The sequence below is a fragment of the Barbus barbus genome (assembly GCF_936440315.1).
Source record: "Barbus barbus genome assembly, chromosome: 22".
In the NCBI taxonomy this organism is placed as follows: Eukaryota; Metazoa; Chordata; class Actinopteri; order Cypriniformes; family Cyprinidae; genus Barbus; species Barbus barbus.
The window spans coordinates 2048135-2192313 of NC_136750.1; the positions used below are offsets into that span (position 1 = coordinate 2048135).

General features: G+C 37.1%; 5 protein-coding genes across 8 annotated transcripts; 2 read left to right on the forward strand and 3 right to left on the reverse strand.

The window, feature by feature from the left end:
- Positions 1–20518: 20518 nt before the first annotated feature.
- Positions 20519–27892, reverse strand: LOC306888277 (bone morphogenetic protein 2-like). 2 transcript variants are annotated; one of them, XM_079446474.1, is made up of 3 exons: positions 27434–27892; positions 23086–23417; positions 20519–22710 (listed from the first exon to the last, which is right to left on the reverse strand). In XM_079446474.1, exons 2-3 carry the CDS (start codon positions 23408–23410, stop codon positions 21761–21763), a joined length of 1275 nt encoding a protein of 424 aa, XP_079302600.1. In that variant the 5' UTR covers positions 23411–23417; positions 27434–27892; the 3' UTR covers positions 20519–21760. The 2 variants fall into 2 exon arrangements, with proteins under 2 accessions (XP_079302600.1, XP_079302601.1); XM_079446475.1 differs by lacking the exon at positions 27434–27892 and adding an exon at positions 25189–25563.
- Positions 27893–42170: 14278 nt separating this feature from the next.
- On the reverse strand, positions 42171–44067 carry LOC306888095 (gem-associated protein 7-like). The gene is made up of 2 exons (XM_079446240.1): positions 44019–44067; positions 42171–43926 (listed from the first exon to the last, which is right to left on the reverse strand). Exon 2 carries the CDS (start codon positions 43907–43909, stop codon positions 43550–43552), a length of 360 nt encoding a protein of 119 aa, XP_079302366.1. The 5' UTR covers positions 43910–43926; positions 44019–44067; the 3' UTR covers positions 42171–43549.
- Positions 44068–47842: 3775 nt separating this feature from the next.
- On the forward strand, positions 47843–55310 carry LOC306888285 (toll/interleukin-1 receptor domain-containing adapter protein-like). The gene is made up of 4 exons (XM_079446483.1): positions 47843–47893; positions 48213–48270; positions 52520–53128; positions 54672–55310. The coding sequence occupies exons 2-4, from the start codon at positions 48240–48242 to the stop codon at positions 54728–54730; spliced, it is 699 nt and encodes a 232-aa protein (XP_079302609.1). The 5' UTR covers positions 47843–47893; positions 48213–48239; the 3' UTR covers positions 54731–55310.
- Positions 55311–61224: 5914 nt separating this feature from the next.
- LOC306888267 (CMP-N-acetylneuraminate-beta-galactosamide-alpha-2,3-sialyltransferase 4-like) lies at positions 61225–87601 on the forward strand. Of its 3 annotated transcripts, none has more exons than XM_079446461.1 (11): positions 61225–61587; positions 71788–71859; positions 74931–75003; positions 75147–75236; positions 76997–77094; positions 77399–77462; positions 78864–78959; positions 83748–83937; positions 84020–84157; positions 85993–86145; positions 86270–87601. In XM_079446461.1, the coding sequence occupies exons 2-11, from the start codon at positions 71838–71840 to the stop codon at positions 86357–86359; spliced, it is 1014 nt and encodes a 337-aa protein (XP_079302587.1). In that variant the 5' UTR covers positions 61225–61587; positions 71788–71837; the 3' UTR covers positions 86360–87601. The 3 variants fall into 3 exon arrangements, with proteins under 3 accessions (XP_079302587.1, XP_079302586.1, XP_079302588.1); XM_079446460.1 differs by having other exon boundaries at positions 61271–61587; positions 78861–78959; XM_079446462.1 differs by lacking the exon at positions 78864–78959 and having other exon boundaries at positions 61271–61587.
- A 23833-nt stretch (positions 87602–111434) lies between these two features.
- LOC306888195 (G protein-activated inward rectifier potassium channel 4-like) lies at positions 111435–135098 on the reverse strand. The gene is made up of 4 exons (XM_079446379.1): positions 134979–135098; positions 122115–122197; positions 119302–120178; positions 111435–112809 (listed from the first exon to the last, which is right to left on the reverse strand). The coding sequence occupies exons 2-4, from the start codon at positions 122175–122177 to the stop codon at positions 112451–112453; spliced, it is 1299 nt and encodes a 432-aa protein (XP_079302505.1). The 5' UTR covers positions 122178–122197; positions 134979–135098; the 3' UTR covers positions 111435–112450.
- Between the last annotated feature and the right edge of the window lie 9081 nt (positions 135099–144179).

The window sequence follows — 144179 nt, forward strand, 5'->3', positions numbered from 1 at the left end:
GTGGAGGTTTTAGACTCAAAGGGTCAAAGTTCACAAAATGTGTTCCAGTATCAAAGGCGTTGGGAGTATCGGGAGAAATCTGAAGTGTGTTTATCCCATCCATCTCTTTGTGAACTGAAAACAGGACATCACAGGAGACGACTCAATCTTAATGTTTGTGTTGGCTTCCCTCGAAGAGCGCGGTGGGTTTCGGGGTGTGTCTTGAAGTGATTTTGAACAGAACGGCTCTCTCCACCTGTTTCTGCGCACCATCTATCAGGTGTGTGTGCATGTGGGAGGCAGGTGCACAGGAGCGGGAGTGCTTTTACTGTTGGGCTGTCAGGGAGGCCCGGATCTCCCCCAGCCAGCTGTAAATCCACAAATGTGGCGAGTTGGAGGATTTTACTGTTACTCCATCTCAGGTCGGCCCATGCTTTGCTTTATGGAGATGTCAGGCAGAAGTTGGGGGAGAAGGCATTGGGTCCCAGGGAAAGAATTCATCTTCTAAATAAACCAAATCCAAGAGTTAATCGCTAATGTTTTTCACACACTTAGGGAGTGAGAATGAGACTTCGGCCAATGAAGTGCTAAGAAAAAACTTCTTTCTTAAAGGACAGCTGAGTTAAGACTGCCTTCTTTTAGCTGTGCTTTATGAAAAGGATTCATGTGTGTTAGCTTCAGATTTAATGTATGTGGTTGCCAAGGTATTCTGAGTAACTGTCAAAACAAGCCTTTCATTTGTGAGACACACATTGCTGTTAAAATACATAAAATAAAATATAAAATTAATTTCATGCAAGCAATCAGTTTGATTTATCAACCTGAATATACAATATAAATATAGAAAGTTTTGGAGAAATGTAGCATTGCATCAGTGTCTCAGCAATGGATGCTCTGCAGTGAATGGGTGCCGTCAGAATGAGAGTCCAAAACAGTTGATAAAAACATGTCTAGTCTGAATCAGGAGAGAGATATGCAATATTTGCTAGCAAAAACAGCCTAAAACTGTTCTAAACAAATGTGTGGCTGGATTTTAATGTGAGAGACAACAGGAGATGGACTTCCTCTTCACTGGAGGAAGCGTTATTATGGATTATGGACTCACATTTTCATCTGCAACATAGTTGCATTTTATTATGTATGTGTGGCTTTTTTTGTTTTTCATAGTTTGCACTTGTTGTGGCATTCAATGTGGACAGCTAAGAAAGAATTTCATTGTACAGGGAAACTTGTGTTTCCTCACTGTGCACATGACTATAAAAGCTTTGAATCTTGAATGTTGGTTCGAAATTAAAATGTCTTGATGGATTTGTTTCTTACAAACATGAACTTTGGTCTTCTCAAGATGTTAACTGATGGACTGGAGTGGTGTGGATCAATAATACAGTTCAGCCATGAAACTCTAGATGGCGCAGGCTGACGGGTTGTTAACATAACTGATGATAGTCAGGGACTTAAACAACTTGGCACAAGCTGATTGGTTCATGCTGCATATGCAGTCAATGAGCGTACTGCCTTGCATCTATATGGCTGGCTAGTATTCACTTGAGATTCCTGCAGCACGCTTTCAGAGTTCTCTGAAGCCCTCCACCTTCCCCAGCTCCACATGTATAGATCTGTGGGTTATTATATATGCTATTTGTGCAGCAGCAGTATGTCTTAAATACTCACGGCACCGTATCATCATATGCATTGGCAGAAGCAAGTTCCTGTACTTGCTGCCAGCAGCAGAACCAATAATCTACAACTACAGCAATAATCAACAGCAGCAGAGTAGCAGATATATTCCGCCATGACCAAATACATTAACATTGTCATATCCATCACCATGCTAAAATCTTCCGAGAGTTGGCATGATTGAACTTGCGGATTATTGTGATGTTTTATCAGTTTTTGGACTCTCATTCTGACGGCACCCATTCACTGCAGAGCATCCACTGGTGAGCAAGTGACGGAATGCTACATTTCTCCAAATCTGATGAAGAAACAAATCATTTGCATCTTGGATGGCCTGAGGGTGAGATTTTCCTTTTGTGGTGAACTATTCCTTTAATACCTTTGTTAAACAAGGATGCATTTAATTGACATAAAAAAAAAATCGATATTTTAGATTAATTCAACAGAGAATCATGGATTTAATGCAGCATTTTTTAAAGAACAGCTGATCTAAAACTGCCTTCATCCAGTCAGTCTACATGGACTAAACGTGTTTGTTTACTTCAGACTGAATGTACAGTGTGCGGTTGCTAGGGTGTTCTGTTGGTGTGTTTCTGTGCAATTGCAAGATGGTTGCTTGGCGGTTTCTTACTGGACCGTGTCAAAACAACCTATTTCCAAATCTAATCCCAAATCTCTCTTTAAATGCAAATCTCTGGGATTTTGTTCTCTTGTTTTCAGTCCATTTAGAAAATCTTGTTAACAAGTTGCAAGATTTAAGGTATCATCCATCCATTTTCCTTGACTACATTATTGATTGCTTCAAATAAGACCTCAGTTCAGACTGCGAATTTGGGAGATAACTTGAAAACCACACACAAGAGTTTAAAGCCAAAGTCTTTAGTTTCACAACTGTTTGTCAGCAGTAACATTCAGGATAATTCATTGCAGCATAACCTGACTGAATGCTCATCCTTACAGGCAATTGTCATGAAATCCCCCCGCTGATGGTATAAATGAGGTGCAATGAGTCTGAATGGCTTTTCATTCTGCTCTTTTAAGAAGATGAATGATCTATGAAACTAAGTACGGTGTATTGGACCGCACACTTGGTCCGAGAAAGAGAGCGAGAGAAATATAAAGGTTAAGTTTCATGTTTTCCAGTTCCTAAGGACGCTCTTTATAAACAGGCAAACATTTTGTGTAATGAATGCATATACACGTGTATTTACACAGATGGTACATATTTAGAGAACCTCACATGAACACGCACATGGCCTAAATGCAAAGTGTCAGTCTATAAATAAATTCTAGGCTGAATTCCTGTGATTTGTTTTAGAATATGGAGAATATTCACAAACACCTTCATTAGGGGTCAGTCGTGGGGCAATATGAAATTTGAGGGTCAATATGTTTTTTGGTAGCACTTTATTATTAGGCTCCATTTGTTAACTGTTTTAATACATTAACTGACATTAATAAGCAATGTTTGTTACAAAATGTATTAATCTTTGTTAACATTAGTTAATAAAAATATATATAAAAAAAGTCTATGTTTGTTTAGGTCCATTAAATAACATAAATGTATACAAAATCATAATAATAATAATATATGCTGGGAAAAGTATTTGTGTAGTTAATAATGTTAACAAATAGAGCCTTATTTTAAAGTGTTACTGATTTGTTTTTAAATAAATTAATACTTTTATTCAACAAAGATGCATTAAATTGATCAAAATAAGGGTGAAGACTTTTATAATGTTACAAAAAATTACTATTTCAAATAAAAGCTGTTCTTTTCAACTTTATATTCATCAAAGAATCCTGAAAAACTGTATCGCAAATATTCAGCATCACAAATGTTTTCAAAACTAATAGTGTTAAATAATGTCTAATTACTCAGTATTCATGATCAGTTCGAATATCTGAAAGATATATTGAATGCTGAGATTCTGAAGTGTGTAATAAGACACTTTGCTATCTCATAAAAGCTTGGGAATTGATATGTAGCCTAATATAAAAAGTAAAAAATAGGCAGACAGTTGTATGTCGGCTAAAAACACATCTCTTCCGTCTTTATTTGACCCAATAACTCTAGAAATCTCTATTCTAATTCTATTTTATCTATTTGTTTTATTTATTTTTTATAAAGAAAAACTCTAAAACTATAGCTTTCTATATTCTTTTTCTATTCTATCTACTTGGTTTTTTGTGTATGTGTGTGTGTGTGTGTGTGTATATATATATATATATATGTATTTATAAAAAAAAACTTGCTACATGTAATGCATTGGGCTATTTGAGGCTTGTCATAGCACTTGCATTTTATTGCTCTTTTGTTGGTTTTAATTGCTTCTATTGTCCTCATTTGTAAGTCGATTTGGATAAAAGTAGGGTAAATGTTTTTCGAGCAGCACATCAGCATTAGAAGGATTTCTGAAGGAGTAATGATGCTAAAGATTTAGCTTTGATCACAAGAATAAATTACATTCAATAGAAAATTATAATAATATTTAATAACTGTTTTTACTGCAGTTTTATATAAATAAATTCAGCCTTGGTGAGCAAAAGAGATTTATCTTAAAAACATTATAAATTCTAAATATAAAAACAGTATAGTTTACATATATATTATAATTTTTTAAATCCATAAAATTAACTTTTTTAACATAAATTAAAGTTGACATTTTCAGAACCATTGAAACTAAATGTGGGAGAAAATGCTGCACATTTTTCAATACCGCATGAAACCTGAAGATCACATTTCAAGAACTTGGCGCTTGCATCTAAACCAGGTTTTTAAAAGATTTCTCCTCCTCATCAACTCAAGACATCCTTATTTGTCACTGACCCCTATATGAACACACGAGGCTATTTGTAAAGCGATACCCACGCTGCAGTTCGGAGATGTGTTTATATGTCAGTGTAAATTCAGAGTTCAGTCAACACAGACATTAATCAAATCAATCTTTCGACACACACGCACGGAAATACAAACACCGGCCCTACATGCTTCCTGTCACTTATCCCATCAGTTGCTCATTCAGGCCCGTGGCTATTAATGAGCTAAAGGTCTCGGATGGCAGACAGGCGCTAAACCGCAATTTGCTCTCACCTTTCACCTCTCTGTCTCTCTTTCTCTTCCTCTCAGTTTCCCTCAAGCATTTATTGGGCTGCGGGACAAAACGGGGGTGAAGGAAGAAGGGATAGGCAAGTCTGTCGGCTGATAACTTCCACATGTCTGTAAGGTTTTCAAATCACAAAAGCACCTCTTCTCCTTAAACCCCGACGAAAGCAACAGAGGAGATATAAAAGCCATGGACCTATTTGATCTGCGACCGAGCACCTGCGAGTGGGGACCGTTGACCAGTCAGAGCAATTTCTCTTCTTTTTCCATGTCATTAGAGAACAGGCAGCCTGATTTCCCTCCTCTTTCTTTCATATGGCCATCTGCACTTCCATTCTTTGAACTCTACCTGTGCAGCGTGACCTTATTACCTCTCCAACATGTGATTAAATGCTTTTTCGGATGAGAGAAACAAGCTAAAATGTGAAGAATGTTCACCTTTAACTACTCCACCACGCCCCTTGCGTCCTCTCCCCGCTTCTTTTAAATATTCATTTCCGTCCTGAATGTGTTTGAGAGAGCTTCCTGCACCAGTCTCACCGGTTTCCCTGGGAAAGATCTGTAGGAAGCGGAGTGGATGGAGTTGCTGTGTGTCCTGGCGCCGGAGTGCATCCAGAGAGTCGTTTAAAAACCGACGGAGGGGTGGGTGTCTGCATCACTCCGTTAGTTTGCCCCTCTCCATCAGATCGCTCTCATTACCGCCATTACTCCTGCTCTTGACTCAAGTAGTTGTGCTTGTTCAGGACCTCGTCCATGGGATCTGTTGTTTGCTTTGACATCTGGGGGAGAAAGTGGGGTCCTGGAGGGAGGCTCAGTTTTGCTGTTTAAACCTCTTTCTCTCACTGGTAATATGTCAGATTTGTCATCTAATAGCACCTGTAATAAGTCTGAAATACTACTTGCATATGCCGCTCTAGTAAAGGACCTATAGGCCTACTTGAGAAACATTAAGGCCTATAATTTTGTCTGTCTGCACACTCTGCCTTTTTCATCATATATCTATGCTTTGGATGAAAACTTGTTCAGGTCACATTTCACCACAAAAACAACGGAGAAAATGAGCATTATTTTTACATTTCCACAGTCCATCATAAAACTCATATTTCCCTCTCAAATTTTCATTACTTTAAGGCATACTGAGAAAATCAGGTTTTTTGTTTTTCCATTCTCATTGTTGATTCAGCAATTCTGTAATGTGTTGCAGTAAAATACTTACAATACAATATTTGTATATGCATTAGCATAAAAATACAGTACAGCAAATTATGCTGCATAAATATATTTTTTTGGCATTTTTGTATTTTTTACATAAAGTAAAATGATTAAAATATGCCTAATTGTCATTAAACGATCGGCTCAATACTCATTCATGAACTTAATTGCTTTGTTTTCTATATGCAAAATAAAACTTATAATTTATTTTGTTTGATTTTAGGGTGAAATGTCATTATTCCGGTGCAATAAAATACATTTTGATCATGTTGTTTTTATATGATCATATAACATCATATAGTCAAAAATCATTTAACATCAAAAGTCAAATCTGCAATAAATACAACAAAAGAGTATAATATATCGTACAGGTCGAAACATCAGAATCTGACTAAATAGCCTACTGTATAGAAAAGACTCGGATTTGTGAATAATAATAATAAAAAAAATCGATTTATTTACATGAACTGTCAAAGCAAACCAATTCACAAGAATGAATCTGATTTTTCTGTGCTAAAATAGGAAGACTCAGGTGAACTGATTCGCTAGACTCGACTGACTAACGTTACATATGAGAGGAATCACCGTTTAGGACGAATCGGTTCACTAATGAATCAAACCTTCCAATACTGCATGGAAGAGAAATTATATTAGGAGAGCGTGGTTGATTATTATTCCCACAATTCACTCGACGGTAAGATTGCATGCTCATTATGTATCATTAAAACGGCGATTTAGTGTTTTATCGTGCTATACCGCTACTGTTTTGGAAAAAGAGGCTTGTTACTGGAAAAGCCACGAGAATTTGTAAACAGTTTAACGACGTCTTGTAAGTAACGTCACATTTTCACAGTAAACCTAATTATACTGTGTTTCTGTAGCCATAGCAGCATCAAGTACGGTGATTCAAGACGATGACAGATTTTTGACCTTGTCTGAGGCCTTGAACCCAGAGCAGCTTTTTCTCATTTTGTTCCAGGTTTACACATGTGCTGCTTAACTAAAGTCAGACTTGGACAACTTGATTGCAATTATAATGCTACAGTTTATGAATCTGAGGGCAGTCCAGTCCAAATAAAGCACAAAATGGACTTTGGCTCTACCAATGGGATAGCGGGAATATAACTCAGGCCGTGCTAGGGGACAAAAGCAGTGTTTCTGTTTATTTGCATTTTGGACACAATGTGCACGGCAGCATAATTGCTGAGGATCCTCTCAGAGGTGGTCCGGCATGATTTGAGATGAAAGTAGGGCTGATTTTAGTGCTTTGGTGATATTTGCTAAACCTCTGCTGTTTACCGTAGTAATTAAGCCGTGGGTCTCAAGCAGTGGGTCTCAAAGTACAGGCCTTGCATCCCTGCGTGTCAGTTTCACAATAACATTCAGCCTGACCCGAGTCTGCTGATAGCGTGAGAACTTCAGATATACGTAAGTGCGTGTGTGTGAGCGATACGGAGGATGTGTGTTGTTGTGAGTGTGTTTGTGTGTGGGATGGCCAGTAAGGATGTATTCCGACTCAGCACGTTTGGTTTTCTCATTCTGGCAATGAACGGCGTGTCATTTATCTTATTGTACCATAACCATGGCCAAAAACAGAAGGGAACTTACTGATTTCTGACTCTTGACCTTGTGAGACTTCAGGCTTCCACTGAAAATCTGCCAGGCTGTCTGAATCAAAAGATTATCAATCTGTGGCAGTTTGCTGATTTGAGATATCCAGGTTATGGACTAAAATAAAACCTTGTGGTTTGATAAGCCTACACTGAAAAAAAAAAAGCTTTTGCAATAAGTACATTCACACATGGAATTTAGTAACATCCACTGTGTAAATTAAGTGCAATTACCAAGTACATATGTTTGATTTTGCTCGTTTTTACTCACTTTAAAAACACTATAGTCATCATATAACCATCCTTTAGCCCAACCACAAGCTCTACTCTTCAGCACAAGGCTGACCACAAAAACATCAACAACAGAACTGTCCAACACTAAACACTAACAGGCCTTTGCCCTTACTCAAAAATGCATAAAATAGCATTCAACATTTACTCTCCCAATTCAGTCCTACATAAAGTATTACGTTTTTCAGGTAATGCAACAAAAAAGAATTGAGTTAACTTCAATTTTAGTACATATTTGAATAGATCAAATGTAATATGTGATTAAAAAGTTAAGCAATTGTGTTGCTATAGCTCTTTTTGATTAAGTAAATTTGGTTTCCAAGGTAGAATAATCAGTTGTCATATTGTTAAAGGGACAGTTCACCCCCCAAAAAAACACCTGACATTATTTTCCACAGAAGAAAAGAAAAATCCTGACCACTCTTTTCTCTATAATTAAATGAATGGGCTTTAAAATTATGACAGAGTGGTCAAGTTTGATCAAAAATGTCATCTGATGTCTTTATTTGATTCAATGGCTATAAAGGAGGGGAAGGTGACTAGTAAGCAATGGCATACTTGAAGATTTCAATCTGTTTCTCACACAAAGCAAATGTATGTCTTGGAAACACTTGGAATATAGTGTACAGGTCATGTGGACTACTGTTATGGTTCCTTTATGGGGATTTTTCATCATTTTGGAGCCCCAGCCTTTATTCACTGTCATTTGAGAGCAGCTTATGGGTTTAGAACAACATGATGGTGAATAAATTACAGTTTTGGTAAACCGTCCCTTTAATATGGCAGCATTTGCATTGGATTTGACATTAATATTTATTTAACACTTGCCATTAAACTGTTATACAGAAATTCAAGGTGATGTAATTTCCTTTCTGATAGCGCAAGGTAGGTCTATTTTATACTTTTAGGTATTTTGTTTTTATGCAGCTGTTAAACTTGATACATTGGCACCAGATCCCTCTCCTGTGACACAAAACACATCCACCTAGTAAAATTAAAACTCCATAATAACCTTTTATGACCGACACCGCTGACCTGCTCCAGTGTCAGCACAGTTAAACCATGTGATACTTATTGCTTTTTATTTTGAACCAGTGCCACATCACAACCTGGGGATGCTTTTTGTAAAGTTAATTTGATGCATGGCTGGCCCATTATTCCACCAAGTGCCTTTTTTACATCTGTGTTCAGAGAACGCTCCCTAATATCCATTTAGATCCAGACTCAAGTCCATTCTTGCAGTTATAAAAGTGACCTACTGTGGCAGTAGACTTGTAAGTGCACACCTTGATCAACCAGTGTAATACACATAATGTTATATTTAACTGTATCTGTTACTGTTATTTTTGTTCATTCTTTGGCTTACCGTTTCGGTAACACTTTATAATAACTGCACACTATGAATCATTAGTTAAGCATTAGTAAATAGTTAATTAATCCTTTATAAAGCATTATGCATTAGTAAGCAGTTTATAAATACAGCTATACATGTTTTGTTCTTGAGCATAGCTATAAAGTTTAATAATTGTATTTTCATACTTTATTGATGATCAATTTATCAATTGATCAGTTCTGTGTCCCTCTGTGTTGTGTTTGTTTATTTATTTTATTTTTTTTTTCTGTTAGGAAGAAAACTGAACCTTTAAATGTCTTTTGTAATATATATATATACTTATAAACTGTTTACTAATGACTATTAATGTTGGGACAATGCTTTATAAAGGATGAACTGACTATTTACTAATGCTTTCCTAATTATTCATAGCGTGCAGTTATTATAAAGTGTTACCACAGTTGCATTGTAAAGATGCATTGATAAGAAAATGTCAAATCTGTTTTTATTTCTGTGAAGACAGTTATTATCCCATGCTGATTTCAGTGCGAGAAGGCAGTGTTTTATTGAGCTCGACTCTCATTACTATCATTAAACAGTGATGTTTGATAAAGGTTGAAACCACGCTGGGAGGTCTGTGTTTTTGCGGCCTGTGTTTGTTTCTTTCCTCTCACAAGTTGAGTTGTTTTGAGTGGCTTGCATGCAGGTTCTGTGTCGAGCACAACTCAATCTACTGCATATTTGCAAAGAATTCAAGTGGGAGAGGAAAAGATGCATCCCACATATGTTTTCCACTGACAGTGATATTTTTGCTGACTTTGCATATGTTCACTGTCATGTTTGCTACCCAAACATTTTTCATTATTATTCTGTGCTATAATTCTTTGAATGTAGCCACATCTTTGGAAATAATTCACCTGAGCTTCTCTCATCTCTAAGTGCTGCTGTGCAAACTAGAATAGGGTGAGAAAAGAATACGTTTGAAAATATATTGATGTTGGATGCCAGTACTGGAAATAGCTGAATCTGAATATTTTTTCCATTATGTTCTATTACAGTATGTTTTAATAAGAAGAACAATGTTAAATCAAAACATTGCCCCAGATGACACCTTTTTTTTTTTAAGAGAAATAGGTCAAGTTTTAAGTAACATACCTTGTTCATTTCGTGTTTTTTAGATTATGTGGATGCAACTTGCCATGGTTAATATTTGGTTCAGTAACATCTAAGGAGGTTTATAGCACCTGGAGAAATCCATCTTGACAGCTGAAACTTTGAATCCAAAGAGTTTGTCGTAAACACCATTTGACAAATTATTCAGAAGCAACAGGTAAACATCCCAAGAGCATGAACGCTTATCACATCCAAGTCCATTTCACACTTTAGATCGAAGCTTCTGAAAAAACTCGTATTAGCAATGCAGAGAATTGCATTGTTCCATTAGGATGGTCTTCAATGGAGAAAAACATTTTTGACAGCATGATAGTGTAGTTAGGGTATCCACCAGCAGGGGATAAATCACACGCAATACGCCCACAAAGCATTTCACAGGTCTTAATGTTCCTAATCACTGAATTTGAAATAGTTGGTCTCCAAAGGCACAACAAGCAAGATATATTTGGTGGCGAAAGACGCCCTGAAATGAGATGTTAAGAGGAATTTGCTAGTGTCAGATTCTATAAACAGAGGAGCTGATTTGGTTTTGCGTGGGCTTCACAGATCAGCACCTCTCTTTGGGAAGAATAATGAAGCCTACTGGGTGTTGTGAGGATGTATATCATCCCTGTGGTGCTTGTTTTGCTTGCTTCTTAGTCAATGGTCTGTTTCACGCAGGAAATGTAGGCTTAATAGTGATTATGAGAATGGACTCATAAACCCCTGTCCCAGCTGACGTCTCCCTCTAGACTGGGTGTGTGTATGTTGTAGTGTATATGTGTGTGGGGTGTGGGATAATGTTGTCTTTCACACTGCAGGAAGAGTTTCGAGCCGTGGGAGGAAAAGGCATTTAAAGACTAACACACATTTCCATGTCCCTTTGCTGATTTTCCTGGATGAGCATCATAGGACTGCACATTATCACTTCTTTAAAATCCCTCTCGGACCTGGCAGCCACTCTTGGGATGAGGATGGGAATTTTCGACAATAACAGCTCACTAGACTAGCAAGTGAGGTTAAATGTAGTGCTTCAAAGGCTTAAATGTGTTTGTCCTTTTGATTTAATGTGTCATGATATTACACCTTTTGGGCCTTTCGACATCCAAAACTCAAGGTTCAAAAGCCACTGTGGTCCTCTTTTTGGTAACTCAGCCTAGACGTGAGTTGAGCAGTGTGAATAGAAAGGTTTTATGTGTAAATAAAGTTTATATTCTTTGTCATATTTCGGAGATGTTGCCAAACCGTCTTCTTCCTTTGAAAGCGACGCGACCGCAGACGTTAGAAGCTTCTTAATGTGTTTTACGATTCAGAGCGGCCGACGACGGATGGAGAGACTGGGGAAATAAACAGGCGCAATGAGAGGAAAACAGATCAGAGCCGGGAAAGGGGCTGAAGAATTGCGAGATGGAGGGGTAATCTGTCGGGAAGCCGGAGTTTGGGCTGGACGAATTCACAGATGTTTTAAAGTGCTAATCTAATCTCTCTGCCAGGCCTCTTCTTCTTAACTCCTTCCTCCTCCTCCTGTCTTTCTCGTGGCTTTTCTGGAAAGGATGGAATACACTTTAATGCTTCTCAGGAGCATCATGTACTGTGCAAGGTAATCGGTTGCAGTCATTCATCTGCCTGTTAGCGGCCATGTTTTCGAGGAGGGCGACATGTGCAAATGTAATGAGGGCCTTTTCTCTTGGAAAGGATGGAAAATAGGAAAAAAAGCTTGTAGAAAACCCGGAGCTGACTAAAAACAAGTGGCGAGGGGGAAAAAGGGAAGGATGAGGTTTTTTAGGTAATGTCACCCTTGGTGACCATCTATCTTATTCGATGAACTCTCATTTTTTTTCTCAGGTAGTCATTTTATTCATTGAACAGCTCTCATTTACTCACTCAATGTTTTGTTTCTTTCACGACCATAATTCCATAGTTATGGACGTGATAAAATACCAACGAGGATCACATTGCGTTTCTGCTGTAAAAAATAAAAACCCCACATATATCCGAAATTATACTCTACTTTAGTGGAAAAACTGACTCTTGCCTTGCTCTGGCCTACTGCTCTTCCTCTTCCTGTTTTCACCCCCTCTTTTTCATTGGTGGGGAATGAGGAGTCTTTGTAATACAGTAGCCACGTTGAAATATTGTGACAGCTCTCCCCATATACATAGGAAGTGCTTGTTCAGGGAGCAATTCTTATTGCACTGAACTTTTTAGTGAAATCAAATACTGCTTGTTGTTTAACCTTAACCCGAGACCACCCCGCCAGAACGGGCTAGGATATTCCTCACATCAATTGTTAATTTAGGATGAATAGTTATTAGGGAAATAATGCAATTATTGTTCCGGTTAATTCAATTAATTACATTTGAAATGCTTGAAATGGCTATAAATTATGATCTACAAAATGTCAACTGAATTTGGTATGTGCATGCTGATTTTCTGACTGTTTTAATCCACACCTGTCCACTCCCACAGAGCAGTACACATTGTCCTTGTTTTTTTTTTCAGCCCTGTCACTGCAATCCTGATTTTATTTTGTGTCGTTGAGCATAAATCAATCCTGCATTTTTTCCCATTGAGAATAAACCAAACAAATTGTCAACTGTACTCAGAGCTGTTTATTTGTTTCAATATAATGTCAAAAAGATGTAGTAATCCTTATTGTAGGTTGCTTTAAGAACCATAAATTAAATCTCAAATTGCATGGGTGGCTGCACTGCGTGTTTAAATTGAATGCTCAAAGTTGCCATTATCATCAAAGAGCAGGGAGAGGTGGTGCTTTGAATATTGTCTTGAAAAACTTGGAGCCTTGAAGTTAAAAAGTTTGAGAACCACTGGTCTGTTTAATAATTTGTCTGCCACAATGATGCAATGTCTTTGAATTATCTTCATTTGGGTTTTGACTTTAAAAAAAATAATTACAGGTGATTAATTGCACGCAATTCAATTAATTCATCAAATTATTATGTAATTAATTTGATTGACAGCCCTAGTTATTATAAAAGATTAGGCTTATATACGGATATTTGAGCTGGTTAAATTTGTGAAAGTTTTTACAACAGCATAAACTCATTAGTCACTTTTTATTTGGCATGTCATGAAAACTGGCTTAAAATAGGTATACTCTTATGCTGTTGACAGATAGTGCTATAATGAGAAGACCTGCTGTGCTGCTCGGAGGACTCTCTGTTTCTGTTTACCGGGCTGATGTACTGGGCACTGTTGCTATTGACCCTCGCTCCTGTCTAGTCCTTGTAGCACTTTGTATGTGAAAGTCATAAAACACGTTCTATGATGATTCCATCCTGGCAACCATCCTCCCACCTTTCCTGCCTGCCGCTGCTCTGTGGGCTTCATCTGAGGAGTAAACAGCCGAACAGCTGTCTTAACTTCTCTTCCTTCTGTTTTTTCATTTCCAACTATCTCTCTTTCCCCCTCTTCCCTTTCTTCATTCCTCACTTTTCTTGTCCTCTCATGTTGGCCAACAGGCTCCCAGTCATGCTGTGTTTCAGTACTCCTGCATGCTATATTAAAGGGGCCATATTATTCATGGCTATAGTATTTTATTTTTTCCCTGAAGACCTCTTGTAATGATAGTCAAGGTTTTATCTTGGTTTGTTTTGACAGAAAACCTGAATCAAATTATGATTTTGCCCCCTCTTTCTGGCCCTGAACTGACCACCAGTGCCATGGTTTCTACAGTACATTCTACTTAGGCTTACAATGCTTTTAAGATATGCTGCCCAGGCTGTGGTGTACTGTATCATTAAGATTTCTATGTTTGTGTTATGCAGTTGGTGTTTGGGATTGACAACCATGCTTACTAATGTTGTAGGTGGGACTCAAACTGGGACTTTTGAAAACCGATTGACTCCAGAAGAGTCCCAAACAGGAAAGATGGTCTGTTGTGCTCTCTCAGGGTGTATTCACACCTGTCTTGTTTGGTTCGATTGAATCAAACTCAAGTTCGTTTCCCCCTCTCGTGTGCGGACCAAACAACCGTACCCAGACCCAGCTGAAGAGGTGGTATCGGTCCGCTTCCAAACGAACTCTGGTACGGTTGAATGAATGGATGAACCAATGAATGGATGACTTTAAGCACATGTTGTTTTGTTTACAATTTCTGGTTCACTCTCAAAAAGAGCAGTGTGAAAGCGAACCGCACCAAACAAAAAAAATCAAGAATGTATTTGGTCCGGACCAAAGCATTTCCTGATGTGAATACACCCTCAGAAATAAAGGTATGAAAGATGTCACTGGGGCAGTACCTTTTCAGAAGGTATACCTTTGTACCTTTGATTGGCTAACCTAGCTGATATATTCATGTAACCTCACATAATGAAAAAACCTGCAAATTAAGAAAGCATCTTCATCAATTTGACAACACAAGCTCTGCAAATGCTCACAGCTTAAACAAATAAAGAAATGCACATTTCAAGAACAGGAATGTGCTGCAAAAACAACACAAACAAAAACAGAAAGGTGCCTCAAATATAAATATATAACATAGTTCAGTTTTGTATTTGGCTGTGTTGTGAGTATTTGCAGCACATGTGCTTTCAAACTGATGAAGATGTTTTCTTAGGGAAGTCGTGGCCTAATGGTTAGAGAGTCGGACTCGTAATCCAAAGGTTGCGGGTTCGAGTCTCGGGCTGGCAGGGATTGTAGGTGGGGGGAGTGAATGTCCAGCGCTCTCTCCACCCTCAATACCACGACTGAGGTGCCCTTCAGCAAGGCACCGAACCCCCAACTGCTCCCCGGGCGCCGCAGCATAAATGGCTGCCCACTGCTCCGGGTGTGTGTTCACGGTGTGTGTGTGTTCACTGCTGTGTGTGTGCACTATGGATGGGTTAAATGCAGAGCACGAATTCCGAGTATGGGTCACCATACTTGGCTGTATGTCACTTCACTTCACTTCACTTAATTTGCTGGTGCTTTTTCTATTTGCATGTGTTTTCTGAAGTTGCAGTGTGTTGAGCTCTCTTGCCTACCGTAGTTGTGGCATCATACCCATGTCAAATTCTAACTAAGCAGTGTAGTTTCCATAAATAATCAAGGTGAACTATAGAGGAAGCTTTTCAATGTGTTGTTCTAGTATGTCTGCATAAACCTAATTTTACAAAAGACCACATAAAATCATGTTTTCAATACTTTGACCTCACTGTGTTTTCATAAAAGAAGTTATGTTGTGAACCCAAGTCCAATAGGGAGCGCAATGAGCTATAGTAATTAATCTTGGTTACTTCTTTATTGCTTCTCCACAGAGAGTTCCTGAGAGGCTACAGGAGCCATCGAGGGCTTGTACACGAGACGTAGGCAGGCAGACGCAACAACTGAGTCAACACAGGCTGAGCCCAGGGTAACTATAAAAGATGAGCTCACATCTACCTGAGCCAACCTCCTGCTCTAATGCTTTGGTGATATATCTCCCGTAGCATCCACTCAAAGCAGGGCACTGGCCGAGCTACACGTAGTCTGGCAGACGGACCTTGGAGAGAGGGAGAGAGAAGGCAAAAGGGAGGAGGAGCAACGAATGTGAATTCCAGCCGAGCGGGGATAGCATCCGCATCGTGAGACACCTGTAAAAACATCATTTTTCATCTCGGGCTGTGGGGGAAGGAGCAGACTGAAAATGGAAGAGAGAAAGAGAGGAAGGATTTTTGGTTGGTCCATGTGTGCATGTGTGTGATTACTTTCACTACCACTAAGTCCTTGTCCAGGTTCTTGCTTTAGGTTTCCATTAGCCACAAAGCCATACTCTACCCAGCTAACTTGTTTGGTTCTGGGATTGCAGGTTTACCATCTTAACAAGTTAGTTGAAGCTTTTTCAGACACCTTGTGGGGGTTTACATGCACAAATTTTGGTTCAATCGGACTGAATTCATTCCGATTTATGAATCTGGATGTAGTGTTTACATGAACGCTAAATAACGTGATCGGGTTGATGTGTGCTTTTATATGTCACAGGCTTCAAATCGGAATACATTTTTTTTACATGCGCACATTGCACAAATATAGAGTTTCTCACTGTTTGCGCATAATAACCACTCTCCTACACTGTTTCTTTATTTGTTTTTAACAGCAGAATTAATATTTTTTTCCATTTCTGGATAAATATACACTTCAGTGCTGTGCTGCTCATATTTATCACACAGAAAAATACCCCTCCCTGCACACAAAATGGGTTGCCTGTGGCTGAGAATCCGAAACAAGGACTCGTGGGAGGTAGTCCTGCTCCACTTCACAGTTGCCGAGTGAAAGGAGAGTTTTATAATGACAGGACACGCATTTATACAACACTTTATTCAAAAGAATGAACTGCTCGTTCCGCACGTCATGCGTCATTACGCAATTTCTGCGTCATTGCACATGCACAGTCCTTTCAGTTTCAGTTTTCAATCCGATCAATCGGATTAGAAAAGGAATAAATCACCCCCTTCAATTTCATTCCGATCGAGCTCAATCGGATCGATTGAGGTGTTGACATGAAGCCTTTTTAGTCTGATTGGGCCGTCAATCCGATGACAAACTGATTATTTGGTTGCATGTAAACGTAGCCACTGTTCCATGATGGGGATCAGTGACCAGCACATGTTTGCCCAGGGGTGTCCAATTATGCTCCTGGAGGGCCATCTTCCTGCAGAGTTTAGTTCCGACCTGGAAGTTTCTAATTATCCTGAAGACCTTGATTAGGTGGTTCAGGTGTGTTTAATTAGGACTGTAGTAAACTCTGCAGTAAGGGCAGCGTTTCCCTACTCTGCTCCTGCAGGCACACCAACAGTACACATTCTCTTGCTTCTGTCAACTATACTAACAATCAAAGCCTCAAGATCTGTCTTCCTTGTGGGTTTTGAATTATTTAACCAACATTCTCGGCTAATGTGAGAGATTCTCACCTTTCCAGGTGGGAATATCCCTGGTCCATACACGTATTTGTAACGTACATTTTTGGCAATACATGCCGTAATGTCACGCCTTAGTTCAAATGCAATCATTCCTTCATCTTTAATACTAGTTTTAATACAAAATAAACATGAATGAACATCTCATGTAATTGCCCAATCAGTGTTTCAATTGCGGAAAGACATCAATAAAACAGCTTGTAAATAAAATGTCAGATAGGATTTGGTGATAAATAAGCAAATATTTAATTACTGTAATACTGATTTCTCTCTAGAAATAACATCAGAAGCGCAAAAAGTTCAGAAACATACATTTACATACAAATTGACCACCAAATGCAACTTTCAGGTGCCAACTTTATTTTATTATTGCTCAACCATCATGGAATGGAATGCACAGGATTATGGGATATCAAAGGCAGCAAAGGATACATCTATGCTGCCTTCAAAAATCAATCAGATGAAAGTCTCTCAGGAGACAGGAAGTGAAGCTAACTTTGGGTTTGAACGTGCCTTGCTGCCTTCCTACCTTGAAATGTGTCCTTTGAAGGAAGCATTTTCCAGTTTTCAGACGCAGCCTAGTGAGTCTGAAGACCTTGATTAGCTGGTTCAGATGTGTTTATTTAGGGATGGAGCTAAACCAGATATTGTCTTACTATTGGGAGATGAGACGGTCTGTATTAATTACCACTAAAAAAAGCATAACGGCTAACTTGGATCAATTAAGGCACCTCAGCCAATCATACAGTGACCTCTGGTCTCCTTCCTTGCATACCACCAATACTTATCTGTGGCCGCTGCGTTAGCATTAGCCGCTATGATTTTTTGCATAAGGGTTGCAGGCTTGCTTTCCAGGGGCTTTGGCTAAACTCTGCATGTCAGTGGCCCTCCAGGAACACCCCTGCTGTAAGTGAAAACACAGAAGAAAAAACACAATGTTCCTCCCAATTCTTCAAATGAAAAAGAAAAATATATGAAGTTATTATGAACCAGATGTAAGAGAGTAACGTTACATATAGTACTTCGAGTTATGTAGACCTTTGGTGTCATTTGAAATGTGGTAATTAACTAAATTGAATTGCTAAATGACAGAGCTATGAATCCTGTCAGCTAAAATGGTTGGCAATAAATGTAGTCTGACCTATACTTGGAAAGTAAAGAGGATGGCCTTTGATGAAATAAATGGGAACATCGCCTCTGCAAAGGGTTGAAAATGAGCAACTCACACCTATTAATTCTGTTCATAACCTTTAAATGCATACCCAGGCCAATTGTGGTTTTGACACATTGCAGACTACTTGCATACTATGAGTGGAAAGGTGGGACTAAATGGAAGAAAAGATATCAGGGTTGTTTTTCAACTTGTCGTTCATGGGGGGACCCAATGGACACCTTTCAGAGTTGATTTACCATAGATCTCAGACAGAATGTCTAGAGACCTTTTCACACCTTTTCAAACCTTTAAAATAGGAAAAATGCACACCCTCACACAGAGTGAGAAAACTCACCCACAACATGCAGCTTTCTTTTTTAGTTTGCTTGAGGAAAACAACTCACAGACCAGTGAGATATAAGCTTTGTAGACTGGTGTCTGGAATTTCTTGATGAACGTGCGTCGTTTTAGGCTAGAATATTTTTGAGGCCAAAATCTTAGTTGGTAGTTCATTTTGTGTTGTCGTGTGGCTGTTGGTGTGAATAAACTTACCATCATTGAGTAGCTTGATATTTTTAAAGGTGCATTTAATAGTACTTTTACTAGCATTAGCATCACTCTTATTTTTGTTAACCGTAAGTACCAATTCCTCAATGCGCTGCAACTTCAGAAAACACATGCAAAAAGAAAAAGCACCAGCAAATCAAGAAAACATCTTCATCAGTTTGACAGCAGGCTCTGCAAATGCTCACAACACAAACAAATAAAGAATTTTAATTTCAGCGCGTTTCTTTGTGTTGTGAGCATTTGCAGCATGTGTACTGTTAAATTGATGAAGTTGTTTTCTTAATTTGCAGGTGTTTGTTCTATTTGTAGCATGTTGAGCTCTCTCGGCCACCGTACTCTTCAGATCACAAAAACAATGTATTACTTGATATGTAATATTTTTTACGTTAGCACCAAACTACTGAATGCAGCTTTAAACATAGGCTAATCGAACGTTTTATCACTTCCAATCCTGTTCTGTTCTTTTCAAACAGATAACTGTGAAACTGTAGTGTTGCTCAACAACATTATGTCTAGACAAGTGAAGACTTCAAGCACAACGGTTTGAATACTCACAGCTTCATTCTCTTTGTCTTGGCTTATGCTGAGGTCTCGTCACTCCCTGTGGGTTCCTGAGTAATCAGCAGCTTTTGTTTACAGTAAACATGAAAAGAAAGATTGCATAATCATAGAGGGCTAATTTTTAAGGGGACTATTTAGGCAATTATAAATTGGGTGTTGACAATTGAGTTTATCAAAGATTTTTAGGGTGGCAGAGATGAAAGACAAACAGGGCGTAGAATTGCCTGTAGGTAGAAAGCATTAAGTGCACATACATTGATGAATGCCATTTAAATTAATTTTATTTTAGGAACAAAACCTATGCTTTTCCATGGGTGCTGTATGGACCTCGTTGTTGATTTATGGCTCTGGGAATGTGCTGTATACATGTAAATATGTCAAGGCCACTGCAGTTCAGTTCATAGGCCAACCCGACCCTCACACCTGGCAAGATAAGCTCTGTTTGTGATGGCAAATAGAGATATGGGGATGAGAAATGAGGGAATGAGAGTATATGGCTTTAGTGTTACTTTTAAGATGTTTCATGTAGTCTTTCACATATTCTTTTTGATCATGTGGAACTTTTGACGTGTTTAAGTTCAAAATATAAGTTTGATCTGGACATCAAGACCGCTGCAGACTGGGTCCAAGATCCTCAGCAGGATGAAAAACAGATGTTGAGAAAGAATCTATAATGAGGGCTGATGAACTTATGCAGACATTTTACAGTGTGTGAGAAGTCTCTTCCTATCACTTCAGATCCCTTCCACCAGATAAATTTCTCTCTACATTTTTACTTCCATCCTGAAATGACAGTGCCTTGCTAAACTTAACTGGTCTTAACTGGTTTAAGCTGGTCTAGCTAGTGTCCCAGTGCAGGAAACCCTCTAAAACAAGGCTGATTAAAGCTTGTATTTATTTATGTCATGTTAACTACTCTGTATTCTGTCAAATTAAAGTTTTAGGAAAGCAATTCTGGAAAAAAGAAATCAAAGACTGAGATAATTAGAACTGCCTGATTAGTTTGCTGTTTATTATTACACATTTCACATTGGCTCTAGACAATGTCAGACATTCTCAAGGCTTTTGTTTAAACTGCACGTAAAGCATCACATTAAAATATAATCAGCTATTCATGGCAGAACATCAGAATAAGATCGAACTATTTTTTTTAACCTGTTGTCTATAAATACAAACAGTTTGGTCAACACTTGTGTGATAACTACATGATGACAATAGACACAAAGTTATGTATAATACCACTTAGCAAGCTTGCACACCTATGGCACATAACATAACATTTGGCACCGTGGAATGTTTAGGCAATTTTCTTTGTTTCACAAAGCTTCAGTTGTAATGAAAGAGCCCTCATAGTTCAGTCAATGCCAATGAAAAGCCGCCATGATTCAGTGCTGTGGTTTTACAAATAATAGATGAGTAACACCAGTTTTAACTGGCTTTAAATGGATCTATAAGGCGTTCTGGTACTTATATATCTGCAGTATTTGTCAAGATTAAATATTCCATATTTTCTGCTATTTAAATACATATATATTGATGCATTCTTAAATTAGATTTACTTTACTACCACGGAAGTATTTGTATAGCAAACTTTTCTTTGGACTGCACCGTACATAAAAAAAATAACAGGTCACCATAAATAATAGCACTAACACATTCAGACAATAACATCATAATTTCTTGGTGTCGTGATTTTTAAATAGCTCATAAGGAGAAGTGCCCTGTAATCAGTTATAGTCTCTGTCACAGTGCATACTTTGAAGTTTCTTTTGCAACCAGAGATGAGGAGTTCAGTTTTCTTATTGTCTCCCCTCAGGTTTAAGTCTGTCCAGCGCCAAATGCTCAATAAGAGTCCACGGTCACTTCTTGGTCCCTTTGAGTTGTCAATGATATAATGATTACGAGGGAAAGACGGATAAAACAGGAGCAGGAAGGACACAACAACAAGAACATACTGTAGCTACTGGACACCTACAAGACAGAAAGCTGGAGTGTACTACATAAGACAGACACATCACGTTGGGACTGAGTGCTTCTAAGGGTCGTTGTTCACACAAATACGATGCTTCATTGGACACAAGAAATCAAAGCTGGGTTCCAGAGGACTACGGGAAGGTGCTCATGCTTTTAGCATGCCAGTTTTACCTTGCTTTCTTTTCTCACTTACTGCTTTTAGTCCTATTTTTTCAGTCCACCCTTCTTATCTATTTCATGAGCATTTTGCTATCGACAACCGCAGCCCTCCACCACCATGTCTTGATAGTTTTTCAACACCACACGTTCCTCCTGGTCCAGGTAGAGGAGGGCGATGGGGCTAAGGGCCGATGGCACACAGCAGGCCCGCGGCACGGCTCCGTTTACAGAGTTGACCAGCGTCTGCACCATAGCATGGCTAGATGAATTCATATGGTCAGCCAGTGGGAAGCGGCACTCTCCGAGGCAAAAGAAAGCATCGTAACCAGACGGGGCCACGATCCATTTATTCCAACCTACATCTTTGAAGTCCACGTACAGCGGGTGTCGACGGCAGCGAGCGCGGGATAGCCGTTTGAGCTTGGCAGCCCTCCCACCATGTCGTTTCACTCGCCTTTCATTCCATCCCAGCCGCCAACCTGTGTCAGAGCCCTGACCCCTATCACCCTTAAACCAGCCTCCGGTCCATCTGCCTCTGCCTCGTCTGCCAGCAGGGGTCTGCTTTTTGAGGGGCACAAAGGGCTCGCTGCGGCCATCGTGACTGTAAGTTACCAGCAACGGCCTCTGCCTCGCCCAGCTGTGCTCATCATGCCCGGTGGACCTGCGCACCCGCAGATGTCTCTCCTTGGAAAGGCTGCTGTTATTATCAGCAATAACGTCCAGAATGAAAGACAGGCTCCCTGACCTCTCAGATAGATTCTGAAACACTTCTCCATCCAGGTGAAAGGTTTCCCAGAGTTCTGTGGTCTTTCGATCTCTAGTCAGTCGGCGTGAATGGATCAGTGTGGGCTTAGATGCAGGGTCACTGTTGGAAAGATAAAGGCTGACCATGTGAGAGTCTTCACTTGATCCTTCGTGCAGAAAACGGAGCTCTGCCGACACCACGCTCTCTTCTGACGGAATGGAGGACAGATTGAAGCCAATGTGAATACTGTCCCCTGTCGTTTTCTGCTCTTCTGGAACACTCAGGACTGTAGAATCTAGGCAGGAAAAAAGAGAGACAAAGTTCTTAAGCTGTGAAATACTTTTTTTCCATCATGTTCAAACACTTGCTCTCTGGGTAATGGCATAATTGTCCAACTAAATAATAATTGCACATCATTTGCTAGGAGCACTTATGAAAATAAGCCTCGTCCTTCTTAACTTGTTCCAAGGTATCTACGCTGATGCCAAGACTCGAGTGAAAAATATCAGAACACTGAATCCAAGGGTAGCTTTTACATTGGGCATCCTGGCACCTAAGGCAGGTTAATTGACTTCCACATGTCTCTGTGCTGTGTTTACGGTAAATTTAGCCTTTTACGACTGCCAAGGGAATCTGTGTTCCTATGACCTAGTGCAATAGCTGCTCATACCTGTGTGGTGAAAGCATCGGACTGTGTTGGCTCCTAGCACATGCTGGGAGGGGTAACTAAACTCTGGATCTTCAACGAGATGGAACTGTTGAGTGTGGAATCGATACAGGTCTAGAAGATACTGGGGCACCCGTGCCTCTGTACTGGGGTTGGGGTGTGACTGTAGGCCCAGGCGGGTCAGCAAGAGGTTTTGAATGGTATGGGCCAAACTAGGTTCCAGAGGACTACCAAGGTTTCCATGAGTCTGACTGGGACCCTCCTGTTGACCTGATGAGACATGAGGTAGCAGCAGGATCATCAGAACCAGTTGGCTAGCAGGGAACATGTTGGACCTGCGGAAAGATAAAAAGAGGAGCCATTGTGAGACTACTTAAGATATTTTTAAAAAGTTTGTTTTTCATTGCTATTTTGAACCCCATTGGCTTTCACTGCATGCATAAAAGCCGTCATAAAGTTTTGGAATGGCACACTGACAGAAATTGTATTTTTGGGTGAACTATTGCATTAATTGATTGTGTTTATTCCAGTCAATGAATGAATACCTGACTCAGAAGAAATAATGGTCAAAATGTTTTTCTTGTCCCAATTAGTGTTGCAATTGACCGTATTTTTAGCTTTAGCCCTTGAGCCACGTGTCTTTGTTTTGCCTTATATGTTGGCTGATTTAGCGCTAATAGTCTGGTTTGTTGCATAGAGTGGTAAGAAACTATCTCTCTGTGTTTTTGTTGTTGATTTACTGGTATTTGTTGTTTTGGAGACCATAATCGCAGAAACAGTGTCATTAGGGAACTGGAGTAGTTTTACAGAGATTATGGTGTGTGCTGTTTGATTTAGAGGTCTACAATGGGCCTGTTAGGCCAATTCATTAAGCCTGAGAATAACCCAGGACATAGAGCATTGGTGCACTGTGTTCTTGAAAAGCATGCAAACTTACTTACTTGCAAATTTATATAGCCTTATCCGAGGCTACGTTACGCTACATTATGTGGCATGACTTATTGTAGGATGCTCATGAAGCAAATTGTCATTTTTGAATGAATATAACAGGTCATTGTATGATGAAAGTAGATTTGAAAGTTGCAGTTTGTTGACTTTGTGCTGCTGCCAGTGACCCAGAGAAAAGGACCCTTTGTCATTTGTCTCTAAAACAGCTGCTTGAAATAAATCACTAGGTTAAAGGTTTAAAGTTTGTATCAGCACACTGATGTTTATGGTAGCTCCCAATCTAAAGTAAATCACCTTTCAAAAGTAATTTGAGAGTCAAAGGTCTAAAATTGTCATGGTTTATTGCTGCTTTTCATACATTTATCCTAGTCTATACATATTTGTGAATAATTTTAGGGGCATCAAATTGACTTTTATCTGTTCATTGATATCTTGTGCAGAGTAAAGAAATCAAAGAGGAAGCAGTCAGAAATGTTATGACTTGGATTTGAAATGTTTAATATAACATGTATAGCCTGAATTTGGGTCCTGTCTACGTCACTGCTATGCAAGAGAAATTCTTCCTGAAAAAACCTAAAAGGACAGATTGGCACTCAACACTTAGACCCTCCAGCACTTAGATCTCCTTCAGTAACAGCTAATTGTTGCAAGCTGTCATCCATTAGTGACAAAATCTTCTCAAAGCTTACAGTTTTGAACTATCCTTCCCATTGGTCCCATCTCTAAGCCAACATAAGCCTTCAACGGGTCCTTTACAAATACGAACTTTGGTGGAGTTCGTGAGAGGCGTTGAAGGGGTAATTTGAAAGCTTTGATAGAAACACCGTTAAATTAATATTTTGGGTTAACTGCAACTCTATCAACAGCTTCTGCTGAAACTGAATTACAGTGGAAGCCAACGGGGCATCCATGGTATGCTTGGCCTTATTGTCTTCTTTAATAACGGTCAACACACAGTCGGTTCTTACATACTGAGGGATTAGTCTAAATGATTTATGTGGTTTCAACAGCTTCCATGGCCTATATAGAGCTTATCTCGTATTTAGCCTAGAATATGCCTCTACAAGGTGCTGGGTGGTCTCACACAGGCCAGGAACACTTACATCTGAGACAAACTAAATGGTCTTTGATGTACAATGTGCTCAAATCAGGACTTACTGAGTCTTGGATTACCCTCAACTGCAGGTGTTAACGCAGTGGAAAAGAGGATGTATACCGTCCTCCTGCTGTCCTCTACGTCCCCTTCATCTCGCTCACACTCATTCACCAAACTCCAGCTGAATCCTCAGAGGACACACAGGATAAGACAGTCCCCCACGCCCACAGTATCCGGCAGTAAAGTAGATTAAGTGGCTTTTACCCATCCACTCGATTGTTCCGCCCAGTGGGAGCTCACAGAGGTGTAGCTTCCAGATGGAGCTGTTCTCTTGAATGCTGCCTCCCCACTAAACCTTCATTAGACTCCTTCGCTTCCGTCTTCAATCCACCCCCCCTCCATCGGCGTGTGTTTGGGCCACATACTTGTCATGGTTTCTGTTGTGATTGGATACAGAACAGACGGCGAGAGGTGACCCCGGGAGAGGAAAGGTCAGCCAGACTCGTGCCATTACCAGAGCAACATGGCCTGTTGACCTCCGAGTGGAGTGCAGGGTTTCTTTGCATCCACTTATCTCTTTCAGCTTTCTTTCCACATTTTTCCCCCCTATTTTTATTCTTCTTATCAGTTCTCTTCCTGTAAAGCATGACTTCCAGAATTGATATATTGTTACACAGTTCTAGGAAAAGCAAGTTCTCTCTCTCTCATGTTTTCCCCTTTCGTATTTACCCAGAAGTCAGCAGTGTAGGGCCGTTGGGGTCATGGTGCCTCTGCTTGTTGCCGATTTATCCTCCACTGCTGTCTTCGTGTTTCACATTTCACTCTGTACCCCGATCCCTCCGCTCTACTTTCCTGTTGTTCTTCCTTTCGTTCATTCCCTAGACTGCTTCTCCCCAGCTCGCCCGCCCCCCTCCCCATTTTGTAATTTTGTTCTTGAAGGAACACTCTTAAACATGAATTGTGCTACGTTTTCAGATGCAAAAGGTACCACACTATATATTGAGTCCCCATGGCACACGAGAAGTCACAAATGGTAAAGATGTGCCTCTGTTCTGCTGCTTTAAAGACATAAAATCATTAGAATAATATTGCAGGTAACCTGCAGGGATAGTTTTATTGGAGTATATTAGCACAAAACTGTAATTTATCCCAGCTGGACCGATTTAGAGATAATGACAGATTGTGCCCCATAACATTCAGTGGAACAATCCTCTGTGACCGTACACACATACACACACACTGCACTGTTACAGACTGAAAAACACACTCCAGAACTGATACAGTTATAGGAACATACACCCACTTTCTATGCAGCTTGCCAAAGGGTCAACTAAGAACAGACTAAAGTGGTCTCCAAGGATGAGTAGAGTAGACCAGACAAGAAATTTCCTCCCAGAATCCTCCCCTAACCCCCACATAACATTCTGTTATCAATTTGACTGATTTGACGCACCCGAAACCCTCAGACAGTGTTGTATTATCATCTGGCAAATGCAGAAGTATCTAAATGTATGATCTATTTTAGTTAACACAACATTGTAACAACCCATTTTGTAAGTTCTGAAAAGACACATCACATATCACAACTTCCCTTTTCTGCCAGATTGTGTCTTTATGATTTATCCAGTTAGCAAAGGTCTTGCCTGTTTGTTTGCTGTACATTTTATCCCCCAAGCCAAACGCATAAATACAGCCCTTTGCCAGCCCTGGACAGCAAGGATCTACTCTCCACAGTCATTTCTTCTGCATGCTCCAGCAAGGCAATCTTAGCACTTAGAACATTGACTGCTTTTTGCCTTTGGTGGAAACATTGACCTGCCTGTTTCACATGTTCTGAGGATGCATCTCCACTATGAATCTGTCATTGGGTTTGGTGAGTAACACGTGTGAATTTTTAGCTTGGAGAAGACAGTTTGGTAAGGAATGAGTGATTGTTTGACGTTTCAGATTTGAGTCACACACTGCAGAATATAATTTTCTTTATTGCTATTGTACATGTCGTCTTGTTTTCCATTGTCTAAAAACTAGATCAATTGACCTGAGAAGCGAAATTCTGTGAGATAAAACTTGTTAACAGCGTTTATATGATTTGTGCATTTGTGTTATACAAAGGGGTAATAAAATAAATTTAATTCAGGAATTATTTTCAAATTTTCTTACACAACTTTGCTTCTCAAAGTCAATTTATCTAGATTAAATCAAGTTTAGATATTCTACACAAGCACTTGCCACTAGTTTTGCCCGTGGCACAGGATACAACTGATTTTGCAAGCATCAAGGTGTTCTGCAGCAGAGGTTTGTACTCACGTCCAGGTGAAGTGGGCGGTGTGCAGGGTCCATGGTTTGTCCTTGAGCTCCAGTGTTACAGACCCTCTCCTCTCATTGGCTCCTGAGGACAGAGTGGACGCCGTCTGCCTCTCCTGGGTTAGTGAATGTACCTCGTCAGCCTCTTAAGCTTGTTCTCAAGCACTCATCCTCTTCTGAGTGTCAGAGAAGTGCGCTCTTAAAAAACATTCACCGGCTTCCCTGTGGCTGACCGGACGCCGCTGTTATGCCAGGACCAGGACGCAAAATAGCAGCTGAGAAAGAGACCAGGATAATTAAATGGATGAGAGAGGAAGAATTGGAAGTTTGTGCCGGCTAAATTCCCTCCTGTCCTTCTGGCTTTGTAGCTAACTTTCTCTCTTCCTCACTTAATCTGTCTGTACTTCTCTTTTGTGCTCTCCTCCCCTTTTTCCTCCCTCGCTCTCGCTCACTCTCTCTCTCTCTCTCTTACCAGCTGGTAAACTCAGTTAAACTCTAATTGACTTTCCTGTCCATTCGGATCCTCCCTGATAGTGATGTCACCGATGCCCCCTCCCTCCACCCACCTTCTCCAAACACACACACAAACAAAGATAAGGTCAGGGCTGCTTTAAATACACAGTACAGGTCAGATTGCCATTTGTAACTTTACATTTGGGTCTAAATGTTTCTTTTGCAGGAAACAGGAAAAAACGTGACAGATAAAGTTGAGCACACAATGGGCGGTATGACCGGTTGATCTGACATTATCTGAGCGAGTGTTTATTCTGGAGGGAGTCATGAAGGTGAAAGAGAACTAATGATGATACAAGATTAATTCACTGTCATTGGTGCAAATGAACAGCCAGAGGGTGCCAGGAAAACACATCTATCACCAGCAAGAGAGAAAGGGGCACGAATATAATGAGTGCAAAAGGAACGCAAAAAGAAAGAGAGATGAGAGAGGGAGCAAGGTGTGCTCGTCCTTCCGGTGGAGTGGACTGCATTGGTATGCATCTGGCAGGGCAATGAGAAAATGTCTGTAACCGCACAAGCATCGTCTGACAGATTGGATTGCATCTGTTGAATCAGTTGAAACACCCCCTTCGTAACACACACACACACACACACACAGAGAAACCGGTTCGCCCATGCAAGGACACTACTTTCTAGAATTTTCTATGGCACAGGACTGTATGATACAGATTTTACATTGAACATCAAGTGGTAACTCAAAAAAAAAAAAAAAAAATCTGACACTGAAATTCATTAACATGAATATGAAAGAAAATGACAGATTTGGATTTGAGATGTGAGTTTTAAACATTTTTAAATTTTTCCGTTCAGTTTTCCGTTTTAGAGTTTAGAATTTGAAGTTTGAAGACTTTAATCTATATTTATATGATTTCACCTCCAAAAAAACAACTACAACTGTTTGTTAGTGTCTAAATTTAATGTCTAAAATTATAATAAACACAAACAAAAATATTTTTGTAAATGTATATAGCTCTATATATAAATTGCACAGGCAAAACAATATGCAGTCTAAAGTGGAAACCATTTCATGCTCTCTGCTTCCAGTTATTCACTGCACAAAACATTGTGGGCACCACAAATTATATTCACTGCAAGTGAAACGGCATTTATTACAGTCAGAGTTTATATTGTCTTTATTTTGTGTGGTTTCTCTCATGGTTTTCTGGATAACGGCATATCATGCAACCTGTCTAACCTGTTCTAACCTAATCTGACTAGTTCCAACTACCTGACAGATGAATTTGTTGCACAATCCCATACAGTTTGATTCGATGTACAGTCTAGATATGGGAAGAGTTGTTTCTAAATGCAACCCATTTTTGGTCAATGAGTCTGTTGCAGAAAAGAACTGTTGGCTGAATGAGGGAGTTTGTCTAGAAATAAAAAGTATCATCCGTTTTTATCATCCAAATACTGTTGGATGATAAAAGCGAGGATCTTCCTGACTTGCACAGTTGATGTTCGCAGTCACTGTTTGAAACGGTTCAGAGAGAGAGAAATGTCATCGCCCTCACATTTCCTCCTCAGAGTTGGGAGAGTCTTCTGCATTCCGACATGGGTGGGGCATCCTGAATTAATTAATTTATTTATTGGCCGTGATGTCCTTGTGCAGATCTGTGAGAATTTATTCACAAACTATTCCTCTCTGTTGTGGCGTGCTGTTTCTGGCTTGTAGCCAGCAGGAAAATTACATTTAACCGAAAGCAACCCTCAAATATCACTGGAAATATTTATTCTTAATCCCTCGAGATGCTCTGTTGTTTGACTGTCACCATCTGCTGACTCAATAAACTTTATAATTATTTTTTAACATGTATTTTCAGTCCTAGCACTTCCCATTCCTATAATTACTCATCATAGCCATATAGGGAAACCAGATGAGATTTACTGTTAAACTAATCGAATACGTGACACCCGCCCCAATGATCGCCATGATATCATTTCATATTTCCTTCTCTTACCTTCCTCTTTTTCCCCTCTATCTCGTTTTGTTTTGCAGTTCAGCTCTGTCCATATGCTCACCCACCAGAGGCAGGAGGAGTTCCCGTCCACTTTAACCTCTGATGTCTGAGGAAAGGAAATGTGGCCCCACTGGTAATGACATAAGAGGCGTTATAGCTTTGCATTCATATAAACTGGCATCATTTTAAATTCAAGTTGATTTTTTCAGGGACTAAACATGATATTACAACTAAATCTCATTAGAGTAGAATGCTAGGTTATTGTTAATAGAATAAGTTGGCATGATTAAAAAGGTACATTTTTAGGCTGGTCCACCTCAGCAGTCAACAACAATGGATTACATTTACGTTGTTTTTCAGAACATTTTGAAGCTTGAAAATTTTAGGTGAACAGATTTTCAATGGAGGGGCAGAAACCTCTCAGGATTAAAAAAAATATATATCTTTTGTGATCCGAAGATGAATGAAAGTTTATGGGTGCGTGCTATTTGCAAATAGCTCAAATGCATTACTTAACAATAAATTAAACTAAATTAATTTTACTTTTACTATTTATTTTTATTTTTATTAATTCCACTGAATTCATTTAAATCCCTTCTATTCTTTATTTAAAAAGGAATGCATTAAAACATCATGTCTTAATGTTCAAGACATGGTTATGATGACCTTAGTATATATAACAGACCATTTCAAAACAGAAAAGAAAGCAATGAAATGAGCTGGTGCATGCAGGGACTTTTACTTTGATGGTATTTAATCTGAGTTTATTTAACACAGGTGAATAACTTGCTCCAATCATTCTCTCTCTGTGTTTTTCTTCCACACAAATGGACAAACACGGCTTGCTTTGCATTCGATAGAAATTCCAAAGTGCGTTCTGAGATTAGATTCCTTTCTCTTTAGGTCATTGTTTGTTGAAAGACAGAGAGAGGGAGAGAGTGATGAGATTAGGATGGGGGCCCATGCCTCGTTCCCGTAGCCGCTCTTTGGATGAGACGGTGAGAGACCAGCAGCTTCCTGAGTGTTAATTGCTGTGCTGCCAGCATACACTTGGCAAGCCTCGCTTCTCTGCATTACATGATAAAACACGGCTGGCCATCACAGATATATAAAGACACACACACACACACAATCTCAATGTATTGTCCTGATACTCTGCCTCTCCTTCCTTCACAACACATTCCAATGATATCATTGGTGTAAATGTTTAAGACAAGGTCATCACGTGGGTAAATGTGCACCAGGGTGTGTGTCTCTATGTAAACATGTAAGGCTTTTTGTCCCATTTTATTATCAATGCAGTGACTTTGTTAGTGATCTAATGCACAGGAGCTTGGTGTAGGTGGATGAGAGTCTGTGTTGGCGGCCCCTGAAGCTTCACCTTGGCCCTTAGGGGTCCTGACACCTTCTTTTAGAGACACAATCAAGCATCAGTTCACCCAAGGGAAGGTGTCAACAAAACAAAGATTTCAAATCCGTGTTAAACTTCAGTTCCTGATAAACTAATGTTCAGTAAATAGAGTTTATGCGCATTCACTTTGACTTGGTGGTGATAGCAACTTTACAGGTACATCTCAAAAAATGAGAATATCGTGAAAAAGTTCATTTTTTCTTGTAACTTATTTCAAAAAGTGAAACTTTCATATATTTTAGATTCATTACATGTAAAGTAAAACATTTCAAAAGTTTTTTTTGTTTTAATTTTGATGATTAGAGCTTACAGCTCATGAAAATCAAAAATCTGAATATTTACATTAGAGTTTCAATTAATGACCATCTCTACAGTATATATTCTGGGTCTATCTTGTTCTTTTAAACCACAATAATGGAGAAGACTGCTGACTTGGCAATGATCCAGAAGACAATCATTGACGCCCTCCACAAAGAGGGTAATCACAGAGGATCATTACTGAAAGGAGTGGCTGTTTACAGAGTGATGTATCAAAGCATATTAAACGCAAAGTTGACTGGAAGGAAGAATTTGGGTAGGAAAATGTGCACAAGCAACAGAGATGACCGCAAGCTTGAGAATACTGTCAAGCAAAGCTGATTCAAACACTTGGGAGAGCTTCAGAAGGAGTGGACTGAAGCTGGAGTCAGTGCATCAAGAGTCTCCACGCTCAGACATCTTCAGGAAAAGAGCTACCAAGCCACTTCTGAACCAGAGACAACGTCAGAAGTGTCTTACCTGGGCTGTGGAGAAAAAGAAGTGGACTGTTGCTCAGTGGTCCAAAGTCCTCTTTTCAGATGAAAGTAAATTCTGCATTTCATTTGGAAATCAGTGTCCCAGAGTCTGGAGGAAGAGTGGAGAGGCACAGAATCCATGTTGCTTGAAGTCCAGTGTGAAGTTTCCACAGTCAGTGATGATTTGGGCTGCCATGTCATCTGCTGGTGTTGGTCCACTGTGTTTTCTGAAGTCCACAGTCAACGCAGCCATCTACCAGGAGATTTTAGAGCACTTCATGCTTCCTTCTGCTGACAAGCTTTATGGAGATGCTGATTTCATTTTCCAGCAGGACTAGGCACCTGCCCACACTGCCAAAGGTACCAAAAGCTGGTTTAATGACCATGCTGTTACTGTGCTTGATTGGCCAGCAAACTCGCCTGACCTGAACCCCATAGAGAATCTATAGGGTATTGTCAAGAGGAAGATGAGAGACACCAGACCTAACAATGCAGATGACCTGAAGGCCGCTATCAAAGCAACCTGGGCTTCCATTACACCTGAGCAGTGCCACAGGCTGATTGCCTCCATGCCACGCCACATTGATTCAGTAATTCATGCAAAAGGAGGCCCAACCAAGTATTGAGTGCATAGAAATGAACATACTTTTCAGACGCCTGACATTTCTGTTTAAAGTATCCTTTTTTATTGATCTTATGTAATATTCTAATTTTCTGAGACACTGAATTTTGGGTTTTCATTATCTGTAAGCCATAATCATCAAAATTTCAAGAAACAAAGGCTTGAAATATTTCACTCTATATGTAATGAATCTATATAATATATGGGTTTCACTTTCTGAAATGAATGACAAAAAGTATTGACCTTTTCACGATATTCTAATTTTTTGAGATATACCTGTATATCTTATTTCTTGGAATTGTGACTTTGTTTCTTATTGCTTCCATACTTACGAACAAAAACAAGTACTGGGTTAAAAATGTAAGAACTGCTGTTGATCAGTACAGTTTTCATTTAATGAAGCCCATATTTGATGCCATGTCGATTTACAAAGTCCGGAAAAAATCTCAGTGAATTAAGAACAAATGCAATTAAAATGGCTTTGGCAAGTAAATAAAACTTAAACAATAATACAATAAAATATAAAACCAATTAATCAATAAACTAACCAAAATAACTAGCCTTTAGTATTAATAACTTTAGTATTCTGCATGGATTGAATTGCTACAAGCAAATCTGAAACAAATAAGCAATTAAATCAAAGTTTGATTTTACAAGTTTAACCGCAGTGAAAAAATACAGATCAGATGTTTTTTAGGATGCCTAGAAGTACATATTGGTTGCCATTTTGGGAATATTTCCAAAACAAAAATTCCAAAATCATGACTATTTTATTTTTGTTTATCGAGACGTCTGCAAGTATTAATTTATATATTTTTTAAATGTATATTGTAAATACATTTTACAATTCAAAAGTAGATTTTTCTGGCTGGTAATAGATTATTTTGATGACTAATTTTTAATTATTTTTAAGTATTAAAGTTAATTTTGGACGCACATAACAATGTAACACTTGCTAATACTTACGTCATTTATATTCATATGTAAATTATGTTGGCTATGCCTCACTATTCCTCTATTCCTCACATGATGGCAGAGCTAAAACATACACTGTAATCCCATATTCTTATCTCAACAGCCTCAGCTAATGTGATCAGCATTCTCAGCACTCAGGTAATGTTTACTGCAGCTCATTTCATCATGCAACATTACTAAATAAATGCTTCAACTACTGTTAAACTGTTTGACTGCTTATCATCCTGATAAGAACTCCTACTGAGTGTATTTTCTTATAAGAACCTGCTGTTAAAGAGATACGAGCTGTCATTCAAACACTCAACATGGCGATATAATCTGAACCTGCTGATACGCAGACGTTTAGTCTAATCTTGTTGATTGTACGACCTCGCGTCGTTCAGTGTTTGTACGCGTGGCATACGGCTGCAGGAGTCTCAGCTGTTAGTTTGCCCTCCTAAACGATAGCATGCGACACTCTTGTCCTGCAATTAGCTCTAATCTAGCCCTCTGTTTATCATCGGTGGAGGCAGGAGGAGCGTAAAACATCGTCCAGCCCCAGGGGTGAGAGGGGGTCAGAACACGAGACGGAGGGGCTTTCAGAAGAAGAGGAAGATTAGAACTAACAGGAAGTGCGCTCTCCTCTGCTCATGTAAACGTGTCTGGGTGACTGGACGTCTGAAATAAATAAATCGGCCTTGTGGGAGACGTCCGTAGCAGCGGTGGAATTTTTTCCTCCGAAACAGAGAAAGCAGCGCAACACACACATATGCACACAAACCCCGGAGAATCCAAACAAGAACACCTGCGATTCCCTCCACCACATCCATGATCCGTCTCCATCCATACTGTGTGTAAACAGTTTACAGTAGACAACATGAGTGAAGGATTTGTCTGTCTGTCTGTCCGTCCATCCATCCATCTGTCCGATGTTCTTAATAATAATCAGTCTACACAATTATTCTGCCAAGTAACAGTTAAATAGCTTATTCACATATGTAGACGTTTTATGCTGGAAAATAGTACACTAACCTGCTGCATTAGCATTAGTGCAGATCCGAGAGTGTGTGTTTACAGTAAGAGTGTGTTACAGAGCATAGCTCATCCAATCAGAATTTCACGTTGCGCTAATTATACATAACACAACAGTGTGCAACATTATCTCACATTATCCCTTGCAGTTAGTGAGCAGTAAGTTGTGCGGTATGTTATGGATAACTCTATAGAGACTTTAGACTCTTGCTGAAAAGACCAAATCATCAGTCTCTCTTTTGTCCTCATGGGTGGCCTCTGGATTTAACGCACATGTCTAGAATCTGCCATTCGATATCAGAGAGATATACATCGCTCTCTAAACACATGGAAACTCAGCACAGTTTGGGCTTCAGACAGACTTTCCAAAAGAAGGCTGTGTGTGACCCGTCGTAAAATAAAATAAAAGATACTAAAAATCATCAAGCGATTGATCTTTTCTTTGAAACTGCGTCCACGCAGGCATGCCAGAGAGCTGATGGAATATAAAACACCGCTTCAGTCTCAGATCTCTGATCAGAAATCCCATTGAAAGGATGATGGCCTAATCCAATATCACTGGGATCAGGCGGCTTGTGAAAACCTCCTTCATAACATCTCAAGTCGGGAAGATAATGTTTCACCCACAGATGGGAGGGGGTTAAAACACGAACAAGCGAGATAAAAATGACAAAAGGCAGATCGAGAGAAATGACAGAGAGAGAAAAACAGCAGGTCGTAATTCAGAGCGGGTAAGACAGCGCAGGACGGACGGTCCCACATTGCTGGACATTATTTATGTCTGGTGCGGAGGCAAGGCTGTGATCCCAGCCAGATGTGGATGGCTTCCAGAGGAAAGAGCTTGCAGGTGCTCAGATGCACATTCACACACCTGTGCTCCGCTCCTGTCGCCGCCTCCCTCCGTTCCTCCGCAGGTCACACACAGGGCCTCCGAAGGTCGAGTTGAGACCCCGTACCATGCGGTACACAGAGTCCAGATGCCAAAAACAGCTGCTTGCATGTGTGGATGATATAGTTTAGCTGTTCTTTAAAGCATGAATTCAGAATAGCAGTAGTTTTCTTTCAGCAAAGTTTAGTGTTGCATCACATCTGGCCGTGGTAAACAACAGGACAAACTCATTATGTGTCAAACAAAGACAAAGGGTGTTGCGCAACTTTATTATTTTGTCTTCCATTCATTTTGGAAGGGCTCTTGCATCATTTAAAATTACTTTTATTATCTCACTTGTATATTAGTTTAAGCCTTCCACTAAGAAAAATAGTACATTGCAACATAAAAAGTCCAGCAACAAGACAAACATTGCTTTGGCTTTTTTTATTTTTTTTTGGGGGGGGGGGGGCAATTGCCGCAACTTTTATTTACTTATTTTTTAAAATGAGAAATCATAACTCCATTGTATGTTTTCAAAAAGTAGTTACCCATTTAAATGTGTTTATAATATTATAGAAATGTAAATGTTTATATAATGTAATGTAAATGTTAATTGAATGTCACTTTGTTTGTTGACTTGTCTAGCTGAAGGATATTGTATATCACAATAAACTTTTTAGGTAGAGATTTCAATCACTGGTAAAAGTTTACTGAGGAAAATCAGAGCAATATTTCATAGAAAAACAATGTGCACATTTGTATATATGCAGTACATTTGTTTTTGTAGTAGCAGAAAACATTCCATGTCATAGATAATTATGGAATATACATGTACTGTATGTCTGATATATTCTCAAAATGACAATAAAAAAATTACTTAAATTGAAATGAACCCCCCCCCCCCCCAAAAAAAAAAAAACAACAACATATAAATTATAAAAATAAAAACTAGATATGTAACTATAATAGACTGGAGATTCCGGAATATATATATATTATTTATTTTTATTTTTTTGCCAACAATTATCACTTCTAACTTGTTTGGTACAAATAGAGGGATATGAGAGAAATTATGTTGCCATGAACAAAGTTCAAATATATAGCACACTGTTTATTAAATAGAAATATATGATGGCTCAATACAGCAATTGACCAATCAGAATCAAGTATTCCAGAGAGCACAGAATTTAAATGTGAGTCTGCTTCTGCTGTTAGCTAATTTGTAAAACTAGGTGCTAAAATAAACACAGACAGCATGTGCAAATCACACTTCCACCGAAGTCTAGGATTCGGGATGACCTTGTTTGACTGGAAGGGGACTGAGTGTAGTTATATGTGTATCTGTATATGTCTTCTGTTCCTTATCTAGAGCCGGTGTTTATTCAGATCCAGACTCACTGATAGGATCAGTAAATACATTGGCCGAGAGCGACGTGCCCTGGGACCCTCCATCTATTCCCTTTCCTCTCTGCTGCTTTATTTTGTCTTCTTCCCATCTCATCATCCATCCCGCCCGGATCGCCTCCAGCCCCTAATCATGAATCCTGCCACTCTTCCTCTTCTCCGGTTGACAGTACAGAACAGACAATGTCAGGACGGCCCTACTTAATTTGAGCGAGAGACGGAAGCGGCGGCAGCGTCCCGCGGTGACTCTGGCCCGATGATGACTCACCCGCTTTGGCTGATGAAGGTTGGTGACCCCAATTTGTGAGAGGGAGGAGAGATGGGCGGATACGACGACGTCAGTGGCTCGACCAACGGCTGGATGTCCTTGTCCTGACTGACGTAAATCAAGCGCTGGAGAAAAAGATGTCAGGGGAAGAGGAAAGGAGAGAGAAGGGACAGTGTGTTGGGAATGAATGTGAATGTTTGAGACAAATTATTACAAAAGAAGAGATACGAGAGCCAGATCTCAGCTGTAGACTATCGAATCAAAAGACCAGTTACACAAATGCTCGTATAATGGTTTCAAACATCTCTTACAAACTATCTTAACCCTTGTGCTTGTCAAAAATGGCCATCCTTTTAAAATATTTGTGTAAATCTCTCATTTTGCTACCAACTATTGGACTCAAACTTGTCTTCTTTCAATTAGCACAGGTTTTGCATTTCTTTTTGAAACTGATTGTTCATGGACCGCATTGATCTGAGCTAATACACCTCTATTTTTAAGTGAAAAAAGCAATATTTGTGGACAATTTTGGCAATGTTCACTCAAAAAGTTGGTGCATGACATGCATGAGCTCAGATCGATGTGATCAATCAGTTCCAAAACCTGTGCATAATGAATGAAAACAACATGACAAAAAGAAGATTGAATCCTACATTTCGTGATAATATAGTATAATGAGAGATTTACAAGCAAGGTCATTTTTAACCAGGAACACCACAAGTGTAAGGTGAGAAAAAAGTCCCCAAAAAAGTACAAAAATGACCAAAAGCTGTTATACATTGAGTGAGGAAAGTAAGTAGGTTTTGGTTGTATGCGATACTCACTGGAGTAAAATAAGTGATAAAGAGCCTCTCCTAATTTCATCTGCCTGCCACTCCACCGATCAACACAGCTGTGGTCAGGAGACAGATGAGAGGATGAATGCAGGAGAGAGAGAGAGAGAGAAGGGAGGATGAGAGCAATGTATCAGCTCAGAGGACATAGGGATGGGATTATGGGAATCAGTCTGACGTACCTTTTTGTCAGAAAGGGTCCTGCCATATTTTTATTTCATATTTGGCACAGGGACACTTAAAGGAAAAGTTCAACCAAAAATTGTAATACTGTTGTTATAGATTCCGCAACACATTTAAAATCTACATTTCGTCTGAAATATATGTTTGACCTTAGAAGCAACAAGACTGGTTTTCATAAAGAAAACACACACACACACACACACACACACACTAACAGTGTTCTTTGTGTATCCTGTCCACAACATTCCTGGAGCGATTCAATGTAACTACTTGAATAAATTGAGGGCGATTCATAATGTGTTTTGACAGAAAGCCCTTAAACTGCCTCTCACCAGAGAAGAATGCCGTTCAGCGTCAAAATGAAAATAACTCTGGCATGGCAGGGCCCCAGTTTTAGGACTTGGACCGACAACAAATGTACTGGCTTCCAACAGGAAACCACTCAATAGATATTGCTTGTCTACTTCCTGTTTTTGTCTAATTAGAGAATTAGTATCGCAAATTCTTAACAGCTTTCATTGTCTTCCTGTCAGGCCTAATGCTTCCAACATCAAACTCCCTGAAACCTGTTCACTACAGACAATTACTGATGCCATTGGTTGAGCATCAGATACACAGCTAGCATTAAAATTAGCGTAAGGTTTACATAAGATCCAGACTTTACATAAGTTGATCCAGACTCATCCTCCTCCAGCCGCACCACTTCCCAGAATCCAAAACATTTTGGTGTTTGCAGACTGAAGAGATACTGGCATTCAGAAAGCGTCTCCATAGCCGGTTATCATGTTCCCATCGGATAATGCGTGGGAGAATGCTCAAGTGAACTTCCCCATAAGAGAGAGTTTAATGTCATCTAAAGCAGCGCGGTCTCTCATTAGCACAATCTTCCTGTGTTTAATCCCGGACACTTTGATTCAGATAAAAGCAGCTATCTCTCATCTCTTTATAATTAGGATCTCCCCTTGTGTCCAGTCCTTCCTGGCGAGACAGAGGCCGTGTGTCCCACGCAATCTCCACCTGTTTGCCCAGCAAGAAAACTCCTCAAGGCTTTTAGTAGAGTTTCTTAAGACAAGAGTTTACAACAGACCTCTATGATATAATAAACTTCAGTATGTAAATTGTCCGACATTATTTGTGTTACAGTGCCTTCTGATGCCTTCACTTAATTTTTGCAATTTTTCACATGCTATTTTTGAGGATATTTTATTGATTTTCAATATATAATATGAAAAGATATCCTAAAAATAGTATTATATTTAAAAACTAATATTGGAATTATCATACAAGCATGATATTTATTTATTTGTTGTGATTTATGATGTAAGAATATTTTATACACAACAAATCAAAATAGTGGCATAATTTCCCATGTATGAAATAAAAATCAAATAAAACTGTATATCTAAAAATATACTATATATATATATATATATATAATGATAAAGAAAAATGTGAAAGTGAAATATCATTTTATTGTGTACATAGAGGCTCATTGGAAAAATGTGCCTCTATATACCTAAAAACTGGAATAAACACTAGTGGCAGTAAAACACCGACAACTTTTATTCCTTTTCACACAAACTATGATTATAGGGGCAGATTATCAATTAATACAGACATATTTTTGTTCACTGCACAATACTATATTCTGAGCTCAAAACATTTTTACTATAGTGCATGATTAATAAATACATTTTGGCGCTTGTATCACATAACCAGCTCCATATATATGGCTTTTCTGTCATAGTAAACTTGCTCGTTAGCACACCCGGTACAGCGTTGCACTTATGATGTGTAGTGATTGATATGAGTCCCGTGAAACTCAAGTCACAATAAAAGAGCTCCAAAACTTGTAGAAACGAGCTAAAATGACATGGCTGCTCCAGTAAACTTGATTTCTCATGTTTGCTATTGTTAACACTATTGAACAGGTTTAGTGAGCGTTAACCTGTTAGCATCACCGAATGTTTCATGCCTAGACTGATACGATATGTACCACAACCAGCGTATGTAAATGTTCCTTGACTTACGTTCATCTATGAAACGAAATACGCTTTTAGCGCCACTCACTGGACATCACCTTTCACTTTGAAAGCCTCTCAAAAAATGCAAGAAGTGAGGTACTATTTTGCAGTTGGACAACAGAGTCTATATTTATTCCACACATTTTTAAAATGTCAATTTAAACACAATACATACTTTGAGATGTGCTGGAAATTTGTGGGAATTTTAAAAAATGCCAGAATTCTCCCTGTTAATTGATAAATTAAATAGTAAGAATGCAAGAAGTGTTTTCTTTTCTAATTGTCCACAGATCAAAAGTAACATCCAGTCGTGTTTTGAAGTGTTTTACGGGGCCATGGGTTTCTGCTAGTGTCATCCAGCAAGTCCTTGACCTTCCTCTTTGTCGTTCTTCAGGAGTGTGATCGGTTCATGGGCTGCATTAACTCCTGTGGAGTCACAATCACTGGAGCAGCTCCAAAATTCCTTGAAAGCAAGTTAAACAAAGCTCAGGCCGGCCGGGTCGAGGGTGACTCAGAGTGCCTCTGGCCTTCACAATGGGCACAGAGCAGTAAACATCCCAAAGAGATGGAGCCAACATCTCTGCCCCAAACCAAACATCACAGACAGTGTGCTGACCGAGATCCAAAGTCAAATACTGTTCGATGGCTTTGTATAGATCTGTTCCATTTATGTTTATTCATCTTTCATAGGAACTCAGGACTGCTGTCCTCTTCAGGTCCCATTATCTGTGAACCACAGTGATGTTCAGGTGAACTAATCACACGGAGGAAACACTGGATTCTGTTTTAACACACAAATAGATATATAAGAATGCAGGTGATAACAGAAGGTCACAGGATGATGGACGGACGCAACCGTTACAGATTTCACATCAGTCATGTGACTCCACTGAAAGGTACATGCAGTCATCGCTGTAGAAAACATTGAGTTATACTTATGAAAATATATGAGCTGAGAGCTTTTGGCCATTCATACAGCTGGCTGGTTTTGTAGAGATGGTTCAGAGAGGGGGCGCAGGGTCTGTGATGTATTTTTGTAAGTTATCACAGACATGCTCCTGCGCCTGGCAGGAAGAGAGAGAGGGCCGCAAACAGGACGGACTGGAATGTGCTTCCTGCTGGCCAATGGAGCTGGACAGGGCAGATTTCTTGTGCCATCGCTGACTCACACACACACACACGCACGCACGCACACACACACACACACACACACACACACACACACACACACACAACAACAAAACTTGCTTCCCATGATCTTAAAGATTTTTGATCTGAAGGCTTGAATGTTTGGAATTACATTACATCATTACACAAAACAATTATTACATTTAATAGTGGGTATGAAACAGGTTTATAATTGTTAACTAAAAATACTTAAAATAAAATAAAAAATATATATATTTATTTTATTTCAGCTAGTTCCCAAAGCAAAATGTATTTTTGTTTAATTTGTGTAATAAAATAACTAAACTGAATAAAAAATCAAATCTAATAAAAATTTAAATTTTTTTTAAAACTTATTAAATGTATTGATTTATGATGTAATTTATGATTTTAGAATGTATATTAAAAGTAAAAAAAAAAAAAAATAGTATGTCAATGCTCCTCTTTTATAGTGGATATGAAAACTACAATCATACACATTCCTGTTACTTGAAATAAAATAAAAATATAAAAAAAGTCAAACTTATTTTGACAAAACATTTATCATTTTCAGTTTAGTTTAACATACTGTACTAAAATAAACTAAAAATGAAATTAATAAATACTATGTAAACAGTTTATACACAGAAACAAATATATCTATATTTATATATATATATATTTACTCTTTTATACTTTAATTAATGTTAAAATGGCCAATCTAGAAGTAAAACTGCAGGTTAACATGCAAACATTCAAAAAATGTGTTTATTAAATCAGCTGTTTGAGAAAACATCTATAATTTTTCATTTTAGATTAACTTTGTGTACTATAAGGAATATAGACAAACACAAAAATTAAAAAAACACAATAAAATGACTCAAATTTTAATTAAAATTAAAATGCTCTTCTTCAGTTCACAAAAAAAAAAAAAAAAACTTTGGACACCTCCCATTTGAGGAAAAAAATTATAAATTAATAAATGCCTCACATGTAGATGCCATTCCGTAAGCATTAAATAAAGCACTTCTGTGAGCCAAACACAACCCAAAGAAATGCAGATCAATTCGATGCACTTTATTTGACTGCAGTAGTCCTTCACTCGTTCCTTGATGGATTCAATGAAACATTTAAAGTAAATGAAGGGGAGGAAGATGATTAAATGTGAGCGATGAACGTCTTACGTAAGCGGTCGCAGACCTGCATCTCAAAACATGATTACTGCTGGCTATAGGTGAGCAAAATGACTAGCGCAGGTACGGTTCATGACTTGAAATATGAAATATTAACATTGCATGTCCTTGTAAGCTTCCTGATTAAATTATGAGGAGCTGAGAGCACACAACAGGACGGGTCTATCTGAGTCATCAGACCCAGCCGCTCTCTGCAGGCCTACTTCACAAACAAAGGCACAGTCATTGAACAATGTCTAATGATATTCTAATAAAACCGGCTTTGGTAAACAACCTCGTACCTTTTAAGAAGATTGAATGCCATTGATTCTCCTCGCTCCATTAGAAGAATAACAAATAGATTTTATATAATAATAACACATCTTTTTGGTCACAAATAGATGACTAATATGTCGGACGGCTGCTTTTTTTGTCCAGCAGAGTTTTCAATGAAAAACTGTGACACAATCATTTGAAAACCGTGTGTTTTTGTGCAGGTGGACACTTTAAACTTTATTTATTTTTATTTCTAACACTGTCAGAAGCTAATGCATGCTTAGTAAATCAGCATTGTCATGATGTCATTTCCCTGTGGATTCAGAATAATTAGTCGCAAGGCATTTATAGTTCATTTAATTATTAGTAGACAGGCTACTCTAGAATATTACAGATGAAGGGCTTTGATGAAGAACCTTTAACATCGATGGAAACTTTGCACTGCACAAAAAATAACTATTCACTGAAATAACTTTTTTTTGGTGAAATCATTGCAAAAAAAAAACAACTATTTTTTAGAGTGTTTGAAAATGCTAAAGGACACTTTGATTGGGAGAGAAATGAACATTTCAGAACAGGTTTCTCAATATTGCGAAGGTTTATTACAAGCAGCATGAACGCAAGCAGTTCAATCTCCTGTAGCGCGCTCTCGCGGAAAAGATCAGCATGGCCCTCACAGTTCAAACGAGCAGGAAAGCACATCTTGGCTCCTCAGGAGCGCCTCTCTCTGGACCCCCAGAGGAGTCTCCAGATCAGAGACCTGGAAGCGCAGCACGTCGATGTCCGAGGCGCCGAACCTCGCGCGCACGCGCACGCGCTCGTGCATGTCGAACTGGACCAGCTTGTCCCTCATCAGCGAGAGAGTCCACAGAAACCTCTGGCGCAGCTCCGAGCGCAGCCGCTGCTCCTCTTCATCAGAGGAGGAGGAGGAAGAGGAGCACAGCGCGATGAAGCGGGGGGAGCTCGGGTCGAATCCGCGGCTGTTGGGCTCCGGTCCTCTGGGCAGCCGAAGGACGCTCACTGCAGTCTTCATACCGCTCCGTTAAACACCTGCTTAAATCATACACACATCACGAACTCTCCTGCGGTAAAACTGACCCCACGTAACACACCTGGAGCAGGAGCTGCTGTTGTTTACCTACCTCATTCAACACGAGCGCATCTCAACAACATCCGGCCGGAAGAGCCTAGATCTTCAAAATAAAAGTCATCCAGCAAGATACAAAGAAGTCTTTCAGCAAAGATGCGTTGTATTTATTAAAAGTGACAGTAAGGACATTTCATGCAAAAAAAAATATATTTCGATTTCTAAAAATGCTGTTCTTTTGAACTTTCTATTCATCAGAGTAAACTGAAAAAAATGCATCATAATTTTCACAAAAAACTGTTTTCAATAAAGACAGTAGATTAGAGAGGAAAACGCCACCTACTGTTTTCCCCAAAATAACCACAAGATAAAGTCAAGATACAGTTTTTGTAATGTAACTATGGACTACTTTGACAAGAGTGATGAAGTATTCACCATGAAGCTTACAGGTGATGTACCAGAGAGAAAACAGATTTCACACTAAATCATCTCATTTACAGTAAAAAACACCGTATGACATGAAAACAGTAATACCTGTAGATAGGGAGTACATGTTGTTTAAGACAAATATTATATTTTCAGAATGACATAATTACAATCAAATGTATTCTAACTAGTTGGTTGAATAGCAATATTTGGACTTTATATTTAAAAAATTACCTCAAGTTAGCATCAGGTGGCTAGTTAGCTAGCCAGTTAGCATCAGATAACAAACATTTTTGAAAATCAGCTATTATAATTTTGTAATTCATAATTTTTTGATTATGTTCTTTTTCATTTTAAGCTAAAACTGCCTGTACTCTGATGTTGCAGTAAATGCATTAAAGCTTTGTAAGACTGGGGGCATTTTACACCCGCCATGGGGCAGTTTATCCCACCTGTGGGGCAGAACGCCTCCTTGGTACAATGAGTTTGCTAAAAATCGAATATCATGAAAACTCTGGATATTTTTCATACTTGGTTTATGATTTATGTCATTGTAACTAAAACTGACAACTTTTCTGAACACATTTCTTGCACAGTCCTCAAGCGGGGGTTTCCCCTACTCTACTCTAATGTTGGCGCCGATAACTTTGTGCTACAGGCGTCCCGATTTCAAATCCCGCCCCTATCTCTCTCTTACTATGACAGTAACAAGAACCATTAATGATAATCAAACACCAATAATATTTGAGCAGCAAATCAGAATTTTGGAGATTGCTGAAGGATTATGTGGCATTGACTGCTGAAAATGCATGCAGGAATAAATTCAGGCTTAATTAAATAGGATAAATTAATTATTCGTTATGCATATATATCATACATACATAATTACTAATTATAATCATCAAATTTAGTCTTTTTAAAATCTGCCCTCATCAAGATCTCTGTTCTCATTTTGTTTCTCTATCCCCATATTTCAATTTCATATTTTTTTCTTGTTTCATTAATATTTAGTTAACAATTAATAATAGTTAATGACTAATTATAAACTTTAATAACCAGAAAATAATAGCATATTTTTGTCTAGTTAAAATCTGCCTTGATCAAGATCTATATGCTCTATTTTTATTTTTTACCTTTTCTGTATTTCAGTGTCTATTTTACTCATGTTTCTTGATTTAATCATTGATTATAAAAATGAATTTCTAATCCTTTTTTAAGCAAAATCACCAAACCAGGCATCCTAACATCTTAAAATTATGCCATTATAGCAAAAACAGGTTTTCTACAATGGCATAACATGAAAGATTAGAATTAATTTTGAGAGCATATTAATTTAGTAACTGCAGAATGCAAAATCTTCCCACAGTTTAATCATTTCTAGACTTGTGTGTTTTCGACCGCACCCATTTCTCGTAACTGAGGGGAATCCCAGCAAACTAGACAGACAAAATGTCAATGGAAACTGCTACTCCTTTAGTTTCATATTTTGTAATATAGGCAATTTTATTTATATAGCACATTTCATACACAGTGGTCATTCAAAGTGCTTTACATAAAATGAAGTAAAATAGTCATTAAAAAATAAATAAATTATAATAATAATCACAACAATAAAAAAGGAAAAAACAAAACAATAATCACAACAATAAAAACAAACACTCTCAAGCTTTGTTCAAACTCTTCCGCACTAAGTGAAAGAAACCTTCCAGAACACCTCACTATTCCACTACTTCACCCCCTCCTTACTGTGACCATCATAAACCAAACAAATACAACTCACAGGTCCTACTTTCAGCCGATTAACAGCACACTTGCCTTTCTTTGCCCACATTCTGTTTAAACTTTTTAAACGAATCCAGCTTCTAATGTATTAGAGAAGATAGTGCCCATGTTAGTCATTTCGTCTAGTTCATGTGTATTTATGGGTACACAGAGCAGTTAAGATAAATCAGGCAGGTTATTTGTGAATCTGTCTTTGGTGGCTGGAACAATAGTTCTGCCCGGACGATAAAACGGAGCCATATAACTAATATCAGTAATACGCAGCATGCACGATACAAGGAAATGATCAGTAACATCATCACTTTGAGGTACGATATCTATATCGGTAACATCATCACTTTGAGGTACGATATCTATATCAGTAACATCATCACTTTGAGGTACGATATCTATATCAGTAACATCATCACTTTGAGGTACGATATCTATATCGGTAAGATCAATTCCATGCGATATAATTAAATCTAGCATATGATTAAAACGATAAGTGGGCTCGGTGACGTTTTGCTTCACTCCAAAAGAGTTTATTAGGTCAGTAAACGCAAGTCCTAACTCATTATTTGTATTATCAACGTGAATGTTAAAATCTCCGACAATTAGCAGTTTATCAACATTAACCAACAGATCTGAGAGGAAATCTGCAAATTCTTTTAGGAAATCTGTATATGGCCCTGGCGGTCTGTACACAGTAGCCAGAGCAAGAGACAGGAGAGATTTCTTTTGCATATCTAACAGTGTATACAAATATTGGTTTAAGCCAGGTTTCAGTCAGGCAGAGTTATCTGTGATCATTTCATTTACAATAACTGCTTTGGGTGCGAGTGATCTAATGTTTAGGAGCCCAAGCTTTAAAAATAGTTTTTATTCATTTATTTTGTGTTTTTCTGGTTTAATCACGATCAGATATTTTCTAGATCCTGCATTAAATTTCTATTTAGACCTCGCTATTCGGGGAACAGACACAGTCTGTATAGATTGGACAACGCAAGTATCTTTTAAGTGGGTAGAACAAAAGTCATCATAGCAGTTATTTGAGAATTGGCTTACTAGTCAGATGGAGCGTAGCGTCCTGGAGATGTTGTTTGATAGTAGTTCTGCTCCGACTCTGCTGGGGTGCAGGCCATCAGCACGGAAAAGCCTAGGACGCTCCCAGAAAAGATTCCAATTATTATCAAAGAGCAGTTTCTGTTCTTTACACCATGACATCGAGAACACGAGCACCGGGGAAACAGTGAGTGTGCACTTTACCTTCAGCTATCGTAGCACGGACGATGGAGTCTCCGACGATCACAGCGTCACGTTCCGTCTCACGGAGGGGAGCGAAGCGGTTCCGTGTGGAGAACATCATCTTTGTTTCCAAATGCAATGACTTCAGTTTTCTCCTTGTTTAACTGAAGAAAGTTCTGGCACATCCAACTATTAATTTCGTCAATGCATTGGCACATCTCACATCTATAAAGCCATGCATTGACCAAACTGTCAATAGTAAATCCAAATGCAACTCAAAGCTACACCCATTTCTTTCTTTACGTCCTCTTATTCTACTCTCTTCCTATTCTTTTATTATCATTATATAGTAAGAATAGCCATTAGTTATGTTGGTTTGCATGATGACACATCGCTTCCGATCGCATGAACTTCCTCAAACCTCTCATGCTTATCTTTTGCACTGAAGCAGTGCCCTCAGACAACAGTGCACTCTCTTTTCAACTAAAAACCACTGTAAGTACTGATCGTCTCACTCTATACATCATTTACTGTCTTAATCGTGCTTTGAATATGATAGAATTATGATATTAGCTTGCAGTTTACTTTGTAATAAGTACAAATCTACTAATATCCAGACATAAAAACTGAAAGTGATCCAGGGAAAAGTGGAACAGATATTAACTTTGAGCTTATGACTGTGTGCATGTCATGCATTGTTTTTTTCTGTTGTTTGAAAGTTACTTGTGTGCATACAGTATGAGATGTAGTGTGCAATACATTATGAGATACAGTATTTATTTTTAAATATTGTCTGCATATGTGCCTGTTGTAGTTTATATCCTTGAAAGGATGGAGAAGAATGGAGGAAAACCACGTCAGCAGAATGATGGGTAAGTCTCTGTTGCAGTTTATGATGCATCGTCACTATCAACATGGGGAAGTAGTGGACAATTATGTAACACAAAATAAACGTTTTGATGTGCTAGCAGAATTTCAAGAAGATACTGATATTATGACAGCTAAACGTAGAAGAGTTTCATCTTTTTCCCCAGAGGCTCAAAACAAATGAGTGTTTATTGTCATTCAGCTGTGACAGTCATAGCGAAACACAATCGCATTTCTCTTGGTGTTAATTTTACATTAAATCTTGAGCTGTGACATTTATCACAGCACACACAGGATATTGCACAACATTACCACATATGTATATATATATATATATATATATGCAATGTGTGGTGAGATATTACACTACAGTACATATCTGAAAAGAAAAATATATAATTGAAATACTATCAAACACTATAATAATATCTACATTACACACACAGCTGTATTTATTTATAATATAATATTCTGTGTGTGTGTCTATATCTGTGTGTGGTTTAAATGTTTATTCAAAATATAAATTCAAAAATACAAATAATTTCAATGCAACAGTTGATTTATATTTAAATGGATAGTTCACCCAAACATTAAAATTATTTGCTCACATTCAAGTCATCCTAGGTGACTTTCTTCTTTCAGATGAATACAATCGTAGTTGTGTTAAAAATGCCCCGACTCTTTCAAGCTTTATAATGGCAGTGAATGTCTGTTGAGATTTTGAAGTCCAATAAAGTGCATCCATCCATCATACAAATTGCTCCACAAAAATGTATAAATGTTTAGTTAAAATGTAATGTATTTAAATGTAATAATTTAAATTTAAAACTCAGCGACACCATGTTGTTTAAATGACTGTAATAATGTAATAATCTCATCAGATGCTCTATAATAATGTTATCGGTGTATATAATAAAGAAACTATGTTGATATGCAATAATTAAACACTGTAATGTATACTGTATGACAATGCATGTTTATGTATGACAATTCATGTATATATATATATATATATATATATATACACACACACACACACACACACATATATATATATATATATATATATATATATATATATATATATATATATATATATATATATATATGTATTTATATATATATATAGTTCTATTTGTATCCCAAAAAAGGACCAGAAAACATCTAGTTCACATTCATTATTTTCGTAAGAAGCTGCAAGTCAAGTCCAGTCAATATTATTTGTATAGTGCTTTTAACAATGCAAATTGTGTCAAAGCAGCTTTACATCGGCTTGATATAAAGCTGGGTGGCTTTATATCAGCTTTCCAGTATTTAGACGGGGAAATAGTTTGTCGAAATAGTGTCATTCTCCTCTGGCCAGACAAAATCAGCAGTTTAAATTCAAGCAGAATCAGACTCATCTGGTTCCTGTGGTCTTGTCCCGATGGCTGTCTTGGAGACAGGGTCTTCACTGGGGATCAGTCTCTGGGGCTCATCTAGGTGTCCTGGCTGTAGAGGTCATCTCTAGGTGCTGATCCACCATCTGATCTGGATACATGGCTACGGTGACCTCGGAATAAGAAAGAAACAGACTAATATTAGTGTAGATGCCATTCTTCTAACAATGAAACAAGTACATCGGGTGTTATGGAAAGTGTTCCCGGTTCCGGTTCACCTAATTAATTCAGCCTAACAATCCTTTAACGGATTTGAATTATAGAAATGCGATAGTGTATTATGTGTAAACCAGGTTAAAGAGATGCGTCTTTAATCTAGATTTAAACTGACAGAGTGTGTCTGGTTCCCGAACAGTGTTAGGTAGATTGTTCCAGAGTTTGGGCGCTAAATAGGAAAACGATCTCCTGCCCGCAGTTGATTTTGATATTCTAGGTATTATCAAATGGCCAGAGTTTTGAGATCGCAGCGGACGTGAAGGACTATAATGCGATAAGAGCTCACTCAAATACTGAGGTGCCAAACCATTCAGGGCTTTATAAGTAATTAGCAAGATCTTAAAATCTATACAATGTTTAATAGGGAGCCAGTGCAGTGTTGACAGAACCGGGCTAATGTGGTCATACTTCCTGGTTCTAGTAAGAACTCTAGCTGCTGCATTTTGAACCAGCTGGAGTTTGTTTAATAAACGTGCAGAGCAACCACCCAATAAAGCATTACAATAATCTAGCTCCGAGGTCATGAATGCATGAATTAATGTTTCTGCATTTGATATTGAGAGCATAGGTCGTAATTTAGATATATTTTTAAGATGGAAAGATGCAGTTCTACAAATGCTAGAAGTTTTTCGAAGGAAAGATTGCTATCAAAAAGTGCGCCTAGCTTCCTAACTGATGACGAAGAATTTATAGAGCAGCCATCAAGTATTAGACAGTGATCTAGGTTATTACATGCAAAAGTTTTTGCTCCAATAATTAACACCTGTTTTTTCAGAATTTAGCAGTAAAAAATTGCTAGTCATCCAGTTTTTGATATCAACTATACATTCTGTTAGTTTTGCAAATTGGTAAGTTTCATCAGTTTGCGAAGAAATATAGAGCTGGGTATCATTAGCATAACAGTGAAAGCTAACCATGTTTCCTAATGATATCTCCCAAGGGTAACATGTAAAGCGTGAAAAGTAAGGGGCCAAGTACTAAGCCTTGAGGTACTCCATACAGCACTTGTGATTGGTATGATCCCTCTTCATTTACTGCCACAAATTGATGGCGTCAGATAAGTACGATTTGAAGCATAACAGTGCACTTCCTCTAATGCCAACATCATTTTCTAGTCTATTTAAAAGAATGTTGTGGTCGATAGTGTGAAACGCGGCACTAAGATCCAGTAGCACTAATAAAGAGATAAAACCACGATCAGATGATAAAAGCAGGTCGTTTGTAACTCTAATGAGAGCAGTCTCAGTACTATGATATGGTCTAAAACCTGACTGGAAATCCTCACATATATAATTTTTCTCAAAGAAGGAACATAGTTGTGATGATACTGCCTTTTATAATATCTTTGACAGAAAAGGGAGATTCGAGATCGGTCTGTAATTAATTAATTCTTTGGGGTCAAGTTGTGGATTTTTAATGAGAGACTTAATAACAGCCAGTTTGAAGTTTTTTTGGGACAAATCCTAATGACAATGATGAGTTAATAATATTCAGAAGAGGATCTATTACTTCTAGAAGCACCTCTTTTAGGAGCTTAGATGGAACAGGGTCTAAAATACAGGTTGTTGGTTTAGATGATTTAACAAGTTTATACAATTCTTCATTTCCAATAGAAGAGAATGAGTGGAATTGTTCCTCAGGGGATCTATAGTGCACTATCTGATGCAATACTGTGGCTGACAGCTGCATGGTTACAATTTTATCTCTAATAGTTCGATCTTGGAAGTAAAGTAGTTCATAAAGCTGTTCATAAAGTCATTACTACTATGCTGCTGGGTAATGTCTGCACCTGCTGATGTTATATTTTTTGTTAATTTAGCCACTGTATTAAATAAATACTTGGGGTTCTTTACATCGTCTTAAAAAGCAAACAAAGCATATAGCAACCAAACCATCAGCCTTCAACACTTATAGATTTGGGAACAAAATGTATAACCCAAAATACATCTGAAACCTTCTATAATTTTAGAGATGGAGCTTTGAGTTTCAATGATTCTATATCACTAAATATAAATATAAATATTTTATTCAACCATTTCCCTTAACAGTTTCATTATTTTCTTATTCAGTGTTTCTTGTTTTCGCATCAATTTTTGGTCCTCATCTTAAAATTTATGTTCCTCTGATGTTCCAGGTCTTTTCTTGGTCCGGTGGCGCCGCTCCACTTTCTCTTGTTTTTAAATGTTTTGGCTTTCTTCCAACTGCAATCCTTTAATGATCAAATAGTCAAAATCAATATTTACCTTACTTGGGTCAGGATTACTGTTTCCAGTAGATAATTGATCAGGAAACAGTAATCATGACCCAAGTAAGGTAAATATTGATTGCAGTTGGAAGAAAGCCAAAAATATTTAAAAACAAGAGAAATTGATGCGAAAACAAGAAACACTGAATAAGAAAATAATGCCCTTCTCTCACAATATATATATAAATGTATTTTAATAGTTTATTTAAAATACAGGAAACAAAGTTTTGTTGAAGTGCTTTAATCTTTGTCCCATTAAAATGTGTCCATTTATGCAACGAATGCTTCTTAGTATTACTTGAATATTATATTATCTCTATAACTGTGTAATATTGCATTTCTTTGCATCATCAGGCCGGTTTCGTCAGCATTTTGGAAAACAAAGGAATGATTCGGATCAAGTCAAACCATGTACATGTTCTGAGACGTGCTCCTCCAGACACTCCAACACCAGCAGCTCGGCGTGCTCCTCTTCCTCCTCCTCCCTGAAATCCTCCATATTAGCCAAGCCATCGCCCTCAGATCAGCCTCTGCCCTCCGTGCTCTCCTCCCCCTTCTGCTCCTCTCTCAGATATGACGTTTTTGTGTGTCACAACGATGAGGACAGTGATCTAGCACAGAGTCTGGCCTTTTTCCTAGAAGCCCCGTCTAACGGCCTGCGCTGTTACCTACAGGAGCGGGACTGTCCAGCAGGAGGCGCCGTGTCCACTGAGCTGTTGCAGGCCGTGCAGGACAGTCACTGCTGGCTGTTACTCATCACTCCAAACTTTGTAAAGGATGACTGGTGCTTGTATCAGATGCACCAGGTCCTGTCTGAAGGGCCCATGTCACAGAGGATCATCCCAGCTGTAGTAAACATGCCCAGATCACAGCTCCCACTCGAACTGCGCTTCCTCTTCACTGTGGATCTGAACACGAACAAAGAGTTTGGATACACTCTAGTCTACAAGGCGGTGCTTCAGTGTGAGTATTCTGTATCTACACAAGTATTGGAGACTCTTAGTGTTTGCAGGTTCGGATCCCACAATGCACTCAAATTGCATTTAAAATTTCCACCCATACTGAGGAAAAAATAAAATAAAAAATAACTCAGAAATTGCTAGTAAATTTCACAAGCAATTACAAAACTGGCAAGCACACTGAATTGAAATTTAAAATTTTCAAGTATAAAAACCAGGTTTATATATATTTATCATCAATAAATCCAATTAGCTTTGATCTCATACACTGAATGCTTGTTCCATATTTGATCCATGTTCATACTTTTAACTGAATACATTTCTCATAATTAACAGATCCATGCTGATTCTAAGCTATTGGAACGAATGCATTCCAATTTTGATTATTTCATTACAATCAAATAAATGCAAATAGTTAATGATATGCCATGCCATTTTTAAAAAAAATTTTTATTTTTGAGTGCAAAAATCTGACCCGTTTCATTTCTGTATGTCTGACAAATATGCATTGCGTTAAGTTTATTAGTTTGTTCATTTTAAAATGTTGTAATGCACATGGAATTGTTAAATGCAATTCAGATACATGAAACAATTTAGGCCTAAATGTTTTTAAGTGTGGGGGTGATCAATCAAGACATTTGAAGTGATTGTTCACAGAACAAGTACATTCCATCATCATTCACTCAATCCCATGGAGTTACAAACCTCTGTGACATTTTTTATGTCCATAGAACACAAAATAAAACTCTTAATAAATCATGTTTCCTGGCCATTCTTTTCCATACAGTGAAAATGAACTGTGACACTCAGGTTGTAGTTGCTCACAAATGCACTTTATCACAATTGCTTTGCAAAACTATAGACAAGATGAGAATAAATGGAAAAATAAATAAATAAATAACTTGAGTGAACCAGGAGTAGCACAAAACAACCTCACCAAAGAACGACGTTACATCAAATTAGACAAAACTAAAAAAATACTAAAATATTAACCAATGAAAACAGACAATATAACAAAAAAACGTTCAAATTATTAATAAAAATATCACTATGATGCAAATCTGTTCACAAAAGGAGATATTTTGCAAAATTGAAGGGTGATACTCTCGAGTTTCAAACAGGACAAAAAAAGTACCATGAAATAATCCATATTCCAACTCCTGTGCTCTTTTCAACTCTTCTGATGTCATGCAATAGCTTTGAGTGTACAATTTAAATAATCTGTCACTAACTGAAAGTTTCACTTTCCTTCTGAGGTCTCAAATATCACGCTTTTACACAATCAAACATAACCTAACACACTTTCTTTCCCCCCTCCCGTTTCTGTTCTCTCATACAGTATAGTGGAAAAAGTGCTTTACTCTTCTGGGTTTGTGCAGCCAAAAAACGTCTTTCATGAAACAGAGATAAAGCCTCATTTCTGTAAACCAGATGGGAATGTTTATATTTCAGACTTTCCCACACTGATTTTGGTCGAGCCTTGTAGATGTTTTGTCACATTTGGAAACAAAATATAGATTTTCAACAATGTTTTTGCTTTTTTACAGATTTGAAGGACATGTCTGAGAAGGAAAAGTCCAGCAGTGCATCTCAGTCTGACGCTTGAGAACAGACTCAAACTATAAACATTCATTGCATTGACCGCAATGACAAGATTCTTCACTTCCAAGAAGTGGTCCAAGCAGACAAGCTGTATCGTAACTCTGTATCTCCATCTAACGTCTCAGAGTTCTCAAAATGAAATAAAAGATGAAAATGTCAAAATTGGTTCATCTAACTACCGTTCAAACGTTTGGTGTCAGTAAGATTATTTTCATATATTTCAAAGACTTTTCTGCTCACCAAATCTGCATTTATTTGCCAAAAAAAAATACAGTAAAATTTGTAATATTGTGAAATATTATTACAATAAAAAAACGGTTTTCTATTATATTATATTTTAAAAATGTAATTTATTCTTGTGATGCAAAACTGAATTTTCATCATCGTTACCCCTGTTCTCAGTGTCACATGTGTCACATTTCTTATCAGAATTGTAATGCTTAATATTTTTTTTTGGAAAGTGTGATGCATTTTTTTCAAGTTTGCTTTAGTGAAGTGAAATTCATTAATGCGTGTCCTTGCTGATTAAAAGTATTAATTTCTTTAATAAACAAATAAATAAATATCTATTTTTGTATTACTTGAATTGGTGTGTATAAAACAATTTTTTATCCGTGTTGTTTATGAGGTTTTTGCACGGATTGCACTCCTTTTGTTTCCCATAGTGAGGGTGTCAACCCAGACATTTATGAAGATATTTATATTGTGTTAAATAAATCTTGTGAAACAAGCCCTAGCTTGCAACAGAAAGTTATAATACATGAGCTCAGACACGCTGGGGCATATGTTTCCCTTTCTGATTTTAGGTCAAAGTCAGATTAGAAGAAGAGCTTATGTAATATACCCAACAAAATATTATTTTAAAATTATTCACACCCACCCACACATGTGCACAGAAGGAAATTAAAGCAGCTACAGATATAAATGACAGTAATTGCATTTAATGTAATGCATATAATGAAGATTCACATCAGTATTAATAGCATATCTCATATGCAGATATTATGAACCACAGAGAGCTCAGGACTGGTTTTCTGCTTGTCGTGTGTGATTGAATTTTAAGATATTCCCCTGGCATTTCAATGCTTTCAGAAAGGCTTTAAGCCACAGTTGGGCATGCCATGTAAACCAATAGGACACCCCAAAGAACCGCAAAGGTATGATTAACCGTTCTTGGCAAATAACATGTCACATGTCGTAATACCCTCTGGCAAATGTGGCTTCAAGCGTTCAACATATTAAATCCCCAAACACTCTGTTTTCTCTTAGATCATTGTGAAATACTGCAGACTTCCCTTTGTCATTCAATAGCTGCAACTGTTGGAATCAGTGTACGCATGATGTGCATCTGAACATCTGAGAGAAACACCGCTGGTTTGTTGGGGGATTAAACAAGATTATGTTGCATTTAAAATTAAGATCACTCTGAAAGAGGCTAATAAAATGCTTATTTTTTCCTTGACATATGTATATATATATATATGCGTTTTGTTCGAACTCTATGAGCAATTTCTGAAAATGAAGGTACTCACCTGTACACTGTGCAAGATGATTTCCAAGATAGCCTGGTGACTTGAGTTTTGGCTTGGTTTAGGGGTGGCCCCGGGTGGGCCTTCATTATTTTAGTACATTTTGTTTTTTGGTTTACACCCATTTTGGTTCTGCATGTGCATGTGATTGATGCTTTCCTATTGTATTATTATATTTACTGAATCTATTAAGATACAATAACTTGAACTTATTAAAGTGTTTCAATAAACCATTAATTTTTCTAAATTCTTAGAAAGTGCATGCATATTGCTTTAGTAATATTTATTAGGAATTTTCTGATTCCAACAATATTTAAAAGATTTCTTGAAGTACAAGTGACATGAAAGTGAGCAAGAACATCATACTTGACACACAGCCCACGTATTGTATCTGCAGAGCAGCCTGCTTACTTTCCTTTCGTATGGCGATGGCAGATGAAGACGGACAATTAAATAAATCTTCCTGATAATGGTGACATTGATTATACGTTGAGTTGTAGTCAACAGGATCATCACCTGACCTAGCACTTAATGCTAATCCTGTGTCTTGTGTCCTGATTACTGCTTCATCGGGTAATCATTCCTGAATCTGTATTAAATGTGAGGAATGTAACTGATCTTCATTCAGTTAGCCTGTTCCCACTGACACACTCACACTCACACTCACTCACACACACACACACACACACACACACACACACACACACACACACACACACACACACACACACACAGACACACTCGCACGCGCACGCGCACACGCACACGCACTCACACACACTCACACACACACTCGCTCACGCTCACGCACACACACACTCACACACACACACACACACACACTCACACTCACACACACACACACACACACACACTCACACGCACTCGCACGCGCACGCACACGCTCACGCATACGCACTCGCACTCGCGCACGCGCACACGCACACGCACTCGCACACGCACACGCACACGCACACACACACACACACAGTTTAAGAGAAAGTGACAGACATAGCTATTGTGATATTTAAACAGAGTAAGGGCTACATAAGGTGAATTTGCAGCTTTAAATACATTTTCATAAAAAAAAATCAAATCAACCAAATTTCAGAAACTTCCTCGGCTCAAATTTTTGATTTTCTGAAGAAAGATGAAAGACAAAATATTAAATGTCATGGATGAATGTTTATTGAGTAATCCACTATTACTAGATTCAGAGCCAAATTACAGGAGGGTAAAAATGACTTCAGAAAGATGGCAGCATCATAAACATATTTTCACACAGAGATTGATAGGACTATTAGTAAAATCTGTTGACTTTAGCAATCTTGTGCAAATGGTGACCATTCAAAAATGGGGAAAGAGCACTTTTCAAGGTTTTTTTCCAAAGTTTGCATGTCTATAACTAGTATTAAATATATCTTTATGCCCTTTATTGGGTCTTAACAAACTTTCCTTTTGGCATCTTCATCTTCCTATATGGTTCGGTTCCAGAGATACTGGGATCTAAATGGCTCCGGTGGCAAATTGTTAAATTATGCACATTTTCAATGGTCAAAAACCAAATGTGGATCACTTTGCAAAAATAAAATGCTTCTTTATATACTAAACTTTGAGTACACAACTAGTTTACATCAATGTTTTTATCTTGTACTACAATTATACTAAAAGTGAACTTATAGGCATACTGATAGTTTACTAATAAATTACTTGTAGTAGCATTTTAAGAACACTTTGAAGTATAGTCTTAGTAAACTACTAGTCTAGTAGTTTTATACTGAATGTATACTCGTAATTTTTTTAAGTGAACTTTACATCATACTTTAAGTATACTACTATGTCCCTGTTTAGGTATTAATTTGTATATATTTTGTTATATGAATATACAAAACATCAAAATAAAGAACAGAGTATCTGCTTGTAAACAAAAACAATTTATTCTAGCTTCATGAATTCTTTCTTTTAAACACTTGAATGTGGGTAAGTTTCATAAATAAAACATAAAGAAATAAACAACATTTTGAACAAAAATCTGAAAAAAGACTATGAATTGGATTCAGAATGATAATCAAAACGTAGATCATTATTACCTCTTCATTGGACGACATATTATTCTATAACGTTACACAGTTTTGATGCTGTTTTATGTCAGATGATCATGTTAGATTACACGTGGAAGTTTTTAAAATCCTGTACAGAAGAAGTGTACTAGTGCCCCTACCATATAACAATACAAATTCTAGGAGCACAAGTATAGCTCAAATATATTTAGATTTTTTCTAAGTATGTCAAGGATACTTAAATGTCATTTTAAGTATATTTCTGAGACATACATAAAAAGTAGACAAAGTATACTTTCCTATTTTTAGTTTAAAATAAGTATACTAATAGCACACTTGGATAAACTTCTTTAAAAAAAAAAAATCAATAAATAGAACAAAATAAAAAAAAGGTAAGTGACATCACGGAAGCGCAAGTGTCTGAGAGTGCAAGTGCCAGTCTGCTGCCAGACCTTATTGGGGGATTTTTCCACGCTTACACTTTTGGCACGTTTTGTTTCGCCAAAATACGGTCAAAATCAGATAAGAGTAAATGGAGAGTCAGCGAGAGCCTCATTTGATTGATTTTTATTTTTTTATTTTTATTATTATTATTATGTATTTTTGTAACTGCTTTTTATTGTTTGACAATGTTCATAATAATAAAAAAAAATAGCTGAAGAATGCATATTGAGAAACAGCCAATATCTATTTATTTAATATATATATTTTATAATATTATTATAATATACATTATAATAATTTAATAAATATTATATACTATTAAATATTTGTTAAATCTATTTACACTTAAATCTATTTATCTCTTTAAATCTATTGAACTTTATTCTATTTTATTTGAAATCTATTTAATTTAATTTAATTTAATTAATTTTGTTTAATTTATAGATCTAAATAAATCACACATAGATGTAAACTGCTGTTTCTGTCAATGCCCCAGTGAAGAATACCACTCAAATAAATAAAAAATAAATAAATCCATATAAGATTTTCTATGGTCACATTAAGGTATAATTAGGCCTATGTTTTTAAACATTTAAATAGGACATTATTTACATTATTTTAACACCTGAATGTTTAATAAAAGTAGGCTACATGTGATATTTAAATCAGAAATCATAGGATTGCTTTGTCGTGTTTATTTGTATAAAAAGCAGCGCCGGCCCGGGCTCTGTTGGTGCCCTAGGCAAAAAAAAATTAGAAAAAAAATTCAGAAATTGCTGATTTTACTAAATTAACTATAATATAATATAACATAAATACTGATAAGTATTAGCATAAATAAGTAGTAAATAAATAGTGATAATAAATAAATGCACCTTGTAGGTATTTTATGAGTGAATCTGTTAAAACATTAAAGACCACACATGAGTAATAGTCTACTCCCAAACAGAGAAATGCAACCAATAACTATGCCTACAGTGACAAGTAGTCTACTTATTACAGCAAAGAAAAATATGAGCAATATCAAATGCCTAAAATAGTCTACAACAGACAACAAAGGCAACAAAATAAAGGCTACATATTGTAATGTATTTGTAGATGTTAGCCAGATAGCTAACTAGTTAATTACTAATTACTACATTAGTACTTCTGCAGCGATGTAGGACGATTTTGAAGTTGGAGGAGAAAATGAGATGGGAGTTTTTCGACATACCCTGTCATGAACTGGAAAAAACAGAGTTCATGCAGAGCTAGACAGGAGCGTTTGAGGTTAAATTGGTATATAAATTGTAATTTTTTTTAGAAAATAACCAATCGTTATGCTAGATAAGTCCGTTTAAAGCCTTTTGAAGCTGCATTTAAACTGCATTTTGGAAGATCAAACTCGGGGGCACCATAGAAGTCCATTATATGGAGAGAAATCCCTAAATGTTTTTCTCAAAAAACTATTTCTTTACGACTGAAGAAAGACATGGACATCTTGAATGACAAGCAGGTGAGTACATTATCTGTAAATTTTTGTTCTAGAAGTGAACTACTCCTTTAAGAGCACATACATGGCAAAACTATTTAAACTGTGTGCGCCGTGCATATTTAATGCTTTATGATGATGTATTATAATTACGTCATGACACAGGAAGTGTTTAAGTTATTCCAACATAACATGTTGTCAAATTTTATGATTTTTCATTGATGTCAATTTTATTTTATTCTAACATTATATTAATCAGTTCGATGATAGATCAGTACTAAATTTATGTTAACTGCCAGAAATTATTTTTGCTTAATATATGGGTGTAGGAGCGCACGACTTCCGACCCTTTCCCAGTCATTTTGCACCCTATAAGCGAGTCTGGTGTGAGAATCCTGTGCCATTCTTTCTTTTTGTTCAACATCTTCTTTTTTTATTTTTAATAGCCATTATTTCCCCGCCCCATCAGTATCTTTATCAACACCAAATATTCCCTTTTCTCATATTATATTATGTAGCATGTAAATTATAATTAAAGGCAAATGCACATTTACTTCTATCTGTCACATACTTTTTTCTATTATTATTTTAAGTAAAAATACAAATCTTTCAACATACACCTGTTTGGGAATCACTAATCTCCAAGCAGCCTATAGATTATAATATAAAGGTATATGTCCACCCAAAAATGAAATCATTTACTCACCTGTTTGAAACCAGTGTGAACAAAACAGCATTGACACATTTTTCACATTTTTTACAACACTGAAACAAAATGAGAGTTCATTTTTATTTTTGAATGAACTGTCCCTTTAAAATGGACCTACAAAACATGTCATGTTTTCTTTAATTGTATTTAGTTAACAGTCAAGAGCATTGCTTAACAGTTTAGAGAATCTGAGAAAGAACTACTAATACTATTATAATAATAAATATCATATATAATCATACATCGTGTCTGTTCTTTGACCATATGTTGCACTGAAAAACAATCTCTTTCATGACGTTTAAAAATGGAGTGTGCAAACATCCTCGATTTCATGATCCTAGTGTTGTGTCAGTGTTTAGTGGGTACACTCTGTGCAGTGATGCGACCCACTGAAAGAGCCCCATGAAAACAGGAGAGAAGGATACTGATGCTATTTAGAGCCGAAAGAAGCGACCGTTTGCGTTCTGGGCGCTTCTAAACCCAGTGAAGTAATCTAACGGAGCCTCCCATCTGAAGAGAAAAGACGCCCGTGAGCGCAGCTTTGCTCGTGGGATGTGATCTGGGGAGAGGGCTAGAGGGGGGGACTGCCTGGGCAATCACATTCACTTTACGGACTATCTTTGTGCTTTTAACTATACGTGCATCCTGGTAAGTTGATTTAAGTCTCAAGTAAGTTTGAAAACCGAGTGTGCTGCCTACTCCATGTTGATGATGCCTGAACATGTTTTCTATAGGCTGCTCTCTGCGTTTTGGGACCGTTTACATTACATTCGGAAAATTACGCATACTTGATCTCTTAGTATTTTGTTCGCTTAACTCTGTTATTTCTGTTATCTGTTTGTCCCTTTTCTTTGTCTTAAAGGGCTGTTAAACTCCTTTCGGATGAGGAAACTCACATTTAAGCTTCTTGTTGCCAGTTGAGCAACAGATACTCCGTTAGGTGGTGGTGCAATTTTGGTTAGTTTGTTTGGTTTCAGTTATGTTGTTGACATGAGGTTTAAGTTGGTATTTAGCTGGTAGTAACTGATTGACAACTGTGGCTTTCCAGCAAAAAAAGTGTCCAAATTTCTTTAGAACCACCCTGACTAAGCAGCAAACCAGTTTTTAAATCAGTGGTTATGAAGAGTGGTTTGAACCTGGCATTTTCACTTACATTTACCCAGAAGTTTAACAATTAGAATATCATGCAGGAAAAAATGGTTTACTGCTGGATCAGCTAGAACCTCCCTAAAACCAGCAAACAGACCCAAGACCTGCATACCAGCTGGTTCAATTCTGGAAAACTCTTATCATATACAGTGTATGTGTAAATATATAAATTATAGTGGCAATTTGCACAGCAAATGTAAAAGATGGTGAATTACAAATAGACACCATCAGTTGCTGCAAATGCAAATATATCAGGTAAAATGTAAGGATGAGGTTTGCAAGGCTTTAAATGTAAAGTTGATACTATTATCATCATTACAATTATTATTATTATTTAGCAGTATAATAATGTTATTTTTATGTGCAGTTGTCCACAATATGCTAGAATAATTCTTACTGTATGGCAGACAAATGCTACCTGTAAAATAAAGTAAAAATTAGAGCTACCATATTCTTATTTACTGTATTTAGTCAAGTTGATTCATATGGTACCACATTAAGCAACTTTTTAGGTTAAAATGTATAAATATATAATTTTTGGTATTTTTGCATCATCTAGTCTCTTTGTGTATATACATTTGATGAAAGATTAATTTTTTATACACTCATGTGACTGGTGGTCTTACACAAGGCTTCTCTTCTCTCGTGCCCTTATGAAAGGGAGGGTCTGATTGTATCAGTTTATGAATGACTGGCTAAAACCGACAGATCATATAAACATTAAGAAATTATTAGCAATTCACTCAAGCTTTTAAAGGGCACTTCAAAATGCATTACACAGTTTTCATCAATGTATTGAAAGGCAATTACATGGTAATGCATTTGTGGTGAGGATATGAGACAGGATGTTTGAGGTGGCGCTTCCTTTAAGCGCTCTTTTTCTTTTAATGTTGAGTTTGCAAATTGGATTCAGCTTTATCTGTGTGCAGATTTGTTAGAAACCTGTAAAGTCTGACTCATTCTGTTGCTAAAGGATGACTGTCAATATTTATTTACAAGAAGACAGAACAGACCTGCACTGAGTTTCAGATCTACGCCTTGTATCCAGGCATAATAAGCTTCAGCTTTGTGGTGCAAGCTTATACATGCATTGCAGATTTGAACATTGCTGCACTGTGGGCTGGTTCAATTAATCTTTCACTTAATGTTATGCTTACATTGATGCACAGAGGCATTTCAGGTTTTGTTTTGCTCATGATGATTCACAAGGTCTTCACATTTCAAAAGTCTAGGCCTTTTCCTAATTCAGCAAGTCATTGCAACAGTTGCCTTTGGTCCTGAAGTTAAAGGGTCAAGCTGTGCATGCTTTTGAGAGATACGATAGTGGCAGTTCAGAGATAGCTTCATCTTAGACCACAGGTCAGGCCAGAAGATGTGAACGCTAGCTGTCAATTTCCCTTTCCTGTTTTACACGAAAGCGTGCAGAGCAGAAGTGGAAGACTTGAGCCATCCAGAAAGGTAATAGGGGTTAGATGTAATTACACCATTTGGGATTGATGTTAAAGCTTTAGTTGAATTTAGTTAGATGCGTAGGAATGGTCATTCAAACATTCAGGAAACATCTGTCCGCAGCATTTGCATCTGACGTCAACACTTCATTAGTGGACTGTACACACAATAAGAATGTTGAAGAAGCATGGTCTGAAGTGAAATTTTAAATCCTAAATGAGAAGAATGTTATTAAGGAATGTTGTTAAAATGATAGAGCAACGTTACAATGTAGTTTAAATGTGACTCATCAGAAAGTTCAGTTTTAGTTTTTCAGACTTATTGTACATAATGTGTTTTTACACTGGTGCCACACTTATTTATTATAAATTAGAGGTTGCTAAGAGTAAAGGTCATTGCACACTGAGTCCAAAATTTTCGCATGCGTTTTTCCGTATTCGTTCCTTTCCTATCAAAATGCATGCTACGGATGCAAAAACAAAGATAATCGAACCCGATCCGCATTTTTTATGACGGACGAAGTTTTCGGAGGCAGTGTGTAAACGTGATTAACACAACGTGAGGTCGTATTTATTTTTTAACGCGCAAAAGTTTCAGACTCAGTGTGCAATGGCCTTAAGAATAAGAGTCTGTTTGTAACATTAAGTTTAACAACAGCTGTAGAAGGATTGTTCATTATAGATGGTTGATATCGGCATTTAATCATTCATTTTTGTATTTGTTATCATTAGCTAAAGCACTATAATTACCATGAATGATCAATGTACAGGCCTAATTAATATATAACACTGCAGTTCAGCACTTTTTACTTGCAGTGTTATATTTGTTTTCATTTAGTATCCATTTGAAAACTTGGTTAATTATTCAGTTATCGGCCAGTGTGATTATTATTGGTAAAATCCACTATTATAAGTAGTCTCATCTTTCAGTTTGCGTCAGTTCCAAATAAAATAATCAATTGATATGAAGTACCTTAATAAATTTTATAATAAAAAAAAGACATGTTACTGCTGATACCATTACAAACCCCATGTTCCTCCGATTTCAAAGTTCTTTATCAGTGAGCTGTTGTGAATTTTTTTTTTTTTTTTTTCGCCCTTTGGATTTGGCAGTTTTAGACTGTTCTCTCCATGTGGCTTATTATGCAGATAAAGCGCACGTTAGGGCTGCACGATTATGACAAAAATCAAAATTGCTGATTATTCCCTTGAGATTGTAAGAGATCTGCTGAGGTCCTTTGTTGAATGGAAAGTCAAGGCCGCAAGGCCTGGCACAAAAACTTAGATGGTCCAGAAAAAGTTCTAGCTCACATCCTCTTAGTATCTAACAAAACCGCAGACCGCCGGGCCGTCACTTATGTGAGAGCTTTATCTGTTAAAGAGGTCACACCTTTTGGAGGGAAAGTTTACGACTCTTTGACTCCATGCATGGTAATTTGCATATGAACTGGATTGGAAGTTGATATACAAACTATTAAAGATTCTTAGCACACTTATATGTTGCATAGGTATCGACATATAATATACGCTTTCAATTAGATCATCTGAAGACGAATAGATACAGACCAAACATGATATACATGACGTAATATTAACTAGAGTTCTATAATAAGCATGCATAAAACAGGATACGATACACAAAAACATATACAAGAACAGTAATAATATACACAATGACCTGAAGATATGTGTGTTCATTCAAAGAAAGGTTTTTCTATGAATTAATTAGAGAAGAGTCCATTGTCTCTTTCCTAAGGGGAAACGGAGTGAGTTGCTCTGCCCGCATTTCTCTGAGCAATAAACCTAGTGTTATCAGATGGGTTGCCATGGAAACAGAGGCCTGTAGTCATTGACAGACAGACTTGCACCCAGTATGTGTATTGGGTGGGTCTGTGACTATTTGTTAATCTAATAACTAATTGATTTGTTAAATCAAATGCAAACTTGTGTGTCTAATTGGTCCAAATGGTACAATTATTTTGGGGAATTTGTACTTTATTCAAGTACATTTTAAACTGACTACTGTTTTAATTGTGTTTATCATGATTTAAATGTATGCTAATATGGGAGACCAATGCTTAAAAAACCCCCAAAAAACACACTTGCTACAATTTTTACAGATGTTACTGATTTTGATAATGAACAAAACTTTACCTCTGCATCCTAACTCAAACTACTATCAAATGTGCATTTCTAAGAGAAAAAAAAAAATATATATTATTATTATTATCAGGCAACCCAAACCTGTTTCTTGATTTGACTCATCATCACTCATTAGAAGATGCAGAAACTAAGACATTATTTCTATTTAGATATTTATTTTGTTAAGAAAAATTAATGGTCTGGTTTCTACAACTTTCACTTTGGAGCAAAAATCTGGCTTTAAACTTAAAAAAAATAAAGATTTTACAATGAAAACAATTATTGTGATATCGCCCAACCATATCCATATCGCCCAGCCCTACAAAGTGTGTCAGAGAAGGGTCTCTTATGTCGAGCATGCTGGGACACGCAACAGCTTTGCTCTGACTGCTGAATGATGGCTGTGTCTGGACGCAGAGCCAGGGTTAAATTGGGTAAGCGGAGGAGCTGTGAGCTCAATCCTATCAAGATTATTGGATTCTATTTCCAGCAGCTCATAGCTATTTTTATGCCATCTCTCATATGGATTGAAACTGTACTGTTACTATACGAAAATATACTGTTTAACTGCAAATAAATGAATTTAAATGCATGTTAAAATTTTGTTGTATTGAGAATGTAGTCATTTAATGACTTTTTCTCTTTTCCATTCTTGCATCTTATTTCATACTAGATTATGTGCACTTTAGAGGAGTTGTGCCTTAGACTATTATTTTTTAGGGTTGTTCACATGCTCATTGCTCAGTCAGAAAATTTGCCATTCTGTCTCAGAGCAGCAGCATCAACTCGATTTTTGAAGTTGTGTTTATTGATACTATACTGATGGCGAGTTTGCAAAAACTCAGTGAAAATAATCCTTTTGTCATGGCTCATTACAACTGGTTTCTTCACATCAAGTTTCCACAGACATTTAGAATGATTCAGTTGCACAACATGAACCTCGTATTGGCATAGTGTGACATTCGAGTGAGACTGCCTGGGAAAATTATATATATATATATTACACCGTAACAGATTTAAGTCAATATGAAACAACATACTAATTCTGACCTGCACTTATTAGAATATATAAAAGAGTGGGTGATTGGACTAAATTTTATTATATTTCAGATGATTAAAAACTGATAAATGAGTAAAATATGGTTTGAAGGATAATATAAAGATTTAAAATTGTTTAATTCATGTTTTAGGACTGCGTTGTAATTAAGTGTTTTTAATGTCATCTAATGATTCATACTTCCAAAATTTCTGCAGTTTCCAGCAATTAAGATGGATCACTGCGGTTTGGGTTTCTTCTGTAAATGATGGTAAAAACATACAGTAGTATTTTTTTCCTTTTGTTTAGAAAAAGTACAATTAAACAGCACACTTTCTAATGTATGAAACAAAACAAAGAAAACTACATTTATAGCTGTATTCCAAATTTTTTTTATGCTTGGAAAGCCTTTTTCGTCTAAATAGGATTGATTGATTTAAATATTTATGAAATATTTGTATATAAGTTAATTTTTTTTTCTCATATACTTCAGGCACAGACCATGTAGAATATAGCGGATGAGTTTGTGTTGTGAGTATAATTTGAACCAGCAGGCCTGAAAAGAAAGACCTAATTGGTTTCGAATGGGCCTGTAGAAATAACTTTTTCTTTCATCTTTTAATTCTGTCATCATTTTATCATCCTCAAGTTGTTCCAAACATGTCTGACTTTCTGTGGAACACAAAATGAGATTTTGAAGAATAATTAATACATTAGTAAGTGTGTGTGTCTATATATATATATATATATATATATATATATAGACACACACACACCTTTCTTTATGTTTCTCGATTTGAATGTTTTGATTCCCAGATTTTCAATATGGTCCCAGAACTTTGGCCAGCACAGAATGTGATTAAATAGCAGTTAACAGTTAAATCTGCTTATAAACTGGGAAGATGGAAAATGAATCTTGCTTGATCCCAAAAAATGACCTTAGACAAAAACTTTCAACGCAGCACCTGCCCGCCTCTGGACATGAGTGTGACCAAGAGAGAGCAAATGGTAGAAAACCATATGAAGCTGTACATGTGACGCTAATGTTATAAAGTATCAGTTTTCAAATCCCACTGCATGTTAAAATTGTTTTGGAGTCACAACATAATAATGAGCAAGGAATTATAAATCAAAACTCTGTCCCTGTAAATCATACTTTGTGTGAAAAAGAAAAGAAGTTGTCTGCTTCTAGTGTTCATTTTAACTGGAAACTGCAGCGATTCATACATATAGGTACGTTTAATGATATATGCAGAAATGTAGGTAAAGGCATGCATTTCCAATGAGTCTGGGCAGCCTATTGTCCAGTTTTGGTGAGCCGTGTGAATTGTAACCCGAGTTTCCTGACAGGAGTGTCATCCGTTGTGATCTTCTGCGGCTATAGCCCATCTTCTACAGGTTTCAGTGTGTTTCTACAGACTTTGGTTGTAACGAGTGGTTATTTGAGTTACTGTTGCCTTTCTATCTGCTCAAACCAGTCTGACCATTCTCCTCTGACCTCTGGCATCAATAAGGCATTTTTGCCCACAGAACTGCCATTCACTGGATGTTTTCTCTTATTTGGACCACTCTCTGAGATGGTTGTGCATTAAAAATCCCTGCAGATCAGCAGTTTCTGAAAAACTCAGATCGGCCCGTCTGGCACCAACATTTATAACACAATCAATGTCACTTAAATCACCTTTCTTACCCATTCTGATGATCGGTTTGACTTCAGCAGATTGTTTTGACCACGTCTGCATGTCTAAATGCAATGAGTGGCTTTCATGCGATTGGCTATTGTGCTTTCGTTTGCTTTTATTTCATTCAGAACTGGATTTTGCCAGACGATAGTTCTTTAATCTTTATTAGATTGCAGCATTGCTTCAAGTAAAAATAAATTGACCACTTTTTGAATTATTCAGATAACAAAGGTCTAAATGTTTTTGAGGTTATAAGTGTGACAACTTGATTTTGGCCCACGCGGTTTATGCTGACATTATACGGTCACATTGCATGAAATTGCATATTTTTATTTAGTGCTGTGTTTGATTGCAAATTGCAAATATAAGATCAGGTTTCTATGTGCTTTAAGTGACGCTTTGAGTTTTATTGACCATGTAAGAGTTGACTTAGATGAGTGCTTTGAAGACAGTTTTACAGGTGGTTGCTGAAGGATCCTGACCGCACCCTTGTAATCATTTAATCGGAATCATAAAATGTTTGTTGAGCTGCAGAGCTTGTGCACAATCTACAGGCCTGTGAAATAGTTGATGTCCCTTCAATGTATTGTTGTCATGCATCACATGAGATAAACTTGAATTAAGGTAGCAGATGCGAATCAGAGAACACTGGGAAGAAAAACAAGTACAGTTTTTGCACACACATTTTCAAAATTTAAATATAAAATTAGGTCAAATCTACTTAACTAAGTTATGGACAAATTAACAAAGGAAATAAGTAAATTTAACGTGACCAGTTAGATGAGTTTGAGTAATTTCTACTTAAAGCAGTCCGTAACTTTTTTTTGGGTTAAAAATGAACCGAAATCAATATTTGAGAAATTACATAACCAGCCAGTGTTCAAAACTATCACCTTACTTTAGCCCGATTCACAACGGTTAGTTTATAATAATGTTTTCTAATTTGAGTACAGGTAGGCTTCTGCGGGAAATTCGAGCTTGGCACTGCGTCATTACGTCACGTCTGTAAACATAAAGAAGTTTTCCCAGCTACTAGGCTATCTCATGTGAGGATCCTGCAGGTGGCGGATCATTTATAGCCTTATCTTACAGCATCTTGAATAATTAAATTTATCACTTTGATGGTGGATTGTAATCCAGAAAGGTGGGGTGGGGAGGACTATAAATATTTTCAGAAAAAATATTGCAGGAATCTCATGTTTTATGGTATCGTCTTCGAATTTGATGAGACACGTGGCTTTCAACCCATTACTTTTCTGGATTGCTCCAGGACTTATTTCATGTATTTGTTTATGAAAAACATTCAGTCTGGAAAAACATTTTTCAAGGCACGTCAGTGTCTATAACTTTTTATCTGTTTGAGCGTTATCAACTCTGGATGATAGATAGTAAAGCCTAGAGTGCCTTCTTTCCAAAGATACCTAATTTGTGTAGCACTCTTTGTCAGGAACTGTTACCGTTTTAATTTAGGTAGGTTATTTTCACCTGTGAGGCCCCAAATGGGGGGTGATGGGTAACAGGATAAAGGCAGTCCAAATCTTGAAAAGATGTGGTTCATTAACAGACAGGCTATCGTTTCTGCTGTATCATTGGGAGCTGGGTGGCACTCTATCCACTTTGTGAATTCGCAAACCACGTGAGGAATTATTTGCTACCCCGTGTTGATCGTAGCAGGGGTACTACACAGTCTATTTGGAGGTCCGACCATGGGAAGACCATTCCTTTGCGGGGCTCGGTGATTTGGATTTGCCGGTTGGAACTGGCAACACACCAGACATCCCTTAACGTATTCCGCTACGTCTTGCTGAATGCCAGGCCAGTATGCTACTTGCTTGAGTGTTTCATAGGTGGCCTTGGCACCGTGGTGTCCTGCGCATGGTGCATCATGGGCGTGTGTCAGCATAATCCCCCTTTGGCCTTGAGGGACTACAAGCTTTGGCGCAGTGAGGGGCTCAGGGACATACGTGATATGTCCAACACCATCTCTCAGATGCAGCATGTGCTTGATGGAGTGGAGCGTGCGGAGCTCGGAGGAAGTGGCTAGGTCGGAGGTAGTAATGGGATAATTTAATGGGTCGGAAATGTGAGCTGCCATAGTTTGCAGTGTCGAATCCTCAGTTTGGAGGGTGAGGAGATCGTCAGCAGCGAACTGTGAGGTGATAGGGCAATGTGGGAGGAGGCGGGGGTATGCATGCCAATGGCGTGCTGGTAGCGAGTTATGGCTGCCACTGATGGGTTATGGCTGCCACAGACTCGTTTAAAGTAATGTTGTCATCTGGTTTTAACCAGGTTTCTGTCAAACAAAGCACATCTAGTTTATGGTCAGTAATCATATACATTTATAAAAAGTGCTTTTGTAGAAAGGGATCTAATATTCAATAAGCCAAGCTTTATCATTTGTTTATCTGTATTATATCTGTTGAACATCAATTAAATTGTTACTCTTACTTTGGTTTGGATGTTTTCTGTATTTTCCAGTTTGGGGAACAGACAGAGTCTCTATAGTGTGATATCTAGGTGAAAGAGTCTCTATGTGCTGAGAATTAACTGACGTCTGTGATGTGAGGCGGCTAGCAGACGGTCGGTTTAGCCAGTCTGTCTGCTTCCTGACCTGGGCCCCAGTTAGTCAAGGACAAACTCTAAGACTATGTGCCATATATCTAGAAAGAAAGGAAACGGGAAACCAGCCTAGGGTGGGTGGGTGATCATGCATGCGCAGCGCACATGTGCATGACATATATTGTATCACTCGGTTTGTGAGTGACATCGATTTAATTTCGAATCAGGACCAGACCTCTTCGACACTGACACACAAACATGACCTTTAGGGTGGAAGTATCATATAAAAAGTGAGGAAGTGAGACATACACAACGGACAAGAAAAAAACGCTTGCAAGGACTGTTTTCACTTTACATTCCTGTGTGTCTTCTATGATAAAGCTTGGCTTATTGAATATTAGATATTCAATAAGCCAAGCTTTATCATTTGTTTATCTGTATTATATCTGTTGAACATCAATTAAATTGTTACTCTTACTTTGGTTTGGATGTTTTCTGTATTTTCCCGTTTGGGGAACAGACAGAGTCTCTATAGTGTGATATCTAGGTGAAAGAGTCTCTATGTGCTGAGAATTAACTGACTTCTGTGATGTGAGGCGGCTAGCAGACGGTCGGTTTAGCCAGTCTGTCTGCTTCCTGATACACTGGCTGAAGTGAGACATACACAACGGACAAGAAAAAAAAAACGCTTGCAAGGACTGTTTTCACTTTACATTCCTGTGTGTCTTCTTTAGTTTTTCACCTTTTTGTTGTGGTCTTACATATTGTCTTGTACAAACATGGGATGGAAGGAGAGAGATGGTGAACATGATGTGATGCTGTGTTTCCTCAGGAGAGCAGTATGGACAGTTCAGAAATCAGAGGGCAAAGGCATGAGTGAAGATGACCTTAAAAGCAGCCAAAAGTGAGTATGCAAACACACACATAAATAGTACAGGGGTATTTGGGCAGTGCTGTTGAGATGCATCACTTCATCTAAAACAATTTAAAGTAATAATACCATTGTGCTGTAAAATAAAAATAATTTTATTTTAGAACAGTAAATTACAAAATTACAATATTTTTATCTAATAATACTTATATTTATCTCATAATCAGGATGGTGTCACTCACTAAAATGTCATTGTGTAACAATAGTTCATACATTAAAAAATCTTGTCATGCATATTTAGAACAAGAAACATTAGATGGCATTAAAAGACTCTATTTAAGGTTAAAAAAAATGTAATTTTAAATCTTTACTAGTCTTTACCACTATCCTTCACGCTTCATTTTACATATTTGTAAAACCTTTTTAATCATTTAAAATATAATAAAATTTGTTTTGTATGTATAATGCATTATATTATTAAATTTTAAAGTTTTCATTAGTACAGGTCAGAATAAGTATGTTGTTTCGTTTTTGCATAAATATATCTGTTACACTGAATGATGATGATTATGTGTATTACGTTGTAAAATATATATATTTTTTGCTTTCAAATGTAGCATGTTAATGCATGCAGTGTTTTTTTTAGGTTTTTTTTCAGTTTAACATGTTAAAGATATTTAACACAGTTAACACAGAGGCTGCTTCTTGAAAATAATTGCATTTATTTAGACGCGGAACATTTTTACGACCATATCGAACGGGAGACTTTTCAGACGCACACTCTTACTTCACCTCAGCACCGGACAGTATTCAAACAAATGCAGAAAAGGTACAGGTGATGAGGGAGCTTCAGTAGAACAGCAGTGAACTGCGGTCAGATGAGATGTTGTCAGGCCACATGTCAGTAACAACAAATGTTCCTGTCCTGCCAGCTGTTATACTGTGCTCCTAGCACATGCTCTTCAAATGAGCGCGCAATATTAAAAAAACTAATTAAACTACAAGCGTGCAATGTCGTAGTTATGTAATCTGTTAAGTCATGAAGTTACCCAAAAGGTGATTAAAGCTGCCTTAAAACTGTGCATGCATGGAAGTATTAGTTATAAACGAGTCACATTAAAGAACATGTCTCTGAAATGCAGTGATTTTCAAAACTGTCCTGGAGCAGCCCAGCACAGTCTTCCTCATCTAACACACCCAATTCAATTCGTCTGCTCCTTAGTAGAGACATTAAGACCTTAAACATGCCAGTAAATGTAAAGAGCTGTGAGAAAATACAATGCATGTCAGATTCATGTCACGTTCAGCAGCGGCAGCTCTTAAAGTAATAGCAGCCAAATAACCTAATCACCAGCTGCTGTGACGTCTGTTAATCAAAGAGGAAATCAATAACTTGTGTAGCTTTCAGGATTCATCTATATTTAATTTAAAATCTAGTGTTTGATTAATTTATTCTATTTCTGTATATTTCCTACCTGCTGAAGGTACAGGTAAAATATGACATTTATTATAGTGGGTTTATTTGAAGATTGATTTAAGTTCACTTAAATTAGAAGTTATTTTTTAAAGTCTAATAAATGTTAAAATTGATCGCTCAGAATTATACTGTAATGTCAAATGGCTAAATAGTCAATGGTTAAATATTAGGAAAAATAAAACAATTTCATAGAGACATCAGTAGTGTTGGTATTAGTGATACTGGCCTTCAGTCATAAAAAAAGATGCCATTTAACAAATTCTTAAAATATACTGTATGTTGTTTCTACATTAATTTGAAGATTGAATGTGAAATTATAAAAGTATATATAAAATTGTATTTATAATATAAGTATAATATACATATAAAATTATATTTAAAAACGTTAATGTTAGGTGATATTAATCGTGATTATTATGATTTTTTTTTTAATGTGTGATTTAATTAGTTAAATTTTGGAATCTGACTACATAATTAGGATTACATGTAATTAGTTACAACACAGCACTGCTCATATATAACATCTGCATTTTACTGGAGCATCCTCACTAATTTCAGAAGCACCGTTGCTTAGGACAGGGTTACACTGTGTTACTGATAACCCTGCGTTGTGGAACAAAACTTCTACAGTGTGAAACGATGTGATGTTAGAACATTACATCTAGATGCTAGGCAACAGTCACCCAATCACGTGCATCATATTCTCATGCGTTGGACTGTTACGAAAACATAGAGCATTGTATAAACTTCCGTTTCATTGTTTGAGTGGAAGAAATGTCAAATGGTGACAGATTCATCCTTATTGTCTGAAAGTCCATTCTGGAAAACTTGATAGTGCAGTCGGAAATATATAACATCAGGATGCACAACTCTAGAGCTCTTATGTACAGTATATATTCCAATCAGCGACGCTGCAAATATGCAAATAACAACATTAACCTGAGATGAGTTTGAAACGTCAGATTACGAATACCCAGGATTAATTGTTAACCCGGGGTAAATTATGAGCAATGTGAAACGTGAAGATAACCCAGGATTCCCTTTTCCTGGTTGGCAGCCCAGTGCCAGTTTGATCAATCTTACAATATGTGACCCTGGAGCACAAAAGCAGTCATCAGTAGCACAGGTATATTTGTAGCAATAGCCAACAATACATTGTATGGGTCAAAATGATACATTTCTCTTTTATTAAATTAACAACTTTATTAATCCCACAAGGGGCAATTCAAATTGGTTTTTTATGCCAAAAATCATTAGGATATTAAGTAAAGACCATGTTCCATGAAGATAATTATTACATTTCCTACCGTAAATATATCAAAACTTAATTTCTGATTAGTAATATGCATTGCTAAGAACTTCATTTGAACAACTTTAAAGGAGATTTTCTCAATATTTAGATTTTTTTGCACCCTCAGATTCCAGATTTTCAAATAGTTGTATCTCAGCCAAATATGGCCATATTCTAACAAACCATACATCAATGGAAAGATAGTTTATTAAGCTTTCAGATGATGCATACATCTCAATTTCAGAAAATTGACCCTTATGCATGGTTTTGAGGTCCAGGGTCACATATGTATTTTAATTAATAAAAGCTGTTTCTCCATTTCTTGTTCTCTTTTAGCATGGTTTTTAAGACTCCTCCTAGTTGTGCTCTTCTTCATCTGTTATTATTGCTCCCAGTTCTACTTTGAGAGGTTAGTGCCGTCACCTGCTCTACTTGATATCAAATACATTACGGTTTCATTAGTTATTATTGTTTTTGTTCTTCTCAGGCTGAGACATGCAAAAGCTGTGAAGGTGTACTTATGCTAACTACTGATTTGTTCTTTTCTTTAAGCTACGGAGGCAGTGGAAAGTCCCCTCAGCCCACTGTTTCTCTATATCACAACTATTGCTTGCAAAGGAAGTGGGACAATCTCAAATTCAAGTATGTGACCTCATATTTTACTCACTCTCATGTCGTTCCAAACCTGTATGACTTTCTTTTTTTGTTTCTGTGGAACATAGAATAAGATGAAATACTTTCTTTTTTTTTTTCATCACACAGTGGAAGTCGGTAGTAACCAAACCTTTTTGGTTACCAATACTTTTCAGAACGACATGAAAATGGGCAAATGATGAAAGAGTTTTTATTTTTGCAAGGGCAGCAGTATTTATCTGATGCAAAAACATTGAGTTTAATAGAATTAACACGCGTAAGCGTGTTTTTTATAAAAATGATTTCCTCAATCTGAGTGGCTCAAAACTTAATGACTTATTTTTTAGAAATGCAATCTAAACAAACAAACAAAAAGATTGACTTCATTCAGTAAATCTAAATGGTTATAAAAAAAAAGCCAAACCTTGACTGTTCGCAGTCAAAATTCCTATGGATCGACCATAATAAACGAACTGGAAAATGCATTTATTTAAAATATGTTTTGAATAAAATCTATATACCAGATGCAAAATTGAACGAACACACACAGAAATGAAAGGGACAATGCTATAAACATCCTGAGTGCAAATCATGAAAAAGTTTCACACACACACAAACGTTTGTTTTTGTGAAAAGTGGGGACTCTCCATAGGCGTAATGGTTTTTATACTGAACAAACTGTGTGTGCTATTGCCCTACACCAACCCTACACCTAAACTTAGCCCTCACAGGAGACTGTGCATTTCTACTTTCCCCCAAAAAACTCACTCTGTATGATTTATAAGCGTTTTGAAAAATGGGGACATGGGGCAATGTCCTCATAAATCACCTTCACCTTGTAATACCTGTCATACCTCTGTCATTATACAAATTTATGTCCTCATTTGTCACAAAAACGAGCACACACACACTATTTTTATTTTCCACCTGAAGGCAGCAGTCTGCCACAAACACATGATAAATTTCCATCCAAGTGTACAGTTTTACAGTAGAGAGGTTTGCGTATTTGCTTTTACAAATGAATGAATTAGAGGAATTTACACATAAATAAGAGTTGCATGATAGGTTGAATGACCAAAAACAAACAAACAAAAGAAGTACATAATTTGATTGTATGGGTCACCATACTTGGCCACACACTACTCCCCTTTCCATTCGTCGCGTCCAGTGTACACTGTTGCGGCGCAACGTAAAAACTGTAACGTCCGGTGTAGACATGGTGAGTGAAGCCAAGAGCAAGATATGCCTTGTCATATTTTCTGCATTTAGCTTTTGAATGACCAGCACCTGCTTGGGTCTGTGCAACTTCATCTATGGCTTTTCTTTTCCCTTTCACAAACCGATCCGTATCCCATTGTAAGTTACGTCCTATGGCTGTTTACTGTTTTATTTATTTTCTTTTTCTGCTGATGGTCCGTGCCCCCCAAACTTTGAGAACCCATGGGTTAGGAGATAAAAAATATTGTTTGGTCACACGTGGTCACACACACACACACACACACACACACACACACACACACACACACATTAAATATTTGTTCCAAAATATCTGTTTGGAGACTGTGTTACTAGGACAGTGCTGAAAATAAATATAATTTTCATACAATCTATATATGTTTTCGATTTTTATAATCAATTTAAATTTAAGCTTAAAAGTCTGTCATTAAGTCAATCAAATCTATACACAAAAAGAGTAAATGTCTAAAATGAATTTGAGTAGTTTGAGGAGTAGTTTGTATTTGAGTCTGTCTTTTGTTTCACTGACACAGCATGAGCCGAAAGACTGAGCTCTTTCTAAAACTGAAGGATTTCTTCTGGAGGAAACATCTGTCAGCTGAAGCTCTGCCCTATGATATTAAAGGCAGCGGTATGTACAGCTTCTGTTGCTTCGCTCTCTTATAATCTTTCCTTTAATACAATGGTTAAATCTACTGCAAAGTCATTAAGCTAATGCTTATGTTAAATCTGGCTTGAGTGCACGATCGCATAAATCCCGTTGCTGAAACCTCACTTGCCCCCAAAACCTTTCAGTCAACATATATAAAGATGCTAGTCTGTTCTGTAGTCAACATGCTTTTGCTGCATGCTGCTCATCATTCTGCATGAAGTCCATTCATGTTGATACAGTCATGGTGCACTTTGTTTAAATACTTTCTTCTTTGTCTCTGCAGAGCTCTTGCTTCTGAAGGTCTTGGCAGTGACTTCCAGCTACAAAATGCCAGCAAACATTGAGAGGTGAAGTAGGGCTGAACTGCTTTCACAAGTATCTAAACTCTGAACTCAAGCTCCCATACGCTTGAAGAAACCCATACCTCAGATTCAGTCTTTTGCTTCAGTTGCAGTGTGGTGTGAATTACTGCATGCATTACAAATTAATTACAGTAATGCTCTTGCTCATGATCAAAAGGATTTTATTTAAAGGGTTACTCCACCCCAAAATTAAAATTTTGTCATAAGTGACTTACCCCCATGTCGTTCCAAATCTGTAAAAGCTTTGTTCGTCTTTGGAACACAATTTAAGATATTTTATATGAAAACCGGGAGGCTTGTGACTGTCCCATTGACTGCCAAGTAAATACCACTGTCAAGGCCCAGAAAAGTATGAAAGACATCGTCAAAATAGTCCATCTGCCATCAGTGGTTCAGTCTGAATTTTATGAAGCAACGAGAACACTTTTTCTGCGCAAAGAAACTAAAAATAAAGACTTTATTCAACAATTTGTTTCTTCCGCGTCTCTTTAGTGCCATTTTGGAGAATATCCGCTAGACGCAAACTGCGTACGCTGTTCTGTGTCAGCCGGAGCACACGGATACGCTGTTACTCACAGTCCTGTTACAATTCATTTTAATTTTTACTTGTTCATTTGATCAGTTTTCTCTATTAATTTTGATGTTTGTTTGATGTTCATTGCTAAAGAAAAAAAATTGCAAAAAATTAACTCATCCTGAGGCCATCCAAGTTGTAGATGAGTTTGATTCTTCATCAGATTTGGAGAAACTTAGCATTTTGTCACTTGCTCAGCAATGGATGCTCTGCAGTGAATGGGTGCCGTCAGAATCCAAACATCTGATAAAAACATCACAATAATCCACACCACTCCAGTCCATCAGTTAATGTTTTATGAAGAGAATAGCTGTGTGTTTGTAAGAAACAAGTCCATCATTAAAACATTTAAATTTTAAGTCCATAATAATGCTTCCTCCAGTCAAAAGTACATCTCCTGTCATCTCTCACATCAGAATCCACCCACATATTTGTTTAGAGCTGTTTTTGGTGCTTAATCTGTGCAGATTTCTCTCCTGATTCATACAAGGCAAATATTTCACTGGAGGAAACGTTATTATGGACTCATATTTTAGCAGGAAGTAATGGTTTGAAGTTTAAACCATCTTAACAATGGATTTGTCTCTTACAAACACACAGCTTTTGTCTTCTCAATATGTTATCTGATGGACTGGAGGGGTGTGGATTACTTGTGGATTATTGTGAAATTGTTTTATCCGCTGTTTGGACTCTCATTCTGACGGCACCCATTCACTGCATTTTCTGAACTGAAGCATTTCTTTTCACTACAAAATAAACTTTTTGTCTTTGTTGTGTACTGCACTCATGGAAAGTGTTCTGTGTGTCAGCAGCTTAGATTGCAGGACGTGTGCAGTCATTGGAAACAGCTTTTCCATAAAAAACAGTTCACTGGGGGAGATCATTAACAAATACGACGTGGTGATCAGGTAAATAAAACCTCCACCTCCGTTTGACCTTTCAGTGTTTCTTTTACACTGTCTTTATTTAGCATCAAAGACTCCTCATTATTTAAAAAAAATACTCTTTTCAAATGTAGGTCCTCAGAAAGTTTTAGTTAGAGCTTTATGAGCCTTTTAGTTAATTTCTCCTCTCCATCTCTTGTTTTCCATTGTCCACTGAATATTTTTTCAGGAGCACTTTATTTTACAGTGCGTGTACTTCCCTGGTCTATACATTAGTAAGTACAGTAAAGTATCTAATTAGTTACCATGTACGGGCACTACCTGTAAGTGACCGTTCTTACCCACACTTGTCTGTATGTACAAAATAATTGCCATGCATGTACGACTGTGAAGTACAGTCGTGTTTCTTATTTGTTATGTACATATACTTCAGGTAAGAACCTTGTGTTACCACTCATTTGCCCGTAGGTACAAGATATTTACCATGTATGTACCAGGGAAGTACACACACTGTAAAATAAAGTGCTACCATTTTTTCTTTCTATGTACAGCGTGAAAGCCTTTCCATTAGTCTGGCTTGTATTTTGCATTCTTGTTGTATTGTAAGTCTGTTGAGTGGCATATAATAGCCTCACTTAACAAGCCCTCCTGCAATTAGAGCTCTGCTTGGCTACTGTTTCTCGACCTTTGTTTCTCAAGCCGCCTTATAGCCTTGGAATGAACAAATGCCTTTTTATTTTTTCTAAGCCTCTAACAAATGGCAGAATTTGGCTGAGTGTATCTATCCATGGTCTCCCGTCCTCGCCGTGTTCTCAGAAGCTAATCACGGCGGGGAAGGAGAGCCGAGCCACTTGACAAGTTCAAATTTTGCCCATTAAACATGTATGAAAAAAAAGTCCATCTCCTGTTGTCTCTCACATCAAATTCCAAGTAAAAAAGTAAAAAAAAAAAGTATAATAATTTAATTTTCTTTTTTTATTTATTAATTAATAATTTTTATCAGCAGTGACAGTAACGTAATTTATAATGTAATAAAACATTTCTATTTCACAACAATGCTGTGCTTTTGAACTTTCTATTCATCAAAGAATTCTGAAAAAAGTATCAGTTTCCACAAAAATATTGGGTAGCACAAATGTTTCCAGCACTGATAATAATCAGAACGGTTTCTTGAGCAGCAAATCAACATGTTTTTTTTTTCATGCCTTATGATGTTCCTTCACTTTTATATCTTGCTATAAACTTGAAATAAAGAGCAAAAACAGATTTATAATTTGTATTTAGTTATAAAACTGACAGAATTTGAAAGCTGAGCTGTTTGTAAAAATTGTAAAAAAACCAAAACACAATTGTTGCGATTACTGGGTGGCTGGCGCACTACAAATAATGAATGGAAGACGTTAAATATTATGTCCTCATTTACAGTATTATACCATGAATAAAACAGCTTGTGAATAGTCTCTTAACGTTTACAGCAGAAAAGACAACAATATAACTTATGTTAACAAATTTGAGTCCACTTCAGCCTTTAGAACGTTTGTATTGCTGTTGAATTAAACAGGCTGTGTGAGGAATGAAAGTTTGGACGCCACATGTACATGCACATGTAGATAATGAATTAATTCACATAAATAAAGCGATCTGTCACGCCACATTAAAGAGCTTGAAAATCGCATTTGTGTTTCCCTATAAAACTGATTTTGAAAGCTGAGACTTTGTTTTATATTAAAAGCACTAAAAGCACAAAGCTTAAGCAAATGCTATTGGGTGGCTGGTGCAATACAACGAATGCAATGGAAGACATGAAATATTTTTTTCCAAGCATATTGTCCCCACGAGTATGACACATGGTATGATTTCTGCTAATAGTCCCCATATATTTGTAGTGTATTTAAAAGGGTTAAATAAGAGAGCTACAGTGCACCCCAAAGGCATGTCGATTGAGTGTGTGAGCTGATTTTAAGATAAACAGTTGTTCCTGTTCAGTCTGTTAATAAATATCATATTCTTGATATTGAGCCGTTTCTGTGAGTCCTTAAAATTGACTCTTCCTCATCCCAGTAAGATGATGCAGCTGCTCGGGAGCAACAATATTCAAATCAATTCCGGTGGCCTGGCCTCTTCTCCCGGTGCTCTCAATGCGGGCCATTTGCATGCGCAATATATGATATACTCCCAAAATATTATAACTTTAATTTCTACGATTTAAATTGTCAAATCATTTTGAATTTATTCTCAAAACATTTCGACTTTATTCTCGTAATTTTGACTTTATTCTCGAAACATTTCGACTTTATTCTCGTAATATTTCGACTTTATTCTCGTAATATTTCGACTTTATTCTCGTAATTTTGAATTTATTCTCGTAATTTTGAATTTATTCTCGAAACATTTAGACTTTATTCTCGTAATATTTTGACTTTATTCTCGTAATATTTCGACTTTATTCTCGTAATATTTCGACTTTATTCTCGTAATATTTCGACTTTATTCTCGAAACATTTCGACTTTATTCTCGTACATTTCGACTTTATTCTCGTAATTTTGAATTTATTCTCGAAACATTTCGACTTTATTCTCGTAATATTTCGACTTTATTCTCGTAATATTTCGACTTTATTCTCGAAACATTTAGACTTTATTCTCGTAATTTTGACTTTATTCTCGAAACATTTCGACTTTATTCTCGTAATATTTTGACTTTATTCTCGTAATATTTCGACTTTATTCTCGAAACATTTAGACTTTATTCTCGTAATATTTTGACTTTATTCTCGTAATATTTCGACTTTATTCTCGAAACATTTCGACTTTATTCTCGTAATATTTTGACTTTATTCTCGTAATATTTCGACTTTATTCTCGAAACATTCTCGAATTAATTCACATAAATAAAGCGATCTGTCACGCCACATTAAAGAGCTTGAAAATCGCATTTGTGTTTCCCTATAAAACTGATTTTGAAAGCTGAGACTTTGTTTTATATTAAAAGCACTAAAAGCACAAAGCTTAAGCAAATGCTATTGGGTGGCTGGTGCAATAAAACTAATGCAATGGAAGACATGAAATATTTTTTTCCAAGCATATTGTCCCCACGAGTATGACACATGGTATGATTTCTGCTAATAGTCCCCATATATTTGTAGTGTATTTAAAAGGGTTAAATAAGAGAGCTACAGTGCACCCCAAAGGCATGTCGATTGAGTGTGTGAGCTGATTTTAAGATAAACAGTTGTTCCTGTTCAGTCTGTTAATAAATATCATATTCTTGATATTGAGCCGTTTCTGTGAGTCCTTAAAATTGACTCTTCCTCATCCCAAGTAAGATGATGCAGCTGCTCGGGAGCAACAATATTCAAATCAATTCCGGTGGCCTGGCCTCTTCTCCCGGTGCTCTCAATGCGGGCCATTTGCATGCGCAATATATGATATACTCCCAAAATATTATAACTTTAATTTCTACGATTTAAATTGTCAAATCATTTTGAATTTATTCTCAAAACATTTCGACTTTATTCTCGTAATTTTGACTTTATTCTCGAAACATTTCGACTTTATTCTCGTAATTTTGACTTTATTCTCGAAACATTTAGACTTTATTTTCGTAATATTTTGACTTTATTCTCGTAATATTTCGACTTTATTCTCATAATATTTCGACTTTATTCTCGTAATATTTCGACTTTATTCTCGTAATATTTCGACTTTATTCTCGTAATTTTGAATTTATTCTCGTAATTTTGATTTTATTCTCGTATATTTCGACTTTATTCTCGTAATATTTTGACTTTATTCTTGTAATATTTCGACTTTATTCTCGTAATATTTCGACTTTATTCTCGTATATTTCGACTTTATTCTCGTATATTTCGACTTTATTCTCATAATATTTTGACTTTATTCTCGTAATATTTCGACTTTATTCTCAAAACATTTTGACTTTATTCTCGTATATTTCGACTTTATTCTCGAAACATTTCGACTTAATTCTCGGAATTTTGACTTTATTCTCGAAATATTACGTACAATATTACAATATCTCGAAATATTACTTTAATTCCTAATCTTAGATTTTTCTTATTTTTTAAAGAGACACTAAAACGCCGTCGTATGTAACAGCTTCAGTGCACTTATCAAAATAACAAAAGCAAATCTCAAAACTTTTGATGACAATGTAAGTGTAACAATTTGTATCATTGTAAAAATTCATCAGTTGAACAAATGTAAAACAAAAATAAAAAATCTGTCAAATCTGTACAGGAGAGAAAAAAATTATAAATACTCCATTTAGTGACAAAGAACTTTAAACATACACTTATAAATAAGCTTTTGTTCACTCTTTTCTGTCTCGGTTTGGATGTAGTAAAACATACAGATGTAGCACAACACATCTGGCTCATGTTTGCCTTTCTTCTGTCACTGACCATAATTCTGGCTTGGATTGGGCATGAAATACTGTGATGCATGTGAAAATGGGCTGAGAATTGAACAAATAGTTGTAATGTGGCTGAGAGGAAGACAGGAATCATGTACTTGTTGTGTTTTTCTGCTGATTAAGCAACAATATAAGACTTCTTCACCTTACAATTGGTTACCAAACACAAAAAATGCTATGAAATGCACGTCATGTTTTGTGAGAAAACATGAAACGGGCACAATTTTTGGAATTGGCACCAAAAATTAGGAAAATAAAAGTACTGAATTTCATTAAAAAAATGAACGATGCAGGAAGGAAGGAATGCTGATTCCGACTCTCCAAATCTGATTTGACCTTTGACCTTATTATGCACTGCTGCCATATCTCTGTGTCAGGCTGAATGATGCCCCGGTGAGAGGCTATGAGGGGGACGTGGGTAACAAGACCACATTGCGTCTGTTTTATCCTGAATCCGCCTCCCATAATCCTGATATCCACAATGACCCAGACACCCTGCAGGTCCTGGTTCCTTTCAAGCAGCAGGACCTCCGCTGGCTCAAAGAGATCCTGTATGACGAGAAGAGGGTCAGTCTGTCTCACCTTTTTCCCCTCATGTGCAGCATGCACCTGGTTTCCCAGTAATCATGAGGCGCTGTGCTCGATTTAGGTCCGAAAGGGTTTCTGGAAGCCTCCGCCCCAGATCTGGCTTGGCCGGGCTAGTCGGATCCGTATTCTGGACCCATATTTCCTTCGCCTGACAGCCAGCAAGCTGCTTCAAATTCCCCTGCAACCATGCAGACAACAGGTGAGATCTGCACACACGGCCAGGATTCGGAGTGATAAACACTGTTATTGCCATGGAAACACTCCTACTTTGGCAGAACAGATGTTCCAAATAATGATTACTTTTGGTGTCATTTCAGACATGCATATGTATAGTTCCATTTACATATTTGTTAATTATGAAACGTTTGTAATGAGGCTTTGTTCCAAAACCTGATGAACTAGGCTGCATTTTAATGCATCATATATGGATTCTTGACATTAAAGTTACCTACATTTTTAGGCATAAATAAATACAGGTTTTTAAGTATAAATTTAGAATGAAAACTTAAAAAATAGCATTTTTAAATTATATTATTTATTATTTTATTTAATATTTATAAATATACAAAACACAATTTCATTGAATTAAAGATTTATTATTTTATCCAATATATTCTGAACTTAAAATCAGAACTGAGTCTGTGAGGAACACTATATTTGCATAATGCAAAATACACAGACAAATAAGTTTCTGGTTGCAAATCGTCCAGTTGACAGTGGAAGTCAATACATTTTTAGTAGATGAATTCCATGCAAATGTTTTGGGACTGATACATTTTTTAATATTTTTGAAAGAAGTCTCATTTATTTGATCAAAAATACATTAAAAACTGTAATATTGTGAAATATTATTATAAATTTACATAGCTGTTTTCTATGTGAATATATGCTAAAATTATTGCACACACATAGTATATAGTTTGAAAATATTTACATGTATATACATTAATATTATTATATTTTATAATATATAAAATATATTTATTTACACCACTGCTCCGGGTGTGTGTTCACGGTGTGTGTGTTTTGGATTTGGATATTTTCACTTAGGGGTGTACTCACTTTTGTGGCCAGCGGCTTAGACATTAATGGCTGTGTGTTGAGTTATTTTGAGGAGACAGTAAATTTACAATGTTATACAAGCTGTACACTCACTACTTTACATTATAGCAAAGTGTCATTTCATCAGTATTGTCACATGAAAAGATATAATAAAATATTTACAAAAATGTGAGGGGTGTACTCTCTTCTGTGAGATACTGTACATAGTAAAACTTTAGAAACTTGGTATTTGTAACAGTGCTGTTGTCTAATGTTTACAGCCACATTTGGAAAGGAAAGGTGCTGAACCCTTGTTCTAATGATGAACGTGATAAAATGGTGACAGGAAAGGTAGGCTGAAATGTGCAATGTCTTTGAGGAGATTTAGGATTGTGTTTTGTGTGGGAGCGCACAGATCAGTTGCTGCAGCAATGTGAAAAAGCTAATGACTTGGAACGAGAGAGAGATTGACGCAATTTAAGCAGTCAGGGCTGGAAAAACCAAGATGCATTACTTTCTTTTACTACTGTAAGTGGAAAGTTTCCAACTTAAAAGTTGATGTCTGGCAAAAATTTATGGGGAATACATTTGAAATTGTTTATTGCATTGTTTTGATTGTAGCGCATATGCGTATTAAACGTTTTTACAACGTTTAAAACCTCATAAAATTGTTTAAAAGCACGGGTTTATGTCTACGTTGACATATTTCGCATTAAAGCTTGTGCAGGACTTTTTTTTTAAACAGCCAATAGGTTATGTTACACTACAGGCTTATTTCAAGACGTCTACAAGTGGGACTAAAGGAAGGGAGATCTTTTGATTAGACATATTTGTATAGCAAATAAGCAATGAAATCTGCTATAGATGACTTGAACTAAAAGCTAAGATTTCTTTCAGAGGAGAGTTAAAGCTGTCTTCAGCCGCCCCCTGCAGGAGGACAAACACTATTAAACACACTTTACCTGATCAGCTCGTTCTCTGTTTCTCCGTCAGAAACTAGTCCACCCCACCACTGGCATTCTGGCTGTATTTGTGGCACTGAACTACTGTGACGTTGTGCATGTGGCTGGATTCGGATATCCAGAGTCCAGGAACGAGAAACATCCCATCCACTATTACGGAAAAGAGACAATGAAATCCATGAAGGTTAGTATAAAGCGTCCGCTTGCAATGGAAAACCTGAGCTGTGGTTGGTGCTTTGATTCTCATGTTGCCGTATACTGTATGTCACGTTGCACTGCTTTACCGAATGTCATTGATGTTGTTTCAGAATTCCTACCATGACCTCAATCAAGAGGCTCTCATGCTTAAGAGACTGGAAGACCAGGGAGCTATTTTATATCTTCATCCTCATTCCTGACACCCAACATAAACATATATAAATGAAAACATAAACACATGTAAATACAGCACTATCTTCATCTTTGGACTGAACTGAAATATCCTGCATTCACACTGCAAAGCTGTTAGTTGTTTCTCTAAGGTTTCTGCATTTCTGTGTCATTCAATCATTTTTATCTGACCTCGAGTATTTATAATTAATGAATCTTTTCTGCTTATTGTTTTGTTTCCTTTCGGGAACTTATTTTTTTTCTTATGAACTTACAGTAAGTATTTAATAAAATGAAAATATGCTTCTTGTTTTTAGATGACAATTTAATTACCATAAGCAATACTCAAAAGATCTCAGTTGAACAAATGGAGACTGTCTCCTGCTTCTGGAGTTTCAGAAGAGATGTCTCAAGTTGTGCTCAGATTTGTCAAGATACAAAAGTCTCAGAGAAGTAGGTATCCTTTGGGTATCCTAATATATACTTTTTTAGGGCCCAAGCCACTAAGGCGCAGGGGCCTCTCGTTTTCCTAAGATTTATTCTTTTTTTTTTATTTATATCGACTATCCGGGGGTTTTTGGGGGCCTTAATGTGCTCAAAAACTCTTGAAAGTTGGCACACACATTGGAATCTGTGGCCATTAGGACGCCACAGAGGCTGGGACCCGGGCGTGACACAGGGGCTCTATGGCGCACCCTGGAACACAGTCAGAAAACTTGATTGATCTCTCACACGTACTTGCACGCATTCATATGAAACTCGGTACAAATATAGATCTCATTGAGCCGAACAACTTTCGCGCTGCATGTCATAGGCTCTGCCCAACAGGAAGTCAGCTATTCAGGGCTGTGTAAAAAGCACATGCTCTGGAATTTGATATACTCTGAGGATTTCCAACAAATGAGCACCAAACTCGGTAAACATGATCACAAGACATTGGGGATGCTAAATTGCGAAGAGATTTTTGATATCTCGTTTGCCGAGGCGATGAAGTTATGGCGAAAAATTGGAAATGCCTAATAATATCCACATGCATTATCTGATTTTGATCAAACTTCAGTGGTTTACACTATGATGCCGATCGGATAGATGTGACTTTTATGACTGAAAGTTATAGCGCCACTAACTGGCAGCAGGAAGTGTATCATTTTTCAAATGCTTTGAATTCAGCATCTTATTTTTACTCGATTTACTTTAAACTTAATCAGAATAATGTCAAAACACGGCCGATGTAAAGTTGTGAAGAGAATATTGATATCTAAAATACTGTTGCCATGACAACGTGTCAAACTTGACAATTATTTTATGGTGATTTCAACACACACATCAGTATTAATGATAGATAGACACTGGCAAAAGTTCATAAAAGGGCGGGGAAGAGGCACTGTATAGCGCCACCTATTGATAAAAGTGTGTGTGTGTGTGTGGGGGGGGGTAGTTTTAGCTACAGACACCAAACTCAGTACATAAATTGTTCTCATTAAGCCGGACAAATTTCTAATTTACAGTCATTAGCTACTCGGAAATCGGCTATATTTATTTTAATGTGGGTTTTTTTAAAAAAATCAGGCTGTAAATAAATTCATACTCCCAGCAGAATAAAGTAGTTCGCACCAAACTTTGCCAACGTGATGCCGATATACTGAAGATGTTAAATTGCGAACGGATTTAGGATATCTCGAACGATGTGGCAATGGTGATTTATTAAAGTAACAGTAAAAAAAAAAAAGATAGCAGTAATTTTTTATTTTATCTTTTAAGAGCTGCTTCCAAACACTTCATAAAAAAATTACATACACAGAACAATTCATTCTGAGGAAATGTGATTAATTCCATGAATTTACAATACACTATGGAGAGCAGAAAATTGAAAAACTATCAGACATCTGATGTCACTCTGCTTCTGTGTGTGGGGTGGGGTGGGGGTGGGGGTGGGTGAGAGAGACACACAGAGAGAGAGAGGGTCGGTTTAAACTCTTGATGCTTTAATAGTGGTTTAGAAGTAACAGTAAAACAGTTCAGCTGACAGATGCAGACTAAGCTGTAATGCAGGCAAATTTATTTCACGAATACTTAGATAAATAAAATCGTTAAAAACTGCTTATAAATCATTAAAAGTTTTGGTAACACTTTATAATAAGGTCTCATTTGTTAACATTAGGGAATGCATTAACTAACAATGAAAAATACATGTTTACAGCATGTTAATTCTTCATTGATAGTATGAACTAACAATGAAATTTTTTATTTCTTACAGCATTTATTAATAGTTTTAATGTTAGAAAAATAGTCATGTTCAAAAGATACAACTTTAAATTTTAATAATGTATTAATACATTTTGGACTTAATATTAATTAACATTAATAAATGGCATATCATTATTGTTGATGTTAACTAACAACAGTTAAATAATATCATTGGTTAATTCACAAATAACATTAATATGAACAATATATTTTTACTTTATTTATTTGTGTTAGAAAAAATTATTCATGTTAGTTCATGGAAAAATGAATCGTTAAAAAATGCTTATAAATCATTAAAAGCTTTGGTAACTATAATAATGTCTCATTTGTTAACATTAGTAAATGCATTAACATGAACAATGAAAAATATATTTTCACAGCATTTATTAATGTTTGTTGATGTTAATCAAAATGTTTGTTAATTCACAGTGCATTAACTAATGTTAACATTACATTTGAATAATGTTTAAGATTTGAATATTAACTAACATTAATAAATACTATATATAGTTGCATGTGAAAGTTTGGCAACCTCTTGCAGAATCTGTGCAAATGTGAATAATTTTAACTAAATAAGAGAGCTCATGCAAAATGCATGTTATTTTTTATTTAGTTCTAAATGTTTTTAGTAAAAAAAAAATAAAGTTTGCTCATTTGAATATTTGTAGTTTGAGGAACAAAGTACATGAAGTTGCGATTTGTTACTGACGGCTTGGACCCACCATCGCTACTTGCAGCTATATTTTTTGTTTGTTTTTATTAAGAAAACAAATAAAAAACAAAGGTATTCAGATTACAATCTATTTACTCATTATGGTAGGTGCTTGGACACAAAATAAAATCAGTAAGTGAGATGTAAAAATAAAAGTGAAAAAATAGATAAAAATTATAAAATATATATATATACTGTATAATAAATACAACAACAAAAAACATGTACAAGCTCAAAAAAAATCTTCTAAATGCAAAAATAGACATATCAAAGAGTAAAAAAAGTAACAATCTTACATTAAATTATATTTATCAGCTACTGTAAATTCAACAAAATCACAGCTTTTTTATTCGTTTGACAGGGCTTTTAGAAAATCTAATAATTCTTAAAAACTACAAATAGGGTGAGAAATAAATGTTGGATAAAACGATTCCCAAATCAATCAATCAATCAATCAATCAATCAATCAATCAATCAATCAATCAATCAATCAATCGATCAATAAATAAATAGATAGATATATAAATAAATAAATACAAATTAAAAAGGCCTTTTTCTTTATAGTTCCCATATTTAGTATATTTAAAGGACATATCCTCACTCTGTACCAAAAGGCACTAGATAATTTTCAAGCAGGAAAAAAAAAAAATAATAAATACTAGAAGGATAGATCAGCTATTTTTTTTAGTGAATCTATTTATTTTTGGGATGAATCTTTCAAATAAGATGTTATATTTGAGCATGCTGAGATATTACATATTTCTCTGAGCAGCAGTGATTGTGAAGTCATGAGCAGAATATCTGTAGCAATGCCTCACATCTACTGAAGAGGGCGACTGATCTACGTGACTGCATGGGCATGCTCTGTTTACAGAGAGAGAGAGAGAGACATGAGTCTATATGCATGCGCTCAAGCACATCATATGTACATGATGGCCTTATGTTCACTTTCTGCTTATTGTTTTGATCTGAAGTGGAAGGAGCTGCCTTTCAATTTGAGTCAGATTCATAACTCTGAGCTTCATTGAGGATGAACATCTGGAGCTGTGTCAGTCAGCAGAAAGTATTTGTATGTGCCTAAATGTGCTGCCAGATATGAGCAATGCTTGGTCTATGCAGCCCAATATAGCAAACATATCTAGTGTGAGGTGAACTTTTGATTCATTCAAATGGATGTTGCAAAACATGAACCACCAGCGGCTTTCATTAATCAGAACCATAATTGGAGGAGGCATATGAAGGCATCACATGAACGCTCCAGGAGCATCCTCCTCATCCTCCTCCTCTTGTTTTAGTCAAATTATAGGCAGCAGCACATCAGTACAGTCCTTAACTGACAGAAAGTCAAAGAACATTTGATTTTGCACCAAATTCAGTGAAGAAAAAAAAATTATCCAAGATGGTGGACAAAGTGAGAGAAATGTCAGTAAATTTACTTCTTATTCAATACTTTAAAGATGAAAATTAGTCTGTATAATCATAATTTAAATTTTACTCAATATTTGTGCAATGCTTACATTTGTGTTTCTTAGAGCTACATCGTTAGCTTAGCAACATGCTAACATGCCTCAGCAGTGTCTGTCTATCATTCTTTTTTTTCAATGAATCAGTTCAAAACCAGTCAAAATTATTAATTTATGACTCAATTGTATTGATTATTGAATGTGCACTTGTAGTCTATTTCCAATCTTGAAATTCCATTTTAAAATACACTTGCAGATAATATATTTACAGCGACACAACAACAACGATGTTTATTTATAGAGCACATTTAAACACAACCGAGGTTGACCAGAGTGCTTTACAAAGAATAAAACACAATGAATAAAAGAAAAGTAAAAATACAAACAAGATCAACATAATAGAGTAGGAAACCCAGGATAGCACACTAAGGATTGTTACAAGCCAGGGTGAAAAAGATAATCTTAAGATAAGATTTAAAAGTACTAATAGATAGTCATATTTTCGCTTCCCTTCAGGAAGTCTAGCGCAGTGTTTCCCAACCTTCTGCTGTGGCACAGTTTTGATATGTAACAAATCCCACTTAGCGTTATATTAAAAAATAAATAAAAAAGAAAGGGGAAATGCTTTTTTTTTCCTTTTCTTTTTTTCCAATAATTAAACATTGCGTCATCAGAGTTGGTATTTTGGCTTTATATATGATCAGACACTTAATTTCTGAAAATCATATTCAAATGGATTTAACGGTGTTTTTGACGACCGAATAATAGACATCTGTGTTTTGTTCATCATTTGAACGGCCACATCTGAGGCAGTTCAAATGATGAACATTAATAGCTTCACGTTTTCATCAGTTTGCAGGTTATAAAGTTTATTGTAGCTATATGGGCACACAGTTTCTCTTGTTGTTTAATACATTTGGCCAAAATCGCACGATATAAATAAGGAACCACTATGTAGGATATTTAAAGCGTACAAAAGTGTATTGGCTACAACTAGACAGAAAATGCTAAGACTCTTCTCTGCTCTTTAAACACAGAAAAACATTAGCATTTATAGACAGCGTTTCTTGAGTAAACTAAACGCTGTATTTATTCAAACATCAGTTCTTTATTTACTCCTGCATTGCAAAGAAGTAGACGTCTGTCTTTAAACCGCACGTTGAGGCGTTTTCATTCTGAATGGAGGCGGGGTGGAGTTATGAAGTTTGACTGACACTTTTAAGAATCCAATGGCGTTACGAGGTTTAGTCACAAGTTCTTTTGAATGCTTCTCATTGGTTAAATATTTTGTAAAACCCACAAACAGACATAACCATGACCAATAGCACTGATTTAAAATAATAATGAAATATACAGGTACATCTAAAAAAATTAGAATGTCATGAAAAAGGTCAATATTTTTTGTGACTCATTTCAGAAAGTGAAACCCATATATTATACAGATTCGTTACCACATAGAGTGACATATTTCAAGCCTTTATTTCTTGAAATTTAGATGATTATGGCTTACAGATAATGAAAACCCAAAATTCAGTGTCTCAGAAAATCTGAATATTACATAAGATCAATAAAAAAATAAATATTTTAAACAGAAATGTCAGGCTTCTGAAAGTATGTTCATTTCTATGCACTCAATACTTGGTTGGGCCTCATTTTGCATGAATTACTGCATCAATGTGGCGTGGCATGGAGGCAATCAGCCTGTGGCACTGCTCAGGTGTAATGGACAACAACACAGGCCCAAGGACTGAACCTTGTGGAACACCACAACTAAGAGGAATGTTAGAAGATGTATAATGCTCAAATTGAACAGTAAAACACCTATTTGACAAATAAGAGTGAAACCACTGTAAAACCATACCACAATATCCTACACAAGACTCCAGGCATGACAGAAGAAGTCAAATGCAGCGCTTAGGTCTAAGAGGACAAGAGCCATGGGTTTCCCTGAATCTGTCATAAGAAATATATAATTTAACACTCTTAACAGGACAGATCCAGTGCTATGTAAAATTTTATAATCTGATTGAAAAACCGTATTAATAGCATTATCTGATAAGACTGTAATTAATCCAGTTAAACTTTCTCCATAATCTTAGAGATAAAAGGAAGATGAAATGGGCCGAAAGGTGGAAAGAGACATAGAATTTAGATTTTTATTTTTTTAAAGATACGGTGTTACAGATATTAATGAAATAAAAGGCCATATGCTTTAAAGAAGTACACTTATTTTGATGTGTTGACTAACATACTAAAGCACATATGGAGTACTTTATTTTATTGTTACATTTTATAGTATTGTTGAATCAAGATTCTATTTTTCACACACACACAATTGTGAAATTGCATATAGAGATATACACTGAAGTCCTACTTAAGTGGGTCAATTGCAATTTAAATAGTTTAAATAAATTTAAATTATAATTTATATTTCAATTAATTGTAAATAACATTAAACTGATTATCTGAAAACATTGCATTTAGTTCATAATTAAGTAGCTATATTATTTTTGTAATAAGCACTATTTTTTTAAGTATGCTAAAGTATACTTCTTTTTCAAAAGGGCCGTCCTTTTAGGACATGTCTGATTCATAGTTTTTGGAACATTTGTAAAATGTAATCGTATGGACTATTGAGATGCTCATGTCATAGCCATCAGCCCTTTTGCTATCTCTGTATTCTCCATTAGAACACACTTATTTCAGTTCCATGCCAGTGCAGACAGAAACTGCGGCTGGAGTTTCTCTATGTAGGGATGAACGGCCACTTGTGAAGTCGTTTAGGGCACAACAGAGTCGTTGAAGTGCGTCACTGGCCCTCTTCTTCCGAGGCTGAAGTGTCTGAACAAGCGGCAGTCTTGTTCCCCCTGCAGAATCAGAACCTGGATGCATTGCTTTGCCATACTTGATTGGTCATTCTAGTCTGTGTTATGCAACACACAGTTACATAATCGAAAAATATCTGTTTATATGACAACTGAAAACAAGGTCAGTGCAAGTTATCAATGAGACACCTTGTTCAAACATGCCTGTAGATGTGGGTATACGTATGTTTACATGCCAGATTGCATTAAGATTGCAGGTTTTGAGAAGAAAATGTTTTTCATTAATAATGCAGGAATGTGTAACAATTTTCTTAAATCAATGTTAGAGTAGTTAGTAGTGTATTGGCACATTTAAAATTCAGGTTTAAATGACCCATCGGCTGGTAAATGACAGATTTGTGTGATATTTAAATGCTCAGCTCTGTTCCAGTAATCAGCGTAGCTGCCTTGCATGAAAAGTGTATGCAAATGGAAAGTACAGCTAGAAAAGCGGTTGCTCTTCAATAATTTTCTCCTGCAGTACGATGCTGCTGCATCATCATGATCCTTGCGTGTAATTCTTGGCTCAGATGCACAAAGAACTGCTGCTTTTTTTCTATAATTGCAAAATCAGCTCTCTTTACACACTTGAACCGTTTGCATGTGCCAACAAATCCGTTTGATACTGTTGCTTTTTTTGTTTGCCGACGGCGTTTGAATTCTAAAAGCGTTCTTTGAACGTTAAGACGGCGTTGAGTAGAGATAATGTTGTGTACCTGAATGCTATATTGTGCTCAGTGCACCCACACTCTCTTAAAAATTGTGCCAAACCTGAACTGGTCTTTTTTTCCCCATGTGATGAACCTTCCCACACGTTGTGTAGAGCAGGGATTGTGCAGGTAAAAGCGCACACACACACTGATAACACGGCGAGTTTTGGTGAAGAGGCAGATATTGGGTTGCTCTTTTTGTTCACATTCTGCTATTATTATCAGCAGCAGTTAATTTGATATCTAAAGATGGATACAAGTGAGAGAAACTGGGAAACGTCCAATTTTCCTACCTAACTTCAAGTCAGGTTATTTACAAATGCATTTACCTTTAGCCGTTTAACAGATTCATTTATCCAAAGCTGCTTACAGCTGAGCAACTCTCATTTTCTATTTTGATATCTGAGAGACCCCAGGGCCTTTTAATAGCTCAAAAACACCTATAACATTTAAGTCAGTCAAGCAACGTCTTTAAAACCCAAGATATAAAAGTCTTGTATGTAAAGTGTATACAATTAAACGTGAGGGTTAAAGGTGCATCTGGTTCTTTTTAGTCCATGTCTTCTGTCATTAGCATCTATGGCATGTATGTCTTGAAATGTTGTGAATTCAGAAAGTGTCTCAATATTATTGATGCCATTTTTGTGCATGCATGCTAGAATATTAGCACTAAATTTCACATACATATTTAATAATAGGGTTTAACAAACTTATATCGGCTTAGACCTGAAGAATTTACTTAAAGTGCCCCTGAGATTTTAAGTTAATATTTCAATAATTTAATTCGATAATTTTCAATTTTGTCACAAAACATTTTTACTGGACTCATGCTGAAGCTTTCATCAGATTGCCCCAAAATGGGATGGAGACCATTTTCTCACTATGATGGTCAAATTTATTGAATGTTTTTGACATATTGAGCCCTTGCATGCAACACGATGATGTTGAAGTGAAGCTGTATCTTTCCACCGCTTTGATGCACAGAATGACAAAGCCAGCTTTGAAAGCATAAGATCCCACTCTCCAAAGACACACCTTCACAACACAAGAACGCACACAGGCAGAGTAGAGGCTATACCTAGCGACACGATGAGAGACCGCGTCAACGCTGTCAGATTAGCTCATGTCTCATTCACCGGTGAGAAAACATTACAGTACAAAGCGCATAATATTACAATAATAACACATTCCATAATGAACTCGCTGATGATGTTTCATATGAACAGGATGTGCAGAGGTATGCGAATACAAACGTTGACAGGCAGGTAGGACAGCCTGTCATAGCCCTCGATTTTGACCCAAATCACCTACCCTGCCTTTAAGCATATTGAATGTGCACTTATAAAAGTATATTTGTAATATGCTCAAGATCTACTCAAGTGCACTTAAAGAGAGCCACTTTCATGACTTTCATTCTTAACACAATTACAATGTTAATTTTCTGACAATGTCAAATGAAAAGTTTTACTTCACAATACATTTGAACTATTGTTTTAATAATCTTTTGCCTTGATTTACAGAAGTACACTTGATATGATGTGTTGACTAACTTACTAAAGCACATGTAGAGTACCAGATTATAATTTAACTGTATTGCTATTTGATATTACATTTAATGCATGTACTAAATTACATCATCATTACAAATGTTCATGTTTACAAATATTATATTTAAATGCACATCAAACAACTTTCAATTGAATAGACATTAAAGTATAGTAGAGTACTAGAGTAAGTACTAGAATTTTAAGTATTTTAAATATACATTTTTGTTAATCATAAATGCTTGTCAGTACATTCAGCAGTAACTTTAACCATATTTCAGTGACAATATAAGTAATTATGAAATTGCATATATAGGTACTGAAGTCTGACTTAAGTGAGTCAAAAAACACTTTTAAGTTCAACTAATTGAATTTTTAATGTAAATTTAAACTAAAATACATTTTCATTATTGTAAATTGTAACGTGGTTAAGTATCAAAAAACATGCAAAAGTGTGCTTTGTGTTGTTGAAGCACTGGGAACGATCTTTTCTAAAACTAGTCAAATTTTGCCAAAGGGCAGAAAATTGTGAATAGCATCTTGAAGGGATAGTTCACCCAAAAATGAAAATTGTGTCATTAATTACTCACCCTCATGTCGTTCCAAACCCGTAAGACCTCCGTTCATCTTTGGAACACAAATTAAGATATTTTTGATGGAATATGAGCGCTCTCAGACCCTCCCATAGACAGCAAGGGTCCTTACACGATCAAAGTCCAGAAAAGTACCAAGATGATGGAAAAAGTAGCCATTGTGACATCAGTCTGTCAACAGTAATTTTACGAAGACAGTACTGATCCAGATCCATGCCTTACATGCCATACATGCCTTGTGTTCAACGTCATCACGCTAGATCTGGATCGCGTGTCCACAAGAGAGACAGTAGAGACGAAAATGTGGAATAAAATTCTTAATTTTGTTTTTTTTGCGCAAAAAGTATTGTCGTGGCTTCATAAAATTACAGTCAACAGACTGATGTCACGTAGATTTTGATGGTACTTTTCTGGACTTTGATCGTGTAAGGACCCTTGCTGTCTATGGGAGGTCTTACGGGTTTGGAACGACATGAGGGTGAGTAATTAATGACACAATTTTAATTTTTGGATGAACTATCCCTTCATCACGTCCTGAAAGCATTGCATATATGCTTCGTTTTTGCATGTGTGATGCTGGTAGGTTTGCACAGGGTTTTCCTGCTTTACAGACAAACTGATGACAGTCAGACACCCTTTGTCTACGTGTCAACATTCATGACCTGTCTATCTAGCTGAAGATCTGGATCACACGTGGTGGGTTTACACGCACTTCATGAGTGTCCTCAGCAGCCGGATTTTGAAATCACTGCTTTGATTAAAGCCAGCAGGCTCCTCCTGCTCAACACGTCTCATTGGTTTGTTTGTCATTACGTGCTGTGTCTTCTCTGGCTGCGGTCGCTGAGGTGTAGCGCTGTGTCTCTGAACCCAGCTGTTCAGACGAATGCCCTCATGTCTTTGTTCAGTACACATCATTTGTATACACCTGAACGAGAATGCACAACTAAAAACCGCCACTGCCCTACATCACCACACAAACAGACATGCACACACTAAAAATACGTTTCATGTACGTGCACGACTTACTGTACATGAAAATTGTCATTTTTCGTTATAACTGTGAAATGTGCCTGTCAATTAATCAAAAAGTTTAAAAATAAAATCGCCTTTCAATTTCAGGGCATGAAGAACATATATATTCTCACGTCAGGCCATCATTTTCTTCTTCTTCTTCTTCTTCTTCTCGGAAAGCAATGACGTAGTCAAAACATCCAGAAATGTAGAATATGTACTTGCTGGATCTCTGCAGTCTTCTTGTAAATACTGTACTGCATATTTTGCACTTTTTTGGACAGACAACGTAACATTTAGCACAAATTTGTTGACTTTTTAGTTAAGTTATTTATGCATTTTTTAACCAGGAAAGGAGTGGGTTTTGATGCACAGTTACATTTATTTTCTTTAAACCCATGAAAATGCATATCCTGTTGTATATAATAGTGAAAAATCTGTTTTTACCCCTTTTGACTGATCTCAAAAAACACTGACATTTATTAGTTGATGAATTTTTCTAATTTTTGAGAACGGATAATTAATTAATACAGAATAAAAAAAAAAGTAAAATTGTATTATATTGTATTGTATTATAACTTGCTAACATGCACAAATAGAAAAATGTGGCTCTACTCAAAGACCCTCCTTATGAATAAATGCAATACATTTTTATTGCATTATTGTTGTATTGTTAGATTTTTGGATTTGTTTTAATTTTATTTGTAAAAACAAACAAAAATTGCTAGGTTATTTTGAAAATTAGCATTTTTACTCCTATATTATTGGGATCTCTGGGCTCTGGCCATAAATACAGAACAATCAGTCTGACTAAGGGTCTTCTGCAGTTCTCATTCTCTGATACTCCTTAAGGAAGTCCGAGATGTAAAAACAGTGAGTTCTCATAGGCATGTGATCCGTAACATGTCCTTTGAAGCTCTTTGTGTGTGGCCAAACACAGTAAAATATATTTACTGTAAATTGATTGGTGCAGCTGATGCCAGGCTCTCGTCAAACTCACTGTGAAGTTTCTCTGTCATGGCAGTGCCAGCGTTCTGCAGCAACACTCGTGATATGATTATGAGCATCCAGCAGGTGATGATGATGGGTTATCCCACAACAACATAGATGTCCTATATCCAAACATGCTGCGTTCAATGCGTGCACGGGAGTTCAAGGAGTGCAAAATGAGGACATTTAATAAATCTTTGTTTTAAGAAGACACTACACAAACAAAAAGGTGTGATAAAGTAGGGGAGATGGGATGACCGTTTAACAAAACACTACTGACTCAACATGTCATTTCTCACTCTATTTGAGGAAAACAAGTGTGATTCTAAATATTACTAGGTTTTTTTATGTTATGCATGTTATGTAACTGTCACAGGATTTTTTGTCACTTTAACAGAAATTTAATTATATAATTACATTTACATTACGGAAGTGTACTGTAATAAAGTGTATTTTACTGCTCTTTTTTCACATCTGTTGCAAAAAAAAATAATCCTATAAGAAATTATTTTAGACCACATTTCAACCAGATTTCAACTCCATGTATAAAACATGAATAAGCTATCTATATATTTATCCGGAGGACAGATTCAATAATTCATCTATCATCTTTTGTAGCATTACTCCTCTTTTCCTCTCTCCTGTGGCTGGAGCTCCAGGAATAAGAGCCCCAGAGGTTTTCCGAACACTAAAAAGGACAGCGAGCGAGAAAGACCGAGTCTCTGAGGACATGAGGGTGACCCTGGGGGAAGAAACACTGAGATTCAGCTGCAGGATCGAGTCCTTGAGCTCCTGGACTCATTTACAAACAAGCACTTACAGCCGCATGCACACAATTGGCAGATATTATGAAAATTCTGCTCTTACTGACACATTCCAGCCTATTGATTCTAAACGATTTCATCCTATTGAATTCCACTCCACTGTAGCTCTCCTCCATTCTGAATACTGAATAATAACTGGCAGATTCAATCTATGCTAACATGCTCTGCTGTCTCCAATCACAGATGCCTCTGCTGTCCCATGGGATAGTGCTCTATCAGTTTGTTTTCTGGGAAAGGACTGCAAGTGAGAAATCATGCTAACGTATGAGATTTGACTCATAGCTGCAGTGATTTTTCGAAAGTTATTTTAGTATATTGTTGAGTCATTGAATCATCTATTCAACACATTCAATCAGAAATAGTTAATAAGAATAGGCCATTGAATCATTCACTCAATTGATTTGTTCAAAAATGCAGATTCATTCAGTAACCAATCGCCACTGTTTAGAGACATACAATTCTGATGTGCTTTATTTGCAACTGTTTTTGTTGGTGAAAAACACAAAAATAGAAAATTTTATATATATATTGTTTTGCAACAAAATGCCATTTTAGTCTTTCTAATTGTAAATTTCACATTTAACTCAGTGTGATATCACTTCTTTTTAATTATTTGTCAATTGTTCTAGCAATTTCTGAGGTAAAATTGAAGTAAAAAAAAAAACAGTAGAAAGCAAGACAATTTTTTTTTCTAGGACAATATTTATGTATAATAACCAGTAAAATATGTATATTGTAAATGTTGTACCTGTATGTAATTGTTATATAAATTTTGAGTAAAACTGTATGTTATTGGTTAACTATTGGTTATCGGCAAAAATCCATGCCGATAGTTTTCCAGTTAGCGTCCTTTGCTGGAGTGCCTGAGAAGGGTACGCTGGTATTATACAATACGACAGCAGCCTCTAGAGATGAAATCACTGACAGCACGTGTTGTTTATTTTGACGTGTAACACTACCCGCTGCATAGATAGGGGAACTCCAAATTCGCATTTAACCCTCTGAGCCCGACAAACGCGAATACGCGTTTTGGGGCAGATTTTCCTGATAAGGCATAAACGTTGATTTCTCAAAAACCCAATCATGTACATAAATGCTGCTAACATATTATTGTAGCCCAGTTTGTGCTGTTTACAGTGTTATTAGACTTTAGCCATTTATATTTTTATAAGCAACTGAAAAAAGCACAAATGTCAGGGCATGTCGAAAGTTCTCCAGGTCCCCAAAACACCCTCAGGGCCCAGAGGGTTAAATACAGCTGACAGAAAAGCACTAGTTTTCTATCAGTATCCATTTTAAAAGCTATTGGTTGATTAATCCGTATCGGCCAATGTGGTCCAACCTAGTTATCGGTATCGGTAAAACCCACTATCGGTTGACCTCTAGTAGTTACTTATAATTAGTCAAATGTCTAAAGTGGATTATCGAAATAGAGTTACTGTTCTTAGTAAAAAAAAGTTAAGTATAATAAGGAGGTATAGCTCATCAAGAGCTTTACACTCATGTTGGAGGAGTGCAGACTCATATTGCAGTTCTGATGGTACCAGAACAATACATGCAGTACCTGTTGACCTCTGCTTTTGATGCATCAGGATAAATATTGGATTTTCTGCGCACTGCTCCTCACAGAGGATTTCTACAGTTTGAACTATTTGGCTTCAGGCTACGTGTGTTCCTCTCTCCTACTCAATCTGCAGCTACATTTGCGCTCTTTAAAATAATTCTAACCTCACATGAGTCTGAAGACAATTCAAATGTAGCAAGTTTATGTGCATAAAAACAGAACCAGAAATTATTTAAATACATTTTTTGTAATTATTTAAAACAGAGTATTATTATAGTATTATATATATATATATATATATATTAAAATCTGTATCTATATAGGAAATGTATTTTAAACCACCGGAGTGTTTTGCCGCTTCTTGTGGCATTTTGTAACCCTGCAACAAAACCACATTTTTCATGAACTTGACAAAAAAAAAAAGGTAATGCAATTCATTATTACAGAAAATATTCTCCTTACTTTCAAACTACTCAGTAAGGGAGTTGTTCGACAGAGGGAGAGAAATGGAAAACAGGACAAAAAAAGATGAATGTGGAAAAAGAGATGAATGTGGATGAGCAGGCTGTTTCTGGGTTTGTGGCTGGTAGAGAGGGATCGTCCCGGCTGTGACAGCTTCATTCCCCAGCCAAAGACCCAGTTCAGCTCATCCGATCAGCAGTGAAAGATAGTAAACATCCTGCTGCGGTTTTCCTTGTGGATCTTTGTTAGACTCAAAATATTTTAATATATGTTTCATTACTTTATGTGATTTCTTTAAATGAGTCTCTTCTAATGGTAGATAGAAGTTGTCATTCTCACAGTTTTTATTTTATTTTATTTTACTTTATTTTATTAATCATCCCTTTAATATGAGTTACTTCCTACGATTTGTCACTTTGATGAATGTTACATTTTTTATTTTATTTTATTTTATTTTATATAGTGCAAGTAACTCTTTATCTTTGAAAGCTGAGGGAAAATGTAATTGCTTTTGATAATAATCATCCATTTAATATGAGCAACTTACGATTTGGCACTTTTATTTCTATTTTGGCACTTTTAATTGTATGTTTTCTTTTGTTCTGGACCAATTTAAGAAAGTTTGTGTTCTGAAAGTCTTTGCATTTTCATTTATGATGATCATCCTCACTGTAATCTGGGTTACTTCCTACGATTTGGTATTTTGATGGAAATCCAATAAGTAAACTTGGATAAAGAAAAAAAATAAATCCTTTACAATGGCTCCTGTCTGGCAGAGGTGAGCGAATGTGATACGAAGAACCCTGGAGTGGGCTCATATCCAGCTATTGATGTTGTAATTAAACTTTAACTAGCCTCAGTTTGACTGCTGAGTGAAAGATTTCATGTGTGAGAAGAGGAAAAGGAAATAAGACAGATTGAAAGACAATCTCTCTCTCTCTCTCCCTCTCTCTCCCTCGTTCCCATTCGCTTTCTGACAGCAGAACTCATTCTAACTCCAGTCCTGTCGAACTGGAATACACTTATTAAACCTTTGGCTCTGGTTGAGTGAGTGAGATCAGGATAAGTTTGTGATGAGTTTTGTAACTGCTTACAGTAGTTGTTTTCAGTAGAACTGTGAAGAAAATACACTGATCTTTTCTACCAGCCATGCTGTGAATGTTTCTTCAGCTCACAGATGATCTCAAACAAGGACAAACCACAGAAACGTAATGACTTCAAGAGGGAAAGTAAACACTTTTTATTGAATCATATCATTTAAATAAGTAAAAATAAATGGTTTTCTTTTGCACTTTATATGTTTTCATATTTCTGTGCTCTGTGTAAATGTGACTCTTTGGGGGATTGAAGCAGCAGATGCTGAAGCAAGTTAATGTTTTCAGAATAAGCAGGCCCGGGGCATTGTTCTTAAGAGAGACAACAGAGAATAGTGTGTGTGTGTGTGTGTCAGAGAGAGAGGCAGGTTTGAGGTTTAATAAGACCTTATGTTGTGATCACATATATACATATATATTAAACTAATACAATTGACAGAAGCTTTGAAGAAATGTGAAATGCAATCAGTGTATACATTTGTTCGGTTCATGCATTCCCTGGGAATCAAGGACCTTGTTATTGTTAGCATTATGTTTTGAGCATAACATTTTGAATACATGACTATGAAAATGCAGAGACTTTTAAATTATGAAACTATAACTGCAAGTAGGTGGCAGCAAGTCTTAATGAGTCATTGAATCATTCATTCAACCTATTCATTCAGGAACAAATCAAGGGAATGTCTTTATTAATATTAATCCTTACGCCATTCCTCAAATGATTTGTTCAAAAACATAGATTTATTCAGTGACCAAATACCACTGCTCTTCAATTTCATTATTTTAAATGTTTTAAAAACATTTTGTCTTGGTCTTGCAAACATTAAGAACATTCCATTTTATAATTTTTGCAGACATTATGGGAACATTACTTTTGAATGTTCTCTGAAACAAGTACTAACATTCAGAAAATATTACATGAATGTCAAACTGAAATATTTTGAAAATAAAGTGTCCATGAACAATACCTAAATGATTTTCTTTTGTGCTAACGTTCTGAGAACATTATTAAAGACCACTTTGAACAAACATTCTATTAATGTTTCATTATTTTGAGAGAATCTTGCCAGAATATCCTGAAAAAATCCATTGGGACCATTTGCTGTCTAGAATCAGTGTCTCATTTCCAATCGTGCTGCTATTGAGGGAAACCAGCACTTTTGCTCCTATGCTGTTGTTTAATTATATACCATATGCTACAAATATAAAAAATCAAGAACTCACTGTGGTACCTGATGCTTAAAGTTGCAAAATCCACATTTTCCAGTAGCAAGACAGTTCTCTCACTCTTTAGAGTAAATCTGGCATCATCTCATTATTTCAGTTCAGCGCTTATGGCGGAGAAGGCAGGAATGGCTTATGTTCCATAATCACTGTCTTGGATAAGCCATATGGTATTGCATAATTCAGAGGCCACAAAAGAGATCAGATCACTCTGTAAAAACTGTGAAAAGAAACGGAGACAAAAGGGCTGGCAGCACAACAAAACAGTCTATTATTAACAAGGTCTCTTTCCTTTCCATTTCTTTGTTCATTCATCCCAAATATAAAAACACAAGGTGTCCAGTACCACAAATAAGTAACCGCTACTGAGTTTTAAAAATAGCTGAAATCTGTCTGTAAGTGTGGAGCACAGATGTGGTTTTGAAGACAATGAAGACCTCTATCTTCCTGCCAATGAATGTGTGGACAGTAACGTTGTCTGGTCAAAAATAGCCATAGGTAAAGATCATGTATGGGTTTTAAGGGTCTACCAAGACATGAATATAGAGTTTACAGAAATACACGAAAATTGGTCGAAATGTGATTGTTATTCAATTTTTAGAGATGTTTTCCCCTCCAGTAGGTTGTTAACCTTTGTGACTGAATGATTCAGTGACTCTGAGTTATAATTGAGAAAATTGATTTAAAGTGATTCACTGAAAAGACTCAAAAGAACGATTCGTTCACGAATCGCAAACTGCTACTTCTCTCATGAACTCTCATTTTTCCAATACGTTTCCAAAATGTGTTTTATGGAATAAAGCTACAGCTTTGGAATGACACGAGGGTGAGCAGATCGGTAAATGATGGCAGAAATGCATTATTAAACACAAATGTGAACTATTCCTTTAACTTTAGTTGCCTTAAATTTTTAAAATTGGCTAAAAAGTCATTTCAAAAACTTCAAAAAAGTATGTATTTTGGATAATAACTTAAAACATGAAATTGCTTAACTTATTTTGATATATTAAAGAAACAGAATTTTGCCATTACTTGTTGATCATCATTTTTGTTTACAGTGTAGAAAAAACATAAATATGTAAATTATAATGAAAATTAACATTTGATATCAGGAATCTTATTCACTATATCAGATTTATCTTTATTGTAAAATTGCATGTTTTATGAAATGCTTTCTAATGCATGGAAACATAATCGTAAGCAATGATCTTTTGTAAATGTCACTCTGCAACTCAGATTCTGCCTTTTCATGGATACTTATATATAGATAGAGAGGAAATGAGGGGCCACTCGATGATAGAGGCCTTTTAGAGAGATATTTTTATTCATAAATAAGGCTCTTAGGCCCTTTAGCCTAGCTATACAGGTCTGCCTAACCCACTCCCACATATACTCCAAAACAACTTTCACAATATACTCACAGTGCCTCAACCAGCCTTGTCAAGCAATGACGCACATACACACAAACACCCACGCATGCCACACACACACATAAACAGTCTGACTCATGTTCTCTGGACCCAAACTGCATATGGCGGACCACAACTTTTGTGTTTATAATAGACTTACACACACACACACACACTGAAAACACTCGTATTCTGAGTCACGTCTAAGCCAAGTTCTTCTAAACTACCCTGCATGTTGAGCTTGCCTCTAATTACTAAAACATATCAACACAAAACCTGACATCTAAAAGAGTGAACAAATGATTCTGAATGATTCTGAATGAATGAATGTGGTGTAACCAAGTACAAAATAATAATAACATCCTTAATAATGTAAGAGTACTTTTCTTTTTTTCTTCTGGCACCAACAACCATGCCACGCTCAAAATTGCTTAAATCACCTTTCTTTCCCATTCTGACATTCAGTTTGGAGTTCAGGAGATTGTCTTGACCAGGACCACACCCCTAAATGCATTGAAGCAACTGCCATGTGATTGGTTGATTAGATAATTGCATTAATGAGAAATTGAACAGGTGTTCCTAATAATCCTTTAGGTGAGTGTATATATATATATATTTACAAAAATAATAATAATACAGAATTAAAACATGAATTGTTCAAGTCATTGTATGTTCTGTACTGTATCTTGTAAATATATATTTTTATGCATTTTTAATTAAAGACCCAGACCAGGGTTATTGTAGTTAATAAATTAATAAAATAAAAATGTAACAAATTTTATTTTAGCTATTTGCCAAGGAAACATTTATCATTTTCAATTAAATTTTGCGTACTTTACTAAAATAGCTCAAATTAAAACCAAAATAAAAATGAAAAAAAAAAAAACTATACAGACATATTTAAACAAATAATAAATAAGCACACAACATTACTTCAAATTTGACAAAAACTGAAAAAAGCAGCAAAAAAAACAAAAAACAAAGATAAAACGAATTCAAACTGTAAGTGAAAACTCCATCTCAATGATACTGAAATAACACTATTCCAGACAAAACCCTTCAAATAACTGTTGTATAGTTGTGTTTTCTCTCACTCAGCTCTGCGTGGATCCTGGACTCTGTTTAGGCTCTCGGCTCTGATCTTTCATCCATAGCATATTCTCGCTCTCACTCCTTCCAGCCATGTACCATCAGATTCAAATCCTTTCTCTCAGCTTCAGTCCTTCCCCTCACATTGTTCTGGAGAAAATTCATGAGGCCTATCCCAGCAAACACCTTTCCAGGAGCTCCTCAAACCCCAACCATCTGCTCATCCTCTCTTATCGCTCTGGTTTCTTTTGAGAGACTATTGATTCGCTATTGATGGAGGTTTTCCTTCTCGGCTCAGCCATATGTTCTTGTTCCAAGATTGATGGAGCTGCAAGAGAAACCCTGCAAACCATCTGAAGTTTCTTTTTAGCACAGCCATTTTCCACAGATGCTTTGGTCCTCTGCGCAGTGTGAAATCATCTCTGGGATGGAACAAACTCACGTTATATAATGCTGTGGTGCTTGAAATCCATCTATTTTGGCTGTCAGATTTAAGAGCATCTGTCTCTTTCAACACTCAATTAACCGTAATGGCTGTTCAGATAAAATATTCAAATCAGCATAGTCTTTATTTCAGCAGTTTAGGATATCATTACAGTCTGTCAAACAAATTGTATGGTTTGCATCTTGCATGCTTTCCGTGACCCTGTCAGAACGGACCTGATACCTATATTTGGGCCTGCGGTGAAAGGCTCTGCTGTATGTGATAAGGCTGAGAAAGAATGTTCCAGCAGGAAACACTGTGGGTGTCAGATTACTTTTCACTCAATACATAAACTTATAAATGCTCATGCATAACAAACACATCCTCTCAGCATCATAGTGATGTGTTTGAGATTCACTAACAATAAGTCTAATAAAAACATAGTAAACAAATGAAATGAGTTAAAAAGATTGACTCTGAAAATACCATGTCATCAATTAAAATGTAATAACATCATTACGCATACACACACACACACACGTATTTGTCTTTTTTTAATATGCTTGTGTAGTTTTTTTAATCATTTTTTTTTTTTTTTTACGTTTAGTAATTTTAGTATGTCAGAGTGTGTTAGTGTGTAGGATTTTTATTATAAAACATGTTCCATTAGGCCTACTATACTCTTTATTTGATTAATTTTATTTTAATAAAACATTTTTATTGTGTGTGTATAAACCAGATATCATGTTATAGATGATTTTTGTTCCACATATCATGATTTATTAAATTATAAATATTAATATGTTTTTGGGGAGTCTCTACACATCACAGTTTATAAAGAGTAAAACAGAATTCTGAAAATCATTATTAATTTTTGTCTTGCCTTTCCTTTCTACTCTCGACAGTTCAAGAAAAATGATGTTTTGTATTAATGACCATAGAGCATGATCAGTTTCTATATTAATAGACTGAAGGAAGTGAGGTCACGACTGTTCTGTGACTGAGCGGTTTCTCGGCTCTTCAGGAGGACTGTGGTTGCTTTAAGGCTTGTTGTGTGATTCATTTGAAGGAGTCTTGTTTTCTAGACTCTCAAATAGACCGCAGTGTCTAAAATGTCTGGAGGACTGCAGAAGAAACTTTCTCTCAAAGTTTTCAATGTAGGAGGGTTGGACTTGGGATTTGATCTAGGACTGTTGTGTAAGTCTAACACATGATAGACCCATCTGATGACTTACTAAAGCTCTGATATACAGTAGAGACCAACCATATCATGCTGTGAATAAAGCTCACTGAAAGAGCAAAACTAAAGGAAAAACTCTATAAAAAAGAGTTTTGTGTCTGAATCTGTATGGAATTTATGACTGGTTTATGGTTTTGACTGACAGTGACAATATATAATCAGGTTTATGACTGACAGTGACAATATATAATCAGTGTATACATGGATCAACTGCTTGTTGTGCACTCTCTATCTAGAGTGTTAGTATGGCTGATCCCAGTCATTCTACATTAACAGCTGAAATGTTTGTAGAGATGCTGCATGATGAGGAAGATCAGGCAATTAGTCCTGATTCGGAGTCTGAAATATCTGATGCTGATGACCTAGACTATGTGCCACAGGGTCAATCTGGAGTTGTGGGTGTAAATCTAGCTCTCCTAGATGAAGAAAAACAATGTGATGACATTGAAGACTTGTTTGATGAGTCCTCTGAAGAGGAAGCGCAGACCCAATCCAATAGATTGAGTAAAAATGGTTTGCACCTACTCATGTAAGCAGAAAACACGGAGGTTGCCCATGGTTCTGTGGTACAATGTGCTGGATGTTAACACCCTCAATGCCTACACCAGGGGCAGCCGATGTTGGCCTTGGAGAGCCACAGTCCTGAAGACTTCAGCTCCAACTAATCAAACACACCCGAACAAGCTAATCAAGGTATAAGGGTTACTGGAAAGCTAGAGGCAGGTAGGTTTTTATCAATGTTGTAGCAAAACTCTGCAGGGCTGTGCCTCTCCAGGACAAACATTGGCCACCCCTGGCCTACACCAACTTCACTGCACAACACCCTGATTACACGGCTGGTGTGACCAATGCATGACAGCTATTCATCAAGGAGCTGGTCATGCCACATATGAAGAGGTGCTTGGAGGGTACACCCCACCTTCCAAACCATACTACAGAGGCAATGGGAAGATGTGGAATAAAAAGCAAAACACAGTCACCACCTGGCCACAGGTATACATCAGACAGAAGGGTCAATCAAAGAGGAAGAGGTCCAGGATCTGCCCAGCTGCCAAAGACAGACTAGTCAGCAGCTGGTGTTCAGTGTCAGGCCTGTGTGCCAGGAGCACAAACCTGTAGTTGTCATTTCTGAGGCATGTAAACACTGAGATGTCAACTTGATATAGCGCTGTACCTGTGTGATTTTATTTTGTTAGTTCTATTTTCATCTATTCGGTCACATTCACTACAATTCACTACAGTTGCACTAGAGACAGTTCAATTTCAGTGCTATCGGTTATCAGTGATATGCGTAAGTTATGTGTGACAAAATGGCAAATAAACATATTTAAAGTGTTAAATGTGTTGGTCTAAATAACTGCTAAAATAATTATTTTAACAAAATGTCTTTATTATTTAGTTTTTTAATGCTTGCATAGATTGATCATTGTTGACCCATGTGTGTAAACCTGAAGTAGTAACACAAAACCTAGGAAAAAAATATATATATATTAATTTGTGGTCATTGTTAAGATATTTTGAATATTCATGGATCATGGAATTTATAGATCAGGGAATATTAAATGATGAAATAAACTGATTTCAAAAAATAAAACTAAAAACTGCCCAGCGAAGCATGAAATAACATAGGAAATGAATTATGAGTTGTGCATTAGAAGGGGTTTTCATAGCAGGTGCATCAAAGGGTTAAGGAAAATACATTACGCCTTCTTAAGATGTGGTCAGAATCCATCCCTGAATGTGTTTCAGTTATCAGATTTTTGTAAGTGTGTCTTAATCTGACTTTAAAGGAGGTCAAGTGACTGTGAGTGAAAGTAAATGCATGCTAATTCCAGGTGTAAGAAAGCCTTGTTCATGTCTGTGCAGCTGACTCTGAAATGATCCCAGATATTAGTGTTTCCACTCACAATCCCATGCAGAATGACTGTGGCTGGCTGTCGGCGGTGGTTTTCTCTCTCTTGCCAACTTCGATTTACACAAACAAACAGCGCTAACAATTCTGCTCTCTACGTTTCATTGCATTTCTTAACAGTGCATGACGTCTTCACAGCGCTCTTTCTCTGCATTTAAATTCACTTTGTTTGCTTTGTTCAGAAAAGGAAGTGTTGCATGTTATCAAAAACAAGAATTGACATTGAAAATATAATTTATTTATATAATGTTTGGATTCTTGTTACTCATTTTATAATTAATCCAATGAATATTACTGTTATTCAGGTGTATTCGTTATTCGTTTCTCATGACCAAATATGGTAATGATTTGGGAATTGGGAATACCCCTAGTCGCTGGTCATTAATATTTGTTTTGAAACACTGAGAAGAGAAAGGAAGACCAGCGTGATCTTATGAGCAGTGACGCATCCTGTATACAAATCCATATTGATTGTGTAAATATGTACATCTTGACACCACTGGACAGCGTGTTTTCATATAAATATATACCTGTGAAAATGAGTGGATATATGTATACGGTACGGTAGCCTCGTCTTCACTAGGGAAGTATAGATTTGTATGGTGAACGTCACTTCAGAAAACCAGGTCAATGTGTAGAGAGGTTCCAAAATGTACTTGGACAAAAAAAAAAAAAGTGATTAAAAATTAACAATGACAAAAATTAAATGCAATTTATTATAGTCTAGAAGATTTTATGCACTTCCAATTTTTTCTACACCATGGTAAAATGATTACAATGCACAGCCTCAAGTTGCATATTTATAGGATTATACTGCTTATTTGAGTTTCACAGGCAATATCTCTGGTATTGTATAGACCGATGAGACAATATGCTATTTTATACCGTAAGCCATCTGGCATTTGAACCATTGCATATTGTTCTTATTGGTTTTATTAAACTCTTATATTTGTCGTTAACAACTTTCATGGAGCATGAAGACGGATGATGAGGAATATGCCTTGTGAGCATCAGTTAAACTCAGAGGTATTAATAAACTGATGTATGTTCTCAAAGCAGTCAGCTGTGCTCAGGTGCATCTTCCTCAAAGGAAATTCTTGTACTTACAAAAAAGCATGAGTGATAATTTTAGAGAAATGTAGGTACTATTTGTGTCCCATTTTCTGCAGATAATTAATTTCTGCTCATCTCTGAATAATGCATATGTACCGTGGGCAGAAGGAGCATTGGCTGGTAACATATGGCTGGAACAAAGCGTATTGTTTAAGAAAAACATGAGAAATACACCCTTCAGAGCCAAACAGAAAACTTCTCTCAGCATCTGTTACTGTAAAAAATAAATAAATAGTTCACATTTTTCTTTAAAGGTTCAAAATTTACACCAAATTTAAATATATATATATATATATATATATATATATATATATATATATATATATATATATATATATATATATTATATACAATTTCCTATAGTGCACATGGAACCCAAAATCTGGCGTCGTGTTGACTTTTTATTTTTGTCTATTTTATGAATTACTTTTAGTGAATATTTATAAATGATCATCATCATTTTCCCTAATTTAACCACACACTTTGCTTCTTGCATTTGACATGGCTTTTGTTGGGCCTTTTAGTCTATTCCCCATGTACAAAAGACAAAACAAACAAACAAACAAACCAAAAAACAACAGTATTCCCTTATAAGTTTCTTTATTTATTTTATTTATGTAAATAGCCAGCATATAATATTATTCTGTGAAAATGACTTGTCATAGGTGAGTTTCCTCTAAAATGCATCTTTAAAATACTGCACCATTGTCTCTGCTTTGAATGGAGCTCTCTTCTCACCTTAAGCCAGAATTTAACTGTACAATTTTTGTAGAAAGTGTTTGAGCTTTTGAAGTCTGCATGCCTTAGAAAATACCCTGTTTAGAAAGTGTGTAGAACTTGCCTTAGGGTTCATGCTTTGAAACACAGTTATTCGGACCGCTTGGAAAATGCGACTGACAGTCTCACGCGCGTGGCCTCAAACTTGCACACAAATCAAATGTGATAAGAGACGAAATACGAGTCCAGGAGCGTGGACTGGGCAAGATTGAACTTCACAGAGACAATGCATGTGGGATATTTCCATTCATCGCCGTTATTTTAGTGCACTGCAGGTTTTCAAACCATACGTCTGCCACTGCAGTGGTTGTGCTTTAGTCCGGTGCATTTCCCAGCTTCCATCTTGCATCAATTTCAAACACATGCACTTCGATATGAGGGGGAAATTGATAATTATGATGCATAATTATAATGCAGATAAAACATACAATAGAATAGCTTAAAGAAACCAACGTCGCGGGCCTTCGCGGTGGTTAAACACGCAAGCGTTGTGTTCGGCTCCTAAGAGTCTTTGCATTGGGATTCTATTAAAGCTGATTTGCTATGGTTAGATTAAGGGGTTTGACCTCTGGGTCATACAGTATATGGCTACTATTTTGTCCTTGAGGTACAGGGCGTTGACTGATACCATGAAAATCTGCACAACAGAGTTTATAAAGCTAAAATATGTGTAGTACGCGTAGGTGTATAAATATATACGGATTCTCATCTGTTTGTGCGTCTAACCTCGATCTACACATCAGCTCGGCTCTCTACAGGAATCGGGGGTCGTATTGCATGGCTATTGCAAGGATATTTATCCATGCGAGGGGAAAGAAGCTTGCCAGTCTCTACAGACTGAGTCCTTGAGTCAATTAGGAGCAGGGTTTCCCACAAGGGTTCTCCTCCAAGCGGTTGGCAGAGCCGTTGTTGGTCTCCACAGGCTTCTCGTCGTCTTTCTCCCGATCATCCCGTGTGGTTTGGCTGGAGAAGGAGTCTGTGTGCTGCCTGAGGTCGGGGCTGAGGAGCGGCAGGTGAGGCAGGAGCGGACTCTCTTTTAATCGAGCAGACATTTCTTTAGCGCTACAGGTTGGGGTGTTGGTCTCATATATGTCGTGGAAGTTGTTGTAGTCGACTTCGTAGAAGCCCTTTTCCAGAGAAAGCACCGGGGTGAAGCGGTAGCCCCACAGCACTTCCGAGTCCAGGTAGGAGCTCCGCGCTTGACACGTCATGCCTGGATACGTGGAGAACAATATGGGCACAAACACGCACACAGATGCAGGTACGCACAAGAACACATGAACACGTGCACACAGTTATTTACACACACACACACACACAGACAGAAATGAATGGGGGGAGAGAGGGAGAGAGGGAGAGAAATAAATAATTTATGAGGCTCTCAGTGTTTACAGTGCTGTACAAGTCAGATGAGTTACAAGCTTTTCCGGTGAGATATGGGCCGGATCAGTTTGTGAGCTGCATTTCATAATACTGAATTACTGTATGCCCTCCATTATTTATATATACACACGTCTAAACAAGGAAAGAGCTCAGAAAATCAGTAATGTAATAGAAACAATGTTTTTTCTGTATCTCTGTCACTATAATTTCAATGTTCCAATGATTTCTTCTATCTGTATGAGTTACTGATAAAAACATTCAAAATTAATAAAATAAAATAAATTTAATGGTTTTGATTACATTTCAAAATGTATTGAATAATAAGACTTAAGTCGTATTATTAAGTCATTTATATATATATGAAACTTGGCTGGTTTATGCAAATGCAAATATGCAGGTAAAATCTAAGTTCTTTGCTGCATATTATTTGCATTTTAATAAATCAACAGTTTAATATATATTATTTATTTATATATATTTATACTCACCAAAAAAGACTGTACACACAAAGGACATTCCAATAAAACAAGACTTCAAGAAATTCAATATAATGTATAGTAAATGATTCAATGAATGACTAATTTTCCACATGGGTTGCTGTGTCTGCTTACATTTTTCAGACTCTTTACCAATTGTGAGTTTGTCCCCAAGGGAGATGAATTTGTTTGTAAGGCTGAATGTTTTACATTTCCTTTTCTGAGCAGTTTTGGGTATGTGACATTATGTAGCATGAGCTGGAAGCCAAAGGGATTACAATGATCAAACGGCATATTCCATTTTCTATTTGGTGCCATGTGTAACTATGTGTGTCACAGCTATTTGAACACAACGCGATACAGAATTGCTGCCCCATGACTTCAAGTTGTCATGTAAACCTGAGTTAATGCTGCCCACTTCCATATCCATCATGTCCATTTTTCATACACAGGATGCAATAAATATATAAATAACCTCAAGATGATCATTATCTTTTCACGTGAGCAAATTATACACATCCTCTGAAACAGCAAGAGGATAAAAGGAAATTCCCCAAATTTGTATGCATGTCTTGCGTCTAGTTTGTTACAGCAAATTGTGTTTTGCCCTGAAAGGGATCATGGAAACTCAAAATCATGCAGTAATTTTAGTGCAGACCTGTAATTACAGAAAAGTCCTCGTTATTAATCACTGCATTTATGTTTTAGCAAAACATGAAGAATAACACAAGACTAAAACCTCTTGCTTATAGGTATAATAGTCAGTGATGCCATATATTATAGATAAAACTGTAATTACAGATTATGAAGAATTACACCATTCCAGCACTTAAAGCCAACACCATCACAATCTACGTCAGTGCTTCTCAACGGGTGCGTCACGACCCAATGTAAATGCTAATTACAAAACGTTTCTGCAATTCATAATATAATTATGCGGTGGTAGCAAAATAAATAGTCTTAAAAGATGCTTTTAAAAAGTTGGAGACTCTTAACAGATTATTTATTATTGATGTTAAAGGTAATGCGTCCAATCACACTATATGCTATTGTGGTGCAAATTCATCTGTAACTTTATAGAAACTAAAGCAATAAGGCAGATGCTAATATGGGCAGGTGGAGCAATATCACACAAGTAGCAGTGCGATATGGCTGTATATCAGCACGGCTGTGATTCGGCCGTAGGTAATCACATCATCATCGTAATAATCATTGTATCACTCCACTTGCAGTATTTCTGCCCAAATACAATATACTGTTGTTTTTCTGTCACGGAATGTAGTTTTAAGAGTTTTTTAGGGGACAATTAGTTGTTTAGACTTCCAATATATATTAATAAAGATAACGACTATTTGAAAAGTTTTCAGGGATGTGAGCTCCAGGGCATCAGCGGCCATTCAGCTCTCACGAACCCGCCGAGAGAAGCCTCACCTCAGCCAGATGGAATTTGCCGCTAGCTTTGATGTCTCTATAGTGGTTAAACATGAGCTATAATTAATTTTGGGTGAATTTAACAAACAGTGTTTGGTCTCATTGATCTTTCTTTCTTTTTTTTTTTGTTCTAGAGCAAATATTTTTGGCTGAGAGCAAAATCTTATGTTATATGTTTATGTAAATTTAATAATGCTCTACATGTATATCAGAGTGCTGCCTTTGTACTTTTGACCGAATTGCTCAGCACATTTTATGATGGCTGTTGTTGTTTATAAAATATTATTATTCAATAAATAATATTTATATAAACAATTGTACTATTTAATAATAGTATTTAGCATTGAGAAACGGTGTGTGTGTTCGTGGTGGTGATTTTAGTTACATTGTTCCACCATTAGATGGTGAGAAGAGACTTTTTATGAGAGAGTTAGCAGCAAAGACTTTTATATTGAAAGAGACTGAAACGCTGTTGGAAACAAGCACGTTCATTTTAATTAATGAGCAGCGTTGTGATCGGAAATCACCCTTAACAGAGGAAAGTATTGTACGACAAAGATATCGCTTTCCTCAGCAGACATTCAGATTAAAGTTTTAGTGTGAAAATTAGATTGAACTGAAGAATGAAAGCTAAAATGCACTTATAGTAAAATAAAAGTTGACTACAAGTACATGTTTGCTTACTTTTGTATAAACAAACTTGGTACAGTGTTGGATCACCCCTTGATGTAAAAATGGATCCTGAAGCAAAACCAATTGAAAACCACTGATCTACATTGTAGCATTGATTGAAACTGAAATGAACTCAGTGGTCTGAGTCTCTCTGACTCCCTCTGCTTTTGCGTCATGTTTTAGAGCAGGAACGGTGTGTGGGTTTGAGTGTAACACATTTAGCATCGAGTTATACTCTCTCTCTCTTTCTGTGTGTGTGAGTGAAAGAGAAAGACATGGAGAGGGTATGTTGATCTCAATAAACTAGCAATGGCCGGTTTCATGCACTGATGCTTTTCAAATCTATAAATAAGGGCACAACACCTCAAGGCCAGGGGTTCCTAAGTCTATTTGTGGAGAACAACGGTGACACTGAAATCTGCTGACACATATGAGTACTATCATTTCTCCTAGGATAAGAAGCACCATTATGGGAACTGCTGTGTTCCCATGCAGGAAAACCTTGCACGATTCTCCTTGTCATTGTCATTCTCATAATTTAGCTTTAATATGCATTATACTGTATGTGTGTTGGAATCTTTGTCTCACTGTGCATGGATTAGTACACTTAAAAAGTTTTATAACCGTTTTATAACAAATAAAATCTAATATGCCTGGATAATTTAACAAATCCGCAAAAAAGTTTCAATCCACTAATTATATGGTTACTGAACAAGCACTTTTCTAATGCTTCTAGTGCAGCAAACTAGAAGTAGAAATGAAAATCACTGCCTTCAGAGGACGCCAGAATTCTCTACAGGTTTATTTGAGCTTTAAACGAAAATCCAGCACTAATAGTCAGTGTTAAAATTTAAACTGCTCAAGCACACATCAATAACCTTCAAACTGCCTCCACAGTTCATCTCTTAATCAACACACCACCTCATAAAGTTGGCCTTTAAAAGTCTATATTAGTTATAGAACATTAATTCAAAGCAGGTTCTTATCTATGGATTTGAGACTCATTAATAGCTAAATGAATGGAAAGTTAATGGACGCTACTTAAAAACACAGATAAGCCTATCTTAATGCCACCGGACATATTTAATAGATGCCACTAGTTATGAGCACTCAATGGGCTGCTGTGTTTCAGGCATTCGTCATGTTGATGGGGAGACAAGCATTTAATGACAGGTTATTTTTCTCTAATAGGGGTGCAGATCTTTGATCACTAACACCAATTGATTTTAAATCCATATTGTTAGACATTTGCGACCTGCTTCTAAACTTTCAGTGTTAACTGTACTGCATAATAACTAGTTTGGAATAACCAATCTGTGCTTCATAATTCAGATTCACTTTGAGACTTGACTGACAATGTATTGAGTTTTATTGACAATGCAAGTGTTTGACGTATGGTAAAATGGTCCGAAAAGTATTTGCATCTTTCTGAAGAGTTATTTTTAAAATCAGCATTTCATTGCAATGCATTTGCCTTCTCAGTAATTTGACTCTCATGCTTCCAAAAAAAGGCATTTTAGAAGGTAACATAATCAAAGCGCCTTTGCTTCAGAAGCGTGCCTGTGAAGCTTTACAATTCTGTCTATGTAGTCAACTCACTAGCTTTTGGAACAGAGTGGATCAAATATGTTTGCATGTCATGTTCTGCAGTGGGATGAACCGTTCATTATGGAAAAGCTGTTGTTTGGAATTATATCACTCAAGATCATTTCAAAAATGAAAACCGATTATGTTGCAACAATTAAATGATGCAAATTACATCTGATTAACCATCATCAGAGTCTCATCACGTTCATGCAAATTGCAAGTAGTACTCAAGAGACTTACTATAGAACTCCTGACCCTCAGTACTGGAAAAATAAGAGACTAGACCAATGCGGCTATCCATCATACCTGTCACATGCCAGGGCTAAATTAAAACTATATTCTACAAATCAGACATCAGCTTGTTTGTGACCTTACTGCACTCACCAGGTCATTAGCGCTCTACTGCACATCAAAAGGAAGCCATCATCCCTCATTAGCAAGTGGGACTAGACTTCGATCTGAGAGAGGCCAGCGATCCTATTTGTAGGTTTATCCTGGCCTGTCGCACCCTAATCTATACCTGGTCATCTGTCAAAGGCATAATTTACCAGGCTTTAGTGGATCAAATGCATCATAGCCCATAGCTATTGACATGTGCTTACGTAAGCACATCTTCACAGTGGAAAGTGGAAAACATTTCAAAGTGATAGGAAGGTTGAGGAGACTGCTGATATGTCATATGGCATCTAGGGCACAGAGCAAGGTTAGTGTAAGATTAAATTCTCTCCATTAGGTCCTTGGATATTTCAGTCAATAACAGTTGCATGTGTGTGTTGTTGTTTTTTTGTTTGTTTTTTTGCATTCTATGTGAAGGAAAATTTAATCACACAATGCTTATCACCTTTTCTTTGTTGGGTCCCCATTGGTATTCACTGCAAAACAAGCACAGAACAGGATGCCTTCACAGGGAAGCATGTATAATGAATTCGATTTAGATTAGCAGTGCAAGCTCTCTTTGGACAAACGCCCAATAAATAATTTGAATTGCAAACATTCACCTGAGATATCTGATAAACCATGGGAAATGTTTCAGCCTGGGAATGAATCTGCAATTAGTGTAGACACGTTAGACAGTGGAGGCCTCTTTATTCCCTCAACAGCCCTGAGAATAAGGAGATCTACTCAAATCAATATTGCACACAGTGTGCAAGGTCCACCAAACAGGAGCCGAGAATAACATATCTAGATAATCCATTCACTTTCCTATATTCATATCGCATGTTTGCTGCTGAAGCACAGGTATCACACTAGTATTGGTTAACTTTGTTCAGACATTGCTTAAATGTATTTTTGCAGTTGATTATGTTAAGCAGACTATATCTAATTTTTAATGTAATGGACTAAAAATTAGATGCAGATTGAGCAAACTGTTTCAGTAAATCAACATCAACAGCATAATTAATAATCAATTTGAATGCCACAACACCCTGGGCTCTCTGTTGTGTTATGGATTGTGTATTAGTCCAAATGTCTTGAGGTATAATACCGAAACTGTGCTCTCAAAGACATTTTAAAAGCAGTTTTCTCATTGAACTGCCTGACCTTTATTGAGTTTCACTGATCTGAGAACTGGAAAAATGTTAATTAAAATGTATAGTGGAAAAATAAACTGTTTTGCTCTAATAAGCTTTCCAAAGGATCCCCTCCAGCAGAGTGGAACATACCCGGAGTACTTTCATCACCTTTCACCTCTTTCCACAACTCCAGCCTGGACAGGTTTGCAAGGACATGGCTAGCCAGTCAACAAGAGGCTCTCAAACCCACCTTGACTCGTGTGTTGGAAATATAGCCTTAGCATCAATATTGAAACATTTATCTTCTTGTTAGTTCTTGAATGTTATTTTGTGTAGTCAGCATGCTTAGGGAAGGGATGACTCAGCACTGTCAGCAAATGAAAAATTGTGCTGCAGTTTTGTATATTTAAATGACTGACCTCTAAGTCTCTCGCTTACCGCAAAAAAATTATGGAAAATTAATTGAGGTCAACTGCTCTACAGAGCTTGGCTGTTAATGCACAACTTTCTCCTTGAAGCCATTGCGAAAGACTGATAGTTTATAGGGTTAATGCAAAGCTTCAAACTGTCATTTGTTGCTCATGGAGACTATAATCCTTTTTAGGTCAACAGTTGAATTGCTTGATGTCAAGGAGAACATACCTGTAGCTTCGACCATGCCCTCCAAGATGACGACAATCTCGAACTCTTCCTTCTCTATCTGTGCCCGGGACATCTCCCAGAAAGGACTCTTCTCATTGATCTCGTGGGAGATAATTAGAGGCGATACTAGGAAGAGGCGATCATCTCCTGTGTCAAAGCCAATGTTGATGTCCGTCTGGTTGAGCGGTATGAACTCTCCCTCCTTCGTCTGCTGTGAACGAATGAGTTTGGCACGGATTGACGCTTCCACAATGTGCGAATTCCGCAGGTCACCCACTCTGAACATCAGGCACATCTTGCTGTCCCTCACCGAGATCACGGCCTTGTGGGAGAACATCAGCGTCTCTGCTCGGTTCTTGGGCTGCGAGATCTTTACGAACATGCAGCCCACCATCATGGCATTGACAATGGACCCCAAGATGGCCTGCACCAGTAGAAGTATAATCCCTTCTGGGCACTTCTCCGTGATGACACGATAGCCATAGCCAATGGTGGTCTCGGTTTCGATGGAAAAGAGAAAAGCCGAGACAAAGCTGTTGAGGTTTTCAACACAAGGGGTCCAGCCCTCTTCATCTGAGTGTAGAAGATCTCCTCGTATTAGCGCAATAAGCCACCACAAAAACCCAAAGAAGAGCCAGTTGACCACGTAGACCAACGTAAAAATGAAGAAACTGAGGCGCCAACGTAAGTCGACCAGTGTTGTGAAGAGGTCGCTGAGATAGCGATAGGTCTCTTGAACGTTTCCGTGATGAACATTGCACTTGCCGTCTTTCTGTACGTAGCGCTGGCGGGGTTTCTTAACAGGATCGGAGATGAGGTGGGTGCGATCTGTGGGGATTTGTGCTTCCCTTAGGTGCTTGGGGAGTTTCTTCACCTGCTGTAAGGAGGTAGAGAGATAAGTAACAAATTCGGTTACAAGATCAATGTGACATAGAAGCTCTGTCTTCTTGTATAAGGACTCATTTCAAAATAAGGATGATGATAAAACGGACTACAGTATCAGCAAGTCTGAACCTGTAGACCTATATTAAGCATCAGTGTTGGGGAGACTGCTAGAGAGGCATAATACTTGCAGGATGTGATGCTTCCTACAGGTCTTCTGGTGTTGCAATCTAGTCCCATCAGAATAATTCAACATATTTTGCAAGCCAGATCAATAGCTCCCATCTGCCTCTTCTATCTCTTCACTAAGCTGCTGTAAGCCAGACAATGACAGTGTGGATGGCACAGTTGCCAACATCAAGCATAGGTACTTTCACACTGTTCCTTTCTAACAGTGGAAGTGCTCTGATATCTTTGCAACTGTCATGACATTATCACAGTATGTTTCAGCACGTACAGAACATGCAGATTGCTGCAGCGTACGGGTACTGGTGGCTTTTTCTTTATTCTATTGCTGTTTTTTCTCTCCCATGACTCTCTATCTTGGCCCTAGTCCATTTCTGATTCCTTGTTCTACACCAGCTCCATGGGACACTTCCCCCATTACCTTTCTCTTCCCCATGGGACACTGACAAGCCCAGATAAGAATCTTTGCCCCCTCCCAAGTCCATAACACAGTGCCCTCCACATGAGACAAGGACACATTGGCACGTTGTCTTTCCATTTGTGGAAGATTGTGCTTGGTTGTTAATTGAAACGTGGTATCATGTTAAAGTGGTGGCAGTCAATTATAAGCAAGCCTTAAAGTGCTTATGAGAAACTGGAGCACACGGAGACCTCCTGCTGCGTACACACCTGCGGCCCCCTATTTTCTGTCAGATAAAGCCAAATATTGGGCAACAAATAAAACCAATACTTTTTGTAAACATTGCAAACAATAAACAATAAACGTGGAACACACAACTATAATACACTGTCCATTCACCACACTCACTAATTTTATTTTTATTTTCTCATTTCTAATTTGCACATACTTGACCTGTACTCACATAGTTGTCTATATCATATATTGTGTTTTTGCTGCTTTGTACATTGCCTATTTGGCTATTTGTTGTTATTCTTTCATTATCTGTGTCCTGTCCTGTTGCTGTCTTTCTGTTGCACTGTGGAGCTTCTGTCACTACAACAAATTCCTTGTATGTGTAAACATACTTGGCCAATAAAGCTCATTCTGATTCTGAAACAAATACCCTCATCTAAAGCCAATTTCCAGTATTTGGTGTGCCTCCAAATTTGTACTTCAAGTTAACTTTTATATTCAGCATTCCTCATCATTCAAGTCATAAATATAATAAAATGTCAAAAATATGCAGTTAGAATATATTAAATATGTCTAAATAAATGATTTCAATGTATACATTTAAATAAATTATACATAACATATTCACATTTATAAATATATAAGTATAGTATTTAGTTATTGCACAGCTCCCTGAAATACTAGACTGAGCATTGTGTAATCAGCTATTTTATATAATGAGCCTACCATAATATATTGATCATTATACAATGTCCTGGCTGTCAATGAGAATGTAAATAGAACACAACAATGTTTGATTAAAGAATGGTATTTAAAGTTATAATTATTGTCTGAATTTCAGTTAATTAAGCACTTAACATAACCAGCCATTGGTTTAGGGTTAAGGTTCCTTTAGTTTTAACCTCCCGCATTATGATTCATTTGAAGGCCACTGTATTGAACTGCTGTTGTGATGGATTAATGATTAAAAACATGAAACAAATACAATAAAATACAGTTCTTATTGTTATTGTATATTCTAAATTCTCAAGTTTAGGTGGTCTATTCCATTGTTACAGTAGATATTCATTTAACATTACTGAAGCTGAAAGTGATAGTGGGGACTACTGACCTCTCTTGGAGTCACTCCTATCTCCATGTCGTGGTCCATGTGGACGCGAGAATCTCCTGCCATCCTCAGCTTCGACTGCAAACCTGAAATAGAGATAAATAACACAAAAGAATAACATAACCTAATTGCTCTTACTTACTGTATAACAAATAACCACGCTATGATTTGAAACATGTTTACTTTTAATGAGCGGGGAAAACTACTGAGTGCATCTTTAATAAATGCTCATTCAATGAACCTTGGGATTTACCACTCTAAGCCTTGATACATTACCCTTATCCCATTCAGATGGATAAACTTCATTACATGGATTTATTGTGCCCTATAGGAATATTGAATGGTTTGTTTTAGGATTACCACTGTTTATAGATTCACACGAGCAAACAAGGCGCATTCAAAATCAGGGTTAATCTGATCAGCTAATGTCTCACCCTCTCTCAATTAGGTGAGTAAACATATTTATCATGTCAAACGCCACGGGAAAAGCTGTTCAACCATGCCTGTCTGATTTTGTAATGGGCAAACAGAAAAACTAAACCTGACTGCTCAGGTTCTCACATTAAATAGAGTGTGATGTTAAATATGACATGACATGACTTCGAGATGGAACAAGTCATACACACACGGACACCTTTGGGGGAACATCTTCGATGGTTACTTGAAGGATTAAATCAAAGCTCACAAGGGAGATGTACTTTCTGAGTGTACGGATTGAGTTTAATTTGTGCCTAAAACAGACTGGCAGTCTCAGCTGTTCCCTGCTCCCAAAAGACTAACTGCATCAGCACCGTCACACCATGAAAGCTGCTGCTGCTGTCTCCGTCATCCTCTCCGTCTCCCTCAAACTCTCCCTCATACACACAGAAGAAACGCCAACCTGGGTGAGCACCTCTGCATGCTCCTCGCTGCCTCTGGCAGCTCACTATCTCCATTCTGACATATTTAGTGTTCACCTGTCAAAGCTATCGAGTAAATAGGGCCTGAACAGAAAGTACTGCTGTAGCTTAGGCTCGGTTTCAAAACCTACTGAGCTGTCTTGCTGTTTACAGCATCCAAATGGAAATGGAACCTCATAAGTAACCGATTTGGAAAGGGTTAATTAGGGCAGCAACTCTGTGTCAAACAAATAGCCTTGAGTCTGCTGTTAGCATGTCGCTAAGCTAACAATACGTGGAGCATAAGAATAGACACACAAATATACTAGAATTGGAAATAGTCAATTTTAATTGGAATTGTAAGTATTTTATTGAAACATTTCTGCATTTAGAAGAGTGGCAATAAAGAGAGTTTATCAACTCTGGACAAAGACAATTAAATATAAATAATTAAATTAAAAACAAATATGTAAAACAAAATGCCGATGGTGCCTTATCAGGTTCCCTACATGCCCTTGATTTTGGAGCAGGGCTGTAGGCTCACTGTATCTATGTTTTGTTTCCATTAACACGTCTTTGTTATGGAAAACTGGATTTTGGTTAGTTTAACTTTCAGATGTTATGACATGGTGCATTAAGCAATGATTCAGCTCCAGATCCTGGTCACTCCCACACTGCACCTGTGCTCCTATTGGTAATGTCACACAGCTTCATCTATGCTAATCGCTTACATAAGGTGCCTATTGACAATGAAAAACTCCTATGATCCCCAACAGCCCATCTGCAAGTCATGCTAGCCATGTGCACTCCCTAAGTCTTCTGAAAGCTGTTTTGGATAATAGTTAAACAACTTTCAGACAAATGATGGTGGATTCTCCTCTGAAATATAGAGTGTGAAAAAGAAAGAGAGTGAAAACCAGAAAGAGAAAGTACAGCCTATTTAGGGGAATATTTTACAAACCCCCCACTGTTTTTTTCAAAAGAGATCTTAAAATAGGTATCGATCAGCTAGGAGAGTAAATCAATGCAGTGTAATCAGGTGAACAGATGAACCCCGGGAGCAAATTACCACAAATGCTGGTGCATATTTCCCTTCCATGCCTTGTAATGGCCACACACGTTTTCAGCGCAGAGAAATAACCCTCACGGTGGGGGAATGAGATAATCAGCGCTGTGTAGACCTAAACACACAAAACCTGGCGCTGTATTGGGCAACAGCTGATCTCTGACTAATTAGTGCATCCTAGAAAGAATTCCTGTTGCAAAACAGCTAAACTCAATTTGTACTTGACAACAGTAGTGAAAATTTTACAGGAATTGGAGGCCGGCCTCACTGAAGATTCGAATCCTTTGTTTGACCCTCGTTCTTATTTGTCTAATTCCACTCTACTGCAGTGACATCACTCATCCCTATTTGCACGGCCCTGCTTGCGCGCAGATGGCACGTCAGAGCCGCCATCCACTCAGGAATACAGTGTTGACTGACAGGTCTGCAGTGAAAGGGCACACTGACGTGACCCGCATCCGAGATGCACATGGAGAATACATCACAGACAGACGGCAGGCCTCCGCAACGTCCCCTCCTCTGCCATTTCCACATTTTATGACAAAACGGTCCCTGTGCAACTCCATATGACTTTGATGGTTGCACGCTGGTGTGTTGAGCCAGAGCAGAGTCTGTACCCTCATTCTTATCTTTCTGTTCTGAAGAGGTAGCAAGCTCCTTATCAAGCTTTTAGAATAGCATGCTTTTTGTGGTTTTGGGTCTGGTTGCAAGCCAGACAGGGGACACAACAGAGAGAGAGAGAGAGAAGCTTATATTCAAAGATTCTGGTTTTGGCTCCTTAACAGTTTTGTCAATGATGCCATCAATACTTTCGAGTAAGAAATGTTTGGGGGGAAAATGCATAATAAATAAACGCAAAACAATATAAAATATGCACTATAAATTGTGTAAATTATGCATTTACTTTTATTGACTTTTAACAGCATAAATGCATAAAAATAAATGCACCCTAACAATAAATAGAAAGTGGATAAAACTAAAAAGAGATGATAAATAATTCTAAATAAAAACAATGTTAATATTTTATTAATTTAATTATTATTATTTTTTTTCTAATAACAATTCTAATGCATAATGCACTGAGTTTTATGAGCAACACATTTGAGTGCTGCTCACCTATGTATTTAATAAATTCAATAAAAAGACCCCAATCACAAGAGTCATTCATTTGTGAATCAGCACTTGGGATTTGTTTTTCACTAAAAAGAACCAGTTCATATGAGTCATTTATTAAAGAATCAGACTGCACTGGTCACAATGAGAACTGACTCATCAGAGTCATATGCTCAGGTGACTTACTGCGCTGTATGTTTTTTTGACTCATTAAAAAAAACCGACTGAATCATTTGTCAGGAATCATACTTTCAGCATGAATCAATAGTGGTATCAGTCGAGTATTCTTATACAATGTGCTGTCTCAATGAATGGATCAATGCATACATGAGAATTGTTAACAGAACATAATTTATTTTATTAGTGGAGAACGTGGGCACAGAGTTAACGTGTGGCTGTCAGACTGCTTTAATTGCACTGCAAAAATGCTGCGGCATAATTTGTCGACATCAGCCTCTTTTCACTGTGAAAGGTGATCTTTTTCCCGTGAGTAAGACACCACAGGCATGCATTTGTATCAATACTAATAAGTGTTTCATTGGAACGGTTTTGCTTGGAGGATTCAGCTGCTGTCGGAGTTCCTCGCTCATGCTCTCACCCCTACATCATTGCCTCTTAGAGCAGATCAGCACAGTGAACAGGGAGACACTTCATTTGCTAGACCTGCGGATTTCTCATCAGACTGCAGAGCTGTTAACCCCCCCTCCCCCTCCCCCAAACAAATAGGAACAGCTGGTTAATCGCAAATAGAGACATTTCCTACAATGTCTGGGGAATGACCCACGTGTTTTGTCAGCGCACTGCAGTACCAGTGATGTCCAACAACCCGATCTACTCAAACGCATGGGAGAGTAATGACTGGTGGGGGAGGAATAGAGCTCATGCTGCAGCAATGCATTTTACTACTAGATACGAGTCCATTCATCCATGTCCTGCAGTCAGGGTCGCAATTGTCGCTCTCTTCCCTTTTTCTTTTGTAGGAGTAAGCAATTCTGAAGAGTCATCAAAACAAACTGGACAAGCCAGACATTTGAATGGAGAAGACATACTGTAGTAGAAAGCTTTCTCCTTAGACTTTCCACCTTAGCATTTCTGTAGCTGTGTTCAATTCACACAGCCAATGCAGTGTTCACTGCTGCCTACACTCTGAACAAGGACTTCTGTAGAAGCTGAAAAGTTAAAAATAAATAGTTCATTTGGAATGCCTTGCAACATCATGGTGAATTTATAATATACTGTATGTGTCTTTTTCATCGATGGCACTGTTTTTACAGGGCCTTAAATTAACATTTTGCCACACCTGTCAAGGGCTTCAGACTTGAGAAAATTTTCCAGCCATAAATATATATATTTTACTAGCCATTAAACTGCATGTGCATTATTTGAATAAAAACAGGCAGGACAAACTGGGGAAACACATCTAATTGGGATTATTATTAGTAGTAGTAGTATTATAGAAATCACAATTATTATTATCATTAGTTACTGGGCAACGCTGATTTTTACTCACATTTGGCACTTGGGGAGCCTTAATTTTCAGTCCTGGTTTTATACCTGTGAACAATTGCAAAAAGCACACCTGGAAATAATTAAGCTGAATGAAACTCTGGACACATCACTCACTCTCACAACATTTATTTTAGCTCAATTTCGTGTGCAGTGCCTGATGGGTAAATTTCCCTCTGCACCTCCCTATGAAATACCAACCTACACTCTTTACTGATGCTGTTTGAATATGTACTTTACATATACACTTTTCACTTAAAGGCATAGCTCAACGAAGGATGTAAAAGCTGTCGTAATTTACTCTTCCTCATGTCCTTCAAAACCCACATGATTTACTTTCTTCTGCTTAACATAAAATGAAAGATTTTGAAGGCAGTTCCCCATGTTTTTGCATGCAATTACCATGAACGGGAACTGAAGCTGTCGAAGCTTTAAAAGGGTGCCACGAAAGTATTATAAAAGTCGTCCAATTGACATGTGCTGCAAGTTTCCAAGTTTTCAAAAGAAAAAAAGATAAGTGTATGTGGAACAGACTATGGGCCAGATTTACTAAACAGGGCAATTAGCATTAGAGTGCAATTCCAAAACAGCGCCGATTTACTGCGGGTGATTTACTGACAATGTGCAAATTAAAGAACACAGACGCAACATCTCATTTCCATAATGACCAACGCAGTCTACCAAGTGCAGCGTTGGTGCAAGCTGTTAGTAAATCTGGCCCCAAGTCATATATGGGGGAAGTCGTGGCCTAATGGTTAGAGAGTCGGACTCGTAATCGAAAGGTTACGGGTTCGAGTCCCCGGCCGGCAGGGATTGTAGGTGGGGGGAGTGAATGTCCAGCGCTCTCTCCACCCTCAATACCACGACTGAGGTGCCCTTGAGCAAGGCACCGAACCCCCAACTGCTCCCCGGGCGCCGCAGCATGGCTGCCCACTGCTCCGGGTGTGTGTTCACGGTGTGTGTGTGTGTGTGTGTGTGTGTGTGCATTTGTTCACTACTCACTGCTGTGTGTGTGCACTTGGATGGGTTAAACGCAGAGCACCAATTTCGAGTATGGGTCACCATACTTGACAATACGTCACGACTTTTTTTTTTTTTACTTATGTAGTGTAAAATATAGTACAAAAGCAAGGGACACTTTTTTAATACTTTTGCATCCTTGTGAAGTTTGACAGCATTTGTTTTAGTTGCAAGGAAAACAACAATGGCACAATTTTCAAAATGTCATCTTCTGCATTCAATAGAAAAAAATTAAGTCAGACTCATATGTATAGGGAATGACACGCGGGTGAATAAATCATGATAAATTGCATATTTTTGGGTGCACTATCCCTCCCAAACTAGAGGGAACTTAAGGTGCTTTGTAAAAATTAAATCATAATAAATGAATTGAAAATTAAACTGAAAAATAAAAAGTTTGTTTGTTTACCAAAAATTTAGCTTGTTTACCTGTGTGTTATGTTACCATTAATGGAAATCAGAAAACCGCAAACATTCAATTAAAGTATTGGGATTTACTTATGAGAGATTGGATTATACAGTACCCTCGGTTCGGACACTTCGTCAATGTCATCGCTGCAGCATCGTCTCCAGTGTGAGTGTGAATGTGTGCGGACGTGCATGCATGCACAGCGGAGAGAGCATGACGATGGCTCGGCTGTCTATATCTGAAACGGTTATGACACTTTGAGGTTAGTCGGGGCAAATGAGTTAAAATGCCCCTGGAACGAACAGCATCCAGCGCGGCTCGCTGCCAGCACTGCATTCACTCGCCTGCGTGTGTGTTCAGGCGTGAAAGTGTGTATGAGCGTCCCTATCGCTCTGAATGACACCAAGCCTTCAAGCAGACATCCTGTCCACACTAAGAACAATTAGCCTAATGAAAGCAGTGCGTCTCGTCCTATCAGTGACAGGAATAGCAGCGGCTGAAACTAAGCCGGCCGCTGTCTTTGGAGCGCTGGCGCCGTGACACCGACCTTCATCGCAGTCCTACACCAACGCAAGTGATGCTTCAGGAAGTTCAGATGGATAGCCAAATCACATCCACTCCAGAAGGCTTTATAGGGTGTGCGTGAATGCATACATCCCTGGTCCAGTGACACTCACTCAAGAGCGCTAACAAGGCCGTGCACTCTAGGCGGTCCTTATGTGTGCGTGTGTGTTTGCAGGGGGTGGGTCGTGTTAAGTAGAGAACAGGCTCCTCGACACTCTCTCCTGTGTTTATCAGATGGCCTGTCAGCTCCCTGAAGTGATTTGCAGCATCGAGTCTGCCAAAGCAAGTGCCGCGTCGAACTGCCCTAATTAGCATTCCAGAATCACTGAATCACTGCCTCAACATGACTGCTTAAAACACCTTAAGTCGGGGTCTGTCAATAAAGCAGAGCACAAACGGAAAATGCGAAATCCTTTTTCTTTTGGGAACACTTATAATCCAGATATAATGGACTCTGATCTCTGGGGAATCTCTTGGAAATAATCAAAATGTCAGCGCGGGATATGATGATGATTGGCGCAGGAGAATTGAGCGCGTTCACATCCTCCTGAAGACAGGCCATCTGTTCTGCACAAACACACTGTAAATCTGAGTTCACTATACTGGAAATTAAAACCCTTATTCTCTATATTGAGCTAGGAGGTATGTGCTACCTATAAGATGCCATCTGTTTGCATTTCCATTCATGGGTCAACAACAAACAAGCTTGAAACATTTAGATTATACAATAAGGTTCTATTTGATAAAATTAGACAAATACAATAACTGCATGAACTAACAATGACAAATAATTCAATTAACCAACATCAGAGAACCGTAAACATTTGAATGTGTTGTTAAATTACTGAAATAATAAATTACTGATTCATTAGTTTACTACTATAGTTAACATGAACTTAAATAATAATTAAAGTTTTTATTAACCGCAATGTTAATCTCAACATTTATAAACAGACTGTTAAAATTAAACTTAACTTTTAATATTATTTAATGGACCTCAGCTAACATAAACTAAAAAATGAATGAAAAAATGAAAAAAAATGAACTATTTCCATATACTTACTATGTAAGTACTGGTGTATGTACCTATTAGTTAATGTACAGAATAAGTTATGCGGTACTCAAGTTGGGGGTATAAACATGGACCAAGGTACTTGTTGAGGAATTGATGGTAGATTTACATAGTACGTATATGGAAATATGGCTGTAAAATAAAGTGCACCATTTTACATAAACATTACACAAGAATTACAAATTCTTCAAACTTTATAAGCACTGTTGTGGAGAGCAATTTAACATTAACACACACTTGTTTGTAAGTACTACATATTTACCATGTATATACATTAGTAAGTGCAGTAAAGTATCTAATTAGTTACCATGTACGGGCACTACCTGTAAGTGACCGTTCTTACCCACACTTGTCTGTATGTACAAAATAATTACCATGCATGTACGACTGTTAAGTACAGCCGTGTTTCTTATTTGTTATGTACATACACTTCAGGTAAGTACCTTGTGTTACCACTCATTTGCCTGTAGGTACAAGATATTTACCATGTATGTACCAGGGAAGTACACGCACTGTAAAATAAAGTGCTACCGTAAATGTAACAGATTACAGTTACATTTATTTTGTAATTAAATTACATAATTATCATTACATGTAAATAGTTACTCTCCAACACTGATCGCTACACTATTGAAAAAAGAGATTGGAGCTTTTTGACCTGCAACATTTCACTAATGTGATTGCACCGTAAGAAGCTTTTTGACCTTGATCTGCATGTTTGTTGCTGCATATAACTTTTAAAATGTTTGCACATATTTACAAGCAGTTTGGGGGGGAAAAATGGATCAAACTCATCTAAACAAATAAGGTTCAGTTGCTTGACTGACACAGGAGGTATGCAAGTGGAATTGCAAAAAGCACTTAATAAACTTTTAAGTAATGGAAAAGGCCAAGTGGAATGATGCTCTTCTGTCTTTGAAAGCATCACAGAACAAAATTCTGACATTTCTAGTATTGCAGCAGTGACCTGAGTATATAGTGCTGCATCGATCTGTCATTGATCACCTTCTTGACTTCTGAATGACAGATGCAAACTCACACACACACACACACACTGCAGTTTTTCACATTTCTTGTCTCTTTGCTGAACAGCCATATATACGTCTATTTATTGCAGTGACTGGATGCTGCTAAAACAAAGCAGCTGGACAACTTTTGATGGTGTTTTTTTGTAATATTTCTCCAAGCACATACTTTCATGCTTATAAATCAATACATGCTATATTTAGCAAAGGCGCAAGCTTGTTTTCTTTTAGATAAACATCAGATGTTCTCTGATTTGTTTGCATAAGTGTGCCGGTGGCATTGTGTGTATGCATCTCAATACAAAAGCAAGGCATGAATGTAACTACAAATCTGCCATTTAGCCACGCCTCTCGTTCCTTCATCTTCCCTTTTCATTATCTGTTATGTTGGCTTTTATTGCACACTGTCAGTTTCACACAGACACCCACACACATGGCCCGTAAGGCCTGCTGTGTTTATGAGGCAGAAGGTGAAGGAATGATTCTCCATTGCAGCGTGTGTTTTACGAGTGCTGGTTTAAAGGATGTGGCAGTATTACTTCCCACTGTGTTGATAGTGTCAGCTCTATATGTCACAGAACTGTGGTCGCGTTTGGTGACAGGCTGGAGAGTAAAAAGAAGATCTACATTCAAATGCGATGCTGCATACACGTATTCGAGAATTACCATAACTCAGAGATTCAACGATGAGCTCTTCACATCCTTAGACTCACAAATGATTTGTTTCTATGGCAACACTTGTAACACCGAAAGGCTTCAAAATATCTAATCACTCAATTAATTATCTGTAAATGAATACCTTGATATTCTGTTGCGAAATATTAAAGAACAAACAACGTATACAAGTAGTGGTTATAATAGCCTGAATTCAACTGTTGGAGCTGCTGTCATTTGAGTGTTTTACATACACATCCAAGTTGACATGTCTGACAAAGATGTGCATGGTTAATATCCATAAACCCGTGATTTCTGTAAATTTATTTGAGCTTAGCAAAGCTGTTTTTTTTAATGGGTTATATATCATGTCTTTTATTTTATAATGTCTTAAAGGTCAAGTTCCTGTCTTTTGGTTCCTGGTTTCCTTTCCTTGTGTGTTTTAGTCTTGCCATTGGTTCATTTTTTAAGTCTTAAGTCTTATCTTGTGATTGGTTCACGTTGAAAAGTCTTGTTAGTTTGTATTTAGAGTAGTATGCTCATATTTGTTGTGTACTGACTATGATTATGTTTTTGGGACTTTTCTTTATGTTTGTAGTTCTTAAGTATTCCATGTATTATAAAGAAGGTTTCTTGTTCTTGTAAATGCACAGTAAATAGTAAATACGTAAATAATACATAGGCAGAAAAAAAATACATAAGAATGAATATTCAATTATTTCACTATTTTGGTTTGAGTGCCATTTTTTCCATGTCTCAGAGTAATATTTTTCGAAAATTCTCAAACACTAGCAAAATATTGCGGGTGATTTTTTTTTTTTTCCTAATCAAAATATACACTGTAGACAAATCATTGTTTTGACTATATTGCTGGTATTCAATTAACTAAATAAATTAATTAATAAATCCACCCTTTTAATCTTTTGCAATATCTCATTAACAATAAGTAGTTCCTCAATGACATCATCTTTCAAGAAGTGACATCAGCTGATTGGAAAAAAAAAAAATAGAATAAACATTAGTAAGTGCAATGAATTATATTAATTGTTATTTTTTGTGGTATAAGTAGGTATAATTGCAAAACCTTCTATACAGTTAGATTAAATAAATAAATAAAAATAAAATAATAATATTACAAATATAAAAATTCTGATTACAACTGTTGACGCTTAACTTTAGTTCTTTATTTACATTTTTATTTACTGTTTTTCTCCCCATTGTTTAAAGCTATAAAAATAAACTTTAATTACCTTAAATCATAACATAAAATAGTTTAATATTTTAAAAATCATAATTTATTAATTTATTAATATAAAAAAAAATAAAAGTGCAAAGTATACAGCATAACATGAATGACTCAGCATAAGATTTAATCTCAGACCTGTCCTTTAAACAGCTAGACACATACTTTCATAGCATACAGATCAATGCAGCAGGAAATGGAATTCCTTTCCAACCGCAGCTGACATGACAATACTCTGAATGTATTAGACTGAAGTTTTATGTAATTACATCCAAGCAGATGGATTGCGCTCGAGGACTTTTCTGCTTGGATCTTACCTAACACAATACAAACAGAACAGACACTTTGGGAGCAAATGAGGTACAACTTACTTCCATCTGATACACATCCAAACAAACACAGTTATGTATGCACATCTTACAAAATCAATTTATTTCAACCACTATAAAATTATGTGAAGGGACTTCACATCATGTGATCAACTATTGTTTGAATTTTCAAGAACCATACAGAATTATTGCTTGTGCCAAACCATGACTTCAGAGAAAAGTATTTCTGTGGCACAACCAGGCCTGCTTCAGATTTCTATGCTCGCTTTGCTTAATATGCAATAGTTTACCCAAACATTTAAATACTATATACTATTTTAAAATCATATATATTTATCTTTGTGTCATTCCAAATACATATGAACTCATTTATTTTATGGAACACCAAATTAAAGATTTAAAGACTGCACTGATTGCTCTTGTCCATGCAATTACAATGATTGGGAGGCTTTCAAGCTTAAAAAAGAACACAAAAGCATAATAAATATGTCCTGTGTACTATATCCTGAAGTCATAAAATAAATCTGTGTAAGAAACAGAACACAATTTAATTTCACACTAATTGCAACAGCAGCCTTCCAAATTTCTCCTTTTATAGTCTATGGACGATTTAAAGTTTGAGGGAGTAAATAATTAGCATTTTGGCTAAACAATCCCTTTAGCAATTCACACTGATTCGTAATTTCTGAATAGGCAGTGGGTAATTGAGAAAGGCCTCTGGTGTGACGCAGTTGTTTTGCTCAGAGTTAAGGGTACTGTCATGAAGTTAATGGGGTCAGAGGTCACTCCATCAGAATCAACTCTGCCATGGAAAGCATATACTTTAATGACATGTATATTCTGATAAACACTGCCAATTCTGCAAATGGATTAGGCTGAACGCTTCTTATGTTTTCCTGCATTTAGATGCTTGGATGTGTGTGTGGAGGTCAGGCTTTGCCTGTGCTGTAGGGAACAAATATCCCCACAAGGATAGTAAAACCTGAAATCACCTCCATTGTGAGCAACAGCCAACAATCCCCATGAGGAAAACAGCTTAATAAACAAACTAAATAATATCTTAGGGAAAATCTAAAAGGCTGAGAGTTTACGTTAAGCATAGGGTTAGTGGATGCAAACATCATTGGCTCAATATAGTGAATGCATTTGCATAATGTTTATGTTTTAGCGGCAACTGCATGTATATTTAAACATGACATGACTGTAGGTAAAGTGAAACCGTACAGCACATTTCTCACATTTGCTATTACGTATGCAAGCTGCAAGCAAACTCGATGAAAAATTCACAATCTCACACTCATTCCCTCTCCTTGAAGCAACGATCGAGCTGGCTTTTATTATCTACCCCTTTATCGAGCAGCCACTGCTTTGTTCCCTGCTTTTCAGCACAGAGTTATCTGGAGACTCAAAGTGTGAGAGGACCAGAGAGGCTAGGAGGAGGAAAATCTCTCTATGTGAGCAGTTTGTAGCCGCAGCCCTAGGCGAGAGAACTAATACCCCTATAACGAAGAATCAGAGAGAATCGATACGACTCAAATCAACACCAGCGACTTTTCTCTCTGAAAGTATGCACCCAAGACCATTCTGTTACTGCAAACGCATCTCCACGTGAAAGCACGTGCAAACTCTGTCTTGCACACACGTGCATGCACACACATGCAACTGGCAGGCTTGTGAAACTCCTGCAATGCACTAAAACAAGTGTCCCCGGGAATGCTGGCAAAAACGCCACCTTACATGCTGGAAGGCTTTTTAGATCCATGGCATCCTGGACAAGACAAGGAGCAGACGCTTGCCGTCTCAATGGGACAAGGGTCGCCTATGGGGTAATCCTGTGATCCCCGCCGGCTCTCTGTCCCTCTCAGCATGCTCCTTCTCAAGAGCGACGGACAAAACTAAGACCCATTCAGTAGTGACTGCGTGATACAATCGCACTCAGCCGGGAAACAAATATTCTAGCCCCCGTTCCTCCCTCTCTTCAGACTTACCTTCATTCGAGCGCAGAGGTAGCTGAGCAGTGTCAAGGGAAGCATGTTAGGGCAGCTCCGCTCTGTTCTGACTCCAGCTCTGATGTGCTCATCTCAACTGCCTCGGCTCACACAGCGCTCTACCACCACCTTACCTCACTCTCCTGGAGGATGCGAGTGAGAGAAAGAGATAGAGGGAGGGATGTGAAAGTGAGCATGAGAGGATGTTTCCTCCCCCGCAGCCCCCTGCTCCTCCGTCTCCCCTCGCAGGATTTGTCCTTTCTGTACTTGCGTGTGCTTGGAAACATCCTAGCGCACAGCGAGTTGGATTCTGCGGGCTGAGGTTTACGCAACTGCGTAAAAATACTCGACAAGAGAGAGAAGGAATCCTACTAGACGTTCCGGATAATCAATTTCTCTCATTTTTTAGCTAAAAAACAGCCTGAGGGTGGGATACACCACAGACCAGGATGAAAACGGGAAGATACTGTACAGATGCAGAGAAGAGGCGCAGGGGACTGAGCGAGATAAAGTTGGACATTTGCTTGTCGCCCCTCTGCAAGGTCGTAAGAGCAGTGAGCAGATGTTTCGGGAGAACAACATCAAGGTTAAACATGTGGCCGTCTACCCACACACTTCCAAAATGTGAATAAAATCTGATTTATGACTCTGCAGTCTCCCACACACAAACGCACGCAGTCGCACATGTCGTAATACACATCATCTGCCCAACGGCAGTAGATTCTGCGACTTCTATTGGATCTGTTGACTCCCAGCCCACGTTTCAGTGTAGGCATGATATGGGATTGAATTTTGGGCCACAAATGGGATCTATATCAGTTAATTGTCCCCTGTCAGATTCATACAGAGATTCATATGGGCTAATTCAGATAGGGTCAACATGGAGCCCAATGGACAAACCTATATGGGGCCCAAACCTTAAGCCCAAATTGTGCCTACTTTGAACCCACCATGAAATGTTGACTGAGAATGTCAAACCAATGAGTCCAGTATTGGATTATGGCAGCCATCGGCATAAAGGGCATCATAGAGGTGCAGGGGGCCCCAAAAATTATACATGGGCCCCCTCTTGACTTATCATCCATCTCCCTTGAGAGGGAGTATGCTGAGAGGGATTGTGGGGACCACAGTATTACCCCATCGGTGACCCCTGTTCAACTGAGATGACAAGCATCTGCTCCTTATCCACAATGCCACGGATCTAAAATGCCTTCCAACATGCAAATAAACTCTGATTTATGACTCTGCAGTCTCCCACACACAAACGCACACAATCACACATGTCGTAATACACATCATCTGCCCAACGGCAGTAGATTTAATGGCTTCTATTGGATCTCTTGACTTCCAGCCCACGCTTCAGTGTAGGCACGATGTGATCTTGAGGTTTGAGTCCCAAATGGGATCCATATTAATTAATTGTCCCCTGTCAGATTATATAAGAAATTCATATGGGCTATTACAAATCAATTGGGGCCCAAACCTTAAACCCAAATTGTGCATACTTTGGACCCACTATGAAATGTTGACTGAGAATGTAAAACCAATGAGTCCAGTATTGGATTATGGTGGCCCTTTGTGTAAAGGGCATCCCATTTGTGCAGGGGGCACCAAAACCAATGCATGGGCCCCCTCCTGATTTATCATCCATCCCCATTGAGAAGGAGCATGCTGAGAGGGACAGAGAGCTGGCAGAGATCGCAGAGTTACCCCATCGGCGACCCCTGTCCCAGAAAGTGTCTGCTTATTATCCATGTTGTCATGAATCTAAAATGAATTCCAACATGTGAATAAACTCTGATTTATGACTCTGCAGTCTCCCCACACACAAACACATTCATTAACACATGCCATAGTACACATCATCTGCCCAAAGCACACTAGATTCTGTGGCTTTTATTGTAATTTTTGACTCTCAGTCCACATTTCAGTGTAGGCACAATATGGGATTGAGGTTTGGGCCGAAAATGGGTTTATACACAGGAGTCAGGGAGTTAGCCCCAGTCAGATTAATTTGGGCTAATTCAAACAGAGCCGACATGGATCCCATGGACAAGCCCAAACCCCAAGACTTTATTATGCCCACATTGGCCTCACAATATAAAAACCAATGGGTTTAGTATTGGATCACAAAATGATTCATCGGCATACAGAGTGTCCCTTTATTCCTGGGGCCCCAAAACTTATATATGGGCCTGGTCTTGACTATCCTGTCTTAATTTGTGCTGTTTTACTCTTCATAGAAGCAGCAGATATTCAGTTTTCACACTTTTCCATGCTGCACACTCTCGCATTAATGTATTTACACAGGAATCCAATTGCGGAAAACAATATATCACGTCCTTGAATGTGGTTCATTGATTAATGTGCACAGTGGACCCAATATACAATGTGCACTGATTGATTGGATGGAGGGGCAGTATAAAATTGCTTGTGATTTGTAGAAATATTTGTAATATCCCTTGTGAAACAGATTTACACTTTGGTATACTTTAAAAGGAGCATTTTTAAATTGTTTTCAGACACCTAATTGCATGTTATTTATTTAATTGAAGATGTATGATAGCATCTATTTATATTAAATGCAATTGTTTGAAATTGGAATGTTTTTTGACCCACTTAAGTATCTTTAATTTTATCATTACTTACATTGTATTTGATATATGGTATACTGCTGAATGTACTGACAAGCATTTACGCTAAACTAACATATACCATAATGTACTTTCTATTGAAACTTGTATGTCTTGTAAATTTAGGTTGCATACTTTAGAGGATTCTTTGCCAGTCGAGCAGCTGTATTTGAAGTGAATAAGAACGCTATCAGACAATTATAGACCTCCTAGGACTGGTTGGGATGCTCAAACGAACAGAGTAATGTTATATGTGCATATTTAGCAATATACTTAAGTAAGCACACTTACAGTATTGTGTGCATCACATTTAAACTTCTTGTAAACACTACAAGCTATGCTTTGAGAACAAACAGTGGATGAAGACACATCACAGTGCTTAATTTATATATATATATCTTTTTAATGTGTGATAAAGCATTACTTGATGCAGCAGTAATCAGCTGACCCTGTAATTGCAAAATCAATAAACATTTTCAATGGGTTATCAATCCTCTAAGTGTAATCAAGAGCTTGGTCCTTCATTATTCCAGGCTTGTTATTTATTTATTTTCCTCACTGAATCACTAAGAGACTTGAGAGGAAGGTTATAGAGATGTGAGAACAGAGAAAATAAAGACAGTAGATCAATTCAGTATGCCATATATCTTTAATTCTTAATTTTGTTGGGTTAGGAAAGGCCAGTTTTAATCTCTATCAGTGTGTAAATTATGTTTTCAAAAATGTGAAGTGCTGTTGAAACATTATATGCAGAAATGAAACAATCTAGTAAATGTACTTTTCAAGACTGAACCAACATTTGGTTTCATTCACATTCTGACCGTTTCTCTCTTTCTCTCTGTTTTGGTTGTCCAGTATAAATTAGCATGAATTGACCCTGTCAGTGCAGATTTGATCTGTTTGAACTGAAACATTGTGACCTGAGAAAACAATGGGAGTGATAATAAAATAATAAAGAGAAAACATACCAAGGGCAAGATGAACAATCAGGACAGGATGATAGATACAGAATGAAAAAATAAATAATAAATAAAAAAGCTTTGTTCTGTAGCAGTCTGTCAGTAATTCGTTTTGCTCTGATCGCTGAATGTGAAAAAACAAAAGGCTTTAAACACTTATGTTCAGAGGATATCTTTATTTAGCACAACCTTTGCCTTTTCATTTTTATTTTCATACATTTAAAACCTTATAAAATCACTACCCCGGCACAGTAAATCTGACTAAACCTCCCCTTGTGGACATTCAATTCTTAATAATAATAATTATTATTAATATAATTATTATTATTATTAAAAAATATTTTCTTTAAGGGGGATTATACAGTGAAATCACTTAAATCAAATATATATTTTACTTTGTGTCTGTGTGAATATTAATTCAAACAAGAACATGATATTACCTAAATGTAATTGCATATATAGATATCAGATAGACAGACAAACAATAAATAAATACATAAATAAAAATTGACACAGTATAGAAATGAGGAATATTAAACTACACACTATACAGAGTTCTGGCATGAAAACTGGCACAGTCCGATAGGTCCAACTTAATCTGACCTAATGATATCATTATCATATGGCTCATCTGATTGGTTTTCTCCTGTATCAGTAGACAATGAGCTCATTGCTCAATATTCAAATACCTGGCTTTTGTTTGCTGTAGCAGTTTGGCAGTGCACTTCAGAAACCCTCCACCTTCCCCAGCTCCACCTGTATAGATCTGCTACGAGGTTATTCGTGTATGCTATATGGGGTTATTCATATATGTGTCATATGTGCAGCAGCAGTATTTCCTATATGCTCACAGCAGCATGTTGTGGATGTATTGGCAGTAGCGAGTCTCAATACTTGCTCTGCCGCAGCAGCAGCAGCATAGCATATCTATTCCACCAAGACCAAATACATTAACATTGTCATGTGCATTACCATCCCAATCCCTCAGGGAGTTCTCATGACAGAAATAATAAAATAGAAAAATGAAATAATACCTCCAAATTATACATTTTGTAGAATGTACGATGAGAAAACCACTTTAGGAGGGCAAAAAATGCACATATGCATCTCAGTGTTAATTTTGTGTAACTGTGAGGATTTGGTTCCCCAAGGATTCAATTAGCTGTGAGCATAAGGTGATGATGGAAACAGGAGAATGTAAATGAGTTAATACCTCCTGCTGGGGTAAATACAGTCAGGGTTAATCTTTTTTCTTGACTTACAAAATAATACTTCGTCAAGGTGTAAGCGGTTAGACACGTCAGTTATCGCTGGAGGATTGGGGAACGGGAGCAGTGCAGGGAGACGAAGAAAGTGATTTGCTGATGCCATACTGAGCACTATAGGCTGCCTGCAGAGATGGAGAGATATTGTTCACATTGCTGATGATGTGAAGTAGAAAATGTAGAAAAAACAAGGCCTGCGGCCAATACGGGCAACTCCTTGGGTGCAACAGTAGTGAATAACAGAATCGGTTAAATGCCTGATTTTATTTCACTCTGGTGTTTCAGAGGCACAGAGGAAAAGATGATAGTGAACAGCATGTGTACCATGAATATATCGATGAAGCCATCAAGACCTCTGATGTTAAAGATATTTTTGAATAGTCTTTTAAGTCTAAAGAAATCAATAGTACTTAATCTCATGTGTATACTAACATGTCCAGATGAGATGAAAGCTCCAGGCAGGGGAAAAAAAAAAAATTAATTGCATAAATGATCAAATCTCAAATTATTCTGCGGTTGCCAGACAGTCATGTTTTGCTATTCGACTGATTTAATCCATCACACCTTAACATACTTTAAACTTTGACATTTTCCAGATAATGTAATATTATTTAACTTTGTCATTAATCAACCTGTGGTAACATTTCATCACTGTTCCTGTGTTCCTGTGTTTCTGGATCTAAGTAATGGAAATGATATGCAGTATATGTTGGATATTCAACAGATGAGCAAGCAAAACAGTGAAAATGTATATTAGGAGCTTTAGTGGGAGAAGGGAAATGTAACTGTTGAAGCAGAAGAATGATACACTTCCACTGAAATATTCGATTTATTGACTGGATGATTTGGGGACGCATACCGCTGCCGTCTTTAGAGGGACTTTACTTGAGCTGCAGACTTTAAAGTGTAGCTAATATGCCAGACAGTCTGTTAGATCGTTTTGAGTTGTTTTCCAGCAGGAGTTTGTCTGAAGGAATCTTTGGCTAACCATTGAAATAACATTTGAATGCAGAAAACGGAGTATAAATGCAGGCAGTCTGTGGGAAACCTCAGGTATAAGTGCTTGGAAGTGCTCACTTTTATGATTATTTCTTCTACTTCTATGTATAAAGTATCCCAGGTTTCAAAAACTATTGTTGGTTTAATAGTAAGTGGTTTTAAGCAAAAAGACTGTTGCAGATTGAAGCAATGAACTCAACATCACCAGTCTGCTCGTTTAATTTGTATATATTGTGTGGGTTGGGTGTCTGTTTTTGGTGCATTTGTCTCCTTGTTATTATGTATATAGACAGGCAAAACCAATGCTCATGGTCAGGATCTTGTCTTTCACTCCCACACACTAAGGAAGAAAATCACCTTATTTGTATAGCAGATCTGTATGAATCAAACAGCATTAATTGGGCAAATACTTCACATACCTCTCAATTACACGAATAGTTTGTTAAAAATGAAATGTATGGCTGATCTTGTTGGAAATGCATGTGGAATATTACAATGTGGTGAAATTGGTGGGTAAAAATCCAGTGAATTTGTCTTCAGTGGCTCAAGTCCAGCCTGTAGGTCATTTATCCAAGTGTCTCAAGTAGACATTGGTTGATGAGAATATTGTTCTCAAGGATTTTTCTGCAGTCGCTCAGAGCGCTTTACTGAAAAGATGATGTATGTTCCTCAGCCTGAACCTGATACAGTTTATAAGACTTGTTGAAATAGGAAAAGCTTTTACAAAACCTTTATGAAATGAATTACAAATGACATTTCACACATTTAATGAAGTATTTTTTAAGTACACAAGCACCTCATTTTGGAATTACAGCAGAGTGAAGGGTGGAAATTGTAGTAAGTGTTGATTGATTGATTGATTAATTGAGACAGACAAGAGACTAAATGCAAGTAAAATGGCAAAACATGAGTTCAAGAAATTGTCCAGTTGCTCAAGGATTGTCCATCTTTGAAATTCAGCTGTGAAATATAGGATGACAGGCTTGCTAATGTCAAACATTATGCTTCAAACCCAAAATGTTTGTTTTGGTCATGTTTATTGCATGGCACAGTTTGGCCCCCAGTTCAGGAACATTTCTTAGGGTCCTTTATAAGGTACGACACACGTTTGGCAGAGCTGACCGGATTGACCTCAGGTTGAGCGGCTGCGAATGCCAGCATGAAGCACTAGCAGAGATCATGGAGCAGGTGGTGGAGAACAAGAACATATACATCACATTAATTAGATTGGATCCTACAGAACATCGATCTAACCAGAAATGTTGTAGGCGACCTGGAGCTTTGGCCCTCAAAATCAGCAAATCATTCCCACGTGTAACTCCATTAGTGACGTTCAGTTGCAGTCTTGAGGGTGCAGTTTTTCATTTGTAGCCAGGATGCCATGCCGTCTATTAAATCTATTGCTCTCTAACTTTGTGTGTTGTTCTCCAGGTTAAAGCATAGAGGTGACACCTAGAAGATAAAGATGTATTACTAAGAGATCAAGTTATTATTGGTTTGTCAGACCCCAATGCAGCAGACCTCTCAGGACACACACGGATTGGATACGGGATGGGGGCCTCCAGAGAGGAACAGAGAGATCGGACAAGGTGGAGCGGGGAGCTCTGAAAGCCATGGCGGTGTAGGGAGCTCAGGTGGCCATGCCAGATGGTCCCCTCGGCCCGGCCACTTCAGCTAGAGTCCTACTACCCCACCAAAAAAAAAATCCATGGGGCAGCTAGGGGGTATCAGGAGCCCTCCGGGGCTAAACAAACAGGACAGGACACAGCCCACAGGAACAGGAAGCCCTACTAGGGCTGAGCTCGGATGCTGAGGCTTCCTCTGGGCATGACGAGAAGTCAGGGGCCCTCCAAGGGTCCCTCAGCAACCGCCTCCACTTCAGCGACAGGAGAGTAACGAATAGACCAGACAAAATCTAACTGAACAGACAGGACTAAAATGCAAGAGATAATCATAGATAATTAGACAAACACAGCTGGAGTAGAATTAACTAATAATGACACTTAAGGACAGGAAACAATCCAAATATGGAAACATGAGGCGGGAACACATGACACACGACTGAAGATTGACACTTGTTAATTGTAACATTAATAAAGACTAGTTTTATAATATCTTTTAACAATATATGGAAACATAAATTCAACATGACATAAAAACTGAACCTGTTTAATTTATGCACATTCCTGGTCTTATTTTGAATGATTGATCAGTGCTTGTTAACCAAAGAAAAACTAAATGTGGATCCAAACGAAAGTGGATCCACTTGTGTTTCAAAGGCGTGACATCAATGATGCACATTTTCCTATTGAGGTGCATGAAGGGAAAAATAAATAAATAACACAGGCCACAAAGGAATGTTTGAACATCAAATACAATGTGCATTTTCCTACTGACGATGCAAGGTAAAAACAAACAAAGGGATTTACATCTTTGTTTGAAAAAGCCAGGTCATGAGAAGCAGTCGGGTTTGAGTTTTAAACAACATATCTCAAACATCCCACAGAGCAGCAAGGAGTTAATTTCTAAAACATAAAAATAATATGCTATGGTTGCAACCATGTTTAAAGAATGTATTTAGCTCAAACAGTGGAGTGTTATATAGTGATTCTGAAATTATGGGTTTGAATACTAGAGAGTGCAAGAACTGATACATTTCTATCTTGAATGCAATGCATTGAAAGTTATTTTTGATAAAAGTGAATGCATAAAAACTTTATCCCACACTGAAACAAAGTAGTGGTAGCAAGTCCTTGATTTGTAAGCAGGTTGAGGGGAAGATGGATGAAACCAATTGGCAATTCTTGAGAAAACCTATTTCAGACTGCACAGATTTGAGACTAGTGTTAAAGTTCAGAAGGACAACGACAATAAAACATATTGCCAAAGCTGCACAACAATCCACATGCTTAGAAAGGCCTAGTCAAAAGCCAGACCTCATTCTGATTGAGAATCTGTGGCAAGATGCAAATTAGTGTATATAAATGGTCCCTATTTGAACAGAAAGAGCTGGAGCAATTTATTTTTGAACAATTTAATTAAATAGCAATTTTGCCAAGGGGAATGGATAAGAATGCAGCCCCCCCCCCCCCCCACACACACATATATAAATATATATATATATATATAAATACATTTCACAATATTTAAAAAAATGCAATAAATATTTCCTCAAAAATGTTTTAAAATTTATTTATGTTAAGATATTTTCTTTCTATATACTTTTTGGTATATTTTTATATTACTGACATATATTTCAAATTTCTATTTGTAAAAAAAAAAAAAAAAAAAAACTTTGCACTTCATATATTTCGATCCAAGAAAATACATTCACGTGTAACAATT

Excerpts from the sequence above, each read along its gene's own strand:
- LOC306888277 (XM_079446474.1), bottom strand. The coding sequence starts at position 23,410 with ATGTTCCCTGCTAGCCAACTGGTTCTGATGATCCTGCTGCTACCTCAT. Across the intron at positions 22,711-23,085 it reads CCGATGCTTTCACCACACAG|ATTCTACAGTCCTGAGTGTT; the intron begins GTATGAGCAGCT and ends TTTCCTGCCTAG.
- LOC306888095 (XM_079446240.1), bottom strand. The coding sequence starts at position 43,909 with ATGAAGACTGCAGTGAGCGTCCTTCGGCTGCCCAGAGGACCGGAGCCC.
- LOC306888285 (XM_079446483.1), top strand. The coding sequence starts at position 48,240 with ATGGAGGAAAACCACGTCAGCAGAATGATGG. Across the intron at positions 48,271-52,519 it reads CCACGTCAGCAGAATGATGG|GCCGGTTTCGTCAGCATTTT; the intron begins GTAAGTCTCTGT and ends TTGCATCATCAG. Across the intron at positions 53,129-54,671 it reads CTACAAGGCGGTGCTTCAGT|ATTTGAAGGACATGTCTGAG; the intron begins GTGAGTATTCTG and ends GCTTTTTTACAG.
- LOC306888267 (XM_079446460.1), top strand. The coding sequence starts at position 71,838 with ATGACCTTAAAAGCAGCCAAAA. Across the intron at positions 75,004-75,146 it reads TCCCAGTTCTACTTTGAGAG|CTACGGAGGCAGTGGAAAGT; the intron begins GTTAGTGCCGTC and ends CTTTTCTTTAAG. Across the intron at positions 86,146-86,269 it reads AGACAATGAAATCCATGAAG|AATTCCTACCATGACCTCAA; the intron begins GTTAGTATAAAG and ends ATGTTGTTTCAG.
- LOC306888195 (XM_079446379.1), bottom strand. The coding sequence starts at position 122,177 with ATGGCAGGAGATTCTCGCGTCCACATGGACCACGACATGGAGATAGGA. Across the intron at positions 120,179-122,114 it reads TAGGAGTGACTCCAAGAGAG|CAGGTGAAGAAACTCCCCAA; the intron begins GTCAGTAGTCCC and ends ACCTCCTTACAG. Across the intron at positions 112,810-119,301 it reads GGGCATGGTCGAAGCTACAG|GCATGACGTGTCAAGCGCGG; the intron begins GTATGTTCTCCT and ends CCACGTATCCAG.